At 46.7% G+C, this 142,809-nt stretch overlaps 1 protein-coding gene and 1 long non-coding RNA gene across 6 annotated transcripts; one reads left to right on the top strand and one right to left on the bottom strand.

The window, feature by feature from the left end:
* Positions 1–35,903: 35,903 nt before the first annotated feature.
* LOC115032576 (uncharacterized) lies at positions 35,904–37,192 on the bottom strand. Its single transcript, XR_003838221.2, has 3 exons — positions 36,720–37,192; positions 36,410–36,461; positions 35,904–36,100 (listed from the first exon to the last, which is right to left on the bottom strand). It is a non-coding gene; the product is annotated as an uncharacterized LOC115032576 (long non-coding RNA).
* A 15,082-nt stretch (positions 37,193–52,274) lies between these two features.
* On the top strand, positions 52,275–141,501 carry Larp1 (La ribonucleoprotein 1, translational regulator). Of its 5 annotated transcripts, none has more exons than XM_085830003.1 (19): positions 52,275–52,525; positions 120,439–120,500; positions 120,738–120,803; positions 121,541–121,715; positions 122,314–122,442; positions 122,521–122,727; positions 122,829–122,991; positions 123,879–124,023; positions 126,645–126,819; positions 126,927–127,096; positions 128,648–129,040; positions 129,745–129,868; positions 129,964–130,169; positions 130,590–130,696; positions 131,566–131,717; positions 134,485–134,629; positions 136,515–136,624; positions 136,723–136,850; positions 138,041–141,501. In XM_085830003.1, exons 4-19 carry the CDS (start codon positions 121,592–121,594, stop codon positions 138,245–138,247), a joined length of 2,685 nt encoding a protein of 894 aa, XP_085686129.1. In that variant the 5' UTR covers positions 52,275–52,525; positions 120,439–120,500; positions 120,738–120,803; positions 121,541–121,591; the 3' UTR covers positions 138,248–141,501. The 5 variants fall into 5 exon arrangements, with proteins under 5 accessions (XP_085686129.1, XP_021032979.2, XP_085686128.1 ...); XM_021177320.3 differs by lacking the exon at positions 52,275–52,525 and adding an exon at positions 88,305–88,960; XM_085830002.1 differs by lacking the exon at positions 52,275–52,525 and adding an exon at positions 89,369–89,568 and having other exon boundaries at positions 122,347–122,442.
* Positions 141,502–142,809: the final 1,308 nt, after the last annotated feature.

Here is a 142,809-nt window from a genome sequence, read left to right as displayed (position 1 = left end):
ACATAGCTTTTCCCTTTGTCCCTCTGTCAGCTTGGATTTTTCATGTAGTGTCTACTGTGCCCTGCTTGTCCATCCTCCCCTCTCAGAGGCCAGCTCCACACTACCTCTACTCTTTCCCTTTCCTGTCACAGCACCTTGGACAGGGCTTAGCCCACAGTAGGCCTTTAGTAAACATTTGTTGGATGTGTTGAAGGCTATAACAAGCAGCTAGGAACAAAGGGTACAGTCTGGTTTTGTAGCTCCCCGGAATGTCTTTGCAGAGGCTGGAAGCACACTCTATTATAAATGACAACACTGAGCCATCTCTCCAGCCCCTGCAAGTTGCTTCTTTACACACACACACACACACCACTGTGGCATACCTGTGCCCACCCCCACAAGTATAATAAAAAAATTTAAGAATAAAATAAAACTTGAGAATGTTAGCCGAACATGGTGGACCCAGCACTTTCAATGTGGAAGAAGGGTAGTCAGAGTTCAAGGTCCATCCTCAGCTACACAGCAAGTTTGGGGCCCAGTTGGAAAGTATGAAACCCCATCTCAAAAACAAACAAACAAAAAACCCTCAATAAATAAATATAATGCTTGTCTCCTGTAGTCCCTGGGGGAGCGGTGGGATAATATGTAAAATACTTAGTGCACAGAGATCACGCTGGGAGTGACCGCTTGTAATAGTTACTGTTCACAAGGTTCCCATTACCAGCTGTGTGACTTTAAGTACAACTTAACCTCTCCTGGCCCCACTCCGTGATACCTGAGTGCATCATAAAAATGGAGGAACAGAAGCAGGGTGTGGGGACATAAATCTTTAATCCCAGCACCCAAAAGGCAGAGGCAGGCAGATCTCTGAGTTCAAGGCCAGCCTGGTCTACAGAGTGGGTTCCAGAACAGCCAGGGCTACATAGAGAAACCCTGTCTCAAAAAACAAACAAAAAATATAGGATCAGGGCTGGAGAGATGGCTCCCTGTAAGAGCTCACACTTTTCTTGCTGGAGGCCTGAGTTCAGGTCCCAGGACCCACATCAGGCAGTTCACAGTCACCCTTGACTCCAGCTCCAGGGGCATCTGACACCTCCACCATCTGAGGACACCTGCACTCATGTGCACAGTTTCATGCACAGATACATAATTAAAAATGAAAATTAATATTTTAATTTTTGGAATGCAATAACAATAAATGGGCGCTTATCGGTAGGCATTAAGAAATAAAATTCACACAGCACCCTGAAGTGGGGTTCATAGTACTTAAAAGCCATTGTTATAATTTCGTATCTGTTATTATCTGCTTCAGGATTTGAGCTGGCCAGCAACTCCCTGCAACTCCGAAGCCATCTGCTGCTCCCTGCAGAGGGCGGGTCCCACCACAGTCTCTTCCCACCCCCATCCCTGGCTCCTTTGAAGTCCCCTGAGGCCCAGGCCATGATAAATGTCCCAGCCCTATAGGTTATGACGCGCTGCCAGATTTGACGTTAACCATCACGCCCTGGTCGGGTGTTTGAAGAAAGTGGCTAAATGCTTCGGCCTGATGGGGAGATAGCAGCCAGGGAACCCGGCTTTGAAAGGCCCCCAGCCTGCCGGCCGCCCTGGCGAAAAGCAGCGGCAAGGAGGAGGCCGGCTCCGCTCAGCTGTTTAGTCTACCAATCACGGTGGTGACACCGAGTCTGCCCTGGCACCCGGGCTGGCCGCCTGCAGCCACCAAGGGGCCCCTGAGCTTTCCCTCTCTTCCCGGGGTGTGCCTATGGCTTCACACCTTTGCCAACAGCAGGGAAAAGACAGTAGGAGAGGAACAGCCTTGGACAGGCATCCAGACTGAAGCCAAGCCTCCCTCCTTGTCCTTCAGGGAAGGGATTGTTCCCTGCAGAAGGGAGAGCATGAAGAGGTCCGCATTCCAAACTGTACCCCGGCCCCCCAAATCTGCCCCTTCTCTCAGTGAACTTTAGGGAAAGAAAGATCTTTCATGCCCTGAACCTGTTTCCCTAAGTTTGTAACAGGAGCGATTACCAGCACTGCCCTCCTATAGCTAGGTGAAGATGGAGTCAAATGCCCTGTGTATATCCTGTCCAGCTCGCTCCATGGACTGCCAGGTAGAACATGACTTCCACATCAGCATAAACATAGTGGAGGCCCTGTCCCCAGACAGCTGACAGCTTCTGTCACCCAGCTCTTTCCCATTGGTGGGTTCATCCAAAACAACTTGCGTCTGAAGCCGAGGGGCCACATGAGGAAAATCCTAGGCAGGCGGGCTCTCCACAACGCTGACCCATCGCGGCTGGCGGACACTCGGACCAAACTCAAGATTATCAGGCTTGAGAGTGAGTGCCTTTTCCCACTCCACCATCTCTCTGGCTCTAAGCATCATCGTGAAGCCAATGTACTCTGTAAAACAGCACAGGCTGACCTCAGACTCACTAAGTAACTCATGCTGACCTTGAAGATTAATTTCATTATTTTATGTATATGAGTACACTGTAGCTGTTTTTCAGACAGCACCAGAAGAGGGCACTGGATCCCATTACAGATGGGAGTAAACCATGTGGTTGCTGGGACTTGAACTCAGGACCTCTGGAAGAGCACTCAGTGCTCTTAACCGCTGAGCCATCTCTCCAGCCCTCTTGCTGAGCTTAGATTCCTGACCCTTCTATATCCACTGGAGTGTTGGGGTTACAGGTGTTCACGTGGTACTATGGATCAGACTCAAGGCTTCATGCATGCTAGGCCAACACTACTGCTGAGCTGTGCTCCGAGAGGCTCCCTAGAACTTCAAAATCTTTTCTTTCCTTCTATCATGTTCCTACTCTTTTCTTTTTCTTTTTTCTTTCTATTTTTTCTTTTTGGTTTTTAAGACAGTGTGTGTGTGTGTGTGTGTGTGTGTGTGTGTGTGTGTGTGTGTGTATGTGTGTAGTCCTAGCTATCCCTCCATCTATAGACCAGGCTGGCCTGGAACCCAGAGATCCACCTGTCTCTACCTCCTGAGTGCTGGGATTAAAGGCACGCACCAGCACCGACTGGCACTGGAACTTCAAAGTTTTCTATGAAAGAGAGAACTGCACGTTTTTCCAAAAAAACAAAAACAAACAAACAAAAACAGTCACTGTTAGGCCACCAGGTGGTCTCAATGTCTCTCCTGGTTGGAAATTTGTGTTAAATACATCTTAGCATGGCATGCTAAGACTGCCTGCTGCAGACAGCCTGGGCATATACCCAAAGTGCAGTACTAGCCAAGCATAGTGGTTCCTGCCAGTAATCTCAGCCCTTGAGAGGTGAAAGCAGGAGAATCAGAAGTTCAAGGCCAATCTGGGCTGCAGGAGATCCTGTCTCAAAAACTAAACAGAAAATGCACGGGAACCATGGTACAGGGCTTTAATTCCAGCACCTGGGAGACAGAAGCAGGGGAAAGCCTTTGAACTCCAGGCCTGCTAGAGCTATAGAGTGAAATTCGGTGGCAATTATGGAAGGAAGAGAAGGAGGAAGGGAAGAAAGGAGGGCAGGAGGGAAAGTACACAGGCAAATAGTATCTGTGGGGGTAGCTTGAGGTAGTCTGCATTTTAGCCAGTCCACCCTAATGCTCCCCAACTTGGAGACCCTGTGTGCTGAGGTAGCCTCCCAAGCCAGTATGCCATGTAGGAGGCACAGAGAAGGAGGTAGGATGAAACACCCCTCTCTGCCCCGATGCACCGACCCTCTTCAAGGAAGAGTATAGCAGGAGCTTCAACAATGCTCCTTTGTGAAATGAAGGCAGACAAATCAGTTGACAGTGTCTCCATAAGCCTGGAAGGGTAGGCCCATGTTCAAAGTCCAGGTGGCCAGAGACCATTCGGCAGAACGAGACCCTGGCTAGAATGCCCCAGTCTTCATTGCTGGAAGGGAAACAAGGAGACCCAAGAGCCCCACTCTAATGCTAGAAGCCAGACTCAAGCAGGAACCGTATCTGTTCCCAAGCCCGGGGCCTTGTCCCATGCTTCCCAGTGCCTGCCGTGTGCTGTAACCATGGGTACCAAATCCCTCCCACCTGCTTCTCCAGGTCCTCAAACATACAGTCTTTTGTGGTAGGAAGAAGGGAGCCCCAGATCCCAGTTGTGATTATGTTCTGAGGAACCTGGTCAATGTGTTGACTGCCAAGACGCCTGGGATCTAGGGCCAATAAAGGGTCTATGCTTCTGAAGTGAGGTCCCAGGTCTGCATTGGAACAAGTTCTGGGGAAATTCTATTCTTAGCCAGATCCTAAGGCCCCACGATGTCATATACAGATGGTACCCTGACGCTAGGACCCTGGCCTTGTAGTGAGTCTACCCCACAAGGGGCCCTTCCTCCTCAATGGTTCCCCCTTGCTGCCAACATCCAAAGGCTCCCATGGCTTCCCCTGCCCCTGGCCTGAGGCCCAAACCAGGTATGAAGAAAAGCTAAGATGATGAGGAATCTGAGGCAGGAATAAAAACCTCTACTCAAAACAGCATTGAGACCTCTGCTCACATTCTGGGAGCCTTGACTGCCCTGGGGTTTCTCTTAGGTAGAAGATCAAGGTCAAAGCTTAGCAGACAGGTGATAAAGCCTTAGTCCCTGGCCTGACCAGAGCTCTTTCTGGAACCCTCCCTCCCCCGATCCCCGCCTTCTTTCTTAAATATGGATCCATAAAACTCCACACAGCGCCGGGTGTGGTGGTGCACGCCTTTAATCCCAGCACTCGGGAGGCAGAGGCAGGCAGTTTCTGAGTTCGAGGCCAGCCTGGTCTACAGAGTGAGTTCCAGGACAGCCAGGGCTATACAGAGAAACCCTGTCTCGAAAAACAAAACAAAAAACAAACAAACAAACAAACAAAATCCACACAGCAAGAGGAAGTGTAAAATTACCAAGCTGTTACATAGGAAGCCACTGCCACCTCACAAGGGTGTGGGCCCCCAGGGGTGCCCTGGAAAGGCTGAATTCTTTCACTCTCCCCTTCTCCCACTCTCTCCCCTTCCACTCACCTCCTCCCCCAGCCCTCTGCTGGTGGGGAGCTTATCAGTAAGGAGTGGCCCCCTGCTAATCGCCTGGGCTCCAGGCCCAGGATTAACCTTGCAGACCTGGGGCCAGGGTCAGCAGCCCTGGCTACCAGTCAAGCCCCATGGTCTTAGCTGTAGAAGGGGGGCCAGGATGGGGGCTCAACTACAGACTGGAGCCAACGGGAGCCTCTCAGTCTCCACTTAGAGCCCTTCAGGGGCTTCCCCTGGTCGGGGAATAGAATCCAGACCCTGCCTGCCCCAGGCCTCTCTGACAGGTCCTGCCACTCGGGTGACCCTCCCACCCCCCTTAACGTTCTCCCCTCCACTCTTGTTCTCTGACTTGACTCCTCCTAAATCTAAACCCTTCTTTCCAGGCCTTCTAAGATGTCCTATGCTGAATCTTCTTTAGCTTCATACACACACACACACACACGCATGCACACACATACACACACTCACACACATACACACACACTCACTCACACACACACACACACACACACACACACACACACACACCTGCAGTCCCCTCCACTCCCTTCTGTCACAATCACCCTATTTCCCCTGTTAGCTTTAGCTTTCTTCTTCTTCTTCTTCTTCTTCTTCTTCTTCTTCTTCTTCTTCTTCTTCTCTTCTTCTTCTTCTTCTTCTTCTTCTTCTTCTTCTTCTTCCTCTCCTCCTCCTCTTTTTCCTTCTTCTTTTCTTCTTCTTTGTCCTTTTCTTCTTCCTCCTTCTCCTCCTTTCTCTTCTTCCTCTTCCTCTTCTTCTTGTTTTTTGTTTTGTTTTGTTTTGTTTTGTTTTGTTTTTCAAGACAGATTCCCTCTGTATAGCCTTTGCTGTCTTGGAACTCGCTCTGTAGATCAGGCTGGTCTCAGACTCACAGAGATCCTCGTGCTTCTGCCTCCCAAGTTCTGGGATTAAAGCCATCGCTCATCACCTGGCCCCTGGTTGGCTTTTCTATCTGCCTTTACTACTTTACCATGAGCAGAGATCATTACACCCAAGGCTAGGGTGGAACTCAGGATGGGACTCCATGATGATCCCTGAAATTCAAGGATGAGGGCGGTACAAGTGTCCAGTTAGCCTGGGTTCCAGGCTGGGCTCAGGGTACCAATAGGAAGAATACTGAGCCAGCACCCACTGGGAGAGAAGATGGGTATTCAGAGGAGCCAGGGTGAGCCCCAAGGTTGTCCTGGAGGCCGAAGGGACTATTTAGGTGTCCCCTCTGGTAGAGGCTGAGGGCATGAGGAACAGAAGCAGAAAACTTCATTTCCTCAGATCCCAAACCCTGGACTGTCTAACCCTGGCCTTTATTGCCACCTGCTGGCTGGGTGTGGTATGACACCAGGTCGGCCATCATCTGCCGGACTCCAGCCCGAGGTTCCTCTACAAGGTACAGGAAGCCACCAAAGTCTCGGTCCGCCCTGGAGTCTGCATCCTGCCGGGCTTTCAGGACATCCCCGGGCAGGAGACCCGTGCCATCCATCAAGAGGGACCTGCTTGGCTAAGTTCAGGCTGCTGCCACCGTGGAAAAGTGTCCTGCAGAGAGCGGGCTACACCCTGTTCCCAAATGTGAGTAGTCCACCGTGGGCCCAGGACTCTGTATTCCGAGTCAGGATGGGATCGATGCTCAATCTCATCTTCCCCATGCCAGATGCCCTAGGAGCTCAGAAGGTGGAGACAGCTGTATCACACCCGCACACAGACACACTCAGGTATGCACACTCCTGCACCTCTGAACCTAGTTTGACATTTACTTCTCTCTCTCTGTTTATTGTTTCTCCATCTTCCTGCAGCAACGCCTGGAGAAAGGACAAGGTCCCCAACGGAGTCTCCTGAGCTACTACTGTTCTGGTTTGGGGTGGGGTTTTGTTTTGGTTTTGTTTGTTTGTTTGTTTGTTTTATTTTGTGTGTGCATAATATGCGTGTGAACACATACCTCCCGGTACACATATGGAAGTCAGAGGACAGCTTGAAGGAGTTGATTTTCTCCTTGCATCATGATCCCGGGAATCGAGCTCAGATCACCAGGCTTGGTGGCAATCGCCCCTACCCACTGAGCTGTCTGGTGGCCCCTCAATTACTGAATTGATAAACCTGGCAGCACTCACCTCTCACCTGTGCTGACTGGCACAGGTGCCTGCCTGCAGGCTCAGAGCTACCCTTTCTGCCACTCACAGCACCACAGAACTGGGAGAACTGGGACACTGAGGTCAGCCATGTGCACTCAGGTGGGTGTGTTCCTCATGACAGCTTTCTCAGACTCACAGGAGTACTCTCTAATAACTGTAAACTCATCTGCTTCCATCCCTTGCTGTGTTCTTTTTTTTTTTTTAATTTATTTATTATATATAAGTACACTGTAGCTGTCTTCAGACACTCCAGAAGAGGGCGCCAGATCTCGTTACAGATGGTTGTGAGCCGCCATGTGGTTGCTAGGATTTGAACTCAGTGTCTTCAGAAGAGCAGTCAGTGCTCTTAACTGTTGAGCCATCTCTCCAACCTCCTTGCTGTGTTCTATGGTCACTGTGAAGAGGTGCGCAGAGACAACAAGATGGACAAGCTAGCACTTGGATTTTAAGATTGCTGGTTGCTTGCTCGCTTGCAAGTTTGATTCCAGGTCTAACGCATCCCAGGCTGACCTCAAACTCACTCTGTTCAAAGATAATCTCTACCTTTTATTTTCTTACTGTTGTTGTCATCATCATTATTGTGAGGATCGAACCTTGAGCCTCACTCATAGGAGACAAGCGTATGTAGTCCTGGGGACAGGACCTAGAGTTTCCTGCATGCTTAGTAAACACCTTAACCCACTGAGCCACACCCCCAGCCCCCTGGAGCAAAAATTTGATTAATTTTTTTTGACTGTGAGTTTCTTCTAACTAACACCTTCCTTTCTGTACACTATCGGGGTCCCCTCTCTGTTCACCCACAGTCCTCCTCAACTAGGCAGCCAGTTCAAATGGATGTCTACCTAAGATCCCACACTCTGCCACCCTCCATGGTGTGACTACTAGCACAGTGTCTTGGCCTCTCTGGGTCTCCCTCTTTGAAGTGTGGAGGATAATAGTACTTAATGCCCCTGAGAAGACAGCAAGCAATAAGAGACTATGTCTCGAAAAACCAAAAAAAAAAAAAAAAAAAAAATAAGAGACTATGTGAGCCAGGCAATCTGGGACCTGAAAGTGCTCAGGGAAGGGACCAGAGAAATTCTCACCGTAAGGCTCCTCCGTGAGTATTTTGAGGATGATGCTTTTACTGAACATAAGAGAGGTGAAGGGGCTATCAGGGACCCTGGTCTATATCAGGTGAAGCACAGAGAGGGAAAGTTATTTGCTTAAAGCCACGCTCCCTGTCGGAGGGAAGACTGCCGGGAATTCAGTTCCTACCTACGTGTGATGCTGCACGCCTGTAAGCTCAAGGAAGTTGTAGTAGGATTGCCTTGAGTTCGAGGCCATCCATGGCTACATCTTGTGTTCAAGACTCATTGGGGATACATAGCAAAACTCCGTTCCAAACAAACAGCAAGATTGCTCAGTGGTTGGAGCTAAGAGATGGCTCAGCAGTTAAGATCACTGGCTGCTTTTCCAGAGGCCTTGGGTTTGGTTCCCAGCACCCACCTGGTAACTTACATCATCTGTAACTCTAGTTCCATGGGATCTGATGGCCTCTTGTGGCCTCCTTGGACACTAAGTACTCAGGTGCTGCATAGACATACACACAAGCAAAATACCCACACATGTAAGACCGATGGTGCTTTGAGAATGTTTTTCTGATCTAGAGAGTTTGAAGTAAGGATTTTTTTTTTTTTTTTTTTGAGAGGTCTCAGGGCTGGAGAGGTGGCTCAGAGGTTAAGAGCACTGACTGCTCTTCCAAACATCATGAGTTCAATTCCCAGCAACCACATGGTGATGGTGGCTCACAACCATCTGTAATGGTATCCGATGCCCTCTTCTGGTGTGTCTGAAGACAGCTACAGTGTAGTCATGTACATTAAATAAAATGAGAGAGAGACAGAGACACAGAGAGACACAGAGACAGAGAGAGACACAGAGACAGAGACAAAGAGAGACAGAGACACAGAGACAGAGAGACAGAGAGGTCTCAGGTATCCAAGGCTAGCCTTGAATTTAGCCAAGAATGACTTGAACTTCAGATGCTCCTGTCTGTACCGCCTCACTGCTCAGATCACGGGTGTGGATCATCTAGCGCCTCTCTCTGGAGCTGGGCATCTCATTCAGGGTTTCGTTCGTCCTGGGCAAGCACTCTACCAACTGAGTTTCTTTGTTTTTCATTTTGTTTTTGGGGTTTTTTTAAAAAGATTTATTTATTGTTATACGTAAATACACTGTAGGTATCTTCAGACACACCAGAAGAGGGCATCAGGTCTCATTACGGATGGTTGTGAGCCACCATGTGGCTTCTGGGATTTGAACTCAAGACCTTCGGAAGAGCAGTCAGTGCTCTTAACCGCTGAGCCATCTCGCCAGCCCTTATTTTTTTTTTTTTTTAAGACAGGATCTCACTGGCCTAGAACTCAGAGCCATGCACCTGCCTCTGCCTCCCAAGTTGCTGAGATGAGTGGTGTGCTGCACAACACCTGAGTGAGTTCTGGTTTCAGTGTGTAATCCTGTTCTCAGCGGGTGAGAGGACCCCACACACCTCCCACTTTCCCTTTCTCTCCTACTTCTCCATCCCCATGCCCCTCCCTCAGGTCTCAGAGCGTACTCTCTCAGACTCCAGTGTTTCAGGCAGAGCTTGCCCCAAGAACCCCACTAGCCTCAAGCTAGATTCTGCTACCCTGGGGTCTTGTGCTCTCTGCTGGCCCCTGGTCTGGCTTCTTTGCACAAGTGTCAAGACAGACTCTCTGAAAGGGCCTGGCCAGGCACAGCTAACCCCTAACACGTCTTCAGACTTGATCTGGTCCCCACCTTTTCTGAGATCGTTTCATTCCAAATCCTGAGTAAGCCTGGTGTCTCCTTTTTCTCTCAGAACAGCGCAGAAAGGTGTGTGCCCTTCGATAAACATAACCCATGCCTAACCTTGCTCATGACGTCTGTGCATTATTCCTTGTCCAGATTCTCCTCAGCTCAGCCCTGAGAGGAGGGTGCTACCTGCCCATCTGTAAAATCCCTGTCCTATCCATTACACCTCCCCATCTCTGGCCTACCTAGCCAGTCCAGACTCCTGTGGAGCCAACAAATGAAAAACCAGCGTCATTGGCTCTGGTGAAACCTAGGCATGAGCGACAGCTTTAGCCAATTAACATTCCTTCAGGGTTTGGGTCTGCTCCCTTCAGTAGCACCTCATAAATGTCAGGAGGGACCCCAGCTCCTGTGGCCTGGCTCAGGCAGGCACCCCAGCTTCCAGAGGCTGACAGGACTCCAGTGAGAATATTAGAGCAAGAGTTCTATGGGTTCCAGAGAGACTAGCAGTGTTCACTGGAGGCTGAGTGGACGGTGTTTTTCCTTCCCTGTAAGGAAGGCCCAGCCTAGCATGTGGACAAGAGATGACGAAGCTTTCTTCTTTCCCACAAGGCCCAACTGCATTGTGTGGATGGAGTATGTGTAGACCTGGCAGCCTCCTGATGACCAGGAACTTAGTTAGACATCATCATTTCTGCTGAGTCTCTGAGGTAAGACTACTGTGTGAATTGGTGGCTAAGAAAAGCGACCACCTCCCTCTGTGATGGGCTCCTCCAACCTAGGAGAAGCCTAAGTAGAGCATAAGGTCAATTAAAAAATCTCTCTTAAGCCGGGCGTGGTGGCGCAGGCCTTTAATCCCAGCACTCGGGAGGCAGAGGCAGGCGGATTTCTGAGTTCGAGGCCAGCCTGGTCTACAAAGTGAGTGCCAGGACAGCCAGGGCTACACAGAAAAACCCTGTCTCGAAAAACCAAAACCAAAAAAAAAAAAAATCTCTCTTAGTCGGGGTTTCACACCATAGCCAAGGCAACTCTTATAAAGGAAAACATTTCATTGGGCCTGGCTTACAGTTTCAGAGGTTCCAGTCCATTATCATCATGGCAGGAAGCATGGCAGCATGCAGGAAGCCAACATGGTACTGAAGAAGCTGACAGTCCTACATCCTGATCTGAAGGTAGCCAGAAAGAAACTGTCTTCTGCAGGCAGTCAAGAGGAGGGTCTCGGCCGGGCGGTGGTGGCGCACGCCTTTAATCCCAGCACTTGGGAGGCAGAGGCAGGCGGATTTCTGAGTTCGAGGCCAGCCTGGTCTACAAAGTGAGTTCCAGGACAGCCAGGGCTATACAGAGAAACCCTGTCTCAAAAAACAAAAACAAAAACAAAAAAAAAAAAAAAGAGGAGGGTCTCATTCCACACTGGGCTGGGCCGAACTTGATCACAGGAACTCTGAAAGCCTGCCTACACAGTGACATACTTCCTCCAACAAGGCCACAACTCCTCCAATAAAGCCACACCTCCTCCAATAAAGCCACACCTCCTCCAATAAGGCCATACCTCCTAACAGTGACACTCCCTATAGCCGAGCATTCAAGCACATGACTCTATGAGGCCAAAACTATTCAAATACCACATTCCACCCTCTGGCCCCCATAGACTTGTAGCCATAACATAATACAAAATGCATTTAGTCCAACTTCAAAATTCCCTATAGTCTACCATAGCCTCAACAATATTTAAAAGTCCAAGGTTCAAAGTCTTTCCTGAGATTCATGCAATCTCTGTCGCTCCCCATAAAATCAAAATCAGAGAGCAGGTCACATATTTCCAGCATATGTCACAGGATATACATTACCATTCCACAAACGTCATAGTGAGGAAATACGGGACCAAAGCAAAACCAGAAAACATCTGGGCAAACTCCAAACCCTGCAGATCCATGTCTGATGTCCAACTCCTTTCAGCTTTGTCAACTGCAACGCAATGCTTTCTCTTGGGCTGGTTCCACTCTGTTAGCAGCTTTCCTCTACAGGGATCCTACAACTCTGACATCTCTAAAATCTTAGGGTGTCCAAGGCAACTTCAACGTCACAATTTCTTGTTCCAATGTCTGGGATCCATATATGATCTTCTGAACTCCTCCAAAGAGTTTGGGTCACTTCTACAGCTCTGCCCTCTGTAGCACTCAAGTGAAGGCTTTGATATGTTTTTTTTTTTTTTTTTTTTAAGATTTATTTATTTATTTCATGTACACTGTCGCTGTCTTCAGATGCACCAGAAGAGGGCATCGGATCCCATTACAGATGGTTGTGAGCCACCATGTGGTTTCTGGGAATTGAACTCAGGACCTCTAGAAGAGCAGTTGGTGCTCTTAACCACTGAGCCATCTCTCCAGCCCCCGGCTTTGATTTTTTTTTTTTTCTTTTTTGGTTTTTTGAGACAGGGTTTCTCTGTGTAGCCCTGGCTGTCCTGGAACTCACTCTGTAGACCAGGCTGGCCTCAGACTCAGAAATGCACCTGCTTCTGCCTCCCAAGTGCTGGGATTAAAGGTGTGCACCACCACCGCCCAGCTAAGCCTACTTTTAATAAGAGTTCACAAATGATTTGACCCCACCCCAACCCAGGTTAGCCCACTGTCCAAAGGTAGAGGAGAAAAGATGGTAAATAGGACAAGGGGATGTGGACTTGTTTAGAAGTAGTTCTTTGGGGAAATTCCCATCTCTGCTTGTCAGGATACCAAACACTAACCAGCATGATCCAGCAGAAACAACCAGGCCTCCCAGTTGGCACCAGTGAGCAGGAGCGGCCAGAACCATCTGGGATGCCAGGAGAAGTTCTCTGCTGTGCCTCTCTCAACAAAGTGAAGATCAGCAAAGATGGGAAACACAAAAAAAAAAAAAAAAAAAAAAAAAAAAAAACGTTACAAGGCTAGCTATACAAGTCACTGTCCACTGAGTCCTATTTATACTTTCGCCAAACATCACATGTTCTCCCAGGGATCTTGCCTTAGCAAAACACCATGTGTGTCTGCATCACATGACATATCCAGAAACTTCTACTTCACTCTAGGCTCTGGTTGACTCTACTCCACGGCTGCTGCTCTTGGTAGTCATCCCATGGCACCAGCATCTCCAGTATGCTGGAGCCTTCTGCAGCAACGAGGCTTCACCAATAGCCTCTCATAGGCTCTCTTCATGGTGCCAACCCTCAGCTTCTTTGCACGATCCCTTCATTCCTGGGCCATCAACTGCAATTGAGGCTGCACCTTCACCAATGGCCTTCCATGGCCTCTTACAGTGCCCAGCCTCAGCTGTTCTTCATGACCCCTTCCTGCCTTCAAAACCAGTACCACCTGGGTGACTCTTACACATTACCAAGTCCAGCTGCAGCACAAGGTACAGACTTGGATATCTCTGGAACACAGCTTCTTGTGTTCTCAGAAAGCACTTCCCAGAAGATTTCACCTCAGTGATGCTGGTCTCTTAATCACCACCAATTTCTTAGCTACAGCTAACCAGCATCAATTGTCCCAGTAGTCTCCTTCTCTTCTTGACTCTAAAACCAGAGCCACATGGCAGAAGATGCCCAAGTCCTGCTGTTTGCTGGGGCTAGAACATGGCTCCCTCATCATCCCTTTCTGTTTTCCAATGCCTGTTTACTGCCTGTGATGGTTTGAATATGATTGGTCCAGGGGCAGGAAGAAGGAGAAGGTTGTGGGGGGCAGGGGGGACACTATTAGGAGGTGTGGCCTTGTTGGAGGAAGGGTGTCATTGTGGGAGTGGACTTTAAGACCCTCATCCTAGCTCCCTAGAAGCCAGTCTTCTCCTGTTTGCCTTTGGCACAGGATGTAGAACTCTCAGCTCTTCCTACATAATGCCTGCCTGGACGCTGTCACGTTCCTGTCTTGATGATAATGGACTGAATCTCTGAACCTGTAAATTAACCATCACACCTGGATCTAAGCCTTTCTTTACCAGGAACTTGCTCTATACCAGGCTGCCTTTGAACTCAGAGATCTGCTCGCATCTGTCCCCTGAGATTTGAGGGGTATACTACACAACTGGACCTAAGCTTGTTGTGACCATTATCCCTCATGAAGCCTGTGTCTTCCAGCCTCAAGATCTGGATCACAGGTATTCCCTCCATTTCTGGATCGTAGTTCATTCCAGTTATAATCAAATCCATCCCTTGTCAATTTGACACACAATCGTATTCCTTATAGCCAAATGAAAGCAATAACCAGGTCACAATAACATCTAGATATAACTATCCTTTGTTCAATTGCAAACATATAAACAATAAGCTTGGGCTGGTGATATGGCTCAGTGGGTAAGAGTACCCGACTGCTCTTCCAAAGGTCCAGAGTTCAAATCCCAGCAACCACATGGTGGCTAACAACCATCCGTAATGAGATCTGGCGCCCTCTTCTGGAGTGTCTGAAGACAGCTACAGTGTACTTACATATAATAAATCTTAAAAAAAAAAAAAAAAAAAAACAATAAGCTTAACCCCGTTGGGATCTTGCCCTGAAGTCTCCACTCCCTTAAACTGTTTATCTTCTTGAACACCAATTCAGGTCCATTCCACTTCCTGGTGCCCCTTTTATATTTGAACCATACATTTTGTATTTTTCCTTTCTCAGCTTGCTCCTTTGCATAAAAATGTTCTTCATAAGAGTGAACTTTAGTAACCACACAACAGAATTTATGCCAGGCTGTTCTGAGATTTCCTTTGCTAATATAACCAATCTAAATCTCTTCACTTTAGCCTCAGGCAGACTTCAGACAAGAACAAAAAAGCAGACACATTCTTCACCAAAATACTACAAAAACAGTCTCTAGGCCACATACTGAAATACTTCTCAACTGAAACTTCTTGGGCAAGGACCCCAGAATTTATCCCAGCACCAATATCTTTTATATTCCTACTAGAATGGTCCATTAAGCCCCACTTAAAACATTTCACAACTTTTTAAACCCAAAGTTCCAAAATCCACATTCCTCCAGACAAAAACATTGTCAGGCCTATTATAGCAATACCCCGGTATCTGGTACCAACTTCTGTCTCAGTTTAGGTTTCATTGCTGTGAAGAGACACCATGGTCAAGGCAACTCTTTTTTTTTTTTTAAATATTTATTTATTTATTTATTTATTTATTTATTTATTATATGTAAGTACACTGTAGCTGTCTTCAGACACTCCAGAAGAGAGCATCAGATCTCATTACAGGTGGTTGTGAGCCACCATGTGGTTGCTGGGATTTGAACTTCGGACCTTCAGAAGAGCAGTTGGTGCTCTTACCCACTGAGCCATCTCACCAGCCCCCAAGGCAACTCTTATAAAGGAAAAGATTTCATTGGGGCTGGCTTACAATTTCAGAGGTTCAAGTCCATTATCATCATGGCAGGAAGCATGGCAGCATGCAGGAGCTTGAGAGTTGGTGCTGGAGGAGCTGAGAGTCCTACATCCTGATCCAAAGGTAGCCAGAAGGAAACTGTCTTCTGTAGGCAGCCAGGAGAAGGGTCTCATTCCACATTGGGCTGGGCTGAGCTTGAGCAGAGGAGCCCTTAAAGCCTGCCTACACAGTGATATACTTCCTCCAACAAGTCCACACCTCCTTCAATAAGGCCATACCTCCTAACAGTGACATTCCCTATAGCCGAGCATTCAAGCACATGACTCTATGGGGCCAAACCTATTCAAAACACCACAAATTCTTTCTTCTGAACTCTTTTCCAGCTGACATTAAACACACACACACACACACACACACACACACACACACACACATGTGCACTAGAATTTTCACTATCAAAACTTCAGACCTCCTGACTCTTGAAGCCACAGACTCAGATCTGAGCCACATCAGGACCTCATCTGTTCCTCAGAATGTCAACTGGAGTCATGGATGAGCTGCCTCCACCTTTTGAGACAATTCCTCCTGGGAAGTCTCTTTCTAGATCTGAGTGTATGCCTCCTCCGAGCATGTGTGGAGATTAAAACCTCAAAGCCTAACTTCACTGATTATCTGCAGGTGAGGCCCCTGGGAGGTGACTGGATTCACAAAGGGGCAGATCCTTTCTTGGGTTGATGAGAGATTGTGTGGGAGTGGCTTTGTCAGATAGGAAAACTTGTTTTGTCTACCTGGTGACAACACAGGCCAGGTCTCACCAGATGCTTGCCAGATATTGGCACTGTGTTCTGGAACCTACCCAGAACCAAGAGTCAAATAAAATTCCATTTTTATTTTTCATAAATCCCCCACGCTAACAGAAAACCCTAAGACAATGTGTAAGATTTAGGTGTGGTGACTCACACCTGTGATGGCAAGACTCAAGTGAGACAAGAAGAGAATTGCTACATAGTCAAGGCCAGCCTGGGCTACATAAAGACTTCCAGACTAGCCAAGGCTACATAGTGAGATTCTGTCTCAAAACATAGACAAGGGCTGGAGGGATGGCTCAGTGGGTAAGAGCACCAGACTGCTCTTCCAAAGGTCTGAAGTTCAAATTCCAGCAACCACACGGTGTCTCACAACTACCCGTAATGAAATCTGACTCCCTATTCTGGAGTGTCTGAAGACAGCTACAGTGTACTGACATATAACAAATAAATAACTCTTAAAAAAAAAAAAAAACATAGACAAGGGCTGGAGGGATGACTCAGGAGTTAAGAGTACTGACTGCTCTTCCAGAGGTCCTGAATTCAATTCACAGCAACCATATGGTGGCTCACCATCTGTAGTGGGGTCTGAAGCCCTCTTCTAGTAGGTCTGAAGACAGCTACAGTGTACTCATATAAATAAAATAGATAAATAAATAAATCTTTTTTTAAAAAAATAGACAAGGGAGCTGGCAAGATGGCTCCGTGGGAAAGAGCACTGACTGCTCTTCCAAAGGTCCTGAGTTCAAATCCCAGCAACCACATGGTGGCTCACAGCCACCTGTAATGAGATTTGATGCCCTCTTCTGGTGTGTCTGAAGTCAGTTACAGTGTACTTATGTATAATAATAAATAAATCTTTAAAAATAATAAAAATAAAAAATAGACAAGGGTCATTGACATGACTCATATGGTAAAGAAAGACCCTTACTGCCAAGCCTGGCATCTGAACTTGATTCCCAAAAGCTGTTCTCTGACATCTATACATACATGATTTAGCTCACATGTACCTATACACATACACACATAGATAGATAGATAGATAGATAGATAGATAGATAGATAGATAGATAGACAGATAGATGTAATTTTAAATTTTAAATAGAAACAGACAGTATCTCTTCTACTTCCTCTTTCTTCTGAATGTCCTGTCCACCCACCTGAGCTAGGGGCGCACTTACCTCAATTTCTAGGTCCCTCTATGAATTATTATGTTTTGGTTTGGTTTGTTTGTTTTTTTTTTTTATTATATGTAAGTACACTGTAGCTGTCTTCAGACACACCAGAAGAGGGAGTCAGATGGTTGTGAGCCACCATGTGGTTGCTGGGATTTGAACTCAGGACCTTTGGAAGAGCAGTTGGGTGCTCTTACCTGCTGAGCCATCTCACCAGCCCCAGGTTTGTTGTTTTTCAAGACAGGGTTTCTCTATAGCAAACCACTTCTTCTGCCCAGACCTCAGGTTGCCTGGTTGTACAGCTGGGAAAGACCCATGTCCTGTCTGTGGACAGGAATAATCGGGATGTCTTATCAGGGCATGTGATGTGTTCTTTTCTAGCCAGTGTCATCATGGGAATAAAAGTGACTTTGGATGCCAGGATGAAGGATGCAAACTTACATCAAAAGCTGCTGTGGGGCTGGTGAGATGGCTCAGTGGGTAAGAGCACCCAACTGCTCTTCCGAAGGTCCAGAGTTCAAATCCCAGCAACCACATGGTGGCTCACAGCCATCCGCAACGAGATCTGGCGCCCTCTTCTGGAGTGTCTGAAGACAGCTACAGTGTACTTACATATAATAAATAAATCTTTAAAAAAAAAAAAAGCTGCTGTGTGGGTGGGGGCTGGCGAGATGGCTCAACAGGTAAGAGCACTGACTGCTCTTCCGAAGGTCCTGAGTTCAAATCCCAGCAACCACATGGTGGCTCACAACCACCTGTACTTACGTATAAGAATAAATCTTTGGGTTGGAGTGAGCAGGGTTGACTGGAGCGGAGGGATTAACCAAAGAGAGATGAGGTCCTAAAAATTCAGTCCCTACTGGGCATGGTGGCACTTGCCTTTAATCTCAGCACTTGGGAGGCAGAGGCAGGCGGATTTCTGAGTTTGAGGCCAGCCTGGTCTACAAAGTGAGTTCCAGGACAGCCAGGGCTAGACAAAGAAACCCTATCTCAAAAAAAAAAAAAAAAAAAATTCAATCCCCAACAACCACATGAAGGCTCACAACCATCCGTACAGCTACAGTGTACTCACATATATAAAATAAATCTTTTTTATTTTTTTTTAAAGATTTATTTATTTATTATATGTAAGTACACTGTAGCTGTCTTCAGACACTCCAGAAGAGGACGCCAGATCTTGTTACAGATGGTTGTGAGCCACCATGTGGTTGCTGGGATTTGAACTCTGGACCTTCGAAAGAGCAGTCGGGTGCTCTTACCCACTGAGCCATCTCACCAGCCCTAAATCTTTTTTTAAAAAGAAGCTGCTGTGTTGTTTATTTTTTCCATTGCTCTCATAGACTACTGAAAGAAGAAGCATATTAAGGAGAAAGTGAAATGGGGCGCGGACGGTGCACTCACTCCGGAGGCAGAGGCAGGTGGATCTCTGAGTTTGAGACCAGCCTGGTCTACAGAACCAGTTCCAAGACAGCCAGGTGCTACAGAGATGGTTTAATGGTTAAGGGGGTCTTGCTGCTCTTGTAGAGGACCCAAGTTCAGTTCTACCGACATCAAACAGCTCATCAAAACCCTGTAACTCCAGTCCCAGGGGAGCCACGGTTCTCTTCTAGCCTGTGTGGACAATTAACTTATATATGCACACTCACTCACACAACTAAAATGTATATGTGGGCTGATGTTAACAGTACTTGTTTTCGCAAAGGTCCTGGATTCAGTTTCTAGCATCAACATGGTGGCTCACAAGTGTCTGTCACTCCAGCTCCAGGGGACCTGACACCCTCTTCTGATCTCCAAGGACACTCATGGTATATATATATACCTTCCTTCTTTAAAATAAATAAAGAAAATCTTTTATATAAAAAATATATATGCCGGGCGTGGTGGCGCACGCCTTTAATCCCAGCACTCGGGAGGCAGAGGCAGGCGGATTTCTGAGTTCGAGGCCAGCCTGGTCTACAAAGTGAGCTCCAGGACAGCCAGAGCTATAAAGAGAAACCCTGTCTCGAAAAACCAAAAAAAAAAAAAAAAAAAAAAAAAAAAAAAAAAAAAAAAAATATATATATGCAAGCGAAGCACTCATAAACATCAAATAAATAATCTCTTTTTTTTTTTTTTTTTTTTTTTTGGTTTTCCGAGACAGGGTTTCTCTGTGTAGCCCTGGCTGTCTTGGAACTCACTTTGTAGACCAGGCTGGCCTTGAACTCAGAAATCTGCTTGCCTCTGCTTCCCAAGTCCTGGGATTAAAGGCATGTGCCACCACTGCCCGGCATAAATAATCTTTAAAATATTTTTTTTTATTTATTTTAAAGAAGGAAGGTTTTCTCTTGGCTGGGATCTCAGAGGGCTCAGCCCTCCACCGTGATGAGAGGAGCTTGCAACATGGCTTCTTAGGTCTTCTCTGGCCAGAAAACAGGACACTCTGGTCAAAGTAGGTGAGCCTGAAACACATAATGCTACAGTGACTCACTTCCTCTCAGGAGGCTGCACTGGCTAGAGGTTCCACAATCTTTTCAAACACCATCACCAGCTGGGGACAGACTCGGTGTCCAAATACATGAAGGACAGTCCATGCTCAAACCACACTGGTCAGCCCAGGGACTGTGTGACTACTCAGCTGATGATCTCTGAATTCCAGGCCCTAAGAAGACATGGCCTTAAAAGGCTCACAGAGAGAGCATCACGAAATCCCACAACAAAGTAGAGGCTAACACACACACACACACACACACACACACACACACACGCACGCACGAGCACGCACACACGTGCACATGCACAGAAGATGTTAGACCAAAGGTGAGCAGATTCTTGCTTTACAAAGAAGTTGGAAATGTCTACACAGTTGGCTGATCTGGAGGTTCTGTTTGATTTGTTTGTTTGGTTCTTTTTTTTTTTAATTTTTAATATTTTTATTACATATTTTCCTCAATTACATTTCCAATGCTATCCCAAAAGTCCCCCATAGCGCCCCCCACTTCCCTACCCACCCATTCCCATTCTTTTGGCCCTGGCATTCCCCTATATTGGGGCATATAAAGTTTGCAAGTCCAATGGGCCTCTCTTTCCAGTGATGGCCGACTAGGCCATCTTTCGATACATATGCAGCTAGAGACAAGAGCTCCAGGGTTCTGGTTAGTACATCATGTTGTTCCAACAATAGGGTTGCAGATCCCTTTAGCTCCTTGGGTACTTTCTCTAGCTTCTCCATTGGGAGCCCTGTGATACATCCAATAGCTGACTGTGAGCATCCACTCCTGTGTTTGCTAGGCCCCGGCATCGTCTCACAAGAGACAGCTATATTTGGGTCCTTTCAGCAAAATCTTGCTAGTGTATGCAATTGTGTCAGCGTTTAGAAGCTGATTATGGGGGCTGGAGAGATGGCTCAGCGGTTAAGAGCACTGACTGCTTTTCCAGAGGTCCTGAGTTCAATTCCCAGCAACCACATGGTGGCTCACAACCATCTGGAATGGGATCCGATGCCCTTTTCTGGTATGTCTGAAGAGAGTGACAGTGTACTCATATGCATAAAATAAATAAATAAATCTTAAAAAAAAAAAAAAAAGCTGATTATGGGATGGATCCCTGGATACGGCAGTCTCTAAATGATCCATCCTTTCATCACAGCTCCAAACTTTGTCTCTGTAACTCCTTCCCTGGGTGTTTTGTTCCCAATTCTAAGAAGGGGCACGCCGGGCGTGGTGGCGCATGCCTTTAATCCCAGCACTCAGGAGGCAGAGGCAGGCGGATTTCTGAGTTCGAGGCCAGCCTGGTCTACAAAGTGAGTTCCAGGACAGCCAGGGCTACACAGAGAAACCCTGTCTCGAAAAACCAAAAAAAAAAAAAAAAAAAAAAAAGAAGGGGCACAGTGTCCACACTTTGGTCTTCATTCTTCTTGAGTTTCATGCGTTTAGCAAATTGTATCTTATATCTTGGGTATCCTAAGTTTTGTTTGGTTCTTTTAAGACTACTCTCAGCCGGGCGTGGTGGCGCACACCTTTAGTCCCAGCACTCAGGAGGCAGAGGCAGGCGGATTTCTGAGTTCGAGGCCAGCCTGGTCTACAAAGTGAGTGCCAGGACAGCCAGGGCTACACAGAGAAACCCTGTCTCGAAAAACCAAAAAAAAAAAAAAAAAAAAAAAAAAGAAGGGGCACAGTGTCCACACTTTGGTCTTCATTCTTCTTGAGTTTCATGCGTTTAGCAAATTGTATCTTATATCTTGGGTATCCTAAGTTTTGTTTGGTTCTTTTAAGACTACTCTCAGCCGGGCGTGGTGGCGCACACCTTTAGTCCCAGCACTCGGGAGGCAGAGGCAGGCGGATTTCTGAGTTCGAGGCCAGCCTGGTCTACAAAGTGAGTTCCAGGACAGCCAGGGCTACACAGAGAAACCCTGTCTCGAAAAACCAAAAAAAAAAAAAAAGAAGGGGCACAGTGTCCACACTTTGGTCTTCATTCTTCTTGAGTTTCATGCGTTTAGCAAATTGTATCTTATAGCCGGGCGTGGTGGCGCACGCCTTTAATCCCAGCACTCGGGAGGCAGAGGCAGGCGGATTTCTGAGTTCGAGGCCAGCCTGGTCTACAAAGTGAGTTCCAGGACAGCCAGGGCTATACAGAGAAACCCTGTCTCGAAAAACCAAAAAAAAAAAAAAAAAAAAAAAAAAAAAAAAAAAAAAAAAAAATTGTATCTTATATCTTGGGTATCCTAAGTTTTGTTTGGTTCTTTTAAGACTACTCTCAGCCGGGCGTGGTGGCGCACACCTTTAGTCCCAGCACTCAGGAGGCAGAGGCAGGCGGATTTCTGAGTTCGAGGCCAGCCTGGTCTACAAAGTGAGTGCCAGGACAGCCAGGGCTACACAGAGAAACCCTGTCTCGAAAAAACCAAAAAAAAAAAAAAAAAAGACTACTCTCTTTAATCCCAGCACTTGGGAGGCAGAGGCAGGTGAATTTCTGAGTTGGAGACCAGCCTGGTCTACAGAGTGAGTTCCAGGACAGCCAGGGCTACACAGAGAAACCCTGTCTCGGAAAAAAAAACAAAAAAACAAAAGACTATTCTGTGTAGACCAAGTTGACCTTCAACTCACAGCCATCCTCCTGTCTCTGCCTCTCCAGTACTGGGATTACAATTATGTGCCACTATACCCAGCTTGGTTTTTTTGTTTGTTTGGTTAATTAGTTGGTTGGTTGGTTGGTTAGTTGGTTGGTTGGTTGGTTAGTTGGTTGGTTGATTTGGGGATTTTTGTTTGTTTGGCTGGTTGGTTGGTTGCTTCGTTGTATTTTTTAAGATTATTATTATTATTATTATACATAAGTACACTATAGCTGTCTTCAGATGCACCAGAAGAGGGCATCAGATCTCATTAAGGGTGATTGTGAGCCACCATGTGATTGCTGGGGTTTGAACTCAGAACCTTCGGAAAAGCAGTCAGTACTCTTAACTGCTGAGTCATCTCTCCAGCCCCTGGTTGTGTTTGTTTGTTTGTTTGTTTGTTTGTTTGTTTTGAGGCAGGATCTTGCTACTTAGCTATTAAGTTCCAAACCAGGCTGCTTTTACTTAAGGCAATCCTCCTGCCTCTCCTCTCAGATGCTGAAATATAAGTATAACCCATATCCTGACTGTGTCCTGATTTTATTTTATTTTATGAGGATTTCTCTGTGTATCCCTGGCTGTCCTGTGTCTTAGTTAGGGTTTTACTGCTGTGAACAGACACCATGACCAAGGCAACTCTTATAAGGACAACATTTAACTGGGGTTGGCTTACAGGTTCAGAGGTTCAGTCCATTATCATCAAGGCAAGAACATGGCAGCATCCAGGCAGGCATGGTGCAGGAGGAGCTGAGAGTTCTACATCCTTACCTGAAGGCTGCTAGCAGAATTCGGACTTTCAGGCAGCTAAAATGAGGGTCTTATAGCTCACACTCACAATGACACGCCCACTCCAACAAGAACACACCTACTCCAGCAGAGCCACACCTTCTAATAGTGCCACTCCCTGGGCTGTGCACATACAAACCATCACATCCTGTAACTTCCTCTGTGGACCACACCAGTCTCAAGCTCACAGAGATCCACTTGGCCTCTTCCTCCCAAGTGCTGGGATTTACGACATGTATCACCACTGTCCAGCTTTTTTTTTTTTTTTTTTTTTTGGTTTTTCGAGACAGGGTTTCTCTGTATAGCCCTGGCTGTCCTGGAACTCACTCTGTAGACCAGGCTGGCCTCGAACTCAGAAATCCGCCTGCCTCTGCCTCCCAAGTGCTGGGATTAAAGGCGTGCGCCACCACGCCCGGCTTTTTTTTTTTTTTTTAATTTCTCATTTATATATTTTTAAAGAAAACTTGGAGTTTATTAAAATATTTACAAATTTTAGATTCTTACTACAGGTGTAAGCAGGTAGTTTATTTCTTTCTTAGTTGTTGTCAACTTGACACACGTTAGAATCGTGTGGGAGGAGAAGTGAGAGACTGCTTCTGTAAGATTGGCTTCTAGACCAGTCTGTCAGCCATTTTCTTACTTAATGATTGATGTGGGAGGGCCCCACCCACTGTGCTAATGCCAACCCTGGGCAGCTGTTCCTGGGTCATATAAGAAAGCAGGCTTAGCAAGCCATGGGTGAGCAAGCCAGTAAGCAGCATTTCTCCATGACTTCTGCATCAGCTCCTGCCTCCAGGTTCCTGTCCTGAATTCCTGCCCTGGCTTCCCTCAGTGGTAAAGAGTGACCTAAGAGTTGGAAGCTGAAATAAATCTTTTCCTCCCCACGTTGTGGTTTTATCACAGCATCAGAAGCCTAACTAAGGGGTGGGAGCTAAGAAGAGAGTGTAAATGCATAGTGCTGGAGGGTAAGTGTGGGAGCAGAGTCAGAAGCGTGCAGTGGTGGCACATGACTTCTATCCTAGCACTCAGGAGGCAGAGGCAGAAGGATCGCTTTATCCCTATAAGTTCTAGACTGGTCTGGTCTACATAGCGGGCTGGAGGACAGCCAGGACTAGATAGAGTTCAGTTCTCTAAGCAGGGCAGCTCACAACCTGAAACCCCAAGGGATTTGACAGTCTCTTCTGGCCTCCTCAGTATGTGGCAGACACACACACACACACACACACACACACAGGGGGGGGAGGGAGAGAGAAAGTTAGAGTTAGTTCTGGGACAATTAGGGCTGCCAAGTGAGACCCTGTCTCAATGAAACAAAAAACAGCCAGGCAGTGGTGACACACGCCTTTAATCCCAGCACTTGGGAGGCAGAGGCAGGTGGATTTCTGAGTTCGAGGCCAGCCTGGTCTACAGAGTGAGTTCCAGGACAGCCAGGACTACACAGAGAAACCCTGTGTCGAAAAAACAAACAAACAAACAAACAAACAAAAAACCCAAAAAAACAAAAAAACCAAAAGGCCATCTTGGCAAGCCTTGAAATATGTGCTTTATCATATATGACCAGTAGGTGGCAGCAAAGACAAGCAGATGATTCAGCCTTTTTTTGACACCTAAACTTGTTTTTGCTTAGGTGAAAATTTATTCTTGCATTGTTTCCCTAAGCATTTATGCGATGAAATGTTAGGAAACAGACAAGTGACAATAAACAATTATGTGTGTTCTCGTCTCCTCTCTCCAAGTGTCATTGCTAGTTTATAAAGGAGGACACCAAGACTAGAAGTTGTCACTGCCCAAGGTCACAGCTTTAAAGTGTAACAGATGAATTAAACATTTGGTGTGACCGGACAGAGTCTCCCTGTGTGGCCTATACTGGCCTCTAACCTGTGGCAAGCCTCCTACCTTTTCTGTGCTGGGTTTACAGCCTTGCTTCACTGCACCCCACAGAAATCTTGTGTTTGGCTTTCACTCCGGGATGGAGGAGAAAGCTGAGCAAGCGACAGTTAAGTCAGGGAAGCAGGCGTTGGACTCCCTAGACTGTGCAACTTCTGTGGAGTGCACGGTGTGTAACCTGTGGCAAGACACGACGTGAACTTCCTGCCACGAAGCAAGGCAGAGAGAAACCACTTGCCATTGGGGACTCCGGCTGTGTCATCTTCGGAACCAAGACTACCGACTTTAAAAGCTATCTTTATCTCGAAAAACCAAAAAAAAAAAAAAAAAAAAAAAAAAAAGCTATCTTTAAAAGGTGTAAGAAAAGGAAGTGTAAGAAGAGGAAATAAAAAAGAAATTAAGATGAAAGTAGGGTGGGGGCGTGGCAGTGAAACAGGCCAGTAATCGCAACTCTCTGGAGGGAGTGTGGACGCATGTGGAGTTCAGCGTCACTCTTGGTAAAATGGGGAAGGGCCAAACAGCTTGGGATACACGAGACCGGTATAGAGAAGTGCGGAAAGGGACCAGAGAAATAGCTCCGAGGCTACAAGCAGACCCTGGGAAAGCGTAAGAAGGTGAATTCAGTTCCTGGCACCCACAGGGCTGCTCACTACCAACCGTATCTCCAGTTCCAGGGAATTCTACACCCTATCCTGACCTCTGAGGGCACGGGGCACAGTCACAGTGCACATGCATTCACGCAGGTAAACACCCATGCACAAAAAAGACTACATATAGCCGGGTGTGGTGGCGCACGCCTTTAATCCCAGCACTCGGGAGGCAGAGACAGGCGGATTTCTGAGTTCGAGGCCAGCCTGGTCTACAGAGTGAGCTCCAGGACAGCCAGGGCTACACAGAGAAACCTTGTCTCGAAAAACCAAAAAAAAAAAAAAGACTACATATATCTTAACAAAAATTTTAAAAGGTAGACGATGAGAAAAAGCAACTTGCAGGGTAATGGTGGCGCACGCCTTTAAACCAATCACTTGGGAGGCAGAGGCAGGCGGATTTCTGAGTTCGGGGCCAGCCTGGTCTACAGAGTGAGTTCCAGGATAGCCAGGGCTACACAGAGAAACCCTGTCTCGATAAAAAAAAAAGAAAAAAAGAAAAAAAAATCTGAAAAGAAAATGGTAAGTAAGATCATTGAGATTAAAGAAGAGAATGAACAAGGGCTAGGACTGCAAGCATGAGCGGCTTCCGCCTGGCTGGAGCTGTCAATCAAATGAAGCTTGGCTGCACCTCTGCAGGTGAGCACTCAAAGCTGCCCTGCCTCCTGTTGGGGTATATATGCTGAGCAGGCCTCCATGTTGGAGGTCCTGGTGTGCAGGTCCCATGACCACAGCCAGAGCAGATGCCCTCCCCCCAAGTTGCTTTAGGCTTTCACCAACACGTGAGAAGTCTCTATGTTTTGAGAAGAGGCTGGTAGGGGAGGATAGGTGGAGCCCCGACTCTGTGTCACCCAACAGGAGAGCATGTGAAGTCTCCTTGTACAAGAGTGGGGGATTTCCAGACCAGAAGCTATTCCTAGAAATGAGGCCACCACACACCTGACACTGAGTGATGTCAGAGCTCCCTGACAGGCACCCACTCAGGCATGAGCTATGCTTTCCCATTCTACAGATAAGGAAACTGGAGACCAGAGAGGTAATTACCAATGTGTAGGAAGTGGCAGATGGGTGTGGTGGCTCAAGCCTGTCACACCAGCACTTGGAGGATGGAGCCTACATAGTATGTTCCAGGCTAGCTAGGTCTACATAGCAAGACCCTCTCTTACAAAAACAATGGCTGGAGATATATAGCTCAATTGACAGCTTGCCCGCCTAGCATCTAGAAGGCCCTGGGTTCTATCCCAGCATCACATAACATGAACGAGGTATGGTAGCCTGCACCTATAATCCCCAGCACTCCAGAGGCAGAAGCAGGCAAAACTTTCTACATAATAAATTCCTAATGTCAAGTGGTGGCGGCGGCACATACCTTTAATCTTAGCACTTGGGAGGCAGAAACTGGCAGATGTCTCTGAGTTTGAGGCCAGTCTGATCTACAGAGCCAGTTCAGGACAGCAAAGGATACATAGAAAGACCCTATCTCAAAAAGTTTTTTTTTTTAATTAATAAACTAGCTAATTAATTCCAGGACAGCCAAAGACAACATAGTGAGTTCAAGGCCAGCCTGGGCCTTGACCCTGTCTCAAAAGAAAAGGGAGTGAAGATGCATTCGGGTAGGGAGAGAAGATAAAAGTTATGGGTAGCCCTGCAGTGGTGGCACACGCCTTTAATCCCAGCATTTGGGAGGCAGGGGCAGGTGAATTTCTGAGTTCGAGGCCAGCCTGGTCTACAGAGTGAGTTCCAGGACAGCCAGGACTACACAGAGAAACCCTGTCTCAAAAAAACAAAATAAATAAATAAATAAATAAATAAAAAATAAAAGTTAGCCGGGCGTGGTGGCGCACGCCTTTAATCCCAGCACTTGGGAGGCAGAGGCAGGCGGATTTCTGAGTTCGAGGCCAGCCTGGTCTACAAAGTGAGTGCCAGGACAGCCAGGGCTACACAGAGAAACCCTGTCTCGAAAAACCAAAAAAAAAAAAATAAAAAAAAAATAAAATAAAAGTTATGGGTCGTGCTGAGTTTCCCCATTCCCCAGTCAGGAAGTCTAGCTCACTGGCCCGGAGGCTCCTCTATTCCTTCTGGGGAGATACAAACTTTCCAAGTAGACGGCAAAGACCCCTGAAGCAGCATCCACACCCCGCCATTTCCTGGGGCTGTTGTCCCTCCTCAGCGTACAGTCCTGTGACTGAAACCAGCTGCAGGTTCTCACCTACTCTGACCCACGCTGATGGGGCCTCTGACATTTGAATGTGTGAACAAGCCCAGGTGGCCTTCTGTTCAGACCTTGCAGGGCCCAGTCGGTTGTGCGTGGAGGCATGTGGGGTCCAAAGGGTACAAACGTGGTGTCTCAGTACATGTGCTGTGCAGCCAGGAACCAGGGACGGACACCTAGGCATCAAAGATGTTCAGAATGGTCTCTGGACCCAGCCTCCTTCCTTTAAGAGAACCAGTTGGGGCTGGAGAGGTGGCTTAGAGGTTGAGAACACTGGCTGTTCTTCCAGAGAACACAGGTTCAGTTCCCAGCACCCGTATGGCAGCTCATACCTACTTGTAACTCCAGTTCCAGGACTTCTGCTACCCTCACACAGATCTACATGCAGGCAAAACCCTTATGAACATAAAATAAAAAATAAATTTACATATACATGTAAATTTAATTTATGTATTTATGTATGTAAATATATGCGTTAAAAAGGGAGAGAGAAGCGGGCTACAAGCAGGAAATCCAATAGGAAGCTGAGGATCAGAGAGAGGCTGACCTGTGCCCAGACCATACAACAGACAGATGAGGGCTCACAAAGCCAGGTTTTCCTCTTGTGGGGTAGGGACACTCCCACCTCCAAATAGCTCCTGTTGCCCTTCTCCCTACCGCAGACCCTAGCTTCTAGATCTTTCTCTGCTCCCATTCTCTGCCTCCACCTCCTGTTATCTGGGGGACCTTGGAGCCTGCTGACTCTTGGGACCCGGCCCACCCTCCCTGGAAGGACAAGATGCACGGGCTGCTGTGGTCTGATATGCACCAGCTGGCCTGGAGGCCTCTATGGGCTTGGGGCTCCTGGAAGGCAAGCAGCACTGCTTAGAAGATAGGAAGAGAGGGCTGTAAGTCTTGGACAGAGCACAGCTTTTGCTAGCACAAACGCAGGCACACATGCATGCAAGACTTTTTGAACTGCTCTCTGAGGACAAACTAGATGCACACACTACAGAAAATGAATTAGCCTCTCGAGCTGCCTTCCAGACACGAGCCTGTGGCCCAGCTAAATGCCAATTCTTGGATCTTCTTTCTACTCTCAGATTAACATTGTGAGTATTTACTGAACTGGGGCTATATACAGTTCAACACAGTGTGGAGAGGCTCAGGATGCTGCAGGGGGGGGGGGGCGTTAGCCATGTGACACCTCAGGTGGCAGGAGGCACACTGCTTCTCTCTCAGATCCTCCAGCTCCTGCCAAGGACACTGATAAAAATAAACACAATAATGGCCCCCAGGCCCTCGGTGGGCAGGAACCCACTGCCCAGCCAGTTCCCAGGAAACTTCAGTGCGGCTGCTGGCATTTGACAACCAACCTTAACTTTTAACAACGTAATGTGTTCACTCGTTGTTTGTTTTTAATTAAAAATAGAGAGGCAGAAAAGTTGACTCAGCAGTTAGGAGACTGGCTGCCTTTCCAGAGGTCCGAGGTTAGATTCCCAGCACCTATAGCAGCAACTCTCAACCGTCTGTAATTCTGTTTCCAGGGTGATGGGCACCCTCTTCTGGCAAGCATGAACCAGGTATACAAATGGTACACAGACATACGTGCACAGGAAACACCTGAACACATAAACCAAAAATATTTTTAAACTTGTTTTAGTTAAAAACAGGGCAGGGGAGCCCGGAGGTGGTGGCGCGTGCCTTTAATCCCAGCACTTGGGAGGCAGAGACAGGCGGATTTCTGAGTTCGAGGCCAGCCTGGTTTACAAAGTGAATTCCAGGACAGCCAGGGCTATACAGAGAAACCCTGTCTCAAAAAAACAAAAACAAAAACAAAAACAAACAAACAAAAAAAAAAAAAACAGGGCAGGGGAAGGGAGTGGCGGTGTGCTGCACCCCTTACTCCCAGCACTATAAAAGCAGAAGGGAGAAGATCTCTGTGAGTTCAAGGCCAGCCTGATCTACATAGTGAAATTCAAGACAGCCAGAACTAGAGAGACCTTGACTCAAGTGGGGGCGGGGGCAGGAAGATGATTCTGTGAGTAAAAGTGCCTGCTGATAAACTGAATTCTATCCCTGAGACCCTTGGTAGGAGAGAACGCCTATAAATTGTCCTCTGACAATTTAAAGGCGCACGCCTTTGATCCCAGCACTTGGGAGGCAGAGGCAGGTGGATTTCTGAGTTCGAGGCCAGCCTGGTTTACAGAGTGAGTGCCAGGACAGCCAGGGCTACGCAGTGAAACCCTGTCTCGAAAATAAATAAATAAATAAATAAATAAATAAATAAATAAATGGCCGCACATGCTTATTCACAGTACCTGGAAGGCAGAGGCAGGCGGATCACTTGTGAGTTCGTGACTAGATTGGTCTATGTTGTGATGCCGTTGTCTTGAAATTAATTAGTATTAATTAATTGATATTAGTAGTAATTTATTAAGATTAAAAAGTCAAGTCTGGGGATGTAGGTCAGTTGGTAGAGGGTTTGCCTAGCATGCATGAGGCCCTGGACCAATCACCTACATTGTGTAAACCGGGCATGCTGGGGCATTCCCATAATCCTAGCACTTTGTGACACAAAGGCAAGAGAATCAGGAGATCAGGGTCATGGCCATCCTTGAAACCTTGCCAAGAAAACAAACAAACAGAGGGGAAAGCTAATGACCTAACACTGGCTATTGGTTCTCTTTATTCGGACCTAGAAATGGAGCCTAGCCTCTTCCCGTTTTTTTTCTCTCTCTCTTTCTTCCTTCCTTCCTTTCTTCCTTCCTCCCTTCCCTTTCTTTCTTTCTTTCTTTCCTTTCCTTTCCTTCCTTCCTTAGCTGGGACATGGTGGCGCACACCTTTAATCCCAGCACTTGGGAGGCAGAGGCAGGCAGATTTCTGAGTTTGAGGCCAGCCTGGTCTACAGAGTGAGTTCCAGGACAACCAGGGCTACAGAGAAACCCTGTCTTGGAAAAAAAAAAAAAAGATTTGCTGTATTTTTAGTAATGTGTATGTGTTTGGGGGGGGGGGGGTGCCTGTGCAAGGTGAGGTACCTAAGAGGGCCAGAACAGATCCCCTAGAGCTGGATGTCAGGAGGTTGTGAGCTGCCTGACCTGGGTTCTGAGACTAAACCCTTCAGTCCTCTGAACTGCTGAGCCATCTTTCCAGCCCCTGCTTGTTGTTGTTTATTTGTTTGTTTCTTTTCTTCTTCTTCTTCTTTTTTTTTTTTTTTTTTGGTTTTTCAAGACAGGGTTTCTCTGTATAGCCCTGGCTGTCCTGGAACTCACTTTGTAGACCAGGCTCGGAATTCAGAAATCCGCCTGCCTCTGCCTCCGGAGTGCAGGGATTAAAGGTGTGTGCCACCATGCCTGGCTATTTGTTTGTTTCTTTTGTTCAAACAATATCTCTGTAGCCCAGGCTGGCCTCCAGTTTGCTAAGTAGCCAAAAATGACCTTGAACTGCTGATCCTCCTGCCTCTGTCTCCCTAGTTAGAGAACAGTAGGCTTGTCCACATAACTCATTCCTTTCAACACCTTCACTGTTCCTATGTGGGTAAACCTTCCTTTGTTTTATTAATTGCTTTATTGAAGTATAATTCACATACAATAAAACCTACCTATCTTAAGGGCATTCAGTGTGCTGGGCAGTGGTGGCACACACCTTAGATCCTCCTGCCTCTGCCTCACTACTGATGGGATTAAAATCCTCCTGGTGAGATGCCTTGATTCAGCAGGTGAAGGCACTTGCTGCCAAGCCCGATGACCTGGATTTGATCCTTGGCACCTGCATGGTAGGAAAGAACCAACTTCCTCACACTTTTCTCTGACCTCAATGTGCCCATGCGCAAACAGGCCCACGCCACAGTGAATAAGTGAATGAATACATAAATACAAAACTAAATAAATAAGTAATAAATCAGGAAGCAGATGAGCCGAGCTGACCACCTGGCTAGGAATGCAGAGGTGACCTGAACTAAAAGCTTTTCTTCTGGTGACACACAGTACAGTATTTCACTCGGGTGGCTCCAAGTCTCTCTTGGCTCCCCCACCCACCCTCTCCCACCCTCATGTGTGTCACATCGGCCTCTGCCTAGGAACTGGCGTGACTGCACGCAGGGTGTTCTCTGAGTCCAAAACAGTCTCCATGCAATCACACCTGAAAATGCGAGTTCTCATCAAATCATTTCTGGTTCTGGGACTCAGCCTGCTATAAGAGGAAGAGAACATGTGATCCTTGGGTCCTTCATTTAAATGGGTGGTGTAGGGTGTTCCGAGAAGTCCTCTCCAAAGAGGAGATGCAGTCTCAAGATGGAAAAGGATAAGCAAGCCGTAGTATGAGAAAGAGTATCCTCCGAGGAGGAACAAAGAGACAGCCTGGAAAGTCTCACGGTAACCCAGGCTGGCCTTGAACTTGTTACGTTGCTAAGGAAACTTTGAACTTCCGACTCTCCTGCCTCCTCCCCAAAGCTATGACTCTTAAGAGTTCATAACCGAGCCCGGCGTGGTGGCGCACACCTTTAATCCCAGCACTTGGGAGGCAGAAGCAGGCGGATTTCTGAGTTCGAGGCCAGCCTGGTCTACAAAGTGAGTTCCAGGACAGCCAGAGCTATACAGAGAAACCCTGTCTCGAAAAACCAAAAAAAAAAAAAGAGTTCATAACCACACCTGATGGGATTTTTGTCTTTATTTTAAGAATGTGGTAGAGCCACTACACGGTTCTCTCACACAGGGCGTGACCACACGTTCTTTCTTCTGGTCATTCAGGGTTAGGGAAGGGCGGGCTGTGAAGGCAGGTGCCGGAAGCAGCAGGAAACAGTGGAGGGAGGCTGTTGTAATCACCTAAGAGGGCCACGGCTGTGAGTGCCTGCTTATGATCAGGGGAAGCATGGAGCTTAGCGACCGAGTGGAAGGAACAGGGCTTCCTCCTTCACCAGAAGAACTCAAAGCTGTCTGAAAAGGTAGTCACAGAACTGTACAGCTGACAGTGACCACAGAGGTCATTTTCCAGTTTTGGGGGAACCATATTCCAAAGAGGGTCCTGAACTCACCCCCACCATGGTGAAAAACTGGAACTGGGGCATGACTTCAATGAACTCAGATAGGAAGAGACCAAGGTGGCCCCCATCGCAGCACTCCAGGGAGGCTTCCTGGAAGAGGTGGAGCAGATCAGCATCTGATAGTGCTGATGGGTGTGGTTCACTATCTGCTGACAAGAGAGTCACCGGTTCTAGACCAGCCTGGGCATTGGGATTAAATGCCCGGGATTAATCTGACTAAGGGCCAGAGAGACAGCTCAAAGGGTAAAGATGCTTGTCTCACAAGTCTGGTGATCTGAATTTGATCCCCAGGACCCACATACACTTGGAGAGAACAAACGCTATAAAAGTTAACCTCTGCTGGGCAGTGGTGGCACGCGCCTTTGACCCAGCACTTGGGAGGCAGAGGCAGGTGAATTTCTAACTTCAAGGCTAGCCTGGTCTACAGTGTGAGTTTCAGGACAGCCAGGGCTATACAGAGAAACCCTGTGTCATGGTTTGTATATTCCTGGACCAGGGAGTGGCACCATTTGGAGGTGTGGCCTTGTTGAAATAGGTGTGACCTGGTTGGAGTAGGTGTGTCACTGTGGGTGTGGGCTTAAGACCCTCACCCTAGGGCTGGTGAGATGGCTCAGTGGGTAAGAGCACCCGACTGCTCTTCCGAAGGTCCAGAGTTCAAATCCCAGCAACCACATGGTGGCTAACAACCATCCGTAACGAGATCTGGCGCCCTCTTCTGGAGTGTCTGAAGACAGCTACAGTGTACTTACACATATAATAAATAAATCTTTAAAAAAAAAAGACCCTCACACTAGTTGCCTGGAAGTCAGTCTTCCACTAGCAACCTTTGGATGAAGGCATAGAACTCTCTGCTCTGCCTGTGCCATGCCTGCCTGGATGCTGCCATGCTCCCACCTTGATGTTAATGGACTGAACTTCTAAACCTGTAAGCCAGACCCAATTAAATGTTTTTTATAAGACTTGCCTTGGTCATGGTGTCTGTTCACAGCAGTAAAACCCTAACTAAGACACCCTGTCTCAAAAAGAAAAAAAAAAAAGTTAACCTCTGACCTCCACTTGTACACCTTGGCACATGTACCCACACACATGCATCATGCACACACACACACACACAATAATCACTGGTCCCTTGTACAAAGTCATCGATACTTTAGTTCCCAAGTAGAAGCTCTCTCTCCCAGTCTTTTTCCTGAGGCCTTGTGCAAAGCGGGGTGGGCAGGATCCAGTCCCTGGGAGCAACTCCAAAAGGCCGGGCAAAGAGAGCTACAGGAAAGAAGGCAAGCCAGGTGCATCATGGTCCCCGTATCTGTGGCTTTGGGCTTTCACATCTTACCTGCTCTTCTCAGTGTGGGAGCCCACGGGGTCAGCGAAATAGAGCAGAAACGGTGCCTGGCAGCTCTAGTGTTGCCAAGGATTTGGTGGAGTGAGGACTTAAAAGTGGAAATGCTGTGTGGTGGCCAGCAAGCTTACCAACTCCATACAAATCACCAAATCTAGACAAATAAATGAGACTCCTGTCCATCAACTGCTTGACACACCCCTCAGAGATTTGGCCATGTGTCTTCTGGCTGTGTGCCTCTTTGTGCACATGACTTGAAAAGGCTGAGGCAGCTGAGGGGGCCCTTAGATTAAGCTTCAAGAACTTATCTATAAACACACACACACCAAATTTTGCTTTGTGTTTGTTTGTTTATTTTTGGAGACAGTGTCTCACTGTGTAGTCCTGCCATGGGCCACCACTGCCCAGGTTTCTGTTTTTTGTTTTTGTTTTTTTTTTGAGGCAGAGTCCTGGTGCTCAGGCCAGGTTGGCCTTTAACCAAATACTCTCTTGCCTTAGGCTCTGGAGCACAGGGGTCATTCAGTGTCACAACCAACTACATTTATGCATTCACTCTTTCTTTCTCAGAGTCTCATCAGATGGCCGAGTTGGCCCCCAACTCACTATGCGAACCAAGAGATCTGCCTCTGCCTCTGCCTCTGCCTCTGCCTCTGCCTCTGCCTCTGCCTCTGCCTCTGCCTCTGCCTCTGCCTCTGCCTCTGCCTCTGCCTCTGCCTCTGCCTCCTAAATGTTGGAATTAAAGGCATGGGCCTCCACACCCAGCCAGGATGTTTTATTTACAAAAATGATATCATGCTGGACATGGTGACAAACTTCTTTAGAATCTCTGCGCTTGGCAAAGGCAGGAGGATCTCTGAGTTCGAGGCCAGCCTGGTCTCCTTCAGAAACTCCAGGACAGCCAGGGCGAGAGAGAGAGAGAGAGAGAGAGAGAGAGAGAGAGAGAGAGAGAGAGACTCCATCTTAAATATATAATCACATAAGCACAAATCCTACAGCTTAAAAATGGAATTACTTTAGCCCAACACTTTTTCTTTTTTTCTTTTTTCCCCCCGCTGAGCCAAGAAAACCATTTATAGCAGAGTGCACAGCTATGGGCCAGAGACAGCCAGCAGGCTCAAATGCTGACCTCAGGAATCCACTGTGAGTCGGAGGATGATTGTGAAAGTGTGAAAACTGTGTATGTAGTGCCTTACTGTGAGTTTCCTGGCATGAGGAGGGGCTCAGAGAAACTGGGTTAGGAACTGGGGGAGTAGCTCGGGTGGAACGCTCTGAGAAGTCAAGCATCATCAAATACAGGTAGGTCTTCAGCACAAAAGCTAGGGAGGGAGATTGCATGAGGGGCTGAGTTCAATCCCCAGTTCAATGATGGAGCCCACTGCGAAAGCAGAGAAGAGGGCAAGGCGCCTATGGACCCAACTGCTCGTTACTGGATGTATCACATGGGCAGGCGCAGTTATCCATCGACCTCCTGCCTCCCCTTAGTAACAGCTCTGAGGCTGACATATGCATGCTGAGTGCTTTGGGCAAAGCATGTGTTACCTTCCTGCTCCTCCAACGCTGGGAGGGCCTGTGTCCTCATCCTCCACGGAAGACTGCCAAAATGAGCCAAGAAAGCAGCAAACTGGCATCAAGCCTGTAATCCCAGCCGGGTGCTGGTGCACATCTGTACTCCCAGCACTCCGGGGGGCGGGGGGGGGGGGCAGAGACAAGCAGATCTCAGTTCAAGGCTAGCCTGGTCTACAGAGCCAGTTCCCGGAAAGCCAGGGCTATACAAACTCAAAAACAAACACAAACCTGTAATTCCAGCACTGGAGAGGAGACTAGAGTATTAGAATTCAAGGTCATCTTCAGCTACAAGGTGAAAGCCCCCAGTCGATATAAAAATATGAGACCCTGTGTTAAATAAATAAATAAATAAATAAATAAATAAATAAGGGGCTGGAGAGATGACTCAGCAGGTAAGAGCAGAGCACTGGCTGCTCTTCCAGAGGACCAGGGTTCAGTTCCCAGAGCCCATATAAGTAGTTCACAACCATCTTTAACTCCAGCTCAGTAGAATTCGGTGCTTTCTCCTGATCTCTGCAGGCACCACACATGCACACATGCAAGGGATACATACAAATATACCCGAACAAAACACCGATGATAATGATGATGGTGGTGATGATGATTTAATACCAATACTTGAGAGGCAGAACTCACAAAAGGTCTCGGAGAGTTCGAGGTCAGCCACAGCTACACAAAGAAACCTGGTCTGGAAAAAAAAAAAAATCAATAACTAGATTCACAAAACGCTATGGTTCCTAAATACATTTTCATCTTTTTCTATTTTTTTTAAACTCCTATTATAATGTAGCCCAACCTGGCCTCAAATTCCCAGCAATCCTCCTGCCTCTGCCCTGTAGACCAAACTGTCCCTACTGAAGGCATACACCTGGCCTTAAGGGTTTTGTTTGTTTGCTTTTAATTTTCCTACTTTATATTTCATTTTGAGGCAGGGTCTCTAGCTAACCTGGAACTGTGTAGACCAGGCTGTTCTCAAACCCATTCATCTATATTACAAAAAAATTGCTGTGAAAACTTCGCCAGTGCCTTCCAGATTCAGCCAGGAGGCAGATCTGTTTGACTTTCAGTTCCCATCTGTGGTGCGTGGGGCAAACCGTCTTGGCCTGTACGCCCCTGGGAACCCGGCTGAGTCCTATTCTTCTCTAGACTCGGGCTCAGGCCAGATTCCCCAAGCCTCTGCAGCGGATGATTATACAAGGAGGCCCAATCCACCCTAACAAAGGCAGTGGGGCTGGGGGGTGTGGCCACGGGCGGCGCGTGCACACGGCGGGGATGCCGATGAATGTAGATGAATGTAGAAGAGGCGTGGTACCCAGCACCCCTGCAGCTCTCTGCGTGCCCTCTCTCTAGGTCTTTCTGCCTAGGTTAGCTTCCTGGCCTAGGAGTCCCGTTGTCCTTCCTCCCCTACTCTCCGTGCCCTCTGGTTTCGCTTTCGTTCTTTCGGTCCTCCACCCCTATCCCCAGTCCTCGGCTCGGCTCGGGCTGAGTCATCGCTCTCCAGCCCCAGAGAGCGGCTAGCAGAGCATCAGAAATTCAGCGGGGGCTCAGTCAAAGCATTGTCCTGGGGCTGGCCATCGCCCGGACTCGCCCCTGCTAAGGCTGCTTTAATATGTTCTCTGGAAGATCTCCTACGCAGGATGGATCTACCAGAGTGCAACGGAACGTGAGCGGTTGTCCAGGACAGGCATTGCACCTAGGAAGCTCATGGACACATACGGTCTGCACCTCATCTTTGCCCCATACAGTGTGTGACCAGTTGCTAGTATTAACACAACATATATTTAGTAGAGAAAATTACATTCCCAATTCCAATAAAGATAGCCTGTTTTTAGTTTCGCTCCGCACCCCCTGGAGTGGGGGGCGTGTTCACTTCCCAAGTGCTGGGATTACAGGACTGTGCCATCTCATGCGGGCTGCCTCCTTTCCTATATAAATTGAAGACAAACATGGGTGGCAGAAATTGATAAGGGGAGGTGCAGTGAGCGCCAATTGTGAAATAGTTTGGTTCCATAATTAACCTAGAGGACAGAACAGTTTCAGATGTATTTCTAGAAGAGGGCAGGGAGCCAGCACGAGGTAGCTGCTTCCCACACTTTTCCTTGCAGTAGCAGTGGAGACAAGGCTGAGAAAGACGAAAGACCGCACGTAAACTGACCATCGATCTGGCCGTCACTGGCTGATTCATGATCATCATCTCTGGATCCAGGCTGCGGTCTCAGGGCTGCACAGACAATGGCTGTTTTACTTGGCATTGGATGTGGAACCCTTCTCATCTTGGAAGAAGCAGGTGCTGAGGTAGTAGGGTGGGGTGGTTTCCAGCCTCCAAATGCTGAAGTTGTGCAGTGCGGCCTTAAACTAGGGTGGTGAGGTTTCCTGGACTCTGGTGCAGAGTGACTGGCCCCGGGGGTGGGGGGTGGGTGTCCTGGCATGAAGAACCAGCCAACTCTACCCTCTGCCTATTCTCACCCATTCAACTGGAAACAAAGTGAATTATTTCAGAGAAATAATAAGACTGAACAGGTGTCTCCTGGTAGGATCTTTTTTGTTTTGTTTTGTTTTGTTTTGTTTTTTCAAAACAGGGTTTCTCTGTGTAGTCCCGGCTGTCCTGGAACTCACTTTGTAGACCAGACTGGCCTCAAACTCAGAAATCCGCCTGCCTCTGCCTCCCAAGTGCTGGGATTAAAGGCGTGGGCCACCACGTCCAGCACCTGGTAGGATCTTTAAGTGAGAGTTCCTTATTTTTAATTTTATTTATTATTACTTTTACAATTATTTGTTGCCGATCCTGGTGGCACACGCCTTTAATCCCAGCACTTGGGAGGAAGAGGCAGGTGGATTTCTGAGTTCGAGGACAGCCTGGGCTAATCAGAGAAACCCTGTCTCGAAAAAAAAAATTGTTTTGAATATATATGTTGAGTGCAGGCATGCTCATACCACAGTGCCCAAATAGTGTTCCCAAAAGTGTAGAACACAACTTTTGGGGAATTGGTTCTCTGCTTTAGCCATGTGGGTTCCAAGAGCTGAATGCAGGTCCTCATGCTTGTAAAACAAGCATTTTTACCCAGTGAGCCATCGGGCCAGCCCTATCCTATTTATTAGTGGTGGTGGTGGTGGTGGTGGTGGTGGTGGTGTGTGTGGGGGGGGGGGGGGGGGCCCATAATGCACATGTAGAGGTAAAATGGTAATCTTGTGTGTGGGAAGCCTGACTAGGAAGGGAATTAGAGAGGCTTCCAACTGATAATCAAACCCTCCTTCCAACTGATAATCTGGGACCCTCCCAATTGTGTTCACTATAATATCCTCCTCGTGTCCTTGTCCACCCCTCAGTCTCAGTGCCTCCCCTTAGGTCCTCAAAGGCCTCCGGTAATGTGATTTATTTAGAGAGTGGCGTTTAAAGGTGGAAGGAGAAAGTCAACACCGCCCTGTTATTCTGTATCCGCCTTGTAGAAATCAGAAGAAAACAGAGCTCCGGCAAGGGAGCAGGATTTCCGCTCTTGCCTGCCCTCCATCCTTTGTGCAGCGTACTGACTGTACATCCAGATGTGGCAGCTGGGGACACTGCTTTCCGGGTAATCTGCTTCGTCCTCTTCAGGCCTCTGGGGTGCTGCGTTAATACCTCACTGCTGGAAACTTTTGAGCATTGTATTAGCCATTCTTTTCCTCCCTGTGGCCAAATTCCTTAAGGTAGGACCAGGACCTCCGCCTGTTATGGGCGGATCCTTCAGGGGCCGACTGTCACCATGGCAACAGCCTGTGGAGGAGGCTGCTCGCCTCACAGCAGGCAGGAAGCAGAGGGAAAGGAAGGGACCAGAGCTGGTTCTCAGAGTCCCACTCGCACTGATCCAGTTCATAAGAGTTCTGGAATCCGGGGCTGGTGAGATGGCTCAAGTGGGTAAGAGCACCCGACTGCTCTTCCAAAAGTCCAGAGTTCAAATCCCAGCAACCACATGGTGGCTCACAACCATCCGTAACGAGATCTGGCGCCCTCTTCTGGAGTGTCTGAAGACAGCTACAGTGTACTTACATATAATAAATAAATAAATCTTTAAAAAAAAAAAAAAAGAGTTCTGGAATCCTTTAGCCCACCTCTACCCAGTCCTAGCTTGCTGACAGAGCCCTTTGTGTTGTAGAAGATTCTGAGACTCTAGCCCAACAAGACAAGAAAACCTGCTCTCGGGCTTTTAAGGGTATAATTCAGAGGTGGGTGGGGGCAGGATTGGAAAGATGAAAAAATGGACAGATGGACAGAGCTCCCAGAAGGGTGGGTGTGGTTTTAGAAGTTACTGATCCTGACCGAGATGCAGTGTTGACACGGAATGTGGTTTGATTTAGCCTCAAATGTTTTCAAACAAACACAGGGCATTCAGAAACCGAGCAAGATGTTCCCTTCCCTCCAGCAGAGCAGGCTGCCCCTCTCTTGCCTCCCCAGCCTTACAGTAGTCACAGATCACTGCCTCGCCCATGTTGAGCAGGCAACATCAAGCCTCATATCAGGGTGCTTCACACCTGAGGATCCTGCCCAAAAGCTGTCCCTGAGTCTAGACCAGGTGTGAGGGAAACTAGGGGCTGGGGGAACACACAGAGACAACCAGAGAACCCTGGAATATGGGTCAGTTCATGGGGTAACTGCTAGTCTTTTTTTTTTTTTTTTTTTTTTCTGTTTTTTTGAGACAGGGTTTCTCTGTATAGCCCTGGCTGTCCTGAAACTCACTTTGTAGACCAGGCTGGTCTCGAACTCAGAAATCTGCCTGCCTCTGCCTCCCCAGTGCTGGGATTAAAGGCATGCGCCACCATGCCCGGCTAAATTCTTTTTTAAAAGACTTATTTTAGGAGCTGGAGAGATGGCTCAGTGGTTAAGAGCACTAGCTGTGCTCCCAGAAGATTCCCAGATCTGCTTACCACTGTCTGTAATTCCATTTCCAGGGGAACAAACCAAACTCTACAGGTACCCAGTATGTATGGGTTACACAGCCATACCTGCAGACAAAACACACGTACATTGTAAAAAAAATAAAATAAATCTAAGTAATGAAACAAGGGAGATGTGATCTCAGCCCTTAGAGTTAAGCACAAAACACTTTCTTTTAAAGGGAAGAAAAAAGATTTACTCATTTCTATTTTGTATATATAGATATTTAGCCTTCATGTGTGTCTGGGTACCACATGCAATAACAGACCAGAATAGGGCAATGGATCCGTTGCAATAGACAGTTTCAAGTCACCATCTGGGTATTGGGAACTGAACCCGGGTCCTCTGGGAAAGCAACCAATACTTGTAACGACTGAATCTTCTCAGATTCAGCCTTTAATTGCTAAGATCTCAAAGTCAGTAGTTGACAGCACTGGAGAAGCTGAGGCAGGAGGATCTCTGCAAGTACAAGGCCCTCAGGCTTAGTTACATTAGTTGTTTAGCAACACATACACAAAAGTCTTAAATATTTATTTACTTATCCTGTGTGTGTGTGTGTGTGTGTGTGTGTGTGTACGGGTATGTGTGCATGTGTCAGGGGTCCAGTATGGAGATCAGAGGGCATCTTCTAGGACTCCACTCTCCCATACCATGTAGGTTCTAGGGTCAAACTCAGGTCATCAGGCTTGGCAACAAACACCTTTCTTTACCATCTCAATGGGCTCACAGCCATAGATGTTATAGTAGTGAAATCAAGTCAATAAGGACTCACAGTACCTCTGTATATACTATATAGGTATATACTCTGTATATACTCTGTGTAAACTATACAGGTATATACTCTGTGTATACTATACAGGTATATACTCTGTGTATACTATACAGGTATATACTCTGTGTATACTATACAGGTATATACTCTGTGTATACTATACAGGTATATACTCTGTGTATACTATATAGGTATATACTCTGTATATACTAGTATTTGTGCTGTCACTAGGATTCCAGAGTATGAGCCTCTGAGGATAAAAGGGACAAAATTAATTAGAACATATGTAATAATTTATACATAATTTGATTGATTGATTGATTGATTAGATCAGGAATTCCTGTAGCCCAGCTAATCTTGAATTTGCTATATAGCCCAGACTGGCCTTGTACCTGTGAGCCTCCTGCTTCTAAACATCCCCTCAAAGTGCTGGGGTCATAGACTTTTTGTTCTTTTTATGTAAGTACATTTCCTTTCTTTTAAGATTTATTTATTTATTCAATGTACATGAGTTATTTATTCAATGTACATGAGTACACTGTAGCTGTCTTCAAACACACCAGAGGATGGCATCAGATATCATTACAAATGGTTGTGAGCCACCATGTGGTTGCTGGGAATTGAACTCAGGACTTCTGGAAAAGCAGTCAGTGCTCTGAACAGCTGAGCCATCCCTCTAAGGTCTGTGTTATGTTTCTGTGTGTGTGGGGGGGTGTTTTGTTTTTTAAAGATTTATTGAGCCAGGCATGGTGGTGCACACCTTTAATCCCAGCACTCAGGAGGTAGAGGCAGGGGATCATCGTGGCTTCAGGCAGCCCGGTCTACAAAGTCAGGACTATACAGAGAAGCCCTGTCTCAACAAACACACAAACAAACAAAACATGTATTTATTTGTATTTTATGTGCATGAATGTTTTACCTGCATGTGTGTTCACCATGTATGTGCATGGTGTTCCCAGAGGCCAGAAGAGGGTCTTGGATACCCTGGAAATGGAGTTACAGACAGTTGTAATTCACCATATGGGTTCTGAGAAGCCAATTCAGGTTCTCTTCAAGAGCAACCAGTGCTCTTAACTATGGAGCCAACTCTCCAGCCCCCCTTCCCCCCCCCCTTTTTTTTTCTTTTCTCTTTTGAGACAAAGTCTCATTTTGTAGACCAAGCCGGTTGTGAACTCACAGACACCTGCCTGTCTTTGTCTCCTGAGTGCCGGGATTAAAGTTCAGCCCTTTTACCCCGCCTCCTTCTTGTTGTTTTATTTAACATGGGGTCTTGCTATGTAGCAAGCCTAGAACCCCCAGCTACAGACAGGCCAGGCTGTTTCAAAACTTGCACCACCTCCCACATGCCAAGCCCCAGGCATGTACCACTGCTGGCTTACATATGAACCTGACTCATCTAGCCACTGTGCTTAAGGATCAGCTAATGTGCACACACACACACACATTTTACCTGATATTTAGTGGTCTCACCAGTTTATGGGGGAAAATAATTTTTTACGGAGAGCTGGGGGTTGGTAAAGATATTTCAATACAGGCTTAAGCAAGAGAGTTATGGGAAGCAGTGGTGGCACACACCTTTAGTCCCAGGATTTGGGAGGCAGAGGTAGGCGAATCTCTGAGTTTGAGACCAGCCTGGTCTAGAGAGAGACAGAGTACCAGGACAGCCAAGGCTACAGAGGAGAAATCCTGTTTTGAAAAATGAGAGAGAGAGAGAGAGAGAGAGAGAGAGAGAGAGAGAGAGAGAGAAGAGTGCTCAGAAAGAAAGAAGCAATTGACAGCAACCTGCTTTGCTGCTGCACTTCCAAAGCCTGAGTGAATTCCCCTGGCATGCTGACTCCACACTCCCAGGAACCCATTACTGTACTAATAAGAAACCTGAGAATTCAATGAATAATTCCTGAGCTCGCTGGCTGGGCCCTCTCTGGAAGGAGAGAGTTGCACAGGCAATTTCTTCCGGAGAGAAGTGTAGGGTTGTAAAATGAAGGGAGGAATCCAGGGTGCCTGTCTGGAAAGGGGCCCTGGAGACCTCATTGCCATCTGAGTCTCCCCATTAAGTGGGTTCATCTGACTGCTCCTTTGCAGAGTGGGGTGTGGTGGTCCCTGTCATCCTAGCTCTTGCTAGGTAAAAGCAGGGGGCTTAGAAGTTCGTGGTCGCCGGGCGTGGTGGCGCACGCCTTTAATCCCAGCACTCGGGAGGCAGAGGCAGGCGGATTTCTGAGTTCGAGGCCAGCCTGGTCTACAAAGTGAGTGCCAGGACAGCCAGGGCTACACAGAGAAACCCTGTCTCGAAAAACCAAAAAAAAAAAAAAAAAAAAAAAAAAGAAGTTCGTGGTCATTGGCTGCATAGTGAGTTTGAGGCTAGCCTGGACTACATGAGACCCTAGCTCAAAGAAGAAAGACAGACAAACAAACAACAACAAATCATTGGGGCTCCTTGGGAATGACCTTATTGGCAGAACAAGTCAGTGGATGTCAACAAGTTGTCAAAGAGGAACGAACTTGTTCAAGATACTGATTGGAGTGGGAGGCAGGATAGCCCAGTGGTTAAGAGCACCTTCTGAGCCGGGCGTGGTGGCGCACGCCTTTAATCCCAGCACTCGGGAGGCAGAGGCAGGCGGATTTCTGAGTTCGAGGCCAGCCTGGTCTACAAAGTGAGTGCCAGGACAGCCAGGGCTACACAGAGAAACCCTGTCTCGAAAAACCAAAAAAAAAAAAAAAAAAAAAAGAGCACCTTCTGCTCTTCTAGAAGGCCTGACTTCAATTCCTAGCACCCACACGGCAAACACAATGTGTTTGTAACTACAGTTATACAATGTCTGTAACTCCAATCGCAAGGGATCCAATGCTCTTTCTGCCCTCCAAGGGAAACAGGCAGTCGAGAAATACCCAGACCCCTGAGTTCATGGCCAGCCTGGTCTACAGAGTGAGTTTCAGGACAGCTAGGGTTACACAGAGAAACACTGTCTCAGAGTGGGGGGTGGGGGTGGGAAACTATACAGTCTGCAGGCAAAACACCCATATGAGTAAAAACAAAAATAAAGTATTGATTCTGAGACTAGAAATATAGCTCAATAGCAGAGTGTTGGCCCTGAATGCATGGGACCTAGGTTCATCTTCAACTTTGAAAAAAAAATGCATTTATTTATGTATCACATGATATGTGGTTCTCGCCTCCCACGGTGTGGGTCCTGGGGACGGTGCCAGGTTGTCCTCAGGCTTAGCAGCAGGTGCCCTACTGTGTGAGCCTGTCCTAAAGAAGGGCACTAAGACTTGGTTTGTTTATTTGCTTGGTTGGTTGGTTTTTGAGGCAGGATTTCTCTGTGTAGCCCTGGCTGTCCTAGTACTTGCTCTGTAGACTAGGCTGGCCTCGAACTTAAAGATCTTCCTGCCTCTGCCTCCTGAGTGCTGGGGTTAAGGTGCACATTTCCCCTCCTACCACCACCAGTGACTTTTCCCTTCTTTTCTTTCTCTCTTTCTTCCTTCCTTTCTTCCTTCCTTTCTTTCTTTTTTTCTTTCTTTCTTTCTCTCTCTCTCTCTCTTTCTTTTTTATGATTTATGTATTTATGTATATGAGTATACTGTTGCTGTACCGATGGCTGTGAGCCTTCATGTGGTTGTTGGGCTCTGATCAACCCTGCTCACTCAGTCCCCGCTTGCTCTGGCCCAAAGATTTATTTATTATTATACATAAGAACACTTTGTAGGGCTGGTGAGATGGCTCAGTGGTTAAGAGCACTGATTGCTCTTCCAAAGGTCCTGAGTTCAAATCCTAGCAACCACATGGTGGCTCATAACCATCTATAATGAGATCTGATGCCCTCTTCTGGTGTGTCTAAAGACAGCTACAGTGTACTTACATATAATAAGAAATAAAACTTAAAAAAAAACACTTTGTAGCTGCAAAATTAATTAATTAATTGATTAATTTAAAAAATAAAGAAGGCCTGGTGGTAGTGGTGCACACCTTTAAAATCCCAGCACTTGGGAGGCAGAGGCAGGCGGATTTCTGAGTTCGAGGCCAGCCTGGTCTACAAAGTGAGTTCCAGGACAGCCAGGGCTACACAGAAAAAGCCTGCCTAAAAACAAAAACCAAAAACAAACAAATAAATAAATAAATAAATAAATAAATAAATAAATAAATAAATATAAGAACGGGAAACACATTCATGTTCCCCTGGCAGAGAATAAAAGAATAAAAGCAGGGCTGGGTAGGGAGGTGTGCTGTGAGATCACAGAGCTGACCACATTGATGGTGTTCGTACTTGCTGGGAGCTTCTCAGAGTGTGCACAGCTGTGACTGATGTGTTAAGCCAGATATGTTAACAGATATGGCTTTGTTTTCAGAGACACAGCCCCAGCTAAAGAGAGCTCTAAAAATACAACAGAGATACCATTCTTGATACCTATTGGTGAGGAATTAGATGTAAGGGACCCCTGGAAAACTGCAGCTGTGTCTTGGTCACACCATCTGTGAGTAAGTGTGGTTTTTGGGTTTTTTTCCCCCCACTGTATGAAAAGCTAAAGCACCAAGATGTTTTCTGAACATTTTAGTTAATGAAGGGTCTTCAACCTCCAGAGAGTGGCTCATTAGCATATCATTTACATTGCAGATTTGACCTCCATTTTGGGTTTTCTAGCTGATCTCAGGAAGAAATGCCCAAAAGGAATGTCAAGTCTACCATGATTGAAGAATGAAAAGAGGGGCTGGAGAGATGACTCAGCTGTTAAGAGCACCAACTGCTCTTCCAGAGGTCTTGAGTTCAAGTCCCAGCAATCACATGGTGGCTCACAACCATCTGTAATGGGGTGCATCTGAAGAGAGCAATGGTGGTGTACTTATATACATTAAATAAGTAAATACCTTAAAAAGGAAAAAAAGAGTGAAAAGAGTCACCCAACAAATAGGCCTCTCACCTCATAAATATTCATCATCATCATTATCACCCAGCCTATCTTGCGGCTGCCCACTGCAGTCTTTTTCTCTCTCTAATCCCAGCACTCAGGAGACAGAGGTAGGAAGATCTCTGAGTTTGAGGACAGCCTGGTCTACAGAGTGAGTTCCAGGACAGCCTAGCCAATACAGAAAAACCCTGTCTCGAAAAAACAAAAAACAAAAAGAAAGAAAGAAAGAAAGAAAGAAAGAAAGAAAGAAAGAAAGAAAGAAAGAAAGAAAGAAAAGAAGAGAAAAGAAAAGGTAGCCCTGGCTGTTCTGGAACTCACTCTGTAGACCAGGTTGGCCTCGAACTCAGAAATCCACCTGCCTCTGTCTCCTGAGTGCTGGGATCAAAGGCGTGCACCACCCCGGCGAAAATGTTTTTTATGATGTGCATATAGACATTCTACTGGCTTATATGAAAGTGTACCACATGCATGCAGAGACGAGAAGAGGGCAACAGGAAGCCTGGAACTATAGTTATAGATGGTTGTGTGTCACTTGTGGATGCTGCGAACTGATCCAGGTCCTCTGGAAGACTTAACTACCGAGAGTTCTCTCCAGGCTCAATCCAATCTCTATTTGCAGGGCTCACTTTGAAAGAAAAGAAAACTTGAGACCTGTGATTCATGTAATTTATGTCAAATAGCCCAAAGAATTGTTTGTGAGCTTTGAAACCTGGGGCTGAGAACATAGAAGAACAGGCCAGGGCATGCCCGGGCAGGCCTGTCATTAAGACATTCCTGAGGCTGTTTGGCCATAAAGATAAAGAGAATGACATGTCCAGACTGGCCTGGCGCCTCCCTATCTCCCGCCCTCTGACCTAAGTTAAATGTTATCTGCATGTACAGTCTGTTGATGTTTAAATGGACCAATCATGTGAAACCGCGCCAATTCCTCCCCCAGTCCCAACCCCTTTTCTATAAAAACCCTTAGCTTCCAAACCTCGTGGTTGAATCCACTGTCTCCTGCTTGAGGAACATTTCGACCTGGAGCTCCGCCATTAAACTACCTCGTGCATTTACATCAAGACGGTCTGTTTGTTCGTGATTCTTGGGTGCACGCTGAATCGGGAGTTGAGTGGGGGTTTCCCCACTAGCTTCTTTCAACTTCACTCAACCAATTTATGCTTAAACGCTGGACTTTGACTGAATTCTTTCTTTGAAGTAGACAAGTACTGAGGGATCCCATAGTGATGTGACACATGGCTTTATCTTCTTCTCCTCCAGACTTGGTTCATTCTTCATCTTATAAAACAAAATGTCCTAGTCAGTGTTCTATTGTTGTTAAGAGACACCACAACCAAGCCGGGCGTGGTGGCGCACGCCTGTAATCCCAGCACTTGGGAGGGAGAGGCAGGCGGATTTCTGAGTTCGAGGTCAGCCTGGTCTACAAAGTGAGTTCCAGGACAGCCAGGGCTATACAGAGAAACCCTGTCTCGAAAAACCAAAAAAAAAAAAAAAAAAAAAGAGACACCACAACCAAGACAACTATTCCATAGGAAAGCATTTCATTGGAGCTGGCTTACAGCTCAGAGACTTAGTTGATTATCATCATGGCAGAAAGCATGGCAGCATGCAGGCAGACATGGTGCTAGAGAAGGAGCTACTGCCAGGTCTTCAGGCAGCAGGAAGGGAAGACAAGTGACCTGGCTTGAGCTTTTAAAACCTCAAAGCCCACCCACAGTGATGTACTTTCTTCAACAAGGCCACACCCACTAATATTCTCAAGTATCTCCACTCCCTAATGATCACAGATTTAAATATATGACCTTTGGAGAGCATGCTTTTCAAACCACCACAGAAAGGCTGCCTACCATGTACAAAGCCTTGGGTTTCATCTTCACCACTACATAAAACAAGTATAGTGTTACATACCTGAAATACCAGAACTTAGAAGGAAGAAACTGGAGATTGTGAGCTGTTCAACTCGGGTGCTAGGAGCCAAACTCTTGTCCACTACAAGAGCAGCAAGTACCCTGAGCCGCCGAGCCGCCTTTCCAGCTCTCCACGTTGATTTTTAAGTCTGGTGTTCTGATACAATAGCTAGTCCAAAACAGTGGCTTTGGATGTGATGGCAATTTGGCTTTCATGTGTGCCACCCCATTGAGCACAGGGTTGATTGTGCTGATCTGTCTGACTAGTCCTGTGATCCATCCTCCCTCCTGCATCTGCAGGTGAGGCAAATAAGATTCTCCAAGCTCCCCTGGATGGCCTTTGGTCAAGAGTATACAGGTAGCCATGCTCCCCTGCTAGTACCTTCAAGTGAGCAGCCTGAGTAGGTTCCATCTAACAAAATCCAGACATTGAGGTTTTGGGTCCCAGGGTACACCCAAACTACACTCAGAAGTTGTATTTATTTATTCTCAGCAGCTGGGGAACCCCACCCCCACCCTTCCCCTACCTGAGACTTGTCAGAGTTAGCATATGTTAGCAGTTAAGTAAGTGTGAACGAAACGGAATAAATATATTCCAACTACTCATAATAACAATTAGAATGAAGGGGGCTGGAGAGATGGCCCAGAGGTTAAGAGCACATACTGCTTTTTCAGGAGACCCTCTAACGCCCACATCAGGCAGCTCACAACTGCTCAAGGAGATCTGATGCCCTTGGACTTTGTGGGCACCTGTACACACATGCACACTTATGCTTGATTAAAGCTAAATAAATCTTGCCAGGTGCAGTGACACATGCCTTTGGCCCTGGTACTTGGGAGTCAGAAGCAGGCAGATCTCTGTGAGTTTGGGGTTGAGCAAGACTACATAGAGAGTGCCAATATAGTCAGGGCTACATAAGGAGACCCTGAGCCTTTCAGATGTGTAAAAAGATACCTGTCGCCTAGCCTGGCAACCTGAGTTCATTCTCTGAGTGGTGGAAGGAGAGAATCAACTCCTTCAGGTTATCCTTCGACTCCACATTGGTGCCATAGCATCCACACACAGGAGAAACGTTTTATTCATTTATTTTCTAAGAAGAGAGAACTAGAAATTCCAATAAAAAAATACTTTCACGTCTTACTCAAGCACATACAAAAAGCGTCTGTTTAAATGGCATTTCGTGTGACAAATTCACCTTAGCTAAGATAACTGTCTTTAGCAGTTAGCCGTGATAGACCTTTTCAAGAGAAAATCATAGTCCTTCACTGTTGGGTGTTTCGGTTTGTTTTGTTTTGTTTTTAGGGTCAATGGCATTCTTGGAAAAGTGAATAAAGCTGTGTTTATTTAGAAAATTGGGGACAAATGGTGTGTCTGATGTCTTCCAGCCAGTCATAGTAACTTTCCTTGCTGGTGCTCAGATCTCTTGACTCACCAATGAGTGAGTCTCCTTTGACGTGAGGACTCCAGCTTCCTTGATGGTATCACACATGGCAGTTTTCTGCTGCAAATACAGAAGCAGCAATTTCCTTCTTCCCAGGCATTCTTCTGTAGTGGAAAAAAAATGTGCTTAGAGCTAACAGTCTGTGCAGGGAGGTGCTAACTGCTCGCCAAAGGGCCTGCAAGGCTGGAATCTGGCTAGCTAGGGCTTTGTTTTCTAATGCAAAAGGAAGCTTCGGTGTACAGAGACCCAGGTGTGGCTCAGCCATGGAGTATTTACCTAGCCTGGGGAGGCCCGGGGGCCCAACTTGGTGATGGAATCCAACCCACCCCCCCCACCTCCCCAGAGTTTCTCTGTATTGTCCTGGCTGTCCCAGACCAGTCTGGCTTCAGACTTGAGATACGCAGGCCTCTGCCTCTCAAGCGCTGGCATTAAAGGTGTGCACCAGTAGCAGCCTGGCTAAAGGCAAACAGACCTCTGTGACCCATCTCCTCCCCTCCTCTCCCCTCCTCTTCCCTCCTCTCCTTTCCTTTCCCCAGGATCTTACTATATAGCCCTGGCTGGCCCAAACTCTACTTCCCAAGTGCTAAAATTAAAGATGTACGCTACCAAGCAGGTTTATGACTTGACCAGTGCACAATCCTGTGCCCATTCTCCATCCCCTACCCCCTTTCCTTTTGTTTGTGTTTTGAGATAGGATATCACTATGTAGGCCCTACTGTTCTGAAATTCTCTAAAGTAGACCAGACTGGCCTGGAATTCAGAGATAGGACTGCCTCTGCCTCTCAAGTGCTAGGATGAAAGGCGTGCGCCACCACGCTGGGCTCAGCCTCCCTTGGTTAATACATAGGGAAAGGGTTCTGAGAGGTGACTGGATTTGTGCAGGGCTCCCTCCTTCCCTCCTTCATCTTTGTGCTAGGGAGAAACGCTGAAGCCCAGAGCCCCAGTTATATGGCCACAGCTTCACACCCCTCCCACTCACCACATAAGCCGCCAGGGACCAGGTACAGACATCCATTGGTAGAATGCTTGACCAGCAATAGAGAAGCCCTGAAGTGAGTTGCCAAGGCCTCGCAGTCAGTTAGGGGATGTGGTCTGTATCAGAAGACCAAGGCAAGGGGATCAGGTTGATATCCATATTCTGCCATATACCGTTTGCATTCCTCCCTAGTGTCCTGGAAAAGGCCCCTTGCCTCCTACCACTGTGTTTTGACTTCACTATATTTGTGTATTTATTTGTCTGTCAGAGGTGTGTGCATATTTGGGAGGTGTGCATGCCTGAGTGCAGGGCTCTAGGCTATCCTCAGGATCAGACAGTCTCTGTGCCCCCGTGCTGGGTTAAACACATGTGCCATGGCGTCTAGATTTTTTTTTTTTTTTTTTTTTGGTTTTTCGAGACAGGGTTTCTCTGTGTAGCCCTGGCTGTCCTGGCACTCACTTTGTAGACCAGGCTGGCCTTGAACTCAGAAATCCGCCTGCCTCTGCCTCCCGAGTGCTGGGATTAAAGGCGTGCGCCACCACGCCCGGCGGCGTCTAGATTTTTATGCGGGTTCTGACCTCAGGTCCTCGTGTTTGTGTAGCAAGCACAGGTGTGTGTGTGTGTGTGTGAGTGATTGTGGGGGACATGTTTTATGTTTTTGTGTGTATTTGTGAGGTGAGATATGTTTGTATGTGGTGTGTGGGCAGGGTGTTTGTGTTTGTATGGAGGTAGGTGTTTGTGTGTATGTGGGCTGTCTGTATGTGGTGTGCAGGCACCACTTGTGTGCATGGAATAAGGAGTTTGTGTGTTTGTATGTACGGTGTGTGTATTTGAGCCAGAGTCATGCTCTGTGTAGCCCAGGCTGCCTAGGAACTCATTTGTGGTATTCCTCCAGCTTCCAAGTGCTGAGACTATAGGTACATGCTACATGAAAATAATATAAATTTACATTCCCCTTTTGGGGAATGAGTGGAGATCAAATCCAAAGCTTTGTATGTTATTGGGCAAATGTTCTATCACTGAGCTACCTGCCCAGCTTTCTGTTTGTTTTCATAAGGGATCTTATTTGGTCAAATCTAGCCTTAAACTCATTATATAAGGAAGAAGCCCTTAATCCCAACACTTGGGAGGCAGAGGCAGGCAGATTTCAGAGTTCAAGGCCAGCCTGATCTACAGAATGAGTTCCAGGACAGCCAGGGCTATACAGAGAAACCTTGTCTCGAAGAAAAAAAAAAAAAAAGGAAGAAGACCTTGAGGAAGGCGACCTTGGGTTTCTGACCCTTTTGCCTTCACCTCCTCAGTGCTGGAATTACAGAAACAGATGACCATGCCCAACTGTGTGGCCTTTTGCCAGTTCCTTACCACAGGTCGTTCCCTTGTGGGGTTAGGAAGGTGAGGAAGGAATGCTGTGGGGAGGGCAGAGTCTGTTGTTTACTCTCTGGAGTTCAGGCTCTGCCTAGAGCCTGGCATCTCTCACCTGCTCAGGTGAAGAGCTGGAGGAGCCCTGTCAGCCAATGAGCTGAGGCAGCTCTCTTAAAGGCAACCCGGCAGCTGGCAGCGAACACGGTGTACCAGCTGGTGTGCACCAGCTATGCCAGGGGGCGTACCTGTGGGATCCAGGACTCACACACTGTGACTCCATCGTAACCCTAGGGCCCAGTCACTCCTGAAGGCAGCTCCCACTCCACCCCAGAGCTGGTTTCCCAGGAGGCTCTCAGGCCGAGTCCTGGCTACATCCCAGGAAGGAAAAGCTGAGTGGCTTTGGCAGCTGCCCCAGGGAAGGAGTCCACAGGTGACGTGGTGGAGAAGCCATTTCCCTGACCTGACCCACTTCAGCAGCCCTGGTGAGTCCAGACCCCTAGGCCTTGTGAGCCTCAGGACCACAGGGTTTGGTGAGATGACCCTTGTCTCTGGGGAGAAAGCCAGAGTGCTGCCTCTAGCTGTGGAGGGCCTTGAGTCAGCACTCCAGCTCTGAGCCTCCATTCCCCAACCTGGGAAAGCAGTCCAGGTTCCCCTTTGCAGTTCTCTGTTGCACCTTGTTTTGAACATCTCCCCTGACAGCTTGCACTTCTCACATAAAGTCAAGCTGTTGCTTGACTTTTCACGGCAGTTGCCGCCCTCCAGGAGTAGCTGGTATGTGATTTCTGGCCAGTGGGGCTCCACCACTGAGCTGATGCAAGCTTAGCCAAAAGTAAAGAGATGTGGCGTTTTTTAGTTTGTCTACGAGCTCTTATCAAGAGTCAATATTTGATTTGTACTTGACCTTGTGAAATTAGGGAAAGAGCACTGTGAAGAGATTTCAGAATGGGGGCCATGGAAAGGAAGCCCCCAGGGCATACAGGGTTGATAGCACATGATGTTGTCTCCCATATGGGTGGGGCTCAGGGCCATCCTTGGGGGAGGTGGGAGGCTGGGTCTGAAAGCCTCTTGTATGGGTGTAAAAACGGTCCCTGGGGCTCCACATCCAGTTCAGCCAATCTCTGCACAGGGAGCCCCGAATGGATGATGTGAGGTCCCCCTCTAACCTATGCTGAAGTGTGGCTCAGAGACAAGTGGGACAGGTGATGGTCCTCATCCTGTTGCTAGTCGGGGTCTCAAAGCACCCCCAGAGTGTGGACTGGGGATTTCAGGACAGAGTTGCATTTCTACCCCTGCATCCCCTGACTCTGTGACCTCAGACAAGCTGCCTAACCACGCTGAGTCTCAGCTTTCCAGCTGCAAATGGGAACTGTAACTGGGCAGTGCTTTTTCACCAGGATTATTCTTAGAGATAGATAAAACAGTATATTACACGAAAGGTCAAACTGCAGGAACTTAAAGATAAAAAAAAATGCATTTTAGGGACCAGGCACATGCCTTTAGTCCCAGCGAAAGCAAGCAGATCTCTGTGAGTTCAAAGCCAGCTTGATCTCTATAGTGAGACCAGGCCAGCCAGGGCTACACAGTGAAATGCCTATCTCAAACAAACAAACAAAACAAAACAAGGGGTTGGAGATTTAGCTCAGTGGTAGAGCGCTTGCAAGCGCAAGGCCCTGGGTTCAGTCTTAAGCTCTGGGAAAAAAAAAAAAAAACATAGCAAGGTAGGAGCTGGAGAGAGAGTTCAGCAATCACTCCATGCTGCTCCAAAGGCCCTAGGTTCGGTTCTGAGCACCCGTGTCAGATGGTTCACAGCCACCTGTGTCACCAGCTCCAGGGAATCCAGTGTCCTTTTCTAGCCTCTCAGGGTACCTGAATTCATGTGCACACACAGACACAGACACAGACACACACACAACTGAAAATAAAATAAGTCATTAAAAAGCAGCAAGACACTTAGAAGGGGAAATAGAAGATTAAACAATATAAAACTGGCAAAATTTTATCATTATTTAAGCATTAAGATATGTTTCTAAGCCGGGCGTGGTGGCGCACGTCTTTAATCCCAGCACTCGGGAGGCAGAGGCAGGCGGATTTCTGAGTTCGAGGCCAGCCTGGTCTACAAAGTGAGTTCCAGGACAGCCAGGGCTATACAGAGAAACCCTGTCTCGAAAAACCAAAAAAAAAAAAAAAAAAAAAAAAAAAAGATATGTTTCTAAGCCGGGCGGTGGTGGCACACGTCTTTAATCCCAGCACTTGAGAGGCAGAGGCAAGTGGATTTCTGAGTTCCAGGCCAGCCTGGTCTACAAAGTGAGTTCCAGGACAGCCAGGGCTACACAGAGAAACCCTGTCTCGAAAAACCAAAAAAAAAAAAAAAAAAAAAAAAAAAAAAAAAGTTTCTACAAAAGCTAAAAAAAAAAAAAAAAGCAAAGAATCAATGAAATTAGACAAAAACCATATTATAACATACAGCCTTTGTAATACAGCAAAAATGGTGTTTGTTTGGAGACAGACTCTTGCTATGTAGCTTTGTAATAATAAATATTATCTGCCTGGTCTACAAAGTGAGTTCCAGGACAGCCAGGGCTATACAGAGAAACCCTGTCTCGAAAAACCAAAAAAAAAAAAAAAAAAAAAAAAAGCCTGGTCTACAAAGTGAGTTCCAGGACAGCCAGGGCTATACAGAGAAACCCTGTCTCGAAAAAACAAAATAATAATAATAATAATAATAATAATAATAATAATAAAATAAATAAATATTATCTATAATTAATAATAATTGTGTTGGAAATGCATGCCTGTGATCCCAGTACATGGGAAGGTTCAGGAAGTCCAAGGTCAGCCTGGGGTCCCCTCTTGAGCTGCCTATCCCTCCTCCCCACCCTTCCCCATGAGTCTCAAGGTGTGTGGCTTCCTAAGCTCTGGCACTGGAATGAGTGAAAGCCAGGGCAGTTTCCAGACACAGGGGGGCTTCACCAATACACAGGAGCACATGAACTTCTAGTGGAACATTCTCTGGCCCCTGAAGAGTCATGCTAGCCAGTCCCCTGCTCCAGGGCAGACCTATCTTCTAAGCAACACTGCTAAGTTGCACCCTAGGGAAGGCTTTCAAACAGCTTTCCTTGGTAACCACAGCCTTGGCATCTCAATAATTCTCCCAACGGGGTGCAGAGCTCTGTTGTGTGGTATGAGTGCAAGCGTGTGTGTGTGTGTGTGTGTGTGTGTGTGTGTGTGTGTGTGTGTGTGAATGTTTGAGTGCAGTAAGTATTGGGGTTAGAGTTCCAGGTGCATTGAGCAACCAAAACTTGAAAAATCTTGGTAGAGTCTATACATAAAGCTCTGGGTTCATTCCCTACTGCAGAATAAACTGGATGTTGGCACACCCATAGTCCCAGCACTGGGGAGGTAGGAGCAGGGGAATGGGAAGTTCAAGTCATTTTCAACTATATAGAGAGTTGAGTTTGAAGTGCTGTGGGGACTAGGGCTCCTCCCTCTGGGAAGCTGGGAGGCACTCTTCAGGCTTGGCTGGGTTAGCTGGCACCTGCTGGGCTAACCATTGTATATAGTGTGGAACTCAGAATGGTACTAGTTCATTATGTTGTAACACTAAGGCTCAAGGAGTGGCCCAAGATATAGTTGCTTTTGTTTACAGCCAAAATTCCTTTGTTTGGAGACAGGCTCTTGCTATGTAGACCACTGGCAACATCAAGTGTGTAATGGTCCCCTGTTTCCTACTCCTGAGAGCCCAGATTCTAGGTGTGCACCACCATGCCTTGGGCACTAAAAAAAAATGTTTTTTTAATTAATGAGAAAAAAATTGAAAGCCAAATGTGGTGCACACACACCTTTAATTCCAGCACTTGGAAGACCGAGGCAGGGAGAATCTGAGTTTGAGGCAGGGAGATCTCTGAGTCTGAGGCTAGCCTGGTCTACAGAGTGAGTTCCAGAACAGCCAGGGCTACAAGGAGAAACCCTGACTCAGAAAAAAATAACAATAGAAGTTTTCTCAAACAAACAAATAAACAAAAACAATGGAAAGGAAGAAAAGAAGACAAGCTGGGGAGGTGGCTCAGAATGTAAAGCTCCCTGCTGCCAAGCCTGTGGACGGACTGAGTTTGATTCCCCAGGAACCATGAAGTAGAAAGAGAACTAACTCCCGCAAGCCGTCCTCCAAACTCTACAGTTTGTGCCTTGGTCTGCTCTGGCATGCATGCACACAAAATGAAATAAAATAGTGGAAAGGAAGGAAAAGATGACTTTGCCTATGTTTTAACTGGCTACTTAGGGCTTCTTATTGTTGCTGTTGGTGGTGGGAGTGGTGGTATTTTCTTTCTTGCTTGTTTTCTATCTCTATCTCTCTCTCTCTTTCTTATTTATTTATTTATTTTATTTTATTTTATTTTGTTTTTCTGAGACAGGGTTTCCCTGGCTGTCCTGGAACTCACTCTGTAGACCAGGCTGGCCTTGAACTCAGAAATCTGCCTGCCTCTGCCTCCCAAGTGCTGGGATTAAAGGCGTGTGCCTATTGCTGGGATTTAAAGGTATGTGCCACCATCTCCCAGATGTTGTTATTGTTCTTTTAACTATAAGAAAGCAATATTTTGGTGCTGGGCATGGTGGCGCATGCCTTTAATCGCAGCACTTGGGAGGCAGAGGCAGGTGTATTTCTGAGTTCGAGGCCAGCCTGGTCTACAAAGTGCATTCCAGGACATCCAGGGCTACACAGAGAAACCCTATCTCAAAAAAAACACACACACACAAAAAAAGAAGTAGGCAATATTTTAAAATGAGGCTGTTCTATCACAAAGAAAACATAGATTCTGAGTTATTTTTGTTTTGTTAATTTTTAAAGTTTTCATACAAAAAAAGTAATGGATTTCTGAGGGGAAGAGATGACTCGGCGTTTAAGAGCACTGGAGCGCCGGGCGTGGTGGCGCACGCCTTTAATCCCAGCACTCGGGAGGCAGAGGCAGGCGGATTTCTGAGTTCGAGGCCAGCCTGGTCTACAAAGTGAGCTCCAGGACAGCCAGGGCTATACAGAGAAACCCTGTCTCGTAAAAACCAAAAAAAAAAAAAAAAAAAAAAAAAAAAAAAAGAGCACTGGAGCACTGGCTGTTTCTCCAGAGGACTCAGGTTCAATTCTCAACACCCACATAACAGCTCACAGCAATCACTAACTCCAGTTCCAGGAGATCAAGCACCCTTGATCTGCTTCATTGCATGTAGACATATATACAGGCAAAACGGTCATACGCATAAAATTAAATTAAATTAAGCAATCTTCCTTTCTTGTGTGTGTATGTGTCTGTCTGTCTGTCTGCTTTCCAGTGCTGGGATTAAAGGCACTTGTCACCACTGCCTAGCTGCTATTTTAAATAGAGCAAGTGATCTCTAGCCTACCGCGAGCTCCACTACTCTCTGCTGCCCCAGCTCACATTCTCATGTGGTGTACCATCTGCTTGGGTCTTTCTCATGTAAGGGGACCCCCAGTCCACTTTCTCCTCAGGCTTCTCTCCACCTCAGGTCTGTGGCTACCCAGCTGCTGCATGGCACTCTGCACCTCATTTGTCCTCTAGCGCTCCCGGCATAGTGCTGACTGGATGGGCTGGTGGTAATGTCAGCTGGGTGATGCTGCCTCTGGCCACAGCTCTGACCTGGGCTGGCTGCCCTCTGAAATAACTCTCTAGGGATGCCTTTGAGGCCACTGCATACTAATGCTAAGATAGTATTCATGTTCTGTTGTCTTTGCTGTGCTGCCTGCCTCATGGTCCTTGTGGTGTGGGTCTTCTGGTGAAGGGAATGGTCCTATGGAACACTGATTCCCATCTCTTTTTGACCAGGGAGGCTGGCTCCCACCTGCCTCCTTCCATCTCCACTACACCACCCAAAAAGGGCTCTCACACCATTCACATCCTGGGCCCCAACTCTCACCTGAGTTTGCTGTAGGGTACATGAGAGAAAATGTACAGGCTAACAGAGAGCTTTCTTATTTTTTCTGTGTACCCTGCTACACACACACACACACACACACACACACACACACACACACACACACACCAGTGATAACCATCTATATCGTTCTTCACATCTGTCAATTATTGTGTTTGGGTTCTAGGATGTGATCTCTTTTTTAACAATATTTTATTTTATTTTGGTTTTTCAAGACAGGGTTTCTCTGTATAGCCCTGGCTGTTCTGGAACTCACTTTGTAGACCAGGCTGGCCTCGAACTCAGAAGTCCGCTTGCCTCTGCCTCCGGAGTACTGGGATCAAAGGCGTGCGCCACCACGCCCGGCCTTTATTTTATTTTTATTTTATGTGCATTGGTGTTTTGCCTGCACATATGTTTGCATGAGGGTGTCAGTTTAAATTTTTTATTATTATTATTACTGTGTGTTTGGTGAATGGGGTACACATGTGAATTGGGATACACATGTCAGAGGACAACTTGCAAGAGTCACTTTACCCCTCCCACCTTTATTTCAGGGGTTGAACACAGGGCATCAGACTTGGCAGCAATCACCTTGCCTGCTGTGCCCTCTCACCATCCTCTGAGATCAGATCTGTCGAGATCCACAGTGTCAGAAATGGAAATGTGGGTTGTATCTAAGATTTAGATTATCTAAGAATAACACGTCAGTTCCACTGTCCTTTCTTTCTTTTTTCTTTTTGGTTTTTCGAGACAGGGCTTCTCTGTATAGCCTTGGCTGTCCTGGAACTCATTTTGTAGACCAGGCTGGCCTCGAACTCAGAAATTCACCTGCATCTGCCTCCCAAGTGCTGGGATTGAAGGTATGCGCCACCACCGCCCGGCTTTTTCCACTGTCCTTTCTTAAAAAAAACCAAAACTTTAAAGATGCTTACCTATGTGTCTGTGCCTATGTGAGTATATGGCCTATGTGAGTATATGGCCTATGTGAGTATATGGCCTATGTGAGTATATGGCCTATGTGAGTATATGGCCTATGTGAGTATATGGCCTATGTGAGTATATGGCCTATGTGAGTATATGGCCTATGTGAGTATATGGCCTATGTGAGTATATGGCCTATGTGAGTATATGGCCTATGTGAGTATATGGCCTATGTGAGTATATGGCCTATGTGAGTATATGGCCTATGTGAGTATATGGCCTATGTGAGTATATGGCCTATGTGAGTATATGGCCTATGCCCATGCATGCGCCTGCATGCACGTGCGTGTGTCCTCTTTCACTCTCTACCTGTTCCTTTAGGGCAGACTTTCTCCCTGCCCTTGGGGCCTGTGTTCTATCAGCTAGCATGCTAAACATTCCTCCTGTCTCCTCCCTGTTAGGTACTGGAGTCCCAGGCATGCACAGAACATCTGCCTTGTTATGAAGGTGCTGGGATCTGAACTCTGGCCCCCATGATTGTATAACAATCTAACTGCTGAGACATCTCTCAAGCCCTCCATTTGCCATTTCTGATAGGTTAGTCAGTAGTGTTTAAAAAAAAAAAAAAAAAGACTTCCAAAGCTTCCGATGAGTGTGTACTGATCAGGCACTGAGATCTATTAGTGATGTCTACTGCAGATATAGCTAGGAAGGATAACAGTGTGTATGCTAAAAATGTGTCTTAAAATCCATCTGCTGTCTCACTAAACACATATGGAAATTGGCTTGAGAAGGAGAAAGAATTTGTCTGAAGTCCAGTGGCAAGCTAGGCAGAGTAGACCCAGAGGCAGGACTATGCCTGACCTTGAAGCCATACTTCCTCCTACTACAGTGACTTAGAGAAGAAAATTAAGATTGAGAAGATGCTGGAAGCCAGCCAGGGAAGCCTGGCTGAGGTGGAGCGAGGAATCCAGCTCGATGCCACCAGACTGAGATCTGCCAGCCGGGTGCGTCGGTCGGCTTCTGCTCCACTTCTCGGAATCCCTTTGCTCCTGTCCCAATTTCCTGAGTCATTTTCTTTGGCCTGAGAGTGCACACTGGAGCAGAGGGGCCTCAGGGGACCCAAGCCCTAAATACCCTCTTTTGGCTGCCTTCATCTGGTTCCCCAGCTCCTCTTTTTAAGAAGAGAAGTCCCAAGACAGAAGTTCTTAACTCTACCAATGCAATAGACACTTCTGGCAAGCTGATGAAGTCTATTCACCCTCTTTCCAGCATGGTTTTGTTTGTTTATTTGTTTGTTTATGGAGACAGCGTTTCTCTGTGTAGCCCCGGCTGTCCTGGAACTCACTCTGCAGACCAGGTTGGCCTTGAACTCAGAAATCCGCCTGCCTCTGCCTCCTAAGTGCTGGAGTCAAAGGTGTGCACCACCACAACCTGGCTTCAGCACGTTTTTAAAACATAAAATGAAATAGGCTTTGTGACCCAGGCTCATGATTCAAACACTTTGGATGCAGGAGCAGGGTCAAGGCCACTTTATACCAAGTGGGACCCTGTCTCAAAACAAACAAGACAACCCCCTTTCCTGGCCCCGTGCTCCCCATTCATAGGACATAAAACAAAGGAGCAAAGTGGGTTGCTCTGCTTCCAATTGGTGGCCAGACTGGTCCAGGAAGAGAGTGTAAGCGTCAGGGAGCACAACTTCCTCACACCCCAGCCAGTGTCCACGTCAGCAAAACAGTCTGTCACAGTCAAGTTCACGGGCAAGAGTCAGTGAGCTGAGATTTAAACTAATTTTTCTGGGTCTGCCCCAAGCTTCTTATCTGCAAAACAGATGGTAACACTCAGTGCTGAGGTGATGTAAAGAAAAGATGCTGTCACTACCATCCCATCAAATGCCTGACCTAGAGCTGTGTCAGCCATCCAGGCTGCCAGCCAGAGAGCTCCCAGATACCTCCCCTTTGCTGTTATCCTTACTAAGTCATCGGACCAGCTACATCTCTGGCAGCACTCCCCCCCCCCACACCTTTTAAAGTTGTATTTGTCTATTTATTTATTTATTATGGGCACACATGTGCCATGGTGTGTGTTGTGAAATCAGAGCACAATTTGCAGGAGCCAGTTAGCTCCTTGCACCATGTGGGTCTTAGGATTGAATGTAGGTCATTAGGTCGCCTGCATTGCTCTGCCTCCAGTCTTCCTAAATGCTCTTCCCAGCATTTCTGCTTCCTTGTGCACAGATGTGTGCCTGACTGAGGGTATGTGCATTCACAGAGCTGTGGACAGTTTTCTTTTGTCTTGTCTTCTGTGCCTTCTCTGTTACCCAGGACAGTAATGCGACTCCAGGGAGCTAGGAGCAGAGGGATGGTTCCAGAATATTCCCCACCAGAAGGCATTAGGATGAATTCAAGGGATTTTTGGCTGGAAAGGGAGGGGTCAGAGGTGAATCTGCCCTTTGAGGCAGATAGAGTCTTGGTTGATTGGTTGGTTTTGAGACTGAGTCTCAGCGTACATTCCTCAGGCTAGCTGGCAGTTCTGTTAGTAGCTGATGATGCCCTTGAACTCCTGACCCTCTTGTTATACACCACAAGACCTAGGTAATGAAGTGCTGGGGACAGAACCAGGGCTTTGTAAGTGTCCAGCAAATGCTCTGTCAACTGAGCTGCATCCCCGGGCCCTCTTTCTTATTTTCTTTTTGTTTTTGTTTTGAGTTGATGCCTCTGCCTCCACCTTCCAAATACTGGGGTTGCAGGGCTGCAGGGTTACTCACAGAGCGAGCTGGGATCCCTTGTAGAGCTGGGGGAGAGCCTTCTTCTCTCCGCACTGTTTGGAACCAGGTCAGGAGGCACAGAGGGCGGCCAAGTAGCCCAGGAATCATCATCGAACCTCTGATTCCTAGAATATCTGAGTTTGCCTCTCAGAGCTGCCTTGAGGTAGAAGTTTCTGAGAGGAGAGTGGTGCCTGGAGCTGGAGAGTGACTTGCCTAAGGCCATAGGTGAAGTAGAGGCTGTCTGGTCTAGAACTGACATTTCCTTCTGGACTCCTCCCAGGAAACTGACAGTGGATCCAGGACTGACTGATCCACAGAGGGTTCATACAATGAGGCTGGACAGTGAATTCCGAGTCTCACCAGGGATGGTCAGAACCTTAACCTTAGGGTCGAGCTAGGGGACAATGATGGGTCATAAGTCTGCTGGGATATAGTTTCCTCTCAACAAGATGACCTGGGAATCTGGAGAGTCACTGGAGACTCAGCCTCACTATGGAAAGTCTCTTCCAGGACTCATGACATCCGAACAATGGTCACCATGAAGAGGAAGGTTGGGAGTTGGGCATGTTTGCCCATACCCAAATCCCAACATTTAGTCAGCTAAAGCAGGAAGATCACAAGGTCAAGACCAGCATTGGCTTGTTTCTAAAGCAAATAACAATAGGATTGAAGCCAGGCAGTGGTGGCGCATGCCTTTAAACCCAGCACTTGAGAGGCAGAGGCAGGAGGATTTCTGAGTTTGAAACCAGCCTGGTCTATAGAGTGGGTTCCAGGACAGCCAGGGCTACACAGAGAAACCCTGTCTTGAAAGCCAAAAACAAAAACAAAACAAAACAAAAGGACTGAAGAGGTCAGCAAGATGGTTGAGTGGGTAAAGGCATTTACTGGAAGCTACATGTTGAGAGAACCAATTCTTGCAAGTTGTCCCTCTGACCTCCACATGTATTGCTGTAGCATTGAAGAACTCAAACACACAAAATAAATACAAATGTAATCTAAGTGTAGGACTGGGGAGGCAGTTGGTAGAGTGTATGCCCAGAATACATGAAGTTGTGGATTTGATTCCCAGTGCTGCATAAAATGGCTATGTTGTCTGAGTAACTCCAAGATTCGGGAAGATCAGGAGTTCAAGGTCAGACCAGGCAATCTAAAAGAATGAACGTCAAAAATAAGCATGATTTGGGACCTGGAGGGAAGACTCAGTTAGTAAGAATGTTTGCAGCGAGAGCTGATAACCTGAGCTCCATTCTCAGGTCCTGCAAAGTGGAGAGAAAGGACTGACACCTATGAGCGGACAGCTACACAGGCAGAGTCACCGTGGCATTTACTGTCTGCTTTCCCAGGTGGCATGGGTTCAGTTCCCAGCACCCACCTGTTGGCTCAAAGGAATTGGATGCCCTCTTCTGATCACCAAGGGCATCAGGCATGTAAGTGGTACACATACATTCAGGCAAACACTCATACACATTATATAAAATTTAAAAATCTAAATAAGTTTTTTCTTTCTTTCTTTTTTTTTTTTTTTCCAGACAGAGTTTCTCTGTGTAGCCCTGGCTGTCCTGGAACTCACTTTGTAGACCAGGCTGGCCTCTAACTCAGAAATCTGCCTGCTTCTGCCTCCCGAGTGCTAAAGAAGTTTTTATAAAAAGATTTAGACGCACTGGGTATGGTGACTCACTCCTATAATCTTAGCGCTGGAAGTTCGAGGCCAGCCTGGGCTACACTGGAAAACCCTCTCTTGGAAGGGGGGGGGGGGATTTTTTAGATGGAAGCCCAAAGCTGGATTTCTCTGGAATCTGGGCTAAACACCTTGACTCCATGGACTTGACTGGAGACCATCAGGAGAAGGAGACTTGATGTTCAGAAAAGCCCCTTGGAGTCACTACTGCCGAGTCTCCCTCCACCCTGACTATAGCAAGGTCTTCAGCAGGAGTGATGCAGGCAGGACAGCCCTAAGAGGATTCCTAGCCCTGAGACTGTTAGCGACTCTGGAGCTGGTATTTTGTGTTGCTTCTTTTTTTTTTTTTTTTTTTTTTTTGAGACTGGATGTCCTGTAGCCCAGACTAGCTTTGAAGAGTTCTGATACCGTTGCCTTTTACACCAGCCAAAGTCTCTCTCTCTCTCTCTCTTTTTTTTTTTTTTTTTGGTTTTTCGAGACAGGGTTTCTCTGTGTAGCCCTGGCTGTCCTGGAACTCATTCTGTAGACCAGGCTGGCCTCAAACTCAGAAATCCGCCTGCCTCTACCTCCTGAGTGCTGGGATTAAAGGTGTGCGCCACCACGCCGGGCTGGCCAAGGTCTCTTGAGCCATTCCTGAAGGGAACTTGAATCCTTTTTAGAATTACATGGTTATGGTAATGAGATCTCACTTCAGGCTTTGGGAGGTGCCGGGAGCAAACGTTGTAAGAACTTTGTTTACCATGTTAATCCTCCCATAGCAGTAACCCTTACATGCAATTCAGTTCCTTTGCCAAGCACTTTATACACACTGCCTTCGTTTCTACCCAGCAACTGTATCTGGAATAGCTTCTCGCATTTTCCTTCCACCAGCGGAGGGATCTGCAGCTTTTGGCGGTTATACTCAGTGTCAGAACAGACTTCGTCAATTCAGATCAGCCAGAGGCTGGAGCCTGTGCTTTTTGTTTGTTCAGTTGGTTGGTTTGTTGTTGTTGATTGAGACAAGGTTTCTCTGTCCTGGACCAAGCTGGCGTTGAACTAGCAGAGATCCACCTATCTCTGCCTCCCGAGTGCTGGGATTAAAGGCGTGCACCACTACCGCCCAGCTGTCTGTTTGGAGATTGGGACTCACTGTGTAAACCTTGGCTGGCCTGGAATTTGTTGAGTAGACTGGGCTGGCTTCCAACTCGCTGAGATGCACTTTTCCTGTCTCTTTAGTAGATACTAAAGGCACGTGTTAACGTGTTCAGCCGACACAGGGTTTGAACAGCTTAAGAAGGTGAAAAGAACCAGAAAATCGTGGTCTTCCAGCCTTCACCTCTCATCTCATGCTGGGATAACAGGCCTGCACCATCACACCCAGTCAGACCACCAGTTTCTTAGTGGGTCTGCTGAGGGGGCTTTCGGCAGTCTTCTCTGGGTCCCTTATCTAGAGTTAGCGAAGAACTTCCTTCTGTCTACAACTGCAGATAAGAGTGAAAGAAGTTTACAAAGTATCAGCTTTTGAAGACCTTTAGATAGAGAGCAGGCAGACAGGCAGGCAGGCAGCTTCCCCCCACTGAGAGCACAAAATAGAGGCCAGCCCAGCAAGCCCTTTCAGTTTCCGGAAGGACTACAAAAGAGATCAAGGATGGAGGCTCAGGTCTGTAATTCCAGCTCAAGAGAGGCGGAGGCACAGGTTGGAGGCCAGCCTATCCTTCATTCCAGTTCCAGGGAATCCAGTACCCTATTCTGGTTCTCCTGGGCACCAGGCATACATGTGGTCCACAGACATACAAGCACCCATACTCATAAAATTAAATTTTAAAGTTGGAACTAAAAAAGAAAAAGAGCCCCACATGATAACTACCAAAACAAACAAGCCAAAAACAGTGCTAAAGATTACGTTGCATTAAAGACCTGAAAATCAGTAGGCAGAACCTCAGTGCTCATGCTCCTACTTTCCCAGTACTTGGAAAGAGAGGCAGGGTGGGAAGCAGGAACATCAGGAGCTCAGACCAACTCAGCTACAACTTAGTGAGTGATAGGCCAGGCCGGGCTATGTGAGGCCCTGTCTCAAAAGAGAGAGAGAGAGAGAGAGAGAAAATAGAAACTAGAGATGGCTCAGGGGTTAAGAGCACTGGCTGTAGCTGGGAATTGGTGCAAATGCCTTTAATCCCAGCACTCAGGAGGCAGAGGCAGGATCTCTGAGTTTGAGACCAGGCCTGGTCTACAGAGCAAGTTCCAGATTCAGTAGGCACCAAGTTTAATTCCCAGCACCCAGAAGAGAGTTCACACCTGTCTGTCTGTGACTCTAGTGCCAAGGGATCCTACACCCTCACATAGACATGCATTTGGCTAGAACACCTATGCACTTAGAAATAAATTACTAACAATAAATAAAAGAGCAGGTGTTATTGTTGCACACCTTCAGTTCCAGCACTCAGGAGGCAGAGGCAGGCAGATCTCTGTGCCTTCTAAGCCCAGCCTGGTCTACAGAGTGAGTTCCAGGACAGCCAGAGAAACCTTGTCTCAAAAACAAACAAAGAAATGAACAATAACAACAAAAAAGGCAGGGAGGGGGGGAGATCAGAGGCTCAGCTATTAGGCATGGGCTGCTATCCCCCAAGATTGCAGTCCAACCCCAGCATCTACACGCATGTCTGCAACTCCACTTCTCAGGATCCAATGTATTTCTCTTGCCTCTTCTGGAAGTAGGCACAGACTCTGGACTGCAGCACAAATAATACCGAAGAGTAATAGGGAAGCCAGGCAGGGGCTTCACTCAGGAGCCACAAGCTACCTGGAGGTAGCAAGTTCAAGACCAGCAGGGCTACATTGCAAGACCCTGCCTCAAAAATAAAACAAAATACAAACCTAAAAGTCAAGGGAACATGGAAAAGAAATCTAAATGTATCTCATTGAACCCACAGGGAGGATGAACAGAGATTCAACTAAATAAAGAGGAAAAAGAGGAAGGAACAAACAATGTGTTTGAGGTTTTTGTTTGTTTGTGTTTGTTTTGCTTGTTTTTCGAGACAGGGCTTCTCTGTGTAGCCCTGGCTGCCCTGGACCTCACTCTGTAGACCAGGCTGGCCTTGAACTCAGACATTCACCTGCCTCTGCCTCCCAAGTGCAGGGATTAAAGGCTTGCACCACCAAGCCCAGCTGTGTGAGAGTTTTTTGAGGCAGAAATTCACTACATATCCCAGTTTGGCCTTGAACTCATACTCCTTCTGCTTCCGTACCTGATGATCATCTCCCACGCCCAGCTAGAGGCAATATTTGATGATGGTTAATCATTAAGAATCACTCTAAATACCAAATAGGATAAATAAAAAGGAAAGTAAGCAAGGCCCTCAGTGTGCTGAAACACAGAGGCGGGGCAAAACCTCCAAGGCTGCAGTTGGTAGGGACAGTAAGAACTGCTGGGAAATAAAGGAAACCAGGAGGCAGTGGGAGGATAATGAGCACCGGGTTCAACAGTTCTCAGGCTGGGATACTGTAGACTCGCTGGAGAAGGGGACAATGGACTAGATTCTCACATCCAGCTCCATCCACGCACTTGAACTTTGCGGCTCTGCACCTGAATCAAGATCGTGTTGCAAAAGCATTCTGCTGCTACAATAAAGGAACGGCTCCAGCAGACAAGGGGCGGGTCTATCTTCTCTGTGGATTCTGGTTGGCCCTGTAGCTTATGCTGAACAACAGATCCTGAGTTAAAGTGAGGTTACGGTGTTTTACTTTGTAACAGTTGTGGGCTACTGTCTGAAACCCAGTCAGGCCTTGCTTGAATTTGTGATCCTCCTGTCTCAGCCTCCTGAGTGCTGAAATTTCAGGTGTGATCCGCCAAGCCCAGCTGAAAGTGGGCTTCTTCGTTTTTTTTACGTCTGAGCTTGGGCTTCAGGCCACCTTGTATTTTCATGGTTCTTGTGGTGGTTTCAATGACACGTCACCTGTAGTTTCAGACTTTTGAGTTCTTGGTCCCCGGTGGGTGGTGCTATTTGGGTAGGAGGTGTGGTCTTGCTGGAGGAAGTTGTCACTGGGGGCGGGCTTTGAGAGGAGCCCTCAGCTGATGCTGAAGCAGCTTCCTGCCTGCTGCTGTGCTTCTTTTCCATGATGGAGATCAACTTCTAAGTCGATCCCTCTGGACCCATGAGCCCAAATAAAACCCTTCTTCTTCCATAAGGTGCCTTGGTCAAGGTGACTTATCATAGTAACAGAAAAGTAACTAACACAGTCCCCTTTAGGAACTCAATTTCGAGGTAACCAAGTTGAGCCTATTCTGCTGGAAATGTGGGGAAAGGCCCAGCATAGGGTCATCACAAAACACTAGACATTCCGACCCATCTATCTGGGTTTGACTTGGAGAGTGCTAGCACGTAATTCTTTAAGTAAGGAAAGTCTAACATAAAGAAATATCTGGACATGGTGGTACGTGTTTGTGATTCCAGCACTTAGAGGGTCAGAGGTTCAAGGCCCTACTTGTAGCATAGTGAATTAGAGGCTAGCCTGGGCTACATAATGTCATGTCTCAACAACAAATAGGTCTGTTTAGATGCCTCAGCACATCTTTAAAAGGGCTTGCCACAAAGCCTGACAACGTGAGTTCAATCCCTGGAAACTATGTGGTGTATGGACAGAATCCATTCTTGCAAGTTGTCCTGTGACCCTCAAATGGATGTTGTGGCACACAAATACATCTCAAACAAACAAATAATTGTAATTTAAAAAAAATGTAAAATGGACTGGAGAGATGGTTTAGGGGTTAACTAAACCTTTAACTACAGCTCCCAGGATGCCTCTGGTTTCCACGGACACAATCATTCACACACACATATCCACAGGCTTAAAAATAGAAATAACGTTTTAAAACAATAAGCAACAAGACATTAATTACAGCACGGTTGGAACAATGAAGAGTTGGCCAACACCAAGTCAAGAGAACCTTGAAGAACACAGGAACTTCAGCTACCACCCATAGTGCTGACATAGAATCTCTGCTCAAGGAGTCAGACCCCAGAGCTAGGATCTTGATCCTTCTGAATAGCTCCTGCCTGTGCTTCCCTTAAGGGGCAGAGGGGCTGCCATGGCACCCTGCTGGGCCAGTGGAACATGGAAGAAAGCATCTTTTGGAAGTTGCTATAACTGTGCCCAATCAGGTGCCAGGGAAATGATTTGGCTAAGACACAGCTACACCACCCCACTTTGGAGGGACTCGTGGGAAAATGGCCATGTGGTTGGCCAGCTGCTACTGGTCACAGTGCCTTGCAAGGCTGATACTAGAAAGAAAAGGCACCTGTTCAGCAGGGCATGGGTATAGGAGAGCCTTCACACAGCTAGATGGTCTAACCAGGAAGCCTCTTCTATTGTTAAAACTTGTGTTCACGTGTACCTCTCTGGGAACGTGTGCATATTTCTCTTGGCTATTCCCAGTAGCAGAGTTACTGGGCTATGGGTCATTGATTGTCATGATATATTAAGATCTTTTTAAAAATTAAAAATTTAAAGCTGGGGATGGTGGTGCATTGTGTGAAAGAATAATAGTTTTTTATAAAATCGACAGCATATATCTGTTCTTGGAGTGAAAGATACCAGATGAAGCTGGGTGGTGGTGGCACACACCTTTGATTCCAGCATTCAGGAGGTAGAAGCAGGTAAATATCTATGAGTTTGAGGCCAGCCTGGTTTAAAACATGAATTCTGGGACAGCTAGGGATACACAGCAAAACTCTGTCTCTGGAAAAAAAGAGAGAGAGAGAGAGAGAGAGAGAGAGAGAGAGAGAGAGAGAGAAGAGAGAAAGCAAAAAAGGAAGACACCAAATGAAGGAAAAGACATATTGACATGGTTGACGAGTAAAGAAAACAGAAGCGACTTTTCCTCTTGACATTCTGTGTCTCCCAAAAATTGTGTCATAGCTTTGTACCATTCTTATAATCAAAAGAAACATTTAATCCTATTCATCTCCCAAACCTTACTCAAATGCCACCTCCATTCAAGCAGCCGAAGTAGAACCACCCTGTTCAGTCAACCAATGGCTTTTTAAAATATATATATTATTATTTATTAACAGGGTGTTACTATATAGCTTTGGCCTACCTTGACTTCTCAATTTAGACCTGGACCTCACTGAGATCTGCCTGTCTGTCTCCTGAGTTCTGGGGTTAAAGGCGTGTACATCTAAGATCAGCCTATTTTAAATGTTTTAGGTAAGGTATTATGTAGTCCAGGCTGGTGTGGAGCTCACTGTGTATTTCAGAATGACCTGAACTTCTGATCCTCCTACTTCCACTGGGAAGTGGAATGCTGTCTGAATGCTGAATACCTATAGGGTGTGACACAACGTCTGGTTTAAGTGATATTAAAGGATTGAACCCAGGGCTTTGTGCTAGGCAAGCACTTGACTCACTAAGTCACATCTTTATCCATTGTATGTCTTTTGTACACCTCTGTACAAGCCATGTTTCTGCAGTAAATCAGTACCTTGCTTATAGAGGCTATCTCAAACAATCCTTCTCTTCTACCCGTTTTCCTTCTCTTCTCTTCTCTTCTCTTCTCTTCTCTTCTCTTCTCTTCTCTTCTCTTCTCTTCTCTTCTCTTCTCTTCTCTTCCCTTTGTTTTGTTTTTTGTTTTGTTTTGTTTTGTTTTGTTTTGTTTTGTTTTGTTTTGTTTTGTTTTTGGAGACAGGGTTTCTCTGTATAGCCCTGGCTGTCTTGGAACTCACTCTGTAGATCAGGCAGGACTCAAACCCAGATTAAAGGTGTGTGTTACCACTGCCCAGCGAAACTCCATTTTCCTAAAAGTAACAAGAATTTGAACCTCAGATTGAGGTTTCCATTTTTGCCTTGAAAACTGATGTTGAAAGTGTCTTAACAACAAGCTGTCTTTCAGAAAATGTTTCCAAGGGGCTCACATGCTCTTCTGGAATCTGCAAAAGGGGATTAAGGGGAAACAAACAAACATAAGAACAGAGCACCAGCTGGGCGTGGTGGCGCACGCCTTGAATCCCAGCACTTGGGAGGCAGAGGCAGGTAGATTTCTGAGTTCGAGGCCAGCCTGGTCTACAAAGTGAGTTTCAGGACAGCCAGGGCTATACAGAGAAACCCTGTCTCGAAAAAACAAAACAAAACAAAAGAATAGAGCACTGTGGTTGGTGCTCACCTTCAATCCCAGCGTTCAAGAGAAGAGGCAAGCAGAGTTTGGTGAGTTCAGGGCTATATATCTAGATCCTGTCTGAGAGTCAGGGAGAGAGAGAGAGAGAGAGAGAGAGAGAGAGAGAGAGAGAGAGAGAGAGATCCAAAAATTGGGCAATTTTTTGCTTTGCGATACAGCCATGTAGCTTTCAGGGGAAGTTGCCTGTCTGGAAGCCATGCTTCTGTCCTGTTCCAGGGATGAAGGTGGATGAAGGTCCAGGATGACAAACAGAATTTGATATGATTGGTAGGCAGTGGTATATCCGTGGTTATGTTTTTTAAATCTCTTCCTGAGGAGAGGGTAAAACACTCCTTTAATCCCAGAACTCAAGAGGTGGAGGCAGGAGGACTAGAAATTCAAAGTAAGTTTGGAAAGGTGGCTTGACCTATTTTGCTCTTACAAGAACCTACATTCAGTTCCCAGTGCCCCAGTCTAACATCTCACAACCATCTGTAAATTTACTTCCAGGGCATTTGATGCCTCTAGGTTTTCAGGGCACTGCAGTCATGTGCACAGAGTTACACACATACATAAAAGTAAAAAGTGAATCTTAAAAAAATATTTCAAAGAACCAGGCTCGGTGCTTCATGCCTTTAATACCACCATCTAGAAGACATGCAGGTAGATCTCTTTGAGTCTGAAGCCAGCCTGGCCTATAGAGTTCTAAACCAGCCAGGACAACATAGTGAGATCCTGTTTCAAAACTAAATTAACAGCACTCAGGAGGCAGAGGCAGGCAGATTTCTGAGTTCGAGGCCAGCATGGTCTACAGAGTGAGTTCCAGGACAGCCAGGGCTATACAGAGAAACCTTGTCTCGAAAAACAAAAAAACAAACAAACAAACAAACAAAAAACTAAATTAAATTTAAACTAAAAAGATTAAAAAGTTGAAAGCCAACCTCTACTAGACAGTGAACTGGAGGACAGCCTGGGCTACATGTGATCCTGTACAAAACAAAAGACAAAACAAGAGATGCCTGTGAGAAGTCCAGGCTCCTTGGGAAAGATAGCAAGGGTAGATTCCTAACACCAGTGGGGATTTGAAGTTGGTATTGTGTTTATTTGATGTCCATCTTTCTGTGATAAACTGCACTTTGAGGTCCTTCCGCAGACAGACAGCCCATGTTCAGAGTGCCCAGGCTGAGACCTACTCCTGTGTCTGGTGGCCGTCATACTCATCCCGAAGGCAAGTCTTAATTCCAAAGGGGGAGTAATTTTAATTATCTACTGAAACCATAGACTGTCTCCAGCAGAGCATGTGATAAATATTTAAATATTCTTCACATCTATCTCTCAGAGCTCCTGAGAGAAAGAAATGTCTGTGAACAAAGTATTAATTACATACCCCAAATCATTCTTTTGAGATAAATTATACATAGTAATTACCATACTTGACAGTCTCCCCTGACTGCATATTGCTCTACCCTCAGCCTGAAGCTGGGCCTGGTTGGTGGGTGTGTAGACACAGGTTGTGTAGGCCTGAAGAGGCAGAGGATGCGAGTGTCCTGGGCACAGTCCCACGGTTGACTTCTCAGCTTGCTCAGCAGGCTCTCACTCATCTGAGTGGTTCTGTCTGAGTCCACTTACCGTGTTATGCATTTAAGGTTTCTGAAAAGAAGTAAGGTAGGGTGGCTCAAACCTATGATTCTAGCCCTCTGGAGGCTGAGGCAGGAGGATTGCATGTGTTTAAGGCCAGCCTGGACTATTATAGTCAGCCTGGGCTACAGAGTAAGACACTTTCTTCTCAGAGGCAGGCGGATTTCTGAGTTTGAGGCCAGCCTGGTCTACAAAGTGAGTGCCAGGACAGCCAGGGCTACACAGAGAAACCCTGTCTCGAAAAAACCAAAAAAAAAAAAAAAAAAAAAAGACACTTTCTTCTCAAAAAGAAGAAAGGGGAAGGGAGTGACAAGATTACTCAAGAGGTAAAGGTGTTGTCCTCTGGCAGCACCCTGCCCAAAGCCAAACCAACAAAGAAATAAATGCAATTTAAAAATAAACTAAGCTCCTGCAGGTGACTCTTTTCTAAGAAGAGGAAGAAGAAGGAGAAGGAGGAGAGGAGAAGAGGAGGAGGAAGAGGAGGGAGAGGAGGAGGAAGAAGATATGGGATAGAGAGAGAGGAGAGAGAAAAAGAGAAAAAGGAGAGAGAGAGAGGTTGTGAAGTGGCTTTCTTATTTCTTGATCAGTGTAACATACACACTGTGTATTTACATGAACCATGTATCTGTGGCTATTGAAGGTTTGCATGACCAAGAAGACAGGTAAAGCCACAGCGCTGATATAGTGGCCCTGCCAGACTGTCACTAGCACAGGTTCTGGGGTGTGATTGTTATGTCTTTGATCATGGCTGTGATGTTTGTAAGTGGCTTTATGCAAGTTACTCAGCCTTCCTCTCCTTATCCGCAGGATGGGCTCCACGAGAGCCGGCTTCCCATAGCTGTGACTGACTCAAGGGAAAGCACGTTTTTTGAGACAGGGTTTCTCTGTGTAGCCCTGGCTGTCCTGGAACTCACTCTGTAGACCAGGCTGGTCTCGAACTCAGAAATCTGCCTGCCTCTGCCTCCCAAGTACTAGGATTAAAGGGGTGGGCCACCACCGCCTGGCGGGAAAGTACCTTAAAGAGAGGAGTTGTGGGTTTTGGCTCACAGTTTCAGAGCCTCCAACCCCTTAGACCTCACCTCCACTGGTTTAGCCCCATGCTGAAGCACAGCAGTGTAGAAGCAGAAACTGAGACAGATGACAAGCAGGAAACTAAAGCAGAGGAAAGGACAGAGCCTGGCATGACCTTCAAAGACACACCCTTCTAGTTTCTGCCAGCTAAGCAACCACCACCTCCGAAACCAGTGCCACCAGCCTAGGGTCAAACATTCCACACATTCCTCTGGGAGGAACACCACATATCCAAATGTTAGCAAGTTTGGTGCTGTGTGTGTGTGTGTGTGTGTGTGTGTGTGTGTGTGTGTATGTGCATCTGAATGGAGGCCAGTAATTGATGTCCTGTATGTCCCTTGGTTGCTTTCCACATTATTTTTTTGAGGCAGGGTCTCTCAGTGAACCTGGAGCTCAGAGACTTTGGCTGGGATCCAGGGATCCTCTTGTCTCTACCCTCCCCTACTCCAGCCCTGCAGCTACAAACAAGCAAGCCAGGCCTGGCTTTTTACATGGGTGCTGGGGGTTAGAACTCAGGTCCTCAGGCTTGCACAGCACAGCAGGCACTTTACCCACTGAATCGTCCCCCAGAAACTCCTAATATGATAAAAGACTTAATGAGCGGGACTTACCTCAAAGAATTATCAGATGAGCTGATTCGTGAATAGTAAGTACAATTGTCTTATCCTATATAAGGAAATACTTTTTTTTTTTTTTTTTTTGATTTTTGGTTTTTCGAGACAGGATTTCTCTGTAAAGCCCTGGCTGTCCTGGAACTCACGATGTAGACCAGGCTGGCCTCGAGCTCAGAAATCTGCCTGCCTCTGCCTCCCAAGTGCTGGGATTAAAGGCGTGTGCCACCACCGCCCGGCTAATACTTTTTAATATATATATAAAATCACTCTTAAAAATTAATTTTAGGGGGCTGGAGAGATGGCTCAGTGGTTAAGAGCTCTTGCTACTCATGCAGAGGACCTGTGTTCAGTTCTTAGCACCCACATGGCAGTTCACAAATTCTACACCTAAAATAAAAATAATAAAAATATAAATAATCTTATTCATTATTAGTAGCCATGACCCATGAGTTGAGGTCAAGGAAAACTTTCAGGAGTCTATTCTTTACTTCCACTATGTGGGTCCCAGGGCTGGAATACAGGTCATAAGGCTGGCCATCCCACAAGCACATACCACTATAATCTTGTTTTGTTCGGGACAGGGTCTCACCATGTAGCTCTGGCTATCTTAGAATTTACTATGCAGACCAAGTTGGTCTCATAGAGGTCTACCTGCCTCTGCCTCTTGAGTGCTGGGGTTAAAGGCATGAAACGCTATTTAGCTTCATGATAATCTTAACGTGGATCCTTAGCAATGCATTTTGAATTAAGTACAAAGTAAAATCTCAAAAATGTGAATTCTGCTTATCCAAGTTTTTAAGTTATTGAGACAGGCTGGGCTGGGGGTAAAGTTTTGTAGCTGTTTCGGTAGGTAAGTGATACTTGCCCAGAAAAGAACACAGATGAACAAAGCCATACCTACTGAGGGAGTCCAGAGAAGACAATTTACAAGCATGAGAACAGAAAAAAGATGACAAAGACTTGATCTTAGAAATGAGGCTACATTGTAACCAACTGCTTTCAGTGAAAAGAGAACACATGGATGTTGTTGTTGTTGTATTTTTGAAACAGAGTCTCAGCTAGCTCACAGGCTTTTAATCCCAGCCCTCAAGAGGCAGAGTAAGCAGATCTCTTGAGTTAGAGCCCAGCCAGGTCTACAGAGTGAGCTTCAGGACAGCCAGGGTTATAAAGAGAAACCTTGTCTTTGTTGTTGTAGTCATCGTTGTTGTTGTTTTGTTGAGGCAGTTTTTCTTTTCTTTTTGTAGCCCTGGTTGTCCTGGACTGCTCTGTGTAGACCAGGCTGGCCTTGAACTCACACAGATCCACCTGTCTCTGTCTCCGAGTTAAAGGTACGGCCCTGCCCCATAAGAAACCCTATCTATTTGTGTGAAAAAGCACAAACAAAAACAAGAAGAGGGGCCGGGCGTGGTGGCGCACGCCTTTAATCCCAGCACTTGGGAGGCAGAGGCAGGTGGATTTCTGAGTTCGAGGCCAGCCTGGTCTACAAAGTGAGTTCCAGGACAGCCAGGGCTATACAGAGAAACCCTGTCTCAAAAAAACCAAAAAAAAAAAAAAAAAAAAAAAAAAACAAGAAGAAAGGAAGGAAGGAAGGAAGGGAGGGAGGGAGGAAGGAAGGGAATCTCCTGTAGCCCAGGCTGGCATTGAACTTCTGACCTCTTGCTACAACCTCCTAAATGTTGAAATTACAGGTGTGAACCACCATGCCTGGTTTATGGGATGCTGGGATCCAGTGTCTCATTTATTTTATTTTTACATGTATGCTGTTGTGTCTGCATGGATGGATGTTTGTGCACCCTGTGCATTCCTGATACCAATGGAGACAAAAAGACTGTATTACAGCTCCTGGAACTGGAGTTACTGAGGGCTATGAGCTGCTATGTATATTCTGAGAATCAAACCCAGGTCTTCTGGAAGAGCAACCAGTGCACTTAATAACTGAGCTATCTCTCTAGCCCCAGAAATTAACCTAAAAAAATGTAATCTTCAATTGAAAGGCTGACAGTAGGGGCTTTCCAGTCGTGGGTTCACAGGGCAACAGGACAGGAATTGAACAGTGGCCATGAGATCCTGAAATGACTGTAGGCCATGCATCCTCCTGACATTTGCCGAGTGAATGCGCCTCACCTGGATCCTTCCATCAGATTCCTGAAAGGAAAAAAAAAATGCCAATAATTATTGCAAAAAAAAAAAGGCAGACAGGAACCAACCCAAGGCCTATTCCCTGCAGGTGGGCACCTAAAGGCCTATGAGCAAAACTGGGAGGAGGAGGCGCACCCCTTTAATACTGCACTAGGAAGGCAGAGACAGGTGGGTCTCTATGAGTTGAAGGCCAGTGTCCCATCTCAGTGAGACTCAAACGGCCAGAGCTACATAGTGAAACCTTATTTCAAACACAACTCCAACCCTTCTGACTGTTTTTGCTTTTTGGTCAAAGAACTGAAACAAATGAATATTCTTTTTTTTTTTTTTGGTTTTTCGAGGCAGGGTTTCTCTGTGTAGCCTTGGCTGTCCTGGAACTCACTCTGTAGACCAGGCTGGCCTCGAACTCAGAAATCCGCCTGCCTCTGCCTCCCGAGTGCTGGGATTAAAGGCGTGCGCCACCACGCCCGGCTCAAATGAATATTCTTAAGGGATTAGGTTGAATTTACTTTTTTTTTTTTAATTAAGACAGAAACAAAATTGCACTTATTTATGTATCAGAGGTGAGGTGGGCATTGGCCTGTGCCACAGCTCAGCCAAGGCTCAGCCACCACTCACTGGTAAGGGGCAGGGTAGATCTCATGGAATTCTCTTCTCTCCTTCCTTGATGTGAGTCCCAGGGAGATCAAATTCTGGACCTCAGACGTGGTGGGAAGAACTTTTCTTACTTGCTGAGTCACCTGGCCAGGCCCAGATTAGCTCTTTTGCTGTCTAAAGGTAGTGTGATGTGCTCACAGAGCTGGGGCTTCTCCTCCGAGGCAAGGCAGCCCGTGTGTGTGTGTGTGTGTGTGTGTGTGTGTGTGTGTGTATGTGTGTGTGTGTTGTTGTTGTTCACTTCCAAAGCCTTCCTGTCCATTTTGTATTAGATCTACTCACTGGCTTTGTGCAGGAAGCAGGGGCAGGATTGCACTAGCCCTGCTACAGTCAGATGAGATTCTTGAAGCCCTGAAAAAGGAAGTGAAGGTGTGCACAGCTGGGGTGCTCCCATCCTAATGTCCACACCCCAGCCCTGGTTCTTTGGGCTGTGCTCCACTTTCCCTTTCATCAACCATCCAACCAACCTAGAAAGCATCTAAATTCAAAGGCTTTAGAAATAAAGGCAGTGTTCAACAGAAAGCAGCTAATAGGGGAGACATGCTTTCTGTGTGTAAACACTGCTTAGTGTTCCAGGACCGTTTTCTCTGTTTCACAGACAGGAAACAGAGACACAGAGAGCTCCAAGTCTCCCCCGTGGGCCCCAGCTTACACAGTATGTCAGCCCACATGGTTGGAATCCTACTTGGGCAGCCAGGCTGTACACCTAGGCCTTGGGCCTTCACCCCTACACTGCCCTGCCTCTCTAGACACTCAAGCACTGATGAAAAACCTTTCCAAAGAAAGCAGATGGCAGATGATATAGGCTACGAGGCACACATCTGTGTACTTGGTGTGGAGTCAAGAATGTTTATAGGCAGCCGGGCGTGGTGGCACACACCTTTAATCCCAGCACTCGGGAGGCAGAGGCAGGCAGATTTCTGAGTTCAAGGCCAGCCTGGTCTACAGAGTGAGTTCCAGGACAGCCAAGGCTACACAGAGAAACCCTGTCTCAAAAATCCAAAAAAAAAAAAAAAAAAAAAAAAAAAGTTTATAGGCAGTTAGGTTTAAGGCAGAGGAGTAGACCAAATGACCCAAAGGTTCCTTCTGACCTGAAGACGTCAGGATTTGATGACTTCATTTCAATCTTCTAGCCTTAGCTGGATGTGGTAGCACATATCTTTGATCTCAGCACTAATCTCTGAGAGTTTATGGGTAGCCTGGTCTACATAGTGAGTTCCAGACTAGCTACAAAGTAAGATCCTGCCTCACCACCACCACCACCACCACCAGCAACTACTACAACAACAAATAAAAGATTCCAGCCTTTCAGCTGAGGATGGTACAACCAAGTCCCTATGCTCTGGCTCTTCCCAGTCTATCCCACCTGTACGCTCTTTGCCCTTTGGCACTGGGTTCAGTGAATGGGAGAGTGGTGGGAAGACAGGTGCAAGATGACAGGGTAGTGAGGCTTTGCTTCAGAAATGCAACATGCCTCCATTGTGTCTCTGGGCCTGAGGTCCAGGTGTTCATCTCAGAGACACAGCAAAGAGTCCTGTGCTCTGAGCCATGCCATTCACATATGGGGAGGTGCAGAGGTCCAGAGACATGAGGCCACCCTGCATTCATTCGTTAAATATTGAGAACCTACCTTTGCCTCACTTGGTACTTAGGATGCCAAGGGTAGCCTAGAACCACCGTAGCAGCAGAGCCCATGGTAAGAAGTCACACAAAGTCACGTTGTGATCTAGCTATGAAGAACAAGGAGTATACCCACCAGCCATTCTAGGGAGATCTGCCCGAGAGGAGCCGTTTAAGCTGAGGCTTAGAGGGTAGATAACAGGGAATGAGAATGAGCTGGGGTGAGCCTCCTGGAGTTTCACGGGCAGGAGAAGCCTCAGGAGAGGAAGTCTGAAGTTGGCTGCCTTTTGTGAGAGATTTGCTTATTGTAATTGTTTGGAAACAAGGTCTGGCGTAGACCTGGGTGGTCTCAAACTTGATGAGCAGATGATGAAGATGACCTGACTTTCCTGCCTCCAACTTCTAAGTGCTTAGATTATAGTCTCGTGTAACCAAGCCCAGGGTCTGGAGTCAGTTCTTGTAATAGGAAACTGTTAGAGGGCTTTTCTTCAAGACATACTAACTGGGCATTTGGGAGGCTGAGGCAGGAGGATCAAAGCTAGCCAGGGTTGGATAATATGGTCCTGTGTCCAAAAAAAAAAAAAAAAAAAAAAAAAGAACAGAAGAAAGAGGAAGAAATTGAAGGCAGAAAGGAGAGAGGGGGAAGGAAGGAGGAGCCAAGGAGGAGGAGGGGGAGGGGGAGGAAGGGAAGAGGAGGGAGAGGAGAGGGAGGAGGGGGAGCAGGCAAGGGAGAAAACAATGATATACCAATCCCAGCCACCCATGCAAATGAGTCTGACTTCACTCTGCTTTTGTAAGCTGGTCTCTGTGTACTTTACCCAAGTGGGAATTAGGCCACTCACATTCATTGGCAGTTTCTTCTTCCCTCCGTGTATCTGGGGTGGACATAGAGATCCAAGTACCCAGGAATGTGCAAGCTGTGTGACCTCACAGCAGTTCACAGGCGCAGGCTCTTAGGTGGCTTGTAGCTCACCACCCACTCTCCTCCCCTTACTGGGATCAAAGGCCATTCCCATGAATGGAAAAGGGCCGGACTCTACACCAGAGGCATGCTAAATATTATTTAACCTTGTTTTCCCTCAGTGATCTGATGCCACAGGAGTCAGATTTCCCCAGAAAGTGCTATTCAGGGCCTGCAAGATAGTTGCCACTAAGCCTGAGGTCCTGGGTTCAATAATCATGTAAAGGAAGGAGAGCACAAAACAGTGGAGGCTAGCCTCTGTTTCCACACAGGCAACACAGCATATACACATCTACACACACACACACACACACACACACACACACCACGAAATAAATAATAAAGGTTAAAAAAACCCACCTAAATAAATAAAATAGAGTGCTGGTATGTAACTTAATGACAACCTAGCACAGGTTAGGTGTGATTCCAAGTTTTTAAAAAAGGGAGAGATCGCATCAGGTGGGATTTCAGTGATATTGAGGCCAGCCAGTTCCACAGCCAGGGCTACACAGAGAAACCCTGCTTCAGAAAAGAGAAGAGAAGAGAAGAGAAGAGAAGAGAAGAGAAGAGAAGAGAAGAGAAGAGAAGAGAAGAGAAGAGAAGAGAAGAGAAGAGAAAAGGGGGGCAGTGGTGGCACAGGCCTTTAATCCCAGCACTCAGAAGGCAGAGGCAGGTGGATTTCTAAGTTCAAGGCCAGCCTGGTCTACAGAGTGAGTTCCAGGACAGCCAAGGCTATATAGAGAAACCTTGTCTTGAAAACAAACAAACAAACAAACAACCCCCCCCCCAAAAAAAAAAAAAAGGCCAGCCTAGTCTATAGAGTGAGTTCCAGGACAACCAGGGCTACACAGAGAAATCCTGTCTCAAACAAAACAAAACAAAAACACCAAAAAAAACCCCAACCCATAAAATGAGAAAGGGAGAGCTGGCTGGCTCAGCGATTACGGGCACACTGACTGTTCTTCCAGAGGATCTAGGTGCAGTTTCCAGCAGCCACATGGCGACTTACAATCGTCTGTTACTTCAGTTCTGGGGGATTCCATACCTCCTCTGACTTCTCAGACATCGGGCACCCTTACAGTCATAACATGTAGCCACATATAGTAAATACATCTTTTAAAAGAAGACAGCTAGGAAGGGAAGACATTTCTAAATATGTAAGCTGAAGAAAAGGGATTTTTTTCCCCCTAGATTTCACTTGGAGCAGCAACAGGAACAAAGGAGAAACTCAGAGCTCTCTGCAAGGGGAAGGCTGGGTGTGGACCTAAGCAGTGGTTCCCATGCAGGTTTGGGGAACAGAGGAAACCTGTTCTATGGCTCATGGTTTTAGGGAAGGCTGCAGTCACTGCTTAAGGAGTTGCCACTGGTATTAAAGGTCTTGGGACCTCCTCCAGCAACACACTCATTTAACATTTTTTGTTTGGTTGGTTTTTGGTTTTTTGAGACAGCGTTTCTCTGTGTAGCCCTGGCTGTCCTGAACTCTGTAGACCAGGCTGGCCTAGAACTCAGAAATCTGCCTGCCTCTGCCTCCCCAGTGCTGGGATTAAAGGCGAGCGCCACCACCGCCCGGCCCGTGCCAACACTCTTGAAGAGGAAGATGACAATCACTCAGTCTGTCCACAAACTGACACTGAACGTGTATGTTGACTGGACCTCCTGGATGGCACAGCTCACTCAAGAGAAAAGGGCAGTTCACATCTTTCCTCACCTCTATCAACACAAAGGCCTAGAAGCCTTGTCAGGGAAGCTCTGAGACACCCCACAAGTTTTCCACGGTCTGGAGGCCCCTTCCCCTTCCCCTGGACGTCCTTAAAGTTAGAACAAATCCTCCACAGTGTCAAACTCTAAGTCCAGCTGCTCTCAGGAAGGTGGCCCAGCCTGCCTGGTCCCTGATTCTCTCTCCTGGAGTCCTCCCCTCCCCCACCAGCTTAGTCTCCAAAGTCTTACTTGCACCTCATGACTAAAGGCCTGCTGTCAGCCAGGAGCTGAATGAATGAGGGCAGTGGGCTGGAGAAACATCAGAGAGCACACCCATGGATCCATATTTAAATTCAATTAAAACAAACAAACAAACAAACCCCTGGGTTGGCAAAAGGCTCAGCAGGTTAAAGATGCTTGCTGAAGAGCCTCACGACTTGACTTTGATCCCCAGGATCCACAGGGTGGAAGAAGAACATCCTGCAGGCTGCCTTCTGATCTTCCACACAAACAGTGTGGTGCACATGGCAAAACACACACACACACACACACACTCACGAGAATAATAGAATTCATTTTCTTTTTTAAGATTGATTCTTTCTTTCTTCCTTCCTTCCTTCCTTCCTTCCTTCCTTCCTTCCTTCCTTCCTTTCTTTCTTCCTTTCTTTCTTCCTTTTTTTCTTCCTTTTTTTTCCCCCCAAGACAGGGTTTCTTTGTATAGGAACAGTTCTTGCTGTCCTGGAACTCACTTTGAAGACCAGGCTGGCCTTGAACTCAGAAATCCACCTGTCTCTGCCTCCCAAGTGCTGGGATTAAAGGCGTGTGCCACCACCGCCCGGCTGTATCCATCGTTTTCTAATTTTTGTTTTTATTTCATTCTTTCTTTAGTGTGTGAGTGTGCGTGTGCGTGTGTGTATAGATGGACATGTCGTGGTGCACTGGTGTGGAGGGCCGGGAACTACTTTTATGGAGTCTGTTCTTTCCTTCTACCATGTAGGATCTGGGAATGGAACTCAGATGGGCAAGCTTGGTGACAAGCCTCTTCACCCCCCAGCCCATTTCACCTGCCCTGTCCTGTCCTCATTATTGTTATGCAAATGAAGCCCCCCCTTTTCTGTATAGCCCAGACTGCCCTGGAACTCACTTTGTAGACCAGGTTGGTCTCCCTAATTCAAGAGATTCACCTCTTCCTCCTGAGTGCTGGGATTCACGCCATGCCCACGAGTGCCTGGAGTGGTGGTTTTTCCTTCTGAGGCTGGATCATTGTCCGTTGTGTCCCACACATTTCGCTCATGCTCTCACCTGTTGATGGTTGCCAAGGCTGATCTAAATCTTGACTACTATAAACAGTGTTGTAATGCACAAAGGATATACATTCATCCCTTCTGTCTATGGACATATCATTTCCTGATATGTTCCCATAATAATAGTTCGATTTTATGTTTTTGCAGGAATCACCAACTGACAGTTACAGTAGTTTATACTCCTGTGGCAGTATATAACAGGTCTTTCCCCCCCACATTCTTTTTTTTTTTTTTTTTTGGTTTTTCGAGACAGGGTTTCTCTGTATAGCCCGGGCTGTCCTGGAACTCACTTTGTAGACCAGGCTGGCCTCGAACTCAGAAATCCGCCTGCCTCTGCCTCCCGAGTGCTGGGATTAAAGGCGTGCGCCACCACGCCTGGCTCCCCCCCACATTCTTGCCAACATATATTTTTTCTCTTTCTCTCTCTCTCCCTCTCCCTCCCTCCCCCCTCCTCCCTCCCTTCGGTTTTTTTGTTTTGTTTTGTTTTGTTTTTGTCTTTTTTTATGAGAGCCTTTCTATTTAGCTTATGTATATGAGTACACCATTGCTCTCTAAGTCAGGTGTGATGGACTCTCTTTGTCCTATTTTTTTGCTTCTCCTTGTTGGCTCCAGAGTGGTTTGCTGTTGCTGGAGGGTAGAGAGGGAGGGTCGAGGAAGACAACAGGATAGGAAAGCAAGGACCAGACTGTGCTGGGAAGAGCAGCAAGCTTCTGAGCAGAGGTGGGACCTGTCAAAGCCCATCAGAGCAGCCCAAGGCTATGTGGTGAACCTCACACAGTAGGTTGGCCAGTCGGAGTCCCACCAGGAGGTAAGCATGGGCTGCCAATGTGGCTTACTTGGCAGTGTACTCATCTTGCTTGTAAGAAGCTCAGAGTTCAGTCTGTGAACTGAACCGCGTACAGAGTCACTGTATGAAGTGTGGTCTGGCTATGGCGCTGTCTCACTATAATCCTGGTCCTCAATGGGTAGAAGGGGGGGGGGGAATTCAAGGTCACTTTTCAGTTTTGTTGTGAGTTCGAGGCCAGCATGAGATACGTGAGACCTGTCCTGAGGTCGCTGTGGAAGGCAGGATGGACAAGAGTTTGCTTAAGTAGAATTGATGGGGTGAAGGGAGGCTGGTGCTAGGTGCAGAATCAGGGGCAAGTCTGTTAGCCCTACTCGACGGCAAACCATCTCATCCTAACCCTAGGCCTCTTTCATGTGTAACTGGGGTGCATCATCATCCTACTTGATAGAAAATGGTTGCCCCAGGGTTAGGTGTGATGACAACAGTGTCTTCCCCCACCTCCCTTCACATGACAGGTCGCAGAGGCGATCTCAGCTGAGCCTCTCTTCCCAGAAGCTAAAGTCATTGCACAGCATGCGCCAGAGAGCCTGTGAGTCTTTGGGGCTGGAAAATGCTCCCCAGCTGGCCTTGTTTGTTCTGGCCAAGGTCTCTCTGTCTTACCCCGCCCCCCATGTTGGCATAGGCAGGACTGTACCCAAGAGCTACCAGAGGAAGTGAATGATGGCCCCGCACAATTTTTTCCAGGAACCCAAGGTCCTTTGGAAAATTAAACTCTCAGTGGGGTAAAACTGTGTGTTCAAGGCCAGGTGTGGAAGTGCTACATGCCTGTAATCCTAGGACCTGGGAGACAGAGGCAGGAGGATTATAAGTTTATGGTTGGGGCTGAAGAGATGGGTCAGCACTTGCAGCTCTTTCAGAGGACGTAGGTTCAGTTCCTGGTATGTATACATACAGTGGTTCAGGATCATTTGTAACGCTGACTCCAGGGGATCTGACATACTCTTCTGGCTCCCATGGGTACTAGAATGTACACAGCACACACATACACACAGGAAAGACAACTATATACATCAGCCATCTTAAAAAAAAAAAATCTATCAAATAGCACACACCTTTAGTCCCAGTACTTGGGAGGCAGAAGCAGGTGGATTTCTGAGTTTGAGGCCAACCTGGTCTACAGAGTGAGTTTCAGGACAGCCAGAGCTACACAGAGAAACCCAATCTCAAAAACAAAAAACAAAAACTAACTAACTAACTAACTAACTAACTAACTAACTAACTAACTAATACAAGCAATGCTCTCACAGGAGCAAGTGTGCTGTGAGCTAAGGCATGGTAGCTCTTCCTGCTCTAGGAAGGCCTAAAATAAGATAGAGTAATATCCTGGGCTAAGGGGGCTGCCTAAAGGCTTCCACCGTTCCAGAGTAGGAGCTTGGTTATCAGACAGTCTCCTAGTTCCCTAGTCTTCATTCTCAACTCTGTGTCAGTGCAGGAAGTTCTCAGCACCAGGAGTGAAGATACATATTTAACTACAGAAGGTATTTAGACCCACTGGGTGCTTTTACCTTTTTTTTTTTTCTTCTTATCATGGGTAATCTAGATTATGGATAGAAATATGTAGACAAAGTTTACCTTGAATTTCTGATCTCCCTGGCTTCACAACCTGAATGCTAAAGCTATTGGTGAGTACTAACATGCCTGGCTCTAGGGAAAAAAAAAAAAAACAACCTATATTAATTTTTGATCCTGTCTAGTATTTAGAAAAAAAAAATGCCTGTGTTCAGAATGTTGTAGTATATCAGAAAGCAGAAGTCTGAGCTGGGGATGTGGGCTCAGTAGTCAAGCACTGAGCCTGGAAAGTGCAAGGCCTTGAGTTTGATCCTTAACACTGCAAATAAAATAAATATCACTGGAACCATTAGCCTGAATTACTCACTGGTACAGAAAGTGCTTAGCATGCAAGAAGAGACCTACATTCAGTCTTTGGCACTGGGGGAGGGGAGGTCTGAATTAAGATTCCAGCTCCAGCTCCTGTCTTACAACCCAGCTCCTTCCCCCAGCCTTTCTTGTTGGGGGTGCTACAGAGGAAGCCCGGTTACAGTACTGGCCTTCTGTATTCTAATTTTTATTCTGAGACAATGTCTTGCTATTTAGTTCCAGCTGACCTGGTACTTACTCTGTAGCCCAGGCTAGCCTCAGAGTCTCTCCAATTCTCCTGCCCCAGCATTACAGGCATGTGCTACCACACCTGTCTTGCCCTTCGTTATCATTTTAAAAAAAGATTTATTTATTTATTATATTTACAGCATTCTGCCTGCATGTATACCTGCAGGCCAAAGGGAGCACCAGGTCTCATTACAGATCTTTATGAGCCACTCTATGTGGTTGCTGGGAATTGAACTCAGGACCTCTGAAAGAGCAGACAGTGCTCTGAACCTCTGAGCCATCTCTCCAGCCCTGTTATCATTTTTTTTTTTAAGGTTCTATTTTATTTTGTGTCTGAGTACTTTGCCTTCTAGTATGGTTGTGCACCACATGTGTGCCTGGTGCCCAAGGAGGAAGTCAGATTCATTGGGACTGTGGTTATAGAAGGTTGTGAGCCATCTTGTGGGTGCTGGGAACCAAACTTAGGTCCTCTGAAAGAGCAGCCAGTGGTCTTAATAACTGAACCTTCTCTCTAGCCCGATGATGATGATAATGATGTTTGTTTCAAGACAGGGTTTCTCCTTGTAGCCCTGACTGTCCTGGAACTCGCTCTATAGATCAGGTTGGCCTGATCTTAGAGAGTCCCCTGTCTCTGCCTCCAGGATGCTGGAATGAAGGGTGGCCACCACCACCGGCTTTCCAGACCTCCATTATTTGAATCTAGGAAAAGCTATTGGATTTGGTTCTGCCATGGACTGGCTTTGTGACCTTGGATGAGGAACTTTTATTTCTCTGAATTTCAGTGTCCTCATCTTCAAAAGAAGGAGATGAAATCATTATTCAGTTTACCTTCCCAGGGTTGAGTATTTCTAGTTGAGGACAGTCCTAAAAGGTTCTAAGTTCTGAGTTCCCCCTCCTGCCATCCAATGCCTCTCTCTGGCCCCAGGACAGGACTCAGAGTAGCCATCTCTGAGCCCCAGTTCCCACGCAGCAGGGCCTGACCACTTTTGTTGGCACCGGCACTGTGAGCTTGGTAGATGAGCCAGCTAGTTCGACGTTACACAAAGCCCTGCTATGCCTGCAAGTTGTGTGAGGGTATATCTCCTCTCTATATCCAATTAGTAAGTGGCATATGACTTTAATCCCAGTACTTGGGAGGCAGAGGCAGTCGGATCTCTGTGAGTCTGAGGCTAGCCTGGTCTATAGAGTGAGTTCTAGGACAGGCAAGGCTACATACACAAAGAAACCCTGTCTCAAGGAAAAAAAGAGAGAGAGAGATAAAAGAAAAAAGAAAGTATTTACCAATAACTAAAAGTGAACTCTGGTGGCAACGTGCAATGATGTGCTCTTTGATTAAAGGGTAGACATGCCACAGTTTTAAGCTGGGGGAGGGGGGCGTGCATGCCTTTAACCCCAGCACTCTTGAGGCAGAGGCAGGCAGATCTCTGTGAGTTCCAGGCCAGCCTGAACTACAGAGTGAGTGAGTTTCAGGACAGCAAGGGTTCCCCAGAGAAACCCTGTTTCAGAAAACAACAACAATAACAAAAATACTGCTTAAATTTTCTATTTCCTTCAAACCGTATATTCCTCAGTGCTTCTCCAAGCACTGGCTTTAGTGTGTTGTGCCTTATAATAGGGGGCACTTTGGCTGTCTCACTGACTTCTTAGGCATTAATTTTCCTCTAAAAGAGAGGCTATCAGGGAAGGGTGGAGAGCTGTCTCAGGCTTGCAGGCAAAGACTGGAGATGGAATTGAACACCAGATTGCTATGAACACTTTCCCTAGTATTCCTGATGTCCACAATACCAGTGTCTGGTCTCTAAGAGTCTTTTCAGGAAGCCATGCCCCCCACCCAGGAGACCACCTGTTTTCTAATCCTTCTTTTGGAGAGTTTGCCAACCTTCCAGGCTGTTCGGTTCTCAGATTTCTAGATCCAGTCAGTTCCTGACACGTCTCTTATTTCCAGTATTTTGGGATCTTAGTTCAAGGAAACTTTCTCTCAGCAATTAAAGAAGCCAATTTCAGTTAAGTTCATGATGTTGTATCCCTCTAATCCCAGCACTAGGGAGGCAGATGGATCTCTGTGTGTCCAAAGCAAGCCTGGGTGCCTGGTCTACAGAGAGTTCTAGGATAGTCAGAGCCCAGAACTACACAGAAAACAAAACAAAACAAAACAAAACAAAACAAACAAAAACTCCACTTGAAAAACAAAAAGAAAAATACCCAAACAAACCAAACAGAAAAAACAACCCAAAACAAACAAAAGCCAATCTTGTCTACTTCATTACAGCGCAGTTGCGCTGTAATGAAGTATTTGTTTCTCCTGGTTTACTGTGCCTTCCCCCACCTTACAGTGTAAATTCCGGGAGGACAGGTGCTTGTTAGCCTGGTTTATTGGCAGACCTTTCTAAGAACTTTGCAGTCCCCCAGAGCATAGTCAGTAAATATTTATTGAACCAAATGACAGTGAAATTTGAAACCACCTGGCATAAATGGTTCCTTCATTTTACAATAGAGAAATCGAGACCCAGGAAGTGGACCTGACTACTGCTGATAACCCCTAACTAACTGCAATGGGGTCAGGGTTAAGATATAAATCTCAGAGCTTTCTGAGTCCCTCAATTAAGTGTCAGTTCAACTCTACCCTAAACAATTCTATAGAAAAAAACACAAGCGACTTGAAAGAAAAGCCATTTCCTGCCTATAAAACACTGGGTTTCGAGGGCCTGCATAGCGTGGGTACTACTGGGAATTCTGTTCTCTTTCCGAGGCGCTCGCTGCCCCTGTGGGGTAAGAACTCCCTTGGACCCATTACCAGTGCTCTGGCCAGGCTGCAGCTGGGCCAAGGTCATCGGAGTGGGGCCAGAAGCCACGCACGGGGGGCGGCCAAAGAACCCCTCTGTATCACTAGCCAAGTCTGGGCTGACATAGTAAAAGTGTTTCCCCGAGAAACACTTGTCACCAGCGTTAGCAGGCCCGGCCGGCCGCGTGGCCAGGTCCCATGTGCTCCACCTGCGGCCGTTCTGGGGCGCTGGCCCTTTAAGGCTCCTCCCCCACCCCCGCCCTCCGAAGTTGCATCAGGCACGTGCTCGCCCCCGTCCGCTTGCCGCGCCGCAGGAATGGTCGCCGGGGGCGGGGCCAGGGCGGGACCTTCCGCCCTGCGCGCGCGCGCCCGTCGCCGCGCCGTCCCCGCCCCTCGCGCGCCGCGTCGCGAGGCGCGCGCCCGCCCGCCGCCCGCCGCGGATCGCGTGGTCTGGCTCGGCTCTCCGCGCCGCTCCCCCCCTGGCCGTCCGCACCACTGCAGCCCCCCGAGCCGCCCCGGGCCGGGGGCGGGGGGACGCAGGCGGCGGACCGAGGTCCGCCAGGCCGGCTAGGCGCGCCGGAGCCTTCTGCCCGGCGCGCCGCTCAGCGTCCGCCCGTCCGCGCCTCCCCGCGTCCGCGCGGCCCGGGCCCCGGCGCCCCGCCAGCGGCCTCGAGCGGGGCCCGCGGCGCGCCCGGCCCCTCCGCGCAGATGGCCACTCAAGTGGAGCCGCTGCTGCCGGCGGGTGCCCCGCTGCTGCAGGCCGAGGAGCACGGCCTGGCGAGGAAGAAGCCGGCGCCCGACGCCCAGGCCGAGTCGGGCCCGGGCGACGGCGGTGGTGAGCCCGACGGCGGCGTCCGCAGGCCGCGGCCCGCCTGCGCCAGGCCTGGCCGCGACGGCGCGGAGCGCGAGAGCCCGCGACCACCCGCGGCTGCGGAAGCCCCAGCGGGGAGCGACGGCGAGGACGGCGGCCGGCGTGACTTCGTGGAGGCACCGCCGCCCAAGGTGAACCCGTGGACGAAGCACGCGCCGCCGCCGGCCGCGGTGAACGGACAGCCGCCTCCAGGTGGGTCTGCGCGGCTCGGCACTGGCCCGCGCAGTGACGCGGGCGTTTCCCTCGGAGCGGGGCTACCGGGGCCGCAGCGGTTGGTGGCAACGGCATGCCTCGGGCCTAGCTTGGCGGACTGGGCCGGGCGGGGCCGCTCGGTGTGCCCTGTGCTCCCTATGCGTCTCGGCGCCTCGAGAGTGCGTGTTCAGTGAACATGTGTCACGGCTCCGAGCCGGGCCTGGCTTTGAACTTTGCAACTTTGCGCTTCGGGGAGCCGGGTGAAGCGTGGGGAGCGCGGGCCCCTGCGTGCCCGGGAGCCGGTTGCGGCCCGGGGCGACGCGAGGGGCGTGTGTGGCGGCGAGGGAGTGGCCGCGCCGGTGCGGGGCGGGCGGGTGACAGTTGGGCGCCATGCGCCGTGCCAGGACTGTTCGCAGCGCTCGCCGGCCGGAGCTGCGCGCGGGGCTCCCCTCCCCCGCTGAGTCCCGGTGGGAGGTGGCTCGGGAATCCTAGCCGGGTGCGATCGGCGTGGGCATCTAGTGGCGCACCACTCGGGCACAGCCTCCGCTTGGGTACTCCCGGGTGTCTGGTAGTGAGCATGGCCCTTGAGTTTGATCGTCGGAGTCCTGGTACTTTTAACTTTAAAAAAATGAAAAAAAAAAAAAAAAACCAAAAACTTGCTATGGAGCTTTGGTGTGGTTGCCTAACCTAAGCTGGGCACCGAGGAAGTCGGAGCTACCGGCTTTCAGGTTCCAGAGTGGTGGAAAGTGTAGGCCTAGCCCTGGGGGAAACCAACCAGCACGTTGGTTGCCCTTTCGATTTCTCTTAGGGTTGCTTCATAAGGAAGAGGGCACATGGGGTTGGGGGTGTTGTAGTACCAGAGTTTTCTCTCCTCTTCTCCTTTCCTTCCCGAATCCTCTTATGCAAGGGGCAGTACTGAAACCTCCATTTTCTTTCATATCCTCGTTTTCCACCCACAGAGTGGGGGAATCAACTTTAAGACGCTCTTTGGCCCTGCCCCTCTTTAAATTCAGAGGTATAATCATCCTCTCGAGCCGCGCTCCTCAGAAGTTTAAATGAGGCTGTTCGCTCAGTTCGCCGCACTTAGCTACTGGTGAACCTGCCTTGTGGGTTTTAAATCAGCTGTGACATCAGGCAGGATTGGGTGCCTGAGCTGGCATTTTGTGTAAAGCCATGGGCCCTTGATAGCTTGCGTCATTGGAGTTATTGATCGTGGGAAGAAGACAGTTTGGCTGGCATCTCAACTTTTCCTCAGGATAAAGCCAAACTCAATTTAAGTGACCAAAGCACACATTTTAGGTATGGTATATCTGTTCTGTTCCAGTGGGGTTTTTGTTGTTGTTGTTGTTTTTTGTTTTGTTTTGGTTTGTTTGTTTTGTTTTGTTTCTTTTGTAATTTTACCAGTTGATTTTGATAGAATCTTTGGAGTAGTTTTTTGACAGACTTACCAGAACTAATCCAATAGTTTCTGAATTTAAGCTTGTTAAGACGTTGGTGCTTTTTTTAAAGTGAATTCTGTGATTGGGGTGTCTGTTTGGTAAGGTTAGGTGGTGGCCTCAGCCAAAGGGATCTGTAGGTTCCTTTTCAGCTCTGATTTTATCTTCAGCCAGGACATCTTTAAGTGAATGTGTCACCAGTGGAGTGGTTGTGTGGTCTTGGGGTTTTTATGTTCTGTGATGCATGTGTTTTTGGGAGTGTACAGAAATGAGTGTCTCATAAGCAAGCTAAGCTTTCCAAAGCTTGCTGCAAATGCCTATTTTTAGCCTTCTTTTGGCTCAGAGATGCTGGTGTTTTAGTATTTAAGGGACACAAGCAGTAGCTAGTAATAAAGTATGTTTTACCCTCTCTTCCTTCCATATGGCATTTTCTATCTTGTTTAACCTCTAAGTCCCAGGTTTGTATTGGGGAGAGGGGAAAGTGAGGGCATAGTCTTAGTGTGGCCTGGAATTTAGCTTGGAACTTAATCAAGGCTGGTCCTAAACTCCTGATTCTCCTACCTCCCCATTCCCACCTCTGTGTTTGTTGTTCCTTAGTTCCAGTTTCATTCTTTCTTTTCTTTATACATAATGTACCTACTGCAGTTTCCCCTTCATTTTTCCCCCACCCCCAACTCCACCCCACCCCACCCCCCTGTTTTAGATTTATGGGTTTTTTGTTTTTGTTTTCTCTGTTTTTTTGAGACAGGGTTTCTCTGTAACCCTGGCTTTCCTGTAGACCAGGCTGGCTTCGAACTCAGAAATCCACCTGCCTCTGCCTCCCAAGTGTGGGGATTAAAGGCATGCGCCACCACTGCCCTGCTAGGTTTATGGTTTTAAGTTTTGGGATTTGTCCTTTTGGACATCCTCCCGAACAGTATTATTTCCATTCTTTCCCCTTATTCCAGCCACACCCCCTCTCAATCTTGAGTGCCCAAGTGGGAAGAGATGCATAGATTTTGGGGTCAGTCTGCCTGTGTTGTTTCTCTGTCTCTTGTTAGCTGAGTCCTACCTTCCTCATGATGTGCATGCCTCTCAGGATAGTGGTGACCCTTCACTGTGATAACAGCGTTTCTCAGCCTTCCTAATATAATATAATTTAAATATAATTCCTCAGTCCTGGTGACCCACCCCCCAGCCATAAAGTTATTATTATTTTTGTTTTTTTGAGACAGGGTTTCTCTGTATAGCCCTGGCTGTCCTGGAACTCACTCTGTAGACCAGGCTGGCCTTGAAATCCGCCTGCCTCTGCCTCCCAAGTGCTGGGATTAAAAGCATGTGCCACCACTGCCTGGCACAAAATTATTTTTATTGCTTCTTCATAACTAACTTTGCTATTGCTGTGAATCATGATGTAAATATGTTTTCTGGTGGTCTCTGGTGAATCCTGTGAAAGAGCTTAAGAACTGTTGGTTCAGTGCCTAAGAGATTATGGGACCTTCAGAAACTTTTATGTGGGTCTTTTTTTTTTTTTAACTTGTAAAAGAAGGCAGAGAATGCACATCTATTATTTTTTTGTGCCTAGTTTAGCACCCCCACAAGAAATAGTTTGCTTTAAAGTTGACCTTTGAACTGGGTGTGGTGGTTCACACCTGTGATCCCTGCAGAAGAGTGGTTATGGCAGAAGGACGACTGAGAAATCAGGGCGTGGTGATACTAAACAAACAGACAAACAAACAAACAAACAAAACCCCCCACCCTTACAATAAAAATTCACATAAAACAATTGCTTTTGGGGCTGGAGAGAGGGTTCAGTGGTTAAGAGCATCGATTGCTCTTCCATTGGTCCCAGCAACCACATGGTGGCTCACAACCATCTGTAATGGGATCTGATGCCCTCTTCTGGTGTGTCTGAAGAGAGCTACAGTGCACTCACATACATTAAATAAAGAAATAAATCCTTTAAAAAAAGTTACTTTTGATTGGCCATGGATGGAAAGCATATTCATGGTGCATGGACAGATGGACAGTCGTCATCTTCTTGTATCTATTTTTATGTGTGGCATGTGGAAATGAGAAGACATTCATTCATTCATTCATTTTTTTGTGGTAGAGTTTCTCTGGGTAGCAGCTCTGACTGTCTTAGAACTCTATAAACCACAGGCCTTGAATTCAGAGATCCACCTGTCTCTGCCTCTCCAGTGCTGGGATCAAAGGTGTGTGCTACCACTGCCCAGCTCTGCCAGGACATTTTACAAGCATCTGTTCTCTCCTTCCATCATATATGGGCCCTGTGAACTGAATTCAGGTTGTCAGGCTAGGTGGCAAGTGCTTTTTAAAAACAAAAACAAAAAACCCTGCTGAGCCATTTTACCAAATCTTGGTATCAACACACCTCTCCCCCTGCTCTGAGTAACTGCCCTGGAACTCAGTTTGTAGACCAGGCTGGCCTCAAACTCAGAGATCCGCCTGCCTCTGCCTCCCGAGTGCTGGGATTAAAGGTGTGCGCCACTACACCTGGCTGTAACTAACAGCTTTAACCGTAGGTCAGACACTCAAAGAAAATAACTTTTTTTTTTCGTTTGTTTATGTTTTTTCAAGTCAGGGAGGGGTTCACTGTGTAGCTTAGACTCTTGGAACCCACTTTATAGATTAGGCTGGCCTTGAACTAAGAGACCCACCCCACCTTCCTGAGTGCTGGGATCAAAGGGTACACCACCATTGCCTAGATGAAATGACTACTTTTGCTTTGGAATGTGGTATAATGATGGGGAGATCTTCATGCTTTTGCTGTCTGAAGCTGAGAATAGAGGCATGCCCACCCTTCACTTCTAGCAATGATGATTTTTTAAAAGCAATTGAAAAGTAATTATTTTTATGTACATTGGTGCTTTGTATATATGTACATCTGTGTGAGGGGGATGGACTCTCTGGAACCAGAGTTAGAGGCAGTTGTAAGCTGTTGTGTGAGTCCTGGCAATTGAACCTGGGTTCTCTGGAAGAGCAGCCAGTGCTCTTAACCACTGAGCCATCAGTGTCTGCCTCTCACTGGGTATATTGAGGAAGCTTGTGCCTCAGCTGGGGATAGAATCTTTGAGAGTGCTTCATTTCTGTTTGTGTGAGTTTCTTTGAAACAGAGCTGATGATTGCAGTCCGGGTTACAAAGCCAGCTAACTGATGGTGTCCTGGGACCCTGTTCTGGTCTGCCCCTGCTGCTATAGTAATTGGTCATCACTAGGGCCTCTCAACATCATTAGGTCTTCAAACTTCTGGGTCTGGAAACTGGATTTACACTTTTGGTCCCTAGCTAAGTTTCTGAGTTGCTGGGTAATCTTGGAACTGTGTACCTCTCTGAGCTACTACTAATTTACTCCTTGAAAGACAAATAATGGCAGTGGGTTTGGAGTGTTGTGAGAATTGAAGGTGGTAAATGTTTACAAAGCTCTTAGTACATGTGTCAGACACAGTGGAGCCCTTAAATATTGCCTGTAGTAAACACTGTTTAAAATTATTTTTGTGGGTCCAGTGAAATAGCTCAGAAGATGAAGGCACCTGGTACCTTCTAACCCTGAAGATCTAAGTTAGATCTAAGTTAGATCTTCAGGACCCACGTGGTTGATAACTTCAAGTTGTACTTTGACCATACACACAGAAATAAAAAGTAGTATACCTTATGTAATAAATAGTTACTGTGTCTAAACCCCACTCAGTCCCACTGACAGGCATGGGTCTATCTGATTTATTTCTTCATTTGCAGGGAATTAGATTAGATCTAAATGTCTTTTAGGTTCCAGTGTTAAAACTGTTCTCCCTGTTAGAACCTCAAGCCCACTTAACTCATCAAAGCAAAATTAAAGTGGAGGTTTAAATTGAATTGTATGTGTTTTCAAGTCTACCAATGTGATTGGGAACTCCTGTCTTGACTCAGAGCCTCAGTAAAGGCTGGAGAGAGACTCTTGGTCTCACTCACTGAGGGTGGTAGATGAGGAGGACGTGTGCTGGAGTGATTGACCTTAGTGTATGGTCATAGAAAGCTTATAACAGCACTTGTGAAATACTGCCCACCCACAAAGCGTTGAGAAAATAGGATGACCTTGAGGTCCCCATCCTAAGTACTGGAATTAAAAGTTTGTGTGGCTAACCGAGGTTATCCAGTGTTTAACTAGAAATTCTGTACAACAGTTTGTTTTTATCGGTAAATAAGCAGACTTTTAGAAGGTTCGTGTTAAAGATGAAAAGGTTGAAGTCCAGTCATGCATGGTAATGAATCTTGTCTGGATCTTCATTTGAACAAGTTGGACCATGAGATGTTTTGAAGCAGGGTGTGGTAGCTCATGTCTGTGCTCCCATTAGGGAGATACTGAGGCAGAAAGAGTTTTAGGTCAGATCGGGCTAGAGTGAGATTAGCCCCAAGCAAACAGACTCCCAAATAAGTCCCTTTGACTTGAGGAGATGTGATCATCTTAGTTTATTAGGAAGTTATCCTGTTTTATTTGGTATATGGTCATCCCCTTGTTTTGAGTTTGTTAGGTTAGGTTAGTGCAGACGAGCACTAAGAGCTGTTAGTGCAGCTTGAGTAAATGAGGCTTAAGACTTTCCTCACCCTAGTTCATGTCACTTTTTCTTCTGAAGAAGGCACAGTTAGGATTCTTTTTCAGGGAAGGGGAGGTGACTTTGGCTCTTGGGGATGGGGTAGTTACATGCTCTCGAATTCTGAACCTCCTGAGAGACGGAATCCTTGCTTACCCGGGTAACTCTGTGTCTGAAGTGGGTCCCAGTCAGAGTCAGCATACCATCTCTGTCTCCCTTCCCTGGGAAACAAGCAGAGAAGGAGCAGTGCCCCAAACCACAAAGCCCTCTTAAAAATGGAGAGCTTGGGAAGGGAGTGTCCCCTCACAAAATCCAAGAGGAGATCAGAGGGGTAATTAGGTGTTGGGGCTCTAGAAGGGTTTTCAGTCCAGGCTCATAGACCTCTGTTGGCTGGTCCAGAGTGATCTCACAGACATGGCCTGAGAGAGGGTGACTTTAACCTTCTAGGCCTGAGGTTTTGTTAACAGCTAATGAAGTGGAGGGAGAAGCTGAAGACATTTAAATTAGAACCTGGGCAGAGTGTGTCTTCCCTGTTTCCTGCCTTCCTTCCTAGCTTGCCCATACAGGAGTAGCTGACTCACAGCCAGAAGATTCAGTCCATAACTAGATTTGTGTAGTCTGAGGTGATTGTCTTGGGGGGAGGGTATTTCATGCCTTTCCTAAATGGGAATGAGTAGCCATGAGTCTGGTGAATTTTGAGACGGCTAGCTTCCTGTAGTGGGTGACCCTGAGGTGTCTCCTTGAGGGTTTTCCATGAAATAATAGGGACCTTTGTCATTTAGCTGAGTCTTTGGACTGGCTGAGCTCTAGGTGTGGGGAAGGGCCTTCCTGGTGAATTATGTTGACCACCAGAGAGGGTGGGGGAGGGAAGGAGGGGTGTCCATGCATACATTATCCTACAGTAGCCAAGATGTATAGTTTTAAACCAGTCGTTGTCTCCGCAGGTGCTCCTTAATCTGATTCCTATATGAAAAGCAGACAGCTTTGGCCAGCTCTAAGTGTTAAGAGAAACTTGATGCCACCCTGCACTGTTTTTGTCAAGGTGCATCTAATTCATCAGGACAGTCCTTTCCAGGCCATAAAAATTGCTTCTAGATCTAGATAGTTCTTTATATTCTGAGTGTCTGAACTCTAACTCATCCCAGCTGTTGTCCCCCAGTTCTTTCCTGTCTCCTGTTAACTCCTGCTCAGAACCCTCTGCTTTTCAGAAGAAGAGTCCTTAGCTTCGCCCAACGAAGACTCCCTCCCTACCCATCATGCACTATGTATCACTTTCTTCTTCCCAGGCGTGACTGTAGTGTGTCTGGTATGCTTTTGCTTTGGACCTTTGGTTCTGGGTTTTCCTCTGGGTTGATGTCCTGGTGAGGCCTTCCCAGACCACCCTGCATAGTCTCGAAACCCTGGCCCTGGACTGCATCCCCTCCCTCTGACCTTGCTTTGCCTTTTTTAGCTTTGTCTCCATTTGGTTAAGCTGTCCCTAGCACCTAGAGTCAAGGCTGACAGGTTGTAGTGGCAGCTCAGTGAACACATACTGATAAGCAGGTAAATGGGTGGTGTGCTTTGTGGGTTTGCTATGGTGTGAGATGTTGAACCTACTATAGTAGATAGGAAGACATGTACCTAAAGTTCAGTGTGTGGAAGAAAGTGCCACGTGAGAGCATATGTAGTGCAGCCGAGGCATCCTGTGCAGTTCAGCTCAGAGTTGCTGAGAACAGGGCTGAGCTGACATGGGGTGAGTGGGTTTGGTGAGCAAAGCCTGGGATTACTTCATTGTTGGTTGAGAGCAGGGTGGGCTCAAGGAGCTGAATTCCCTGTGGTTGGAGTATTGCCAACTAGAAAGGTGGGTAGTCCTGCTTCATAGTGCCAAGTCCCAATTTTAGCAGAAGTCCATGGGCAGGCAGCCTTAGGGGATTTTAAGTGAAAAGAGATGTGGTCAGATTTTTCCTTTTACAAGATGACTTTGGCAGAACTTCTTACTTTAAGGTAAATGATTTAGAGTTTCATGTCTGATCTTTTGGACTACAATTCCCAGATTACAGAAAGGAGCCCCACATGCTATACTGCTTCCCAGCCACTTTGCAGCACAGTCCCAGGATGGATCCCAGGTGTGGTTTTCTACATGTCTGAATTCAACTGAGTTAACACCTGTGCTCAGGTACAGGGAATTTGCATTGTCTCAGAGAGGCTGCTAAATGTCTTCCTGAGAAGATTGGCCTAAGGAGGTGGGCTTTGTTTCAGTCCAGTATCTAGTTGTCAGCTCTATTCGGGTAGTTGTGCCTGGTGTTCAGTTGTCCTCCTCCTCTTTTTAAGAGAATGGGAATTACTACAATTGGAAGAGGCTGCAAAGATAGATTCTTCCTTTGCAGGGTACTTCATTTGCAGAACTTAGATGGGAGGTGCTTGGACTCTGGATTTCGGAGGGTTCCGGCTTGAGACTGGGTTACTTTGGTGTGAGACAGGATGAGTAGGACAGGAGAGGTTTGTAGAGGAGGAGACTGCCACCTCCTGGGAACAGAGAGTGAGGAAGACACTGGGCACATTTCCAGTCACCTACTTCAGCTCAGTCTCCACTAACTAAAGTATTTCTAAAGTCTCCTAAAATTGTGCCACACCTGTAGGGGACCTTGTATTGGAACCATGGCACTCAACCTACTAGTACCAGTAGGTGAAGGTGAGTTTAGCTGAGAGTGTGCAAGAGTTTTGCAGGAGCCTGGCCCAGAGACTGGTGTTTTACTTACTCTCCCGGCCTTGGATTTGGCCTTTTATTTTGCTTAACAGGATATTGTTGAAGCCATTCTTCCTCTTGATCCAGCATCTTCTATCACTTTTCCTAGAATTTGGACCTGTGCATAGAAAGTTGCTGTCACATCTTTTAACTGGTTTTCCTCCTGACCCTGCCCTCTGCTGGTTTATCAGAGGTGAACTTAACCTTGTAAGAGTCTGGGTGTGGTGGCCACGCATTTAATCCCAGTACTGGGGGGGTGGGGGTGGCAGAGGCAGGCAGATTTCTGAGTTCGAGGCCAGCCTGGTCTACAAAGTGAGTTCCAGGACAGCCAGAGCTATACAGAGAAACCCTGTCTGGAAAAACAAAACAAAACAAAAGAAGCTTGTAAGAGGCAGGAGGAGGATTTACCAGTGTGACATGGAGGAGGAGGAGGTCGGATATACCTCGTGGCAGACATGGACTAAAATAAACAGGTTAAGTTAGATTTTGTTGGGAGATTAAAAAGGGAAAAAAAAAAAAACACACCTTGTAAGAAGCCCAAATGGAGGTGGGGTGTGTGCATGTGTCCCTTCACCTGCCCAATTGATTGCCTGTTTTGAGGTCAGAGGACAACTTGCAGGAGTTGGTGTTTTCCACTATGTGTGTCCCAGGGATGGAAATCAGTTCTCCTTTACCTGCTGAGCCATCTCATGCCTCCCCACCCACTCCAAATTGTCGCTCTTGAAATTTTTAGATGAGCCTGGGTGCTTTGTGGTAAAACTGTCCATTTAGTGCTTTGGTACCTTTCCACAGCTTCAGATTTGTTGCAGACAGGTCTCCTTTCCTATGTATGAGAAAAAAAAATCAGTTGGCATTAATAGCATAGTCTTGTTTTGGAGTTAAGTCCTATCATCTCAGTGACCTTATGGTTAAGTTTTGGTGTAGGTGTGGGGGAGCATTAGTGGATTTTGACTTGATCAGTTGGTAACTTTGAACAGTGTCCCCAAGTGAATGTAGCAGGTGCTCAGCTCCCCTCCCCCACTAACTATTGAATAGTTAGGTGGTTATTTCCTGAAGACCCTTTTGATTCAGAAAGTTCCTAGGCTCTATTAAATAGACCCCACCTTCATATTAAGGAGAGTCTTTTATCTGAAAGAAACAGGTCAGAAGTGTGGTGGTGAACATCTTTAATTCTGGATCCAGAAGGGAGGCAGAAGGATTATCATGAGCTAGAGGCCAGTTTGAGATACTGTAGCAAGAGCCAGAGTAGGTGGAGCTACAGCCACACCAAAAACAAACAAACAAACAAACAAACAAAGTCTGGACAGCAATGGCAAGTGAATGTGTCTCTTGAGATTGAGATAAGTATGGTCTACATTGGGTATTCCAGTAGGGACTTTTGAAACTCTGTGTTAAAAAGAAGTCACAAAGTGTCTGCCTGTGTCTACATCTCATGCCCAGCTTTGCCTCCTGACAGCTAGCTAGCTTGCTTTTTTTGTTTGATTTTTGTTTTGTTTTGGGTTTTTTTTTAGCCTTGGCTGTCCTGGAACTCACACTGGTCTTCCAGGCTGGTCTCAAACTCAGAAATTCGCCTGCCTCTGCCCCCCAAGTGCTGGAATTAAAGGTGTGTGCCGCCGCTGTCCGGCTGACAGTTTTAAAGTTGCTTTAAGGATAACTTTAAAGGAATCATCTGTATTTTAAAATTGGGAAAATGCTGTAGTTATGGTGGCACACATACAGGCTTCGCTGTAATCCCAACACCTGGGAGGCAGAGACAGGCGGATTTCTCTGAATTTGAGGCTAGCTAAGACAGCTAGAACTATGTTAGAGACCCTGTCTCAAAAGATCCACCTCCAGACAAAAAGTCTATAAACTATCTGTCTAAGCGTAGGGATATCCAACTTTGCTTTTAAAACTAAAAGGACAGTGTGTAAAGCTATGCTGAATTAATTGTCTCTGATACTGGGTGAGAGCCATGGTCTGCACCACTAGCCAGTAGCTGTCTACTTGCAACCCACTGCTAGGCCCTGCAGGCCCTCAAGTTTGCATCCTTCATGAATGAGGCTTCCTCCTAGCATGAGGCCTGTGAGTCCAGATACTGTGCTTCATCATAAAAAGGAAGGGAAACCAAGGAGTAGCCTTGTAGACAGTTGAGAGGAGTTGTTAGATGAGACTCGAAAGCTCTCCCATCTTCTAAGGGAGAGCAAGTGTGGTGAAGACCTGATACTAAGAGCATTGTGACCTGCGGCCCTGGAGCGAAGCTGGGGATGAACTTGCCAAGGAAATTGTTGTGTTAGTTAGCAGGTAGCCTTTCCATTTCTGTCCCCTCTGGTGGACTGGGTATATAAATTAGCATCATTGGTTTCAGTCTGTTAAAGCCCCTTGTACGCCTGTTATGTTGTAGGTGTGAAGAGGACTATACAGGTGTTAACTCTCACAATGGAAAGGGGAAAGAAAGATCCTGAGTAGAAAGAAGCCTTGTAAAGTGTGATCCTGTTTAGGGAAGGGAACCAAGGCTTCTTGGAGCATTTCTCTGGACAGAGGCTCCTCCTGGCAGTGCTGTTCTGTGCTCCCTGTAGTAGGGAAGGTAGGAAATGACATAGGGGGTTTGAAAGATCAGCTGCTAGATCAGCTGTGCATCTCACTGAAAGACTTGAGAGACTTTACTGTATTTCCCCACTTCCTTTCCTGCTTCCTGTGAATGGAAGTGGTTGAGTCACAAGGTCTTTCAAGACTTTCCCATTAGGATTAAGTTTGCTATATCAATTGAATCAGAAGTTAATACCCTGGTTGTTGAGATCTTATTTAGAGACTCAGATGGGACCAGCTTTCTTCCTCAGAGCTACACTAAGTAAGGCAGTGGGACTCTTAGGTGTGTGTGTGTGTGTGTGTGTGTGTGTGTGTGTGTGTATATATATATATATATATATATATATATATATGGCATTGTGATCTAGGTTTCAGGTTTGTGTTCAGGTAAGATGGACTGTCCTAGGTGGTAAGTAGCAGACAGTGATAGGAACTTGGAAGGATTCTTAAATCCCATGTCTAGTTCAATAGGATCATTCCTGAGAATCCCCTTCTGGCCTGAACATGCAGGGCTGGTAGAAGCTAGGGTCCAAGAGTTAATCAACTTAGCAGAATCGGGGCAGACCTAAGAGGCTCACTAGTATCCAATGTTCAGGCTTGTTCACACAGGCCCCATGGCTTGAACTTTAACCATTCATTGTGTGACAGGAACTGCTTGGCTCCCATCAGTTTGAACAGCCTACTAAGAGTTAGGCCTTGGGAATTCTGCTGTGCACTAGATGGAGAGGTCTGGCCTCATTGTTTACATTCCCACAGGGAAGTAGTGAACTACCAATTATCGTTTCCTGCCTAACATCACCTCCCAAAACAGCAGCTCAAAGAATCAGCCATCTTGAGGGTGTGGTGTACAATCCTGTTATCCCAGCTACTCTGGAATCAATTTTCATAGGGAGGTATTGGGCAGAGGCTGTTAAGGTGTTGGCATGATCCGAAGAATCATTCTAGCCAGAGTGCAGTCAGCATCCTCCAAGGACAGAAATGACCTGTGTAGATGAGGAGGGCTCAGCTTTACAGGGGGCTCTGCACTCTGTTGTGGAGGCTGGAGAGCAGTGGCTGCAGCATATGCTTTGAGATTCCTCAGAACCGTGGAGAGTGCTGAGTGGGGAGCAAGGTGGAAGCAGAAAGGCCTGCAGGAAACGCAGGTAAATCAGAGTCGAAACTAAGAAGGAGCTACTTGTAGCTGAACATTCATTCTTTGCTTCCCTTCTCTCCTCCCCCCCCCCCCATTTTGATACTTAGTAACAAAAAATGTTCCAGACAAGGATTGAGCCAAAATTACAAGATAAAGTAAGGGTTAAAGTTGTTTTTAGCTCTGTTTCTTAGAGACTTTAAGCAATCTGAAAGTTGTTTTGTTTGGTCTAAAACAGGACTTGAATCATGGTATTCAAGTGAGATTTCAACAGAAAAATTTTCTTTTGTCTTCTGTCAAAGCAGAACGAAATCAGAATTTTCATTTGTACCTGTAAGTTAGGAAATGTGTGGGCCTGGAGAAGAAGGTTCAACCAGTTAATAGCACTCGCTGCTCTTGCAGAGGACCCCAGATGTGCTTCTTGCAGCCACTATGGCTGGTTCATGGTCTTTGTAACTTTAGCTCCAGGGTATCTAATGCCCTCTTACCCTCTGAGGGCACTGCACTCAGTGAGTATACACACATTCATGTGAACACATAATTTAAAATAAAATACATCACTTCCCTCCCCTCCCCCTCCCTTCCTCCCCCCTCCTTCCCTCCCTTCCTCCCTTCCTCCCTTCCTTCCTGTTTTTTCGAGACAGGGTTTCTCTGTGTACCCCTGGCTGTCCTGGAACTCACTTTGTAGACCAGGCTAGCCTCGAACTCAGAAATCCGCCTGCCTCTGCCTCCCGAGTGCTGGGATTAAAGGCGTGCGTCACCACGCCCAGCTAGGACTGGATTTTTAATCTTCTCTCCTGCTTCTGTTTAAGATAGGATGTAGCTGTGTAACCTAGACTGGCCTGTAACTCTCTTGAGTAATCCAGCCTGACTTAGAATTTGTGATCCTCTCTCATCAGGTATGTGCTGTCATGTCTAGAGAAGGACTTGGGCAGGAAAGCTGATACAGCCTGTTTTCTGGTCATGCTTGGGTTGTGGGATGTCTGCTTACCTAGATTCTTTGTGTCTTTTTCACAGTTAGGACCTGGTTTCATTTAAATGATTCTAGAAAAGCTCCAACCCACATTCTTTGTTCATCTGATGATACTTCTGACAGGCTCTCTGGTAAAGTGCCCCTTTAGCACATCTGAAGTCTCTTTTTCTGCAGAAGATCTGTGGTTGCAGCCTTTGGCTTCAGCTAGGGGTTGTGTGGTCCTGGTGAAGCTCTGTGCCCTGGGCTTGGTGGATTACACAGAATCCTCTGTAGGCAGGTGGAAGGTGTGGAATCTGTCCTCTTGCCTTCCCTTTGAGAAGTATGTGAGAGTGGTCTTTATCAGAGGGTTGCTGTGAGGCCCACTTGACTTGGCAGGATGGTTAAGTTGTGAGTCAGCCTCCTGGGTTTCTTTTTTTCCTTTCTAATTTTTTTGAACCAATTCACTGTTTCCCTGTGGCTTGCTGCCTTTTACTTCCTCTTCACATCTCAAGTGCCTAGGAGCTGAGATAGTGATGCCATGCCAGTCAGACAAAAGCGGCATTGGGTTCTTTGGTTCCAGTTCTCTTGAGCTGGTATCTCTCTACTTTCACCTGCTTGTTCTCATTCCCCTGATGGGTGGAGGTGGAATAAGATGTGGATGGGTAGCTTAGGATACCAGCAGTAAAACGGCAGAGAGTCACAAGTCCTGGGTACAGTATGGAATGATTATTGACACCCCCCCCTTAAAATTATTTATTTTAAATCGTGTATGTATTCTTGCAGAGGCCACCTGAAAATTTGAGGAATCTAACTCAGGACTCAAACTCTAGTCCTTTGAAAGAGCAATACATATATTCTTAACGGTGGAGGTATCTATCCAGACCCAGTGACCCAGGGTCTTAATAGTTTTCTGTTCCTCTCAGGACAGAGCCTACTGTGGGTTGTTGTTAAAATGCAGCCCTGGTTGTCATGGATGGTTGTCACTAGGCCAGACTGACTTGGAACTTTACCTCCCAGCTACTGTGATTAAAGGCATTTGCCACCGTGCTGGACCTTGCTGTGGGTTTTGACCAGCTAGATAAGACTTTTCATTAGTGGACCCAGAGCAGGCTGAGATGAAAGCATGGAATCGCCAGTTCTAACTTTGGCCTTTTCTCATTCTCACAGTAGGTGTTGTGTACAGATTTAGCCAAGCTGTCGTGCCTCTGTCAAATCTTAATTCATTAGATCTGCCTCATGAGACAAGGTTGCCCTAGAGATTCTGGTTAAAGAATTGGAGTATCCAACTTGAATGCTTATCAGACCAGAATTCTGAGCCTCCATCAATATCCCATTTGTTATCTCCATTATCTCCATTAATTTTTACCATAGTTCTGAATATGATCCTTACAAGAAAATGAAGCTCTAAGAGATTCAGAAATTCAGGTTGTGCAGTAGTGAGTAGCTGAGGTTTTCCTGTAACACTGACTGACTCTGGAGACAGTGCCATCCCCGTTGTTGCCTAGCCTGTGTTCTTCCAGACCAAACTTCCTACAAAACTTAAGCTGTTTCTGGAAGGAAGGAAGGCTTGAGCCTGGAGGCCCCACTTTTCCTTTGGCAGGCTAGTCTCTGGGCATAGTGGGTATGAGGAACTTTGGATCCTGCCACGGAGACTTGGCCTTTCTTCCCCAAGAGCTACTCTTTTTAGTTATACGGTAGGGAGGGCTAGTGACCTTGGGACCTGGTCTGGAGAGTGGGAAGGATGGGGTGGTTCTCCAGGCTTTGTGATGTTCTGTGGGCCACCAACTGTTATGTGCTGGGCCTTTTAGCTTTTTGAAGTGGAAAATCTTTTTAAAATCAGGCAATAACAACTCATCAAAAATGTCCAAATAGATTTTAGCAAAAGGGAAACCTTGGCATTGTGTCCCACCAACCACCATGAGTACTAGTAAGCACCAAGAGGATTACATCTTTTTCTAAACCAGTAGTGCCTGTTAGAAATACAATACAGTGGGCTGGAAATGTTACTCAATTGGTAGAGTGCTTGCTTAGCAAGTATGAGGGAAGTTCTCTAGCTTCCAGCAGGTTTGGGAGAAGGAAGGTAGGAACTCTATTTAGTCAGTGCTTGACAGCTGTAGGGGGAAGTACACACACCTGTAGCCCTCATTCTTTCACTGCCCTTTTGTTTCCTTAAGCTCGGTGGGAGGTCACAGAGTCAGAATTGACATGGGCTGAGAGAAGCCTGGCAGTGTAAGCATACCTCTTACCTTTGCTACCTTACAGGACCAGTGTTCTTCCATACAGACCTGCTGCCTTCTCAGTTCCCACAGCCTTTGGAAGTCTCTATAGAAGAAATCAGTGGAGGGCGGCAAAAGGCCATCTGTGCTTGTCCAAGGAATGTCTCCAAACCCCCAGTACACCCTTGGTAGATGCTGACCAGCAGGGCTAGAATAGGTAGATGGGAGACTCCCCTGCATGGCTCCCTGTGCACTTCTGCTCAGCCTCCAAATCAAGATGCACAGGAGCTAGTTTCCTTGTTGCTTTGTTCTTTTGTTCTCAGAGTGAAACATGTTAGTTAGGCTGCTTCCCTGAGCACTGTTTACCTTTGAAGGAGACAGGTAGTTTGCCCCTACAGTGACCATGATAAGTACCTGGAAAGCATGAGTGGCTGTGAGCAGTGTAGATGCTGTTGGAGCAGTGTAAATGCTGGAACAGCCTGTGAATTCTGTGCCCCATGTGTCTTTGGGTTGCAGTACCAAGGCTGGCCATCCTTGCCCAGTCCTAGTCTACTTACTATACTGTGAGAAGTTACACTATGTGTCAACTTCTCTTCGGTATGTTGCTTCCCCACATAGATGCTGTGATGAAGGGTCTTTGTGGGGCAACTTTGAATCGCCCATAGGCTAAAAGGGAAAAGATAGCTGGTGACTGAGGGTCTGCCAACTTGTTGGGCTTAGGGAAGACAGCCTTCTCCAGACTTGACTCAAGCCCATTCTTGATTATCACCATCATGCCTGCCACTGTGAACCAAGTCTGCACGCTGGGAAGAATCTCTAGGTGTTTGCATGCTTTTTTTTTTTTTTTTTTTTTTTTTTTGCTATTTTGTTGTGTTCTTTTTTTTTTGGTTTTTCGAGACAGGGTTTCTCTGTGTAGCCCTGGCTGTCCTGGCACTCACTTTGTAGACCAGGCTGGCCTCGAACTCAGAAATCCGCCTGCCTCTGCCTCCCGAGTGCTGGGATTAAAGGCGTGCGCCACCACGCCCGGCTTGTTGTGTTCTTATATCTCTAATCTCTACCCCCCTTCCAACACTTATTCTACCCTCATTTCTAACAACCCCTCACCACTAGGAAAGAAAGAAAGAAGGCTAGGAGGAGAAAGGGGGTGTAGACCTCTGTAGGCTACTTCCTGTTGATTAGGGTCCTCCAGGTTTCTTGGGGCAAGTCCAGTCTTCATTGTCAGAATATCCAGCAAATCAGCAATCCAGCAACAGCAAATGTAACAGCAGGGGGTTGTAGCAGCTGCCACAGGCACACTTATAGCTCTCACATTTGTACCTTCTCCAGAGCACCCAGAATTAATCCATATACAGCTGGCAAAAATCATACCCTCCCTAGAGCACAAGGCAGTTATAGCTAATGCCTGTGGACAAACTGAAGCAGCTCCATGTCTCACACCTGAGGTTAAAACAAAAACATTCACATAACTGGGTTTTTAAAGAAACCAAACCTCTCGCTGCATCCAAGGATCAAGAGTTGGCTGAGGTCTTTTGTCATGAGGAAGGATGTTGTTAAAGGCTGCAGTGGCCTACCAACTACTTTGTCCTGCTGGAGGTTGGGACAGGTGATCTAGGACAAACCAGTCCCAAGCAGCTCATCAACCACTGTCCAGGTCTTCAGAGTGCTTGGCTTGGCTTCTGCATTTGTTCTATCTGGTTTTTCATCCAAGTCTTAGAAAGAGCCCAAGCCTAGAGGTTTTTTGGTTTTTTTGTCCCCCCCCCCTTTTCTCCCCCTCCCTCCCCCGAGACAGGGTTTCTCTGTGTAGCCCTGGCTGTCCTGGAACTCACTCTGTAGACCAGGTTGGCCTTGAACTCAGAAATCCTCCTGCCTCTGCCTCTCAGGTGCTGGGATTAAAGGCGTGCGCCACCACTGCCCGGCCCAAGCCTAGAGTTTTAAGTCTTTGTTTTAGGGCAGAGTGGACCTTGGATGGAGACAGCACTGATCTATCTCATTGTTAGCTTTGTCAGCTCATACCAGTTCCTGTTTGTGGCCTGTCACCTTTCCCTAGTACCCAGGCCATCATGTGCATCAATACCTGAGAGACGAGCACTGCACTGCTCACTGTAAGACTCACATTGGCGGCCGCCGCCTCTCTGCCCATAACAGACATAGATTCCAGACTGCTTTTGAGCCTGAGATTCTTTTTAAAAAATAAGTATATTTAATGAATGTGAGTGCTCTGTTCTTTTTGATTTTTCGAGACAGGGTGTCTCTGTATTGCCCTGGCTGTCCTGGAACTCACTTTGTAGACCAGGCTGGCCTCGAACTCAGAAATCCACCTGCCTCTGCCTCCCAAGTGCTGGGATTAAAGGAGTGCACCACCATGCCCATTGAGTGCTCTGTTCTTATTCACACCAGAATAAGGCATCAGATTCCATTACAGATGGTTGTGAACCACCATGTGGTTGCTGGGAATTGAACTCAGGACCTCTAGGAAGAGCAGCTAATGCTCTTAACCATTGAGCAATCTCTATAGCCCCGAGCCTGAGATTCTTTAGAGCAGTACCAGGCAGTAGCTTGAGCCAGTCACAGATAGGGTAAAGATTATAAAGTCTCATGCTGGACTGGGGACTGCCAGTTAACCATTGGCAGGAGCCCAGGCCTGGGATCTTAAAAACAGTTAGAGCTGGCAAACTCAGCCTAGAGCCTAAGGAGTGTTGGGTGAGAGGTTTATCACTGAGCAGCATCCATCCATGGTCCAGTTCACTATTGAGACATGTCTGGAAAGTCATGGCTTAGTACTGTGGAGTATGAAGACAGCAGCTTACTCAAGTGGGATAAGATGTAGTGGTGGTAGGTGAGGAATTACTTAGTCCTGGTCATTAAGGGTAAGGAAAGGTAACAGCCTCCATTAAATTCTCCCCTGGGCCCGAGGGTAGGGCCCAAATGCATGTCCTGCCTGGCTTTTCACTTTCCCATTTCCTGCCTCCTTTTTTGACATTTCCATCTGTGGGCTCTTCAGCTTCCTGCACCATCTGTGTCTCAATTTTGCTCCTGGAGGAAAAATTGTCTAGGGATTTGGTTTTTTCTTGAACCCAAAACCTTGCTGTTTAGTAGTAGGTCATGGGGGATTGATTGCCTTTGGGATAACAAGAGCTTTGACTCTGCCTAGCCCTCTAACCCCCCCCCCCCCAGTAGATGAGATAATTTCAGAGAGCTGAATTTCTGGTGACTGGCCTCATTTTCTGTAAGACTTGAAGGCATAGCCAGGTATGGGGTGCACACTTCAATCTCAGCATTCAGGAGGCAGCGGCAAGAGGATCTCTGGGAGTTCAGGGCATCCTGGTTTACACAGTATGTTCCAGGATAGTCAGGGCTGCATTGAGAGACTGTCTCAAAGCAGATAAACAGTGACAACAAAACACCTCCAGGCTTAAGCTTGAAGTTTCTTGGAGACAGGTGGGTTTCTGAGTTCGAGGCCAACCTGGTCTATAAAGTGAGTTCCAGGACAGCCAGGGCTATACAGAGAAACCCTGTCTCAAAAAACAAAACAAAACAAAACAAAAAACTGGCATTTATTTTTTTGTGTTGCAATCGTGTTTTTAGATCTTTCTTACTCTGTGCTCTTTGGTTTTAGCTTCGAACCTGTTCTAACTAAAATGGGACTTTTACAGTGTATATTGTAAAGGTAATGCATAAAGGCTTATTCCAGGAGGCCTGATTTTTTTCTGGAGTAAGTGCTTAGTAAACAAACAGTAATAGCCATTATTTTAAGGGACTCAGGCATGAGCATTGAGTAGGCAGACAGCAGATTTGGAGGGAAGAGAAGGTAGAAAAAGCTATAAGGATGACACAGGTGGACAGTGACTTTTTAGAGAGCTTTCATTCTCTTTTTATATTATTCATTTTACTACTTCTTCTTCTTCTTCTTCTTATTATTATTATTATTATTGGTTTTTTGAGACAGGGTTTCTCTGGATAGCCTTTATTATTATTATTATTATTGGTTTTTTGAGACAGGGTTTCTCTGGATAGCCTTGACTGTCCTGGAACTCACTGTGTAGACCAGGCTGGCCTTGAACTCAGAAATCTGCCTGCCTCTACCTCCCAAGTGCTGGAATTAAAGCACCACTGCCCGGCTATTTTTATTTATTTATACGGGTACACTGTAGCCCTCTGATGTACACTAGAAGAGGGCATCAGATTCCCTTACAGATGGTTGTGAGCCACCATGTGGTTGCTGGGAATTAAACTTAGGACCCCTGGAAGAGCACTCTCTCCAGCCCCAAGCTCTCATTCTCATTGGACAGCCACTGTTGGGAGGTTGGTGTGAAGCTAAACCTCAAACCTAGCCCAGATTTACTCCCTGTGACCTTGTGTCTGTCACAGTCTTCAGTTCTAAAAGGCTCTGCCTTCTCAACCTCACCATCGTTTATTCCAGGAGCTGAAGTACACACTGGCTGCTAAATTCCTCTTCCTTGACTCTATGCTCCTGTCATTAAACTTCTTCTCTTGCAAATGTGAGCCCTTAGCAGTGCTGGAGACCAGGCCCTTTCTCTATGGAAGGGAATCTATTAAAACAGGAAGTTCCTACCGCACACCTCCCCAGGTGAATTTTGAGGTCTGGAAAGAACCTATACCTACCTGTATTTGATCCTTAGACCACAGAAATGCCACGGCACTGTATATCTCAGTGGTTATATTTCCACAGCTGTGTGTAGGCTTTTTCACTCTGGAATCTAGTTGAGTGTCAATGTTGGGAGGGCCTGTTTCTGTAACAGCACCACCATAGTTTTGTTTTCTTTTGAGTTTGTGTACCTCTCGCTGTCCTGGAACATGCTGGCCTTAATTAGCAGAGCCCCCTGCCTCTGCCTACCAAGTGCTGGGATTAAAGATGTGTCACTACCACCAGGTGCACAACTCCACCATCTTATTAGTATTAATTTTAGAAGCTCTTAATATACAGAGCTTCTAATAGGAGGCAGTGTTCCTCACCTTCTGACCCGTCATGGAAGCCAGGTTTAACACATAGCATAGAATAACAATAATAATGTACTGTAAACTAAAAAGAAATAACAGAATAGGGATCCAGCTTTACCAGCTCCTGGCATAAGAAGCCCTGATTTTAAAATGTCAAAGGTTGTGGTTCCAGGTAACCTCTGCCAAATTAATCTGTTGTTTTAAAACCAAAGTAAGTGTCCAGTCATGTACCAGACTCCCTTGCCTTAGAATTGCACACGTTGGCATTGCTTGATTAGCATGGGTGACAGTGTCATTACCAGTGCTTCTGCTGCTTCCCTTTTTCTTCTCTGATTGTTTTTTTGAGACAGGATCTTATTATGTAGCTCTGAACATACTGGAACTAAGGGATCTGCCTGCCCCTGCCTCCCAAATGCTGAAATTGCAGGTGCACACCACTATGCCCAGCAGATACATGTTGCCATCATTCTGAGCAGAAAGCTCTAGAGAGTAGAATGAATAATCTACATGCTGATAAAACTTCTCAGATGGTATTTCTTCCACTCTTTTGGGGGGGGGTGGTGGTGAGACAGGGTTTCTCTGCATAGCCCTGGCTGTCCTGGAACTCACTTTGTAGACCAAGCTGGCCTCGAACTCAGAAATCCGCCTGCCTCTGCCTCCCGAGTGCTGGGATTAAAGGCGAGCGCCACCACGCCCGGCTTTCTTCCACTCTTGAAATTCTTGCCAAGGTCTTTAGTTTCAGAGGAAGATTGTCTTCCCGGATAGATGACTGCTGTGAGGTAATCAGTGTGTAGAGTAAATACCATGGAGAGGGAAGTCTGGAAGGACTGTAGGTAGGAGTGGGTGTTCTTGCCAAGTGTTCAACTACTTTTGAGTTTGGACAGAGGCAGTGGGTCTCACCTCCTGACCCCTCGTGGAAGCCAGGTTTAGCATATAGCAAAGAACACCAGGTAAGTTTGGGCTTCAGATAACTGAATCTTATGAGTTTTGTCCTGACTATAGTGTAGGGCATAATTAGGGCATAATTTAACAATTCTCAGTGCCTATCCTACATTCAGATTTAACTGGATGTCTTCAGTGTGCTATCTGCCTTTTCCTGTTTTCCTCTTTCTATTTCCTGGAAGATTTGAGAATTGCTCAAAAGATATGAAAAATTGCTGCTGTGGCCCCCTGAGCTTATTTCACAGCAACAGTCCTGTGAGTGAATATCATGCAGTCTCAGCGAGCTGCCTGCCTGTGCCTGAGTTTATTATCAGCCGTTGATGTTCTGTTGCTCACTTAAAGCTTACCATGCTATGGGTACATAAGATGTATTGGTTAGTTTTGACCCATCTGCCCAGGCCTTGTGTGTTAATGGTGGCTGTTAGCACCTCAACAGCCATTCCCTGCTGATGCCCCCAGGTAGTTCACAAGCTGCAGACTCTTCAGGATGCAGTGAGGATTTTCATTTCCTCTTCAGTTCTAGTTGGACAGGTTGAATCAGGTGTCAGTGTACCCATTCCAGTAATCGGGACAGAAAAAGTCATTTCTTGGAGAGTGGTTCACACGTGCAGAGGCTGAAGCAGGGAGAATTGATACCAGCCTGGGCTCCCCCCCCCTATTTTTTATTAATATGTATGAGAGAGAGATCCTTTGCCTTTGTAATCCCAAGTGCTGGGATTAAAGTGGGTCACCACCACCACACTGATCTCTCCACCATTGGTCTCTCCACCCCCCACCCCCGATTTCTTAGACCCTGTTTCAAAGTTTAAAAAAAAGTTTGTAGTACTCTAAGCAGTTGGTCATCACCAAGCAGAAATTATCTATGTTAGGGTAGCACCATCCGGGGGACAGTGACCGCGGAATCCAGCTTGCCGCAGAGTACCCCTTTTGTCTATGAAATAGGATGGGGCTTGAAAGTGACCTAGGAAGCTACAGGAATATAGCTCATGGAAGTGTTTTTAGGAACGAATTTTTTTAGGTAAGGATAGTCATTCGTGCCTTTGTCTTTCATCCCAGAACTCATGAAGTGGATCTCTGTGAATTACAGACCAGCCAGGACTACAGAGTGAGACTCTGTCTTCTCTCCCCCTCCCCCAATGTCTGCCCCAAAAGGAATGAAATTTAACAGGTGGCAGTCATCTGTAATTCTAGTAATTGGGAGATGAAGACAGAAGAGTGAGAATTCTAGCCTGAACTACCTGAACGGGTATCTCAAAGATCCTTCCTCCAATAAACAGTGACTTAATCAACATGTGTAATTTTGTAGTTTGCTCCTACAACAGTAAGTCAGTGTTGGAGCAAGGGGAACACTGCGGGCTTGGTGGTGGTGTATAGAATTGTCTAGTGGGCTTCATACTGAAGCCTATTGCCTGGGGGTTGGTTGTGCTGTTTGACCTACTACACGCTTTCCCATAACTGGCCCTGAATGCTTAGATTGGTGTGAGAGGCCAGCTGTGTGGCCTGGATGCGTGATTGCAGTGTGAAGGAGCACTTAACCCTATCCCAGAGAGTTGAGAAGTAGTCATGTTTGGACAGTATTTACAGCAAGCTTTTGACACAGAGACTGTAATGCTGGATGCTGGGGACCTGCATCCTCAACAGTTCCACTCTTAAGACCCATGGCCTGCTTGTGAGGCAGAATGTGCTGGGCGGAGACTACCTGGGTTTTAGTCCCACCTCAGCTACCTGTTGTTGAGTGAGCCTCTTTGAGCCTTGGTTTCCTTGTCATTATCATCATAATGATACCCACTTCTTGAGTTTGACATTTGTAGGATGTATGAGCTGGTGATGATAATGGTTTCACAGGCTGAGTGAGTTAGAACCTGGTCTAGAATTGCTTTCTAAATTGTATCTTTTTATGGGCAGTGGTGGGGGAGGGGGCTTCTGAGGAGACTGCCTTGAGACTTCACTATGGTGAAGGAAGGATCAGCCACTCTGCTTTAGGATATATTCAGTGTGAAGGAAGTCTTTGCTGGGAACTAGAAGGTAGCTGGTAGCATCCTTTGGAAGGGAATCAGTTGTGTGTTAGAAGATATTTAACAGTCTTTGCATAAGTCAATGTGCAGCTGAAGGTTGCTGATTTGACTAAAGTCCAGTGTGATCTTCAGGAAAGGCCGATCAGGGAGCTGGGTTTCAGCCTTTTATCATTAATCAGCTCTTGAGTAGGACTTCAGGGACTGGTACCAGCTGTTGGGGGGTGGCCATAGCCACCATTGGGCTGTATGGTCCCTGTTTGGGCAGGAGGAGTGGGAACACTGAATGCGTGGGTCACCACAAGCTAAAGATAGTCTGGCCTGGCAGACATCACGTGATTGCTTTCTGGCCTACCCTTAGCCCGAGGACGGATGCACTGTGCCACAAGCTGGATGTTGGCCTGCAGCTTCTTTTCTGCAGGGTTTCAAGTCAGTCTGACCTTCTGAAGCCCACCTCTTCCTGCCCACAGAGTCCCTCCTGATTTTATCTGCAGACCTGGGGGCTGGATGGGAGGGACAGGGTAGAGAAAGTCCTCTAAGAAGTGGCAGCCAAAGCCACAGAGAGCTCATATAAGGTATGGAAGCTAATTGGACATTCTTTTTGCCCTGTAGAGAAACCTCCTATTGGGGAGTTGCTTAGGTTTGTAGGGATGGGACAAAGACAGAATTGTTTGTCCATCTTTAGGTTTTAACATGACTCTACCCAGGCTGGCTTGGGAGGGAGAGGCACAGGTGTGTCACCCTCCCTTCCCATAGCTTTACTACCTTTTTCATAGTCAAAGGTCTGGGCTGGGGTAAGGCAGAAAGAACCGTGCTCTGGTCCAAGATTTGGCTGAGGAGTCTTTGTGAGGCAAAGTCTGTGGTGGAGGATCTGGATGAGGCTAGGGGCTGATGAAGGCCATCACCATTTGACCTTCATGGTCCCTAGCTTCGTTCCCACCCTTTGATGGTGGTTAAGGCATAACCTTTAGAACTCACACTCCACATCTTCTCCTGCTGCTTGACTGCTCTGACCTTGGCAAACACTTGTAGCAGATGTCTTGATTTTCTTGATAATGGGACCACTGAAAGGAACTCATTTGACTTTAAGGATTGTGAGATCCATGTCTTGCTTAAGACCTAAGAACCTCACACCCTGCTTGGGATGAAGTTTTTTTTTTTTTTTTTTTTTTTTTTTGCCTTTTCTGTTATACCTACATAGAGCATCAGCTTTTAGTGTAGCTAAGGAAGATGGTGTTGGGATGGCTGGCAGTGCTCTCACAGTCATTCATCTCAGGGCCTAGGAGAGCCAGTAATGTCTAGACTACTTGTTCTGTCATCACCACCCCCCACCCCCAAGAAGGCTCAAACTAAAGGCCAAAGAGTCTTGTGAGGCCAGGACCAGAGCTAGTCATTGTGCTTCCTGTTGTGAAAACAGCCTGGTCCCTGCACTCATCAGGAACTCTGTTGTCTAGAGAGGTCCCTGGGTGGTTAACATGTACTGTGTCCTGAAGAGTGCCTAGTAGAGAGGGTCTTGACTTCACTCATGTTCTGGAGGTCTCTAAAAAGGACAATGATTTTGGCTAGGTGGGGGAGGCACCGCTGGAGGTAAGGGTGGAGGGTATTGCTGGCTGGTTTGTGAATCTTTCGCAGCCAACCCCAGCAGTCCTGTAAATTCAGCCTATAAGACACTGGTCTTTATTACTAGCACTGGGTAAATCTGGGACCTCCCATTTTGATCCCATTCTGGCTGGCCACCCACTTATTCCTGTATACTTAATTAACTAGCTTATCCCATCCTTCCTTCAGTACTGGTCCATAATTTCAATCTACCCCTACCCATTCTTTGTGCCATGGCCTGATAGGGTTGGATTATTTTATACCTTCTTCACCAAAAACCGTAAGTACTTCCTGGGAGGTTGCAAGTAACTCAGGAGACTCCCAGCCCTTTTTGGGGTCGTCGTCTTTGGTAGCCTTTGCACCAGGTCTATATGGGTTTAGCCCCTTCATTGGATTGAAGGGATTCCTGGAGTCCTAGGTTTTCTTCCTTTTGCTGAATGGAAAATTGAATTCTGGAAATTGAATGGACGGAGCCCTAGGCCTTCTTCTCTAGCGAAGTAGAGCTTTTATACTAAAGCTGTGGTGGGTTCAGTAGTCAGTAGTAAATGTCCCCATATTTTCCTATTTAAACTGTAGAACTCTGGAGGTTTTCTTCTTTCCTGGGGAGGGGAGTGTGGGGATGTGGGTGGCTCCTTGCCACAGGTCTCTGCCGTGGAGACAGGCTTGAGGTGCTGTGGGCCATCTGATTTGTATTTTAAGGTGGGAATTGAAGCTGACAGTTTTAGAGACCTGGAATGGTGATCCTCTCATGGAGAGATGATTTGTATTTTAAGGTGGGAATTGAAGCTGACAGTTTTAGAGACCTGGAATGGTGATCCTCTCATGGAGAGATGATTTGATGGTCTTTTTCTCTGCTGGGGATGAGGGTAGATACTGATTTCTTAGAGTGTTCAAATTGTAACATTTAACATTTGTTGAGTGCCTTTACTGTGTGCTGGGCACTCTGTGGTTTGTTTGCTTAAATCAGTGGGCCCCTGACATCAGTATTACCTCCTTTCACACAGAGGTCTAGACAAGGGGTGCATTCCATGTGCTTAACGGTACCATCTGTCTTTCCTGGGTATTTGAGTAAGTACACTGGGAAGTGGAGGTTCACAAACATTCCTTCTTGATATGCCCTGCACTGTAAGGGACTTTACCCCCCCTAAAGCCCACCTTGCCATAGCTCCTGCTAATAATGCCTTGCAGCACCCACTCTTGGTCCTTTCTTCTGCAATAATGGACTCTTGTGTCCTTCACTCAGGAAAACAATTTTAACAGAGTGAAAAAGAGTTTGCTATGTAGATAGCTTCAGGAAAAAGCCCAGGTGCCCCCTTTGAAAGTAGACTGTCCTTCAGAGGAACCTTGATGTGCTTCTTTTTGCTTTGTTTAAGTTTTTTTTTTGTTATTTGTCTTTTAATTTGTAATGTGCTTTCTATTAAATTTTTACTTTTCATTTTTTGCCTTTGTTAGTTTTATTCAAGACGGGGTTTCTTTTCTTTTTTTTTTTCATTTATATACCGCATTATTTTACTAAGGAATGCATCCTGAGAAATAATTATTGAAACACACAAATACATCTGAGCAAAGATAATATTAGAAAGCTCATGAAATCTAATAATAGGACATTGACTGAACAAGTTAGAAAAGCAAGACATACATGGAACATCACCATTTAAGAGAACATGTGATAGTATGAAAATGTTCATAATGCTTTCTATGAACAAGTATGTTATAAAATATTGTAGAATATTCCCCAAATTTGCAACATGTAGTTAACCAAAGGACTAAGAAGGTTAAACGCAAAATGCTAATTAGTTTTTGTCTTTGGTACAAAGAATTAATATTTATTTTTTATTTTTTTTTTTGTGGTTTTTTTGAGACAGGGTTTCTCTGTGTAGCTCTTTTTTTTGATTTTTAATATTTTTATTACATATTTTCCTCAATTACATTTCCAATGCTATCCCAAAAGTCCCCCATAGCGCCCCCCACTTCCCTACCCACCCATTCCCATTCTTTTGGCCCTGGCATTCCCCTATATTGGGGCATATAAAGTTTGCAAGTCCAATGGGCCTCTCTTTCCATTGATGGCCGACTAGGCCATCTTTCGATACATATGCAGCTAGAGACAAGAGCTCCGGGGTTCTGGTTAGTACATCATGTTGTTCCAACAATAGGGTTGCAGATCCCTTTAGCTCCTTGGGTACTTTCTCTAGCTTCTCCATTGGGAGCCCTGTGATACATCCAATAGCTGACTGTGAACATCCACTCCTGTGTTTGCTAGGCCCCGGCATCGTCTCATAAGAGACAGCTATATTTGGGTCCTTTCAGCAAAATCTTGCTAGTGTATGCAATGGTGAAGACGGGGTTTCTAACAGCCCTGGCTGTCCTGGAACTCACTTTGGTGACCAGGCTGGCCTTGAACTCACAGAGATCAGATTTCTTCAGCTTCCTGAGTGTTGGGATTTATGGCATGTGCCACCATGCCCATTTTAATCCTAATTGTTTCTTTTATGTTTATGAATGTTTGCCTGTGTGAATTTCTGTGCACCATGTATGTTCAGTATCCATGGAGACCAGAAGGAGACATTGGATTTCTTGGAGTTAGAGACAGTTAGGTGTTTGTTTGTTTTTTGAGCCTCCATATGGGTGTTGGGAATTGAACTTGGGTCCTGGAAGAGCAGCTGGTGCTCCTAATCATTGAATCATCTCTGCAGCTCCTTACTTTATTTCTTTGTGTGTGTATAGCACACATATTGAGGCTAATTGCAGGAATCAGTTCTCTTCTTCAATCATGTGGGTCACAGGTGGTGTATGCCTTTAATCCCAGCACCCAGGAGACAGAGCCAAGGTGAATCTCTTGAGTTCAAAGCCAGTCTGATCCAGGGCTGCACAGAGTGGGGAAACAAACAAACAACAACAACAACAAAAAACCACACACAAAACACAGTTGACTCAGTTCTTGCTTGGCTGGACCTGGTCCTCTGAGACGAAGGTCATTTCATCCTCTTCTAGGTACCTGGCAGCCTCTAATCTTCATGGAGGAGGAAGCCATCCTAGAACTTGGGCCTGCGATTTCATACTGACCCTATAAGCCCAGACTGGGATGTCTGATTGGAAAAAATAGAAAAGGGCCCTAAATTACAGTAAGAAGTGACAGTTAGGAGAGACTTTCACTCATGTCCAGTAAGAGGGGACCTTTTTCTACTGCCAGTGGATGTCTGGGAATCCATGCCATTTCTTGGAAGAGAATGAAGCCTTTTAGTTCCTAGCTATTTCTAGAAAATCCTTCCCATGTATAGCTGGAGTCCCCTGCCTACAAACAGTGGGGTTAGAATTGTTTTCTTTTTCTTTTTTCTTTTTTTTAAGATTTATTTATTATTATACATAAGTACACTGTAGCTGTCCTCAGACACACCAGAAGAGGGCATCAGATCTCATTATGGGTGGTTGTGAGCCACCATGTTGTTGCTGGGACTCGACCTTGGAACCTTCAGAAGAGCAGTCAGTGCTCTTACCTGCTGAGCCATCTCGCCAGCCCTGAATTGTTTTCTTATATAAGTGACAGTGATGTGTCCTGAGCTTGGCTTGGGTGACTGGTGGCAGGTAAGGCAGGTAGAGGGCTGACTTGGCTTGGTGCAGGATGGACATTAGGGTCCTGCTGCCTTGGAGACAGTCTGAGGCTCTAGCAAGGAGCAGGAAAAAAGAACAGGGCACCATAGTTCGTTCCTCTTGGTGGAACTCTGGGATATAACTCTGATAAACTCTACCAGGACTGTTCTGTGTGACCCAGCAGGCCACTCTGTGCTCTCATCACATGGATGCTCAGATAGGAATGAATGAGCAGGCTCTTCTAGGCTTTCTCTCTGTACTGGGGACAGAACTTGCAGTCCATGACCATGTTCTGCTAAGATCTCAGGGTGATCCCATCAGTACTGTTCAGTTTTGAGAATTTTTTTTTAAAGATTTATTTATTTATTATATGTAAGTACACTATAGCTGTCTTCAGACATTCCAGAAGAGGGCGCCAGATCTCGTTGCGGATGGTTGTGAGCCACCATGTGGTTGCTGGGATTTGAACTCTGGACCTTCGGAAGAGCAGTCGGGTGCTCTTACCCACTGAGCCATCTCACCAGCCAGTTTTGAGAATTTTTATAAGAAATAAGCTGGCCAATGGAGTATGCATCTGGAATTCCAGCTTGGTAGGCTGTGACAGGGGAATTGCTGGAATGTAGAGGCTGCTTTGGGCTACAAACAAGACCCTTCCTTAAAAAAAATTTTTTTTTAAAGATTTATTTATTATATGTAAGTACATTGTAGCTGTCTTCAGACACTCCAGAAGAGGGCGCCAGATCTCGTTACGGATGGTTGTGAGCCACCATGTGGTTGCTGGGATTTGAACTCTGGACCTTCGGAAGAGCAGTCGGGTGCTCTTAACCCACTGAGCCATCTCACCAGCCCCCTTAAAATTTTTTGAGAAAATAGCTTTAAAAGGTTTTATTACATTGATTGATTGATTTGATTGATTGATTGATTAGGGGCCAGTAGGGGAACACCATGGCATGCCTGTGGAAATCAGAGGACAGCCTGTGAGAGCTGATCTCTATTTCCTGGTGAAGTATGTTTCCCTAGACCAAGAAACTTGAAAAGACCAGTGTCTGGAAACTTGCTCTCTTTTTCAGAGGTGATTTTCAGTATACTTCACTTCCAGTCCTTGTGCATGGGGTTCCTGTTGTAAACTTTGTTACTAGCCCTGGGGCTTGCTTTCCTGCTAGCATGTATCAATGCTGTTCAGTACATGAAGAAATGACTCCAGTTATCTCCAGTTATAGCTCAGGTGGGCACTGCCCTGGCCCTGGGCTGAATTGGATGAAGATCTTTTTATTTTTTTTGTAAGATGGTCTCTGTGTATCCCTGGCTGACCTGGAACTTGCTTTGTAGATTAAGCTGCCCTCAAATTTCCAGAGATCCTTCTCTCTGCCACCCGAGTGCTGGCATTAAAGGCATCTACCAGCATACCTAGCTCCGGTGGAGATCTTTATTTAGACCAGTCAGGGAATTACTAGATGTTCGGTGTCTTATCTGGGTCAACCTTGGGTCAAAGGACAGTGGTTTTCTTGCAGCTGAGATTTTCTAGTTTTCTGTTGCTTGGCACTACAGGATGCTGTGGGCTGGGCCCAACGACTCCAGCTATCAGAAGGCATATGTCTACCATTAGGGGGCAGTGGCTCCAGTAACAGGCCAGAAGCCAGGAATGCATTGACTTCACAGTTAGGAGTTGAGCAAGGACACTTTCTTCTCATTAAAGGAAATGGTCTGATGAAAAACCTTCTTGTGAGGCCAGACAGATTTCTGTGCTTGGAAGCTGGGGCAATCCCTGACCTGGCATGGCAGAAGAGGGAAGTAAGAGCAGACTCTCAGGAGGTATTTCTTCCTGGGGATCTCTAAAGGAGGGAGGAACAAGACACCCTTGGTTTTCAGACCCTTATCCAGGGCAAACTAACCAGAGTCACTTCTTTTAGAAAAGACTTGCACGTTGTGTTCCTTAAAAGCCATCTTGATCTTTTGGAAGCGCGACTGTATGCATGCTCCTCTGTTCTATAGAAAACAAGTGAAGTCACCTTCCATTGTGTCTGTCTACACATAACCAAAGATTGTTATATTCTAATGGCTATTGTGAAAGTGGATGGATTTGGTGATTTCAGTACTGTTGGAGCCGAAATTGTGAATAGCTCTTGCCTCACTTATATTATTGGGGTTAAATTTAAGCAATGAAACAGGCCACGTATGATGGCATACTTGGGAGGCAAAGTATGTGCACGCGCGGGGGGTGGGGTGGGGTCTCTGTGAGTTCAGCAGTCTAATCTGCATAAGTTCCAAGCTAGTCAGGGCTGCACTGTGAGATGCTGCCCAAAAAGATGGAACTTTAGAGTCAAATTGTAGTTGTTACTAGCCCTAAATAGTATGTCCTCACTGACATGTAGTTCTTGCTTCAACTACATGTCAGTGAGGACAAAGCAGGCCTTGGTATGGCCCTGGAATTGTCTATTTACATATCTTTAGCTTCCTTTTCTTTGGGATTACAGAAGTATATAGAAGGGCTCGATTTCCTTTCCTTATAGACTTTGCCTATAGATTTGGAGCCCTGAGTTGCAGTGTAGATTTGTTTATGGCCTTGAGCCTCAGTTGGTCTCTCATAAAACTTCAGACTTTAGACTCTAAAAGGGTTTTTCCACCTCAGAGTTGGGTTGGGCACCTTGGCGGCTAGGCTGTCAGCTCCTATTGTTGCCCTTTCTGCTGTGGGTCCTCTGGAAACCTGTAGGTGCATGGTGGGGTGCACATGGTAGTGCCTTAGGCTCTGAACAGCTGATTGTTTTTCTTTGTTCCCACAGAACCTTCTGCTCCAGCCAAGGTGGTGAGGGCAGCTGCTCCTAAACCGCGTAAGGGCAGCAAGGTAAGGATCGGGGGGATCAGGGGAGCGTCTCCTGTGCCTGCCTGTGGGTGATTCTTGTTCTAGTAAGCACTTCTGGCCCTTCTGTAAAGAGCATGGAAGCGTTTTATGGGTGCCAGTACATGGTGTCTGAGTGTACACACTGATGTGGCCCCAATCTCTAAAAGGAACTAGAGCTTGGGTGTGGAGCGAAACGGCAGGCAGAGTAACCCTGCGGCCTTCATAGACTATACCTTGCAGGTTGGTGATTTTGGAGATGCAATCAACTGGCCTACACCTGGAGAGATAGCCCACAAAAGTGTGCAGGTGAGTGTGAGAAGGGGTTGGCAGGTTCAGGTATTCTTTATACAAACTTTGTTCAAGAGCCATAAACCTCACCTTTCTTGATTTTTGAAAAGGAGTAGTCGGTGGGCATAATAGTATACTTCAGAAGTCTCATCTATTCAAAAGAAGGTTAAAGAGGGATGACTATGCCTATTCCAAGAGTTCAAGGCCATCCCGTGTAACGTAGGACACCAACTCCCTTCAATTCTGAACAAACAAATGAAGGCTAATTATATAAGATGGATGGCAGTAAAATAATTAGGAATTACCATCATGTGAGCCTTTGCCTGGTTTCAGTGGTGGCTCAGTGGGTTTAGGAAACAGCTGTGTTATAGTTTTCCAAAGCCCATATTTTTCTATTACTGTGCCAAGTTTGTCTATGAGTAATTGAAAAAAAAAAGATGTTGGCACTGGAGGCACTGACTCCAGTTTGGGGGAGTGTGTTTAGCTCCCTTAGACTCCATCAGAAGAGACTCTTGATCAGATCTGTTTCTCTCAGCACTTTTGTTCTGAGCTAGTAGGTCCCTTATGGTAGACCAACATCTTTTCCATCCCATAGATTTAGGTAGCTAGAAAAATCAGTTGTCCCTCCTTGATGGCTGGTATTGCCATGTCTTGTGGTAGTATCATCTGAGTATGAAAGTTAGACCTTAGGGTATATCTAGTGTAGCCTGCCCTCATACCTTCCCAGTGACCGCATGTGTCCTTGCCTCCTGTAGCCACAGTCCCACAAGCCTCAGCCTGCTCGAAAGTTGCCACCCAAGAAGGACATGAAGGAGCAAGAGAAAGGAGATGGAAGTGATAGTAAGGAGAGCCCAAAAACCAAGTCGGATGAATCGGGGGAGGAAAAGAATGGGGATGAGGACTGCCAGCGAGGCGGGCAGAAGAAGAAAGGTAAGTGGCATAGTCGGGACCTGGGAAGTGTGCCTTTCAGAACTTTGAAATGACCTAAGTTTGAGCTGTTGGAGGATCTTCAGGCCAGGAGGTTACTGAAGGCCAGGTGTACCTGTGTGCTCAGCCTTAGTGTGTCTTCTCTTAAGCAGGCTTTTATATTGCTGTTTCTAAAACCTGAAATGATACAGGCCTGACTGCTTTTTCTCATAGACAGACCTATTCTGTCTGCTGACGAGGCTTGAAGTGGCAATTCTAACTCATTCAGCACAGCAGCCTCTCTGCATCCTAGATGGTTCCCTGGTTCCTGCTCACTCTACCTAGAATGGTCCCACAAAATTGTCACAGGCAGTGATGTGGCACATGTGTGAAGGGAGCCTGGAAAGTTAGTTTTTATTCAGGGCTCCAGAAAATGAGTCTTACACCTAGAACCGCTGGCCTCCTTATTTTCGAGATTTAAACAACAAAAAAGAGGTCTGGTGCTTGGAAAGATGTGCCTATGGCTACCAAATGAGTAGTTAAGCAAGAATTTGGGGGGAAGGAAAAAGCCATGTCTGAGGGGCCTGCCATGCCTCGCTGACATGCTTATGCCGTCCCTCAGGGAGCAAACACAAGTGGGTTCCATTGCAAATAGACATGAAGCCTGAAGTACCCAGAGAGAAATTGGCCTCCCGTCCCACTCGCCCACAGGAGCCAAGACATACACCTGCTATCCGTGGGGAGATGAAAGGTATGCACGGCCTGCTATGGAGGGTCTGGATGAGGAGGATATCTGAGGATTTACCAATTGTGTTCCTCCTTACTATAGGATCTGAACCTGCTACCTACATGCCTATATCTGTGGCCCCACCCACCCCAGCCTGGCAACCAGAGACCAAAGCGGAGCCTGCCTGGCACGACCAGGATGAGACATCGAGTGTGAAGAGTGATGGGGCTGGTGGGGCGCGGGCTTCCTTCCGTGGCCGTGGACGGGGGCGTGGTCGTGGACGGGGCCGTGGACGGGGTGGCACTCGAAGTACGTGAGGCCCCTTTGGGCTCCGGGATGTCCAAGGGAGTGCGGCATGGGGAGTAGGCGAGATTCTTCTCTCCCTCTAATGATGCCCGTGTCTCCTGTAGCCCACTTTGACTACCAGTTTGGCTACCGAAAGTTTGATGGTACAGAGGGGCCCCGCACCCACAAGTATATGAACAACATCACTTACTACTTTGACAATGTCAGCAGCAATGAGATTTACAGTATGGACCAGGAGCTGCTCAAGGATTATATCAAGCGCCAGATGTGAGTGTGCAAGCTTTTCTGGGGCCATGCTGGAATGGGGCCCAGAGCAGGGTCTAATGCATGACCATTGGAGTAGCCCTGTTGAACTGAAAGATGGCTTTCTGTACTTTGACAGAATTCTGTTCATTACCACTTAGGAAAGTAGAGACTACCACTAACAGGCAAACACCCTGGCTCCCGTCTGTAGCCAGGCTTTTTCCAAGTGTTTGTAGGCCTTGTTCTTATCTCTCATGACTGTTGCATGCCAGACTTAGATGACTTGGATTTCCTGTCCCTATTTTATAGGAGAACAAGCAGGCCAGTAATTCACAAAGCACAGGCTTAATGCTGTTTCTGTCTGGCTATTATTTTTTGCTCTTATTCATACTAAAGTGCTGGCTGGAAGACCAAAGGAGAACCCATATAGAGAAACAGGTAGTAGAGCAAGAGGGTCAGTGTTGTAGTAGCAGAATAGTGTTGGACCTGAGTTTCAAAAGAGGGTTACTTTGTCGGGCTCACCTGTGACAGCTGAAAGGCAGTAGTGCATCATTTCTTTTCAGCCTTTAAGCCAGTGATTTTCAAACTTCCTAATGCTGGGACTCTTTAATACAGTTCTTCCTTGTGTTATGGTGACCTCCAACCATAAAATTATTCTTGTTGCTACTTTATAACTGTAGTTTTGCTACTGTTATGAATCATAATGTAAATATTTATGTTCTCTAGTGGTCTTAGGTGACCCGTGTGTAAGGGACACACACCCCAGGTGTCACAACCCACAGGTTGAAAGACAGCTGCCTTAAGCTGTCCAGCAGGAGAAGAGTGAAGTCAGGAATGTGAGGTTGTGGGGGGGAGAGGGAGCAGGGAAGGCCCATAGCCCCTCAGTGATGCCTTTTTTCCCCTCCACTTAGTGAATATTACTTCAGCGTGGACAATTTAGAGCGAGACTTCTTCCTGAGACGGAAAATGGATGCTGATGGCTTCCTTCCCATCACCCTTATTGCTTCCTTTCACCGTGTACAGGCCCTAACCACTGACATTTCACTCATCTTTGCGGTATGTCTCTTCCTGGGGATGATGGTGGGAAAATAAGATCCTCACTGTGAGTCCTGAGTTGATGGGTAAACCCTGACAGAGTTCCCACTAACTGCTTCTACTGAGTGCCAAGGTGCCACCATGTTACATACAGCAAGCACCTCACCAGCTTCAGCAAGAGTCAGCTATAGCTGATCTGCCTGTGTACCCTTCATCTGCTTTTCCTCATGCCTCTGGGTCTTCCTAGAGAAAATCTAGCTAGCCTTTTAGTAGCTACAACATCATTATCACTTCTACAAATAGAACAGGTCTATAACATCATCAGTTACCCTGTTTCAGATTCTCCTCAACTGCTGCCAAACATTGTTAAAAAGGGTTTTAAAGATTAGAGTCCAGGACTGGAGAAGTGTCTCAGTGGTTAAGAGCATGGACTGCTCTTCCAGAGGTCCTGAGTTTAGTTCTCAGCAACTACATGGTGGCTCACAGCTGTCTGTAATGGGATCTGATGCCCTCTTCTGATGTGTCTAAAGACAACTATGGTGTATTCATATAAATAAATAAATCTTTTAAGTGCTTTGGAAAAAAAAATTAGAGTCCAGATCAGATCTGTGTATTGTCTTGTATTTCCGTCTACCCTTTTATTCTTCCTTGCTAATTATTTGTAGGGTAGACTAGGTCGTGTATCCTATACATGCCTGCATGTCTCATGGGACAGGTAACATCTCACATGTCTTGAGTTTGGATAACTTAGGGGCATAATGAGATTCAGGGCTTTGTCAATGGCATGTGTCTTCTTTGGGGTAGCATATGACAATTATCTCCTGCAGTTATTATAGGGACACTTTTCTTAGGGCTTGCAAAACAGCAGTACTCTAATCCTTTCAGTCAACCTTCCCTTACTTAACTTTTGAGGAGAGTTTGAGGAGACACTTGCTACTCAGTTGTTCAGTTTACCAGAGGTAAACAAGAGGTAGAACAGGAAGGGCAGGTTTATGGGTTTGACCCTGTTCACTCTGTGAACAGTTCATTGACCTCTGAAGTGAACGGTTCCCCAAATCCTTGAAAGGTAACTGGTAGGATTTCAGGACTTTCTCTTTAGCACACTGCCCAGCAACACAGATAAATTCTTATTGGTTCTCTATTGGCCTATATTCATCTCCTCCTTTTCTTGCTAAAAATGGTGATACATCACACAGGTATTTTACCACTTTTATTGTTTCATTTTATATATCTGGGAGCTAACTGCAAAGTGATGTATAAAATAGATGCATGCTTCCATTCTTTTAAGTTGAGCAGTGCACCATCCATGGTGTTTCAACCATTTAGATCATGGTTGTTTCTAGGCCTCCTTTACAAGTAAGTGGGGAGGTGGGGGGGGGAAAGGGAAGGGGGTTGTCTGTATATATGTCTGTTAACTAGATGCAGTGCCTGCAGAAGCCATAAGAAAGTAGTGAATTGGACTGGCGAGATGGCTCAGCGGGTAAGAACGCCGACTGCTCTTCCTGAGTTCAAATCCCAGCAACTACATGGTGGCTCACAACCATCCGTAAAGAAATCTGATGCCCTCTTCTGGTGTGTCTGAAGTCAGCTACAGTGTACCTATGTATAATAATAAACAAATCTTTAAAAAAAGAGGGTAGTGAATTGCCCCTGGGACTAGAGGTACAGATGGTATGTGCAATCATGTGGGTTCTGTAAATGGAACCTGAAACTTACGGAAGAGCAGCCAGCTCTCTTAACTGCTTCCAGCTTTTTACTAATATGCCGACAACATATGTCTATAATAGAAGGCCTTGTGTTTTTAGTTTTCTGTTGGCAAAGATTTTTAGAAAGTAGGGTGGCTGATACAAAGGTGAAACTGCATAGCCCTTTGTAAACGTCTGTCTTGTGCACTGTCTCTCTGCTCCTCTTCCCTGCACAATGACAGGGTACCTCATGCTGAGCTTTCCCTTCCCTTCTTTCTCTTAGAAGATTTCAGAGCTTACATAGAAGATCTTTAAGCTGAGCGTGATGGCGCTTATAATTATTTCTAGTACTTAAGAAATAAAGGTTGGCAGATCTCTTGAGTCTGATGCCACGTTTGTCTACAAAGTGAGTTCCAAAACAGGCAGAGCTACACAGGGGAACACTGTCTTGAAGGAAGGAGGGATGGGATGGGATGGGACTGAAAGTCTAATCTTTACTCTTGTATCGGGAGATGATAACTCATAATAATTTAGCTGTGACTCTTAACAACCGTTGTATTGTACAAATCTCTGTTTTTCTTAAAATTCAAATCAAAGAGGCTGGTTTTTACCCTGGCCTATACCTTATACCTGTCTTGTGGTTTAAATTGCCAGAAGATGGCAAGTGCTTTCCTATTACTGTTACTGTCACTGAACAACCTTTTGCCCAGATCTTGGACATTTTTACGAGTGTTCTCTAGATGTCTGGAAGCTGTTTTACAAGCTTATCAAGTTACTTTGTTTTTCATGTTTGTACCTTTTGTGTTCCTGTCAGTTAGGGAAGATGTGACCAGATATTTACTGCTACTGTTGGCCTCCGGGTACTTAGGGACCGAAGTGTCTCCAGATCTGCTGCCCTAAGCAGTCCTCTTCATTTCTTTTCTTCCTTTTCCTCCTCTTCCTCCTCCTCCTCTACAGGCTTTAAAGGACAGCAAGGTGGTAGAGATGGTTGAGGAGAAAGTCCGCAGGAGGGAAGAACCTGAAAAGTGGCCACTGCCTGGACCCCCAATAGTGGATTATTCACAAACTGATTTTTCTCAGCTTCTCAACTGCCCAGAGTTTGTTCCCCGACAGCACTACCAGAAAGAGACAGGTGGGTGTCCCAGTGGTGGCTGAATATCTTATCCTCCAGTGTGCAGTTACCTCCTGACTACCCCGGAGAGGACTAGGATGATGAGGCCCCACTTTTTCTCCCTTCAGAGTCGGCACCTGGCTCTCCCCGTGCAGTCACCCCAGTGCCAACAAAAACAGAAGAGGTCAGCAACCTGAAGACCCTTCCCAAGGGCTTGTCTGCCAGCCTCCCAGATCTGGATTCTGAGAGCTGGATTGAAGTGAAGAAAAGGCCTCGGCCCTCACCAGCACGCCCCAAGGTAGGTGAGGCATGGCTTAGTCCTGAGGGTCTAAGCTGAAAACCTAGGTGGTCCTGGGTTTTCTAGTGTAGGAATGCTAATGTCTCTTTCTATTCTTTGGGAACCATTCTCAGGATACCCAAGTCAGTTCATGTGTGGCTTTTCCACAAGATAAGGCCATGGGGCTTTGTAGGTGTTTGATTTTTCAGGTCTTTTCCCGGGCTCTGGGTAGTGGAGAGGGGTACAAGTTTTCTGTAATGGTGGCAAGTGGCCTTGGGAAGTTGGCAAGGTGTCAGTTTGTCTCAAGATGAATGTGGGAAGGAGTATGCGTTTTGACTAATGGTAGGATCACTACTCTTGAGGTTCTTTGACCTCAAAGTGAAATCACTGGCTCCTTTCTGGGTATCACATTAATGTCTTCTACCTCTGTAGACTCAGCTCCCTCCTCAGAGACCTTTGGTCTGGCCTTGTCGAGTGGCCTCAGCGCTGACCTTGGTGCTTGTGTTCTGTATAATTCTGTGCTTCTGTAGGTGTTTTACCCATAGGACTGGCTCTCCCATCTCCTTTCCTTCCCGTGTCTGCTCACTCCCAGAATATGTTCACTGTTCTTGGCCTCAGCCAAGAGAAATGTAGCACCTTCCAAGGCCCAGGAGTTCAGTTAGTTGCACAAGCTCTGGGAAAGATGGTAGGGAGTCAGGGGAGCCCCATTCCTCCTGTATGGTGTATCTTGAACCTTAAAAGAAATGATTTGGCGTTTCTGTAGGATATGACCGGTCCATCAGAAGATTGCCTCTTGGATGTATACTATGCGGGAGACATACTTCTGGTGTCAGGCTTATTTGGTGTTCCACCACTAAAATGTTTCAAAAACAAGTGAAAGGCTTTTGGAACATGTTGTCTTTTTTGCCTAGACCACTCTGCTCTTGCCTTTATCCTTTAGTGGCCTGTTCTAGCAGGCTTTTCCTAACATATCCAACTCAGCACAGTACCGTTTTTGTGTGCTCCCTAGACCTATTTAGAGCCTTTGTTGAACCACACTACAGATGGCTGCTGTGTTCATTTCCTACTGAGCTGTGAGGTTTCTTAAGTACTGGGTCTTGTCTTGCTCATTCAGGCTTTCATACAGAGCCTGGTACTGTTGTAGGTGCTCACTCATCAGATTGATGAGTGTCTACTATGGCTGGGACCCAGCGTAAATATTGAAGGTAGTGTAGCAAAGCTGCTTGCCTTGAACTTGTGAGTGCCAGGTTGTTGAGTAGCCAGATGATGGGTGGTTCTTGTGCTTTGTGCCTGCCCCCAACAGCCAATGTGTAAGCTATGAAGATAAACAGAAACCGCTATTTGTGAATGACTGTGTGTGACTGTGAATGACGGAACTGGACTTCTTCGGGGTTATTCTCCATGAAGCTGAGTCCAGAGAGGACACCTGTAATTTGCTGGTGTTGCCAGGGTTACAATTGTGATGTTTTTGAACTGAGAAGCCAGAGAGCCTCTTTGGGCAGCTAGAAAGCCTGGTTTAGGGCCTCATGTGTTATCCCAGGTCATTCCCCTTTGGTGTCTGCCCTGTTTCAGAAGCCAGAGGAGCCCAGGTTCTCCCACCCAACTGCTCTGCCTCAGCAGCTTCCCTCCCAGCAGCTGATGTCTAAGGATCAGGATGAGCAAGAAGAACTAGACTTTCTGTTTGACGAGGAGATGGAGCAGATGGATGGGCGGAAGAATACCTTCACTGCCTGGTCTGAAGAGGACTCTGACTATGAAATTGATGACCGGGATGTCAATAAGATCCTCATCGTCACTCAAACACCACCTTACATGCGTCGCCACCCTGGAGGAGACCGTACAGGCAACCACACTTCTCGTGCCAAGATGAGTGCTGAACTGGCCAAGGTCATTAATGATGGACTCTTCTACTATGAACAAGATCTATGGACTGAGAAGTTTGAGCCTGAGTATTCACAGATCAAGGTGAGACTCAAGCATAGCTTTGAACTAGGGCCTAGGGTTCTTGTAACATGGAGAAGAGGAAGGCTGATTTGCCATGTGACTCTGGGCAGGTACCTCTGCCTGTTGCCTTTTGTCTTTATGGATGAGGGAGTGGTTGATGATTGTCACCTTGGCAGAGGAAATGTATTTGTATACAGTGTAAAGAACATGTGGGATGACTGACTGTCCTATCTAATCACTCATGTTTGTCACACAGTTGGCTAGAGCCTTGTGGAAGATAAAATAAAGATTGGACTATTATCTTTAGTCTTAAATCAGACACGTATCAAAAAAGGTCTTAAGAACCCTTCTTAGTGGAAAATGGAGAAAAAAGAGGCACTTCTGGAGACATTTCTTGTCAGTTTTTGGAATAGCTGTGTTTGGTGCTGGGTGGGCCTAAAGGTGAGTGTGTGCAACGAACAAGCAGCAGTGTAGGAAAAAAACTCAGGATGGGCAATCTGCAGCAAGTTCCTTAATGGTTGTTGCCCAACTGGTCCCCTGCCAGGGAAGAGGAGCATGGTCAGCACTAACTGAGATCAGTACCTGGGCTGAGAGATGGTGGTGGAGACTAGAATCCTGTGTGTATGGATTGGGAAGCTATTCTCACCAGTTTCCTGCCAGTCTTGATTCCTGAGCAGCCAGAGCATCTTGCTGACTAACAGCTTCCCACTACCTCACATCTACAGCAAGAAGTGGAGAACTTCAAGAAAGTGAATATGATTAGTCGGGAACAGTTTGACACTCTGACCCCTGAGCCCCCTGTGGATCCTAACCAGGAGGTTCCTCCTGGGCCACCTCGGTTCCAGCAAGGTGAGGGGATGGGCACCTGCAGCCCAGTGTGGGTGAGAGGTATTAAGCTCTAGCCAAAATATTCCCTGCTCATTGACCCTACTCTGCCTCTGCAGTTCCTACTGATGCCCTGGCCAACAAGCTGTTTGGTGCTCCCGAGCCATCTACCATTGCCCGTTCTCTACCAACCACTGTCCCAGAGTCTCCAAACTACCGAAATGCCAGGACTCCCCGCACACCCCGGACCCCCCAGCTCAAAGACTCTAGTCAGACACCACGGTTTTACCCCGTGGTGAAAGAAGGACGGACCCTAGATGCCAAGGTGAGGTGGTCAGCTGGGTGGAGTCTTGCATATTTTACTGCCTGGTCTGAGCCAACAAAGGGCCAGGATCCCCTCAGGCAGCATCCTTAGACTGAGAGCTCATAAAGTAGACTTGAGTATAGGCATGGCCTACAGAGGCTGAAGGAGTGCAGACCAGATGAGAGACCTCAGGCACATCTTCCTGCTTCTCCGTCTCACCTGTGAGATACTTGGAAAGTTCTTTCGTCAGGTTGGGGGTGTAATATTAGTGCTATTGCCCTTGTCTAGTGCACAAAGCCTTGTGTTCAACAACCTCCAGTTGTACCCAAATAAGAAAATGCCTTTGTAAAGTGGGATGTACCATTTGCATACTAAGGGCAGCTTGATATACATCAGCATAGTAAATGTGTAAGATAACTAATTCTGGTTTCATCTTTACAGATGCCTCGAAAAAGAAAGACAAGGCACAGCTCGAATCCCCCCTTGGAAAGTCATGTGGGCTGGGTGATGGATTCTCGGGAGCACAGGCCCAGGACTGCTTCTATTAGGTACTGTGGCCAGGCTACTTGTGGCGTGACGCTCACCACCTGAATCTAAATCCATACAACAGTGTGGGAAGCATAGCCTAAGGTCTGGGAACTGGAGGCTTCTTGTGTTTTGTTCTTTTTCTTTTATTTTTAGAAAGTGACCTGGAGCTGTCACATAGAGCAGCCTCCCTTGAACACAGAGATCTGTCTGCTCACTAGTCTCTCTAGTGCTGAGAGTAGAATATGGGCTGGCTGTCGTAAAGACATGCTGTCATAGCCACACAGAACCCAATTTGAGGTTACTTGGGCAGTGAAACTCTGAATTCCTTTCCAAGCCTGTCTACTGTCTGCCTAAAAGTAGAGAAACTCTGCTAGTTAGACCCTATAGGACTCGGGGTGCTCAGTGGTAGTTGCATATCTGCCAAGACTGGGTTCTGACCCCAGCACCATAGTTCACTGACTCAACTACTAACTGTGGGACTCAGATACTTCTTTAATTTTGCCAAATCTACTTTAAAACAAGTCACATTTTAGAAGTCACCAGTCTGTGAACTCAGCTTCCCACAAAGATGGTAGATATTAGGAGGAAGTAGGAATTGAGAAAAATACACATTGATTAACACATGGTGATTGACTAAAGACAGAATAATATTGTGAGTTTCTTTTGGCAGTTATAATATCTCTGCCACCCCTGCAGGGACCAGTGGCCCAGGTGTGAGCCTCAGTGACCTCAGAACTCTCCAAAATGTCACTGCACAGCTGTTGCCTATAGGTTAAGGCCAGTGTAGTACAAGACTGCACCCTGGCTAGTAGGTTAGAGGAACCTCTCCTACCTTATAGTAGGGCAGAGTGGGTGACTGGTGACTCAATCACTCTTCTGGCTTCCATAGCTCCAGTCCTTCAGAGGGAACACCTGCAGTCGGCAGCTATGGCTGTACCCCTCAGTCACTGCCCAAGTTCCAGCATCCTTCCCATGAGCTGCTCAAGGAAAATGGCTTCACACAACACGTCTACCACAAGTATCGGAGGCGCTGCCTTAATGGTAAGTGCTGGCTCATTTGAAAGCTACTAAGGACCTTGGCCATTGCTTAGGGACCCACCCATCGTCGTGAGTTTAAAGGCTAGAGGATGTGTTGCTGGCAGCAGTTGACTTTTTCTTGACTCTTGCAGCTTTTCTTGGTTCTCACAGCTGTAGTCATACCATTCTAGAAACTGGGTAGGAGGGTCTTAAGTTATAGCCCAGCCTGGCTCCATAGAGAAATTCAAACTTAAGAACTACTGATGTGGGGGCTGGGAAGATGGCTCAACTCTTAAGAGCACTGACTGCTCTTTCAGAGGTCCTGAGCTCAATTCCCAGCAAACCACATGGTGGCTCATAACCATCTATAATGGGATCTGATGCCCTCTTCTGGTGTGTCTGAAGACAGAGACAGTGTATGCATATACATAAAATAAATAATACTTTAAAAAGAAAGAACTGGGCTGGTGAGATGTCTCAGCGAGTCTTCTGAAGGTCCTGAGTTCAAATCCCAGCAACCACATGGTGGCTCACAAACACCCACAATGAGATCTGACGCCTTCTTCTGGTGCGTCTGAAGACAGCTACAGTGTATTTATTTATAATAATAAATAAATCTTTGGGCCTGAGCCAGCAGAGTTGACCAGAGCAAGCGGGGCTGACCAGAGCAAGCAGAGGTCCTAAAATTCAATTCCCAACAACCACATGAAGGCTCACAACCATCTGTACAGCTACATATATATGTACATAAAATAATCTTTTTCAAAAAAGAAAGAACTACTGATGTTAGATTTATGTGAGATAGTTTTTAAATGCAGGAAGCTAAGGGATTATAGTGCCCAGCTTTCCTGTTCTATACCCATATATATATAGGAAATGCCAATTTTTGCTAATTTCTCACAAGATTGCTGGGACAATTGTTGCCAGAATAAGCATGTATCCCAAACATCTTCAGGTTTGGGCTAAGGCTGAGTAGAGCTTTCTAGGTAAGAGATTTGGAATCTAGGCAACTTTCCTTTCCCCTTCCCCTTTTCCCCTTCCGCCTCCCCTCCTCCCACCTCCCCCCTCTCTCTCATTTTTTGAGACAGGGTTTCTTCTCTGTTTAGCACCGGCTGCTCTGGAACTCACTTTGTAGACCAGGCTGGCCTTCAGAAATCCGCCTGTCTCTGCCTCCTGAGTGTGCCACCACTGCCTAGTGAAAAGTTTTTCTTTTGAAGAGGTTGTAGGAAGAGAAGAATCTGTGACAAACTCTGTCACCTATGAAGCCTGCTTGCTTATTCTCTGCCCCTTTGTAGCAAATGGTTTACTGGCCTTATTCTAGAAGATAGTAGGAGGTAGCCTTGGTGTAGAATATCTGGTCACATGAGATGTCTTAAAGGTGTAGGACTTGAGGTTGTTGAGGGAATATGCAGGTCAGTGTGACCACTTAGTAGCCTGGTACCTGCTTCAGTATTTCCTTAAACTAGAAGGGAGTTGTGGGGGCGGGCGGGGGAGAGTGTAGCATAATCAGTGTTGGGAGCCTCTGGAAGAAACTGGAGTTTTCTGTTGTGCTGGCACTATATTATGTCTCTGTCTTAATAACTTTTCTATTCCTGTGAGGAGACACTGTGATCAAAGTGACATAGAGAAGGACACGTTTACTAGGGGCCTGTGGTTTCAGAAGGTGAAGCATGGTAGCAGATATGACACTGGAGCAGTAGCTGAGAGCTCACAATCTTATCAGGAGGGAGAACACAGAGAAGACGGATGCATCCCCAGTTATACCCTTCCTCCCACAGGTCACACTTCCTAATCCTTCCCAAAAAGTTCCACTAACTAGAGACCCAAGTAATCAAACATAGGAGGGTAGGTTTAGGCCTCATTCTCACTCAGACCTCCAGAGTTCCGAACTTAAGGGTGGGCCTTTGTTTTCTCCACTGCTGCCAGACTTGCTTTCTTCTTACACAGGCCATCCTGGTTCTGCTCGTCCTTGTCTGTGTTGCTCAAGGTGTCTGTTCAGACTCTTTTTAGTTGACTTATTGTCAAGTCACTCTATAGTAGGAGTTTGGGGGCAGGAGATTCTTTTTTAAAATATATTCTGAGTCAGGATTTAAATACATTCTTGAGGCAGGGTCTCACAGCTTTGACTATCCCAGCTGGCTGGTAAGCTCCAGGGATCTGCCTGTGCATATTGTTCAGGCTAGCCTTTATCTCTCCGAGTTAAGTCTGGCCTTGAACTGCTGTCTCTTATCGCCCAACTGCTGTAATTTATGTGTATGAGTATTTTACACATGTGTATATTTATGTACCATGTATATGCATGGTGCTGATCGAGACCAAAACAGGGTGTTGAATCTCTTTGAACTAGAATTATAGGCAGTTGTGAGCCACCACCACGTGAGTGCTGGATCCTCAGCAAGAGCAGCCAGTGCTTTTAATTGCTGAGCCATCTCTCCTTATTTACATGTTAACATGCTATACTTGCTAAATCTAATTAATTTGACAAAAGGTGACTTGTTTGTACTTCAGCAGTGTTCTGCCAGTTCCTTTAAGTCAGCAGTTTTCAACCTGTGGATCTCTACCCCTTTAGGAGTTTTGTATCAGATATTTACATTATGATTCATAGCAGCAACAACAAAAAATGATGTCCTGGTTGGGGGTCACCACAACATGACCAGTATAAAGGGTCTCAGCATTAGTAAGGTTGAGAACCACTGCTCTAAGTGATAGCAGGTGAGACTCGGAACTAGACAAATGGCCAGATTAGAGGTTAGGACAGCATGGCCTCACCCTCTCCTGTTTTTCCCATCAGAGCGGAAGCGCTTGGGCATTGGCCAGTCTCAGGAGATGAACACCCTCTTCCGCTTTTGGTCCTTCTTCCTCCGAGATCACTTCAATAAAAAGATGTATGAAGAGTTCAAGCAGCTCGCACTGGAGGATGCCAAAGAAGGCTACAGGTGAGTGAGCCAGGGGCTCTAGTTAGGGCCCCAGTGAGTCAGCTGCCAGAGCTGAAATTGAAGTTTTAAAGATGGGCTAGGTTTTCACCCAAGTTTAAAAGTTCATGTGGTGTGTTTGTACAGGCAGTTCTCCTTTGTTCTTTGTCTCTTTGCTTCTTGCTCTGTTCGTTGTGCCTTTATGTCACCAGCAAATCTACTGGGGAGGGGGGTCAGATATGCCTCTCATCTCCACCCACCCCCCTGTGTAGCCCTGGTTTCCCTGGACTTCTATCTGTAGATCAGGCTGACATCACCCTCCTAGATCTGTCTTCCTCCTGTTTCTTGAGTACTGGGATTAAAGGCATTTGCCACTGACACTACCAGGGGGCAAATAACAACCCACCCCACCCAGAGACAGGGTTTCTCAGTGTTAGGTGTGCCTGTTCTGGAACTCACTCTAGAACAGGCTGCCTTCACATTCAGAGATCTGCCTCCCAGTGTTGGGATTAAAGACCAATTAATTGTTTAAAGTTATTTTAACAATGTAATAAGCCTATTGCGACAGCTCCAGAATATTTCTAAACAACTTCTCTGTAAGAGGGGGTGGGTTTGTGGGTTTGTTGGTTTGTTTCATTGGTTGGTTTTTCCCAAGACAGGGTTTCTCTGTATAGTCCTGGCTGTCCTGGAACTCACTCTGTAGACCAGGCTGGCCTCGAACTCAGAAATCCGCCTGCCTCTGCCTCCCGAGTGCTGGGATTAAAGGCGTGGGCCACCACACCCAGCTTCTAGAGTTTTGTATTTCGTTTGATTGTGAAAACTTTTTTTTTTTTAGATTTATTTATTTTAAGTACACTGTAGCTATCTTCAGACACACCAGAAGAGGGCATCAGATCCCATTACAGATGGTATTGAGCCACCATGTGGTTGTTCACAACCATCTGTAATGAGATCTGATGTCCTTTTTCTTCTTTTTTTTTTTTAGGTTTATTTATTATTATACTTAAGTACACTGTAACTGATTTCAGACACGACAGAAGAGGGCGTCTGATCTCATTACGGGTGGTTGTGAGCCACCATGTGGTTGCTGGGATTTGAACTCAGGACCTTCAGAAGAGCAGTCAGTGCTCTTACCCACTGAGCCATCTCACCAGCCCCGAGATCTGATGTCCTGTTCTGGAGTGTCTGAAGACAGCTATAGTGTAATTACATATAATAAATAAATCTTTAAAAATATAAATACTGGGCTGTCGAGATGGCTCAATAGGTAAGAGCACCCGACTGCTCTTCCAAAGGTCCTAAGTTTAAATCCCAGCAACCACATGGTGCCTCATAACCACCCGTAATGAGATCTGATGCCCTCTTCTGGTGTGTCTGAAGACAGCTACAGTGTACTTACATATAATAAAAAATAAATAAATCTTTAAAAAAAAAAAAAAAATATATATATATATATATATATATATATAAATACTTTCGGTTGTTTGTTTAGTATCACATGCCTAGTGGTAAACTCTGACTAAGGTAGATGAACAAACCTGCTGATAGGTGTAGTCAGAGAGCTGGTGTAGGAATGAGTGTTTTCCTGAAATGGATAGACAGGAGGTGATTTTGTCTTCATGTGCTTACTTAAGGTCTGTTAGGAACACTTCACTGCTTTTGGAGTAAAACGTTGCAGTTAAAAGGCAGAGAGCAGATCAAGGTGGGCAGAATTGGCTGAGCCCTGCGACTAAACAGCTCTTCAGGGTTGGTATTACTGCTGCTGCCAATTCTGCAGTGGACCTGCCATGTTTCCAGTCTGGGAACTGTCTTAACTGTTCCAGAGTTTCTTTGCTAGGCCAGCAACCCACCCTCCCCATGCCATTCAAAGGAGTACTGTGCCAACTTCACCATTTCATACCCTCCACAGGTACGGTTTGGAGTGCCTTTTTCGATACTACAGTTATGGTCTAGAGAAAAAGTTCCGGCTGGACATATTCAAGGATTTCCAGGAGGAGACAGTGAAGGACTATGAGGCTGGTAAGAGTGTCAGAGCTGCGGGAGCCCTCCTGGGCCTTGCTGTGTTAGACCCCACCCCTCTCTCTTCATCATAGCCCACCTACCTGTTTTCTTAATAGGCCAGCTCTATGGATTGGAGAAGTTCTGGGCCTTCTTGAAATACTCCAAAGCCAAAAATTTGGACATTGACCCCAAACTGCAAGAATACCTCGGCAAATTCCGCCGCTTAGAAGACTTCCGAGTGGACGTGAGTGAAAGTCTCTCCTGACTCCTAACTGTCCTGAAAAGAGAGCATCCCTCTCCTGTCTGTGGCGTACACGTGACAGTGGACAGCAGCAGGTGCTCACTAGAGTTGTTCCCAGCCTCCCTCCTATTGTCACAGCCTACCTGCTTATCCAGGCCCACTACTACTAGTTTGTGTCAGGATCAGGACCAGCTACTCTGATAAATATACTTGTTCCTTCTGGGAAAAGAAATTTGTAAATTAATTTTCAGTCCTCCGTTGTCGAGAGCAGTGCCTGAACAGTGACACCCTGTGGTGAGTCTGAATAGTGCTGTGCGTGTGTCAACGGCTGCCTCTAAAGGCGGCTTCATTGACTCATCTTTGTGTCTGTGCAAAGTACTTCAAGTGAGATTTTCCTTCAAGAAGTCTGTGGTACTGGGGGTTTACCTCAATGGTAAGATACACGTATAACCCATTGAAGGCCCTGGTTTTAATGACCAGCACCAAAGAAGACAGAAAGGCTTTTAACCAAAAAGTTTCTAATGAGCAGACTCTGATGCTCAGGTTGTTCTCTTGAGAACATCTAGCAGAAAGTTGGTAGGTTTAAGTAAGGATCAGCAGTCGTCCTAAGTTACTGTAGAGCTGACCCTTCCTGCTGCCAGACTGCTGAGCATACTCTTGTAGGTAAGCGTGTCATCAGTTTACAGACCTACAGTAAACTGGGCTTGTTCTGACCTGCTCTGGGGAGGAGGTGTGTGCTAAGGACCAATGGCTGGACCTTAGTACCTGGAAAATAGTTTGGGTGGCATTTGGTGATAGTAGGGCAAGCTGAATCACAATCTTCATTGTTGGCTCACGGGCCTGGTGAAGGCTGGAATAAGACAGTTCCAGTGTATATGGCCCTGTGGAGCCAATACATGCACCATGTTGCATTCCACACACCACAGGTCTTTTCCTAAGAGACCCTTTGTAGAAGGGGACAAAAATTTATAGGGTCAAATTCTGGTCTTTAAGGATATGGACCTAATATAGGAAGCCTTTGACAAATTACTTTATGTGTTTGGTCCGTTTCCTTATTTCTGGTACTTTCCACATGAAAGGACAGGATGTAAATCAAACCATTGTCCACATTTGGAGATGGAAAGGAGACCTGATTGGTTCTGGAAAGTGGTGTGGCTAGTGTTCTCTGACCACTTGTGACTCCTCTGTTACAGCCCCCCATGGGCGAGGAAGGCAACCACAAGCGACACCCAGTAATAGCAGGAGGCAGCGGAGAGGGCAGGAAGCGGTGCCCTTCCCAGTCTTCCAGCAGGCCTGCCACTGGGATCAGCCAGCCCCCTACGACACCTACTGGCCAGGCCACTCGAGAAGATGCCAAATGGACAAGCCAGCACTCGGACACACTGACTTTGGGAAAGTGAATGGCCTGAAGCCCCCTGGGGTTTGTGATAGAGGGGGTGGGGGTGAGGATCTGTGGGGTGCCCAGAAGAGTGAACAAGAGAAGGGACAGGCCTAGAGTTAACAAGAATGGGCCTTTGCGCTGAGTAGCAGTGTATACCATTTGGGCTATTAGCGGTGCTCCTGGGCAGGAGCCTCCAAGTACCCCATCCCCTCCTGTCACCATGACTTCCATCATAACTTCTAAGGGGGGAGGGAAAGGGGGGAGATTTTATATATATATATATATATATACATATATATATATCAAGTTTTAAATTATTGATAGTTTGTCTGGATTACCAAAATCACTCTTCAGCCCTTCCTGCGGCTGTTAGGCCGACCTGTCTCCCCTGCCTCTTCCCGCTTTCCTCAAGCCAACTATGCAGCCCACCAGAAGGCTCTGGCGGTGCCCATGGGCCCCAGAAGCACCAGCCCCTTGATCACCTGGGGTTTGCCATCACCGTGTCCCTGCTGTTCCACATGCCCTTCTGCCACCTCTGGGGGAAGGAAACCAAAGGATCTCAGTGGGGGTGGGAGCTTCAGCCTCTCCCCTCGCCCCCTCACCCCACCCCAGAGACGCTGCTCACACCAGAAGAGACTATTGAAAGATGATTCATTTTATTTTTTTCTCTGACCTTTCCATCCTTGGGAAAACAGAAAAACAAAACAAAAAAAAACAAAAAAACAAAAAAAAAAAAAACAAAAACAAAAAAAGAAAGAAGAAAGAAAAAAAAGACAAAATCGACCACTTAAAAAAAAAAAAAAGACAAAAAACCAGAGCCCACCTAATCCATAGAAAGTGATGTCTTTCCCCCTCCTTGGAATTTTTCTTCTGTTCTGTTTTTGGAAATAATATTTTTTTAAAAGTTGCCTTATTGTGGAGCGGGAACCTGAACTAATGCCCAAATGCCTGTTTTCCTTGAGCCTTCGGAAGAGCTCCACCTGCCTGGGATGTCCCTGGACTTGGACTGACTAGAACTTTCCTCGAGACTGAGTTGCATGTACGGGGCCTCCTACCTGGAGGCAAGAGAGTTGGGGCAGTTCTATCAGAGCTGTGCCCAGGACACCCCTGCTGTTTCATTGTCTGAAGCCAATGTCCTGTGTCTGTACACTGTTGCCACTGTCCTTGTTGTGCTTGCTGTCCAGGCCCACCCTGCTCTGCTCTGCTCCGCCCTGCTCCGCCCAGCCCTGGGAAACCCCAAGGCCAAGTTTGCTACAGACTGTTGTAAACATAATTGGTCTTGCCTGGTACACACTTGTCCTCAGTCTGCACATCTCCCCAACTCCAGAACAAGGGGTTGAACACCCACTGATGTCCACAGCTTAGGTCTGTGTCTAACCTTAAAGACCTTTGACCTCAAGGAGGTGGAGAAAGGTACCATTCTCTAAGGGTCTGGTGTGGTCTTTCCATCTTAATGCCACCACCCACTGCAAGCCATCTCTGCCCACTCTCTCATTGGCCCTGCCTGGGATCAAGGGGGTGAGAGGAACTAAGGGCTGGGGAATCCTACTGTTTGGTGAAGTCCCATGGCAGGAAGGTATATGTGGACATAGAGTATACCTGACTTCTCTTCAAAAGCCAGACTGCCTGAGCTGCACTTGAGATGCCAGAGGAGTGGCTGGAGGCTGCTGTCACCAGGAGCTGAGAAGGATAATGAAGGACTGAGCACACAGGCTAGGGAGACTTCATGCTAACCCTACACTTGGACCTGGGTGGCACAAGGGGGTGTGGTCTTTTTGCTAGCTTAACTGAAATTTGTGTGACCCTCCTCATCACCCATTTCCTCTATTGTCCCAAGAGTTGGGACTGGGAGACAGCATCCCAGGCTGACAAGAGCTTGCCCTCTGTCTTTGGGTTCCTTGTTACTTTGAGCACATGCCTTGCCCCACTCTGTCCTCCCGGTGCTTAGAATGTGGGAATCCCTTGTCAGCTCCTGTGACTCACTTGTCGCAAACAAATAAGGGAACAGGATCATCTGCTGCTGGGATCTGAGGCCTTCTCCTAAGTCTGGTACCTGCCCTATGGTGCACCTTCACCAAACAGTGGGCTCCCTCCTTCCCTTTCTTCTCTCCTTTCCTCACTCAGCCCTATACTGTATATCTAGCACCACAGAACCTCAGGGCTTGAGGCCCAGTGTCAGGGAAGGTGGTTTCCATCTAGACTATCCAGACTAGGTTTGCCATCCTCTCCCAGATCCTCCCAGACCCTCTGAGGGAAGAAGCCCCTCTGGGGTGGGAAGGCAAGGCTATCATCTCAACACAGGCTGAGGAGGGGTGGGAGTGTGTGTGTGTGTGTGTGTGTGTGTGTGTGTGTTTTGTGACATGTTAAGAGTTGATGTTGCAGAGTAGTTTACATCTTCACCTTCTGAAGACACTTGAATTTAGGACCGATGTATCTGTGACAAGTATGCCAGGAGGGGGGGTGGGGCACCAGAACAAGTCACTTCCCCATCACCATCTTCCCATGGGATCTAAGACCTAAGACAGACAGCCTGCCAAATGGAACCGCCTTCATCCTCTGCCTGTGCAGGGTTAGACATCCACCTGGCCCCAGCAAGGGGCAGATGGTGGTTTGCAAACCTGTGAGCCTCAGAGCAGATTTGCTACTCGGAGGGAAGGCTGCCTGGCCCTGCTCCAGCCTGGACCGCAGGTTCAGACAGGTGCTGAGCCCCGTGTCAAGTTGTTCAATGTTTTTGTTCTGTAGCTCCTTCCCACTCCTTTTTGATGACATTTACAAAAGAAGGCAAGCTGCTTGGAAGGTCTGGACATGAGGGAAAGGGCATGAGGACAAGGCTAATGGTGGGGAGTGCTAGAGGCTCGGGTTCCCCTGTCCCCTGGATGGGACCCCACAGTGTCTTGTCAAAGGGCCCCTAGGTTTTCCCCAGCTCCCACCCTCTCCTCCAGCCATGGTGATGGCAGAGGCAGAAGAAAACTTTGAGCCCAGTTCTCACAGGAAAGGAAAACTCTCGTGGGCTTTGTAGAGAAGGTTCCACCTACGCTCATATATTGTCTTTACCATGTGCTAGGATATCACATCAACAGGACAAGAAAAATGTAAAATACTTGAATGAGCTTGTATTATAACATTAATATTATTGAGAGTGTCTGCTTCCCAGGCTGAAGTGATTCATTCATTATTCTGGTCCTGCTCTAGTCCTTTGTAATTGGTGGTAATTATTATGCTTTTCTTTTTAATACAAAAAAATGTATAAAAATAAAAACTTGAAAAGGCAAAGCGTTGGCTGGTCTCCCATCTGGGACACTACTGTTGGGTGTGACAGAGAAGCCTGGTGTGTATCCCCAGATGGAGGTTCCCACCCCCTACATGAGCATAAATAGAGTACATTCTCTTAAGAGGCTTCCTTTGGCTCCTGGGCATCTGCCTAAGAAGTGCCCTTGGTGCTGCTAGTGCGTCTGAGTACTTGGCCAACCTTGAACAACCTGGATCCTGCATGCTGTAAAACTTGAGAAAGGGTCCAGTTGAGTTTTCACTCCCCAGGTTTTATATTTATATATGTAAGAATTGCTTATGTAGAGTTTACTTTCCTCCAAGACCATCACTTGGTAGCTTCTTACTGTTGGGTGGTAAGAGGTAAGCACCAGTGGCCTCTATTGTGTAAACTGCCAGATGAACCTACCTATCTCAGTCACATTCATTAGGAGCCACTGTGTCAGTTGCTCCTCAGTTGTGGGTGCTCTTAGTTCCCAAGTGTTGGGAATGGGGGCAGCAGCAACACAAATCTTCTGGAGTGAAGTGGAGGCTTTGTTACGTGCTGCTTTGTCATGTTTGTGAGGAGACATTAAGGCCTCATTCACCTATGTTAGTGCCTTTAGGGGCGGGCCATGTACCAGGACAGTACTGCACAGTGTTCTAGGGTTTTGTTTTGTTTTTTTTTTTGTTTTTTTTTTTTTTGATGCTGCTGCAGAGAGCATTTCTCCTGATGCTCATATAAAGAAGGGAATAGCTACCAACCAGTGATGGTGGTAGTGTTGGGGGTAGGTTGATACTTGAAGGAATCTAAGGGCACAGGTCGTCACCAAGGTCAGGGGACACTGGGACTGGCTGCAAGGTGCTCAGTTGCCAGCTATCCCATCAGACCTTGAGGTCTTGCTCTGTTGTCCATGCTGGCTCTGAACTGGGCCTAAACCACAAGCAGCTGGGACTACAGTGCAAACCACTGCACCAAGCAAGCTGTTCTATATAAGCAGCAACGGGGTTTTCTTGACTAACCTTGAACTAAAGATCAAAAGTTGTGCTGAAATGTAGTAAATGGTAATGTGGGCAGCCACCCAGATCCAGCCAAGGTGACAAGTTCTTAAGATCTCAGGATTCTTAACCTTGTACTGCCAGGGTGGGGTCTGGTAAACTTTTCCTAGAGAAAGCCTCCTGCTAGAGTACTCTCTGAGCCTGTTTAGCATCTTCAACAGATGGCCTGCTCTTTGGTTATGTTTTCTGAGGCTTATTGTTGGGGTAGAAGACTGGTTTGAGTTTAGAGAGTAACTGACTTAGGTCCTCCCTAACATGAACAACCCCTGGACCTGA

The sequence above is a fragment of the Mus caroli genome, unplaced genomic scaffold, assembly GCF_978045245.1.
Source record: "Mus caroli unplaced genomic scaffold, Mus_caroli_1 scaffold_13, whole genome shotgun sequence".
Taxonomy (NCBI): Eukaryota; Metazoa; Chordata; class Mammalia; order Rodentia; family Muridae; genus Mus; species Mus caroli.
This window is presented reverse-complemented; position numbering and strand designations above follow the sequence as displayed.

Coding starts and splice junctions, on each gene's coding strand:
- Larp1 (XM_021177320.3), top strand. CDS start 88,606: ATGGCCACTCAAGTGGAGCCGCTGCTGCCGGCGGGTGCCCCGCTGCTG. Junction 122,728..122,828: donor TGGACGGGGTGGCACTCGAA/GTACGTGAGGCC, acceptor TGTCTCCTGTAG/CCCACTTTGACTACCAGTTT. Junction 130,697..131,565: donor CCCAGGACTGCTTCTATTAG/GTACTGTGGCCA, acceptor TGGCTTCCATAG/CTCCAGTCCTTCAGAGGGAA.